At 34.0% G+C, this 121,896-nt stretch overlaps 5 protein-coding genes, 1 long non-coding RNA gene and 1 pseudogene across 11 annotated transcripts; 3 read left to right on the top strand and 4 right to left on the bottom strand.

Moving 5' to 3' along the window:
- Positions 1-2,202: 2,202 nt before the first annotated feature.
- LOC138314248 (actinia tenebrosa protease inhibitors-like) lies at positions 2,203-35,743 on the top strand. Of its 6 annotated transcripts, XM_069254483.1 has the most exons (12): positions 2,447-2,707; positions 8,007-8,060; positions 8,550-8,643; positions 9,293-9,402; positions 10,137-10,307; positions 10,508-10,598; positions 12,385-12,515; positions 12,921-13,070; positions 13,583-13,624; positions 15,525-15,740; positions 16,347-16,368; positions 18,184-18,292. In XM_069254483.1, the coding sequence occupies exons 2-12, from the start codon at positions 8,012-8,014 to the stop codon at positions 18,185-18,187; spliced, it is 1,080 nt and encodes a 359-aa protein (XP_069110584.1). In that variant the 5' UTR covers positions 2,447-2,707; positions 8,007-8,011; the 3' UTR covers positions 18,188-18,292. The 6 variants fall into 6 exon arrangements, with proteins under 6 accessions (XP_069110581.1, XP_069110584.1, XP_069110585.1 ...); XM_069254480.1 differs by lacking the exons at positions 2,447-2,707; positions 16,347-16,368; positions 18,184-18,292 and adding exons at positions 2,203-2,294; positions 32,383-35,743; XM_069254479.1 differs by lacking the exons at positions 16,347-16,368; positions 18,184-18,292 and adding an exon at positions 32,383-35,743 and having other exon boundaries at positions 2,448-2,707.
- Positions 25,992-30,562, top strand: LOC138314247 (uncharacterized). Its single transcript, XM_069254478.1, has 2 exons — positions 25,992-27,469; positions 29,191-30,562. Exon 1 carries the CDS (start codon positions 26,178-26,180, stop codon positions 27,450-27,452), a length of 1,275 nt encoding a protein of 424 aa, XP_069110579.1. The 5' UTR covers positions 25,992-26,177; the 3' UTR covers positions 27,453-27,469; positions 29,191-30,562.
- A 1,352-nt stretch (positions 35,744-37,095) lies between the features above and the next one.
- On the bottom strand, positions 37,096-54,191 carry LOC138314249 (protein PIF-like; annotated as a pseudogene).
- Positions 54,192-63,379: 9,188 nt separating this feature from the next.
- On the top strand, positions 63,380-72,943 carry LOC138313798 (uncharacterized). The gene is made up of 12 exons (XM_069254083.1): positions 63,380-63,514; positions 63,727-63,821; positions 66,147-66,240; positions 67,242-67,351; positions 67,709-67,885; positions 68,560-68,647; positions 68,858-68,985; positions 70,224-70,379; positions 70,927-71,010; positions 71,213-71,308; positions 71,749-71,846; positions 72,809-72,943. Exons 2-12 carry the CDS (start codon positions 63,773-63,775, stop codon positions 72,842-72,844), a joined length of 1,116 nt encoding a protein of 371 aa, XP_069110184.1. The 5' UTR covers positions 63,380-63,514; positions 63,727-63,772; the 3' UTR covers positions 72,845-72,943.
- A 678-nt stretch (positions 72,944-73,621) lies between these two features.
- Positions 73,622-87,459, bottom strand: LOC138313784 (peroxidase-like protein). The gene is made up of 12 exons (XM_069254082.1): positions 87,318-87,459; positions 83,260-83,413; positions 82,651-82,865; positions 81,794-81,973; positions 79,944-80,057; positions 79,239-79,340; positions 78,560-78,649; positions 77,863-78,352; positions 76,852-77,076; positions 74,344-74,522; positions 73,950-74,058; positions 73,622-73,725 (listed from the first exon to the last, which is right to left on the bottom strand). The coding sequence occupies exons 1-12, from the start codon at positions 87,457-87,459 to the stop codon at positions 73,653-73,655; spliced, it is 2,073 nt and encodes a 690-aa protein (XP_069110183.1). The 3' UTR covers positions 73,622-73,652.
- Positions 87,460-95,733: 8,274 nt separating this feature from the next.
- LOC138313774 (peroxidase-like protein) lies at positions 95,734-108,358 on the bottom strand. Its single transcript, XM_069254075.1, has 12 exons — positions 108,280-108,358; positions 106,689-106,706; positions 106,318-106,447; positions 104,780-104,994; positions 104,020-104,202; positions 100,883-100,984; positions 100,216-100,317; positions 99,118-99,607; positions 98,407-98,631; positions 97,293-97,459; positions 96,310-96,430; positions 95,734-95,923 (listed from the first exon to the last, which is right to left on the bottom strand). Exons 1-12 carry the CDS (start codon positions 108,356-108,358, stop codon positions 95,860-95,862), a joined length of 1,896 nt encoding a protein of 631 aa, XP_069110176.1. The 3' UTR covers positions 95,734-95,859.
- A 3,767-nt stretch (positions 108,359-112,125) lies between these two features.
- On the bottom strand, positions 112,126-113,418 carry LOC138314245 (uncharacterized). The gene is made up of 2 exons (XR_011207348.1): positions 112,759-113,418; positions 112,126-112,388 (listed from the first exon to the last, which is right to left on the bottom strand). It is a non-coding gene; the product is annotated as an uncharacterized lncRNA (long non-coding RNA).
- Between the last annotated feature and the right edge of the window lie 8,478 nt (positions 113,419-121,896).

Here is a 121,896-nt window from a genome sequence, read left to right as displayed (position 1 = left end):
TAATTATACAGTTATATCGGGATAAATAAATTACTAGTATAGATAAATAAACAACTATCTGTCTTTGGATTTCGGTGTATATTTAGCCAGGTTCAAATTAATTCATCAAAGGTGGTGTTCAAGCTAATGCTAACAATCCCATAGAAACTGCCCACAGTCCACTTTTCTTGAAACTTTGCATATTGTAAGTACTACTAGTTGTCCCTTTAAAATGACACTTCTTTTTCCTTTTGTGATTTTAAAAAAGGCCCAGAGGGCCTGAATTCTTTGTAGTCATTTTCATTAAAACTACCTGCACAAACATGCCAAAAAAGGTTAGCCTTTGTTAAATATTCTACATTTTTTATTCATAAATCATTTGAGTAGATCGTATACTTTGTATTAAAGTCATTTCTTTTAGATTTTTAACGGAAATTTTTTTTTGAAATAATATTTTTTAACGAAAATTTAACACTTTTTGGAAAAAACGAAAACGAAACATTGCTCTTTGTCATCTTATTTCACCCTGTTACTGGTTTTGTCCACAATTTTACCGCCGTTTAAAAATACTCCCATGACATTTCCTGTCTATGTGTAAATCAGGTTCAAAATTAAAATCCGGGAAAACTGCTTTTTAATTGACTTCAAAATAGAGAGTGCATGTAGCAACGGAACACTTCTTTGTTAGTATACCTAGTTATACATTTCCAGTTTATGATTCCAGAGTCCGATATAAGTGAAAATCGGTGTACAGTAATAATTTTTGATGCTAAATATCATGGTAACACCTTTTAAAATATTGGTTGCCATGGTAACAAAACGGAGGCCTCTGATTGGCTGAAATTTAAATGATGTCAGAATTAAGTGAAAATTATATGTGTTACAAGGTATGCTGAATAACATGGTAACACTTTCGAAAAGATCAGTTGCCATGGAAACAAAATGGAGGCCTCTGATTGGTTGAAATTTAGATATTGTCAGATTTAAGTGAAAATTGGTATATATGGGTTATAAAATATACTGAATAACATGGAATCCCTTTTTAAACGGTTGGTTGCCATGGAAACAAAATGGAGGTCTTTGATTGGTTGAAATTTAGATATTATTAGATATTAGTGAACATTGGTACATATGGGTTATGGGGTAGGCCGAATGAGATCGTAACAGTTTTAAATACATTGTTGCCATTGTTTCGAAATAAAAGCCGTCTGATTGCTCAAAATTAAGATTGTAGCCTTTGTGGTGCTGGTATTATTTTTAAATTATACATACTTTATTTGAAATTCAAATGTAACTCTGCTTCCCTCTTTAATCATTTTTAATTCAATTTAAAATAGTTTCTATCTACATAAGAGAGATGGATAATCTTAATTTGTATCTTTTGAGTTTAAGTTGCTGAGGAAAATATATTTCTTTCCAATAATTATTTGATTTCTGATATGAAAAGAGAAACTATTTGTTTCACCCAAGAGTATATCTAGTTGTTAGGTTTTTTTGTACTGGGGGGGGGAAGATGCATGAATAGAAATGCAATAATTTTAGAGAAGATATGTTAACTAACAAAAAAATCTATCACTAACTGTTGTTTTATTATGGTGTCTATGATAATTTAAAATAATGTTTTTTTTAGAAAATTCCCCTCGCTACATTTCAGCCTATGAAATGCTGTTTTCGCGGACTTCAATTTTTTTTGAAAAAGTATCTGTTATAAGATTATACCTATAGCATGTTTTTAAAATGGTTTAAAAGTGTGGACAAAATCGATAACATGCCAAATATTTCGAGCAAACCCAATATCCTCAATTTTTAACCTGACAAAAATTTGAGTTTTTTTTTACTTCAAAATCAATTTGTCGTAAAAATAATTCGTAAATATCATTATAAATGGATATGAAATAAAGAATGAAGTATCTTTTATTATCAAAAATAATTAAAAAATAAAAATTATGTTCAAAAGATGGACACAAGGGGTCCCCTTGCCACATACCCAAAGCAATTTTAGAAAATATCATTTCAGGCCCTTTATGCCTTTTTAAAACATACAAAATAAATAAACAACACATAAAAAAGTAGTTATGTACCTAGACCTTTAACACTGCAAAATTTGAAAAAAAAATCGGCACGTGGGCGGATTTTGCAACCCCACCTTTCCTTGCATATGTGACAAAAGAAGATATTTTCAGTCAAGTTGCTTTGAATAGTGAGACGGTTGTTCTGAGTACACAGATCACCAGTGCATTTATTTATCCATGTGTATCGGAGTGTGCAGACGACAACAGTCTAACAACATACACAGTGCACAGTCCGATATTTCGGTGAGTATATTTTACATGATTCATCATCTTGTTTATTATTCGTGACAATCGTCCACATATTGTTAAAAATTAAAAGTAAAACGTTGTACCAGATTGACCGGAATTTTATTTTCCGGATTTCTATATACTAATTTTAGACACTCCTTAAAACCTCGATGTTCATCAGTGCGTCTAGAGCAACACTGTTGTGGTGTGTATTAGGCCTACGCTTAGTCTATTTTAAACCATCATCGGTCTGATGTGTTTATTGTGCATTTCATTTAACATCAGTAAATGACACACACGTTCATTTAACCTAGGAATATTCACCACCAGTTCAAGTTTGAACAGAAGCACGTGTTTCGGTTATTATAAATATACCGGCTAGGTATATTGTTTACATTTTTGGCGGATTTTCCCTCTCATTCCTACCGGTAAGTAAAGAAGTGTTGTAGATATAAATACATGTTTATAAACTACAAAACATGCATTGCTGTAGAGACTTGTGCATTCTAGTATATGTGTATTTTCTGAGAAAGCTAAAATATTCATAATTTATGTTGTTCACTCGTTTATGTGTAGACAATACGAACAAAGAAAGGGGGAAGTAAATTCAAAACGTTTACCGGTGTTTGTTTACTTCACATCTAAAGTCCTGCTAAATGTAAATAAAGCGTATACGTAGTGCGTTGATCGGCTGGAGGTGATATGGTCGTTACATAATAGGTTCTACAGACATCTGAAAGAGATCGGGGTGAAATTGAAAGTAGCTAGGTTACACACACATGTGTTCACAATCAGGACTCGAATTGATGCATCCTTTCCCGCTAATCCGCGGCATGGATTAGAGGCTCCGAGAAACAGAATAACATCTAACAAAGACTATCTCTTTACTCTTTCTTCGATTTCACCAACACCGGTGCCTGTACATTGTCCGATGTTAAAAGTTAAAATGTACATGTATGTTGTCCGATTAACGTAAATAAAGGGTAACTGTTAACGTGTCGGCAATGCAGAGAATAATAATAATAACATTATGATATAGAAGTAAAGGCAAAAAAACAAAAAAAAAAAAAAAACAAAAACTAAAAAACAAAACGCTACATTAAAACATTCCGCACAATCCAATGATATATTGGAAGTAACGATTATTGTACTGCGAAATAAATTTCAGTAAACATAGTCAGGTACACTGTACATGTACATTGTATATATGTACCTAACAAATTAAAGCTACTGTATACAGTACAGTACCGATAAAAATGACACTATATTTACACCTAATACATAACAAAGGCTACATATGTGTATTGGATGTCAAAATTGGTTTATTCAGCTTAAACAGAGCGTTAATGTTGTAATTATGATATACCGATCTTAATTACCAAACCACGCGTAAATCTGTACACAGTCCTTGATGATTCATTTCAGGTGAATTTCCTATTTACAATGCACTTTGTATGCGAATATCTGCATTTCATATTCTACTAAAATCTTATATTATACATACATATGTATACTACATGTATTTATTTTTATACGTAAGCAAATATATTTTGTAAATAAAAATATAGCAACCTGGTGATATATTCATAAGATAATATATTTAAAATGTACTTATTGTCAACTTTTTAATCAGAATTTGCATTTACTTGTTGCACGTGCTAATAATAACATGTATATGAAGGCTTGTGCTAAATCTTGTATTTCTATAATCGATCTTCTAAAGTTATGAGTAATTTCGCAATAAAATTAATGATTATTTAGCGAAGCACGTGATTTATAAAATAGTGAAAATGCGTGTCAAGCTGACAAGTTCGAGCTTGATGCTACATGTTGATATGAAAGCGAACAGGTGATGACGGATGATATGTACACGTAACAGTCAATCAGGACCGTATCCATGGCAACGCACCGTTTATCAATATTAATTGCAGAATTAGTCATCATGTTCAAGTGTGTTGCTAGTGTAACGCGCAACAAGACTAGATACATGTGTCAGGCCAAACAGATTGACATGTTTGTTATTCGTGACGATAATATCTCATTTGTCTCGCTTAGAGCTCCAGTGTCGGTGTTTAGATAAATCATGCAAAAAAAAAAAAAAAAAAAATCTTCGTACATAACAGTTAATTTATTTTACAGGCCCAACGGTTAAACACAGGTAAATCACCTTATCTTAGGCGGCAATCATACATGACTCATTCTGGTTTCTAGATTTCGTTTTTAGTAATCGACAGAATATTTGCATTAACATTGAACAACCATCTTGACTCAGCGTTTGTTACTTGCAGTAGTTGGTCCACAAGAGGTTATTATAACATAGGTATTTCATAATTTTGTATCAACGACCGATATACCTTTAAGTTGTAGTCAGATCCCCATGCGGAAGAAATAGTTTTGTTCGAGATTTATAAATTCAGGATGGAGAATTCTCCCATACTTCACAGAAATATCCCGTTGTTGCTAGGGAAAAGATATCTCTATCTTACACAGAGGGGTGTAAGACAGCTCAAACGCGCTAGACAATAACGGGACGTCATCAATACATGCGGCGCACATTGTAGATGACGTCATTAATTTTGACGCATAACGACGTTTCTGCGATAATGACGCGATAAAAAAAGATGGAAACCAAGACAAATTTCATCATTTTCTGCTATGTATGGGAGAAAAAGAATCAAACATGGGTCTAAGAAGTGAACAGGGATATCTCAACCCTCGTGAAAGATTTTGGCCGTCAACCCTCGGCAAGTCTCGGGTTGACCGGCAAAAATCTTTCACTGGGGTTGAGATATCCCTGTCCACTTCACTTTTACGTCATTATTTTGTGAGCGCAATTCACGTCGCTTTCTCCGAAACGTATGACGTTACGCTCGCAAACACATGACGTCACAATCAATACCTACCCGCAAATTCGGAATACACGCGGCGTAACTGCGGCGCGCATTGTAGATGACATCATCAATTTTGACGCATAACGACGTTCCTGCGATAATGGCGCGATGAAAAAGCTGGAAACCAAGTGGAGTTTCATCATTTTTTCTACTAAGTATGTGAGAAAAAGAATCAAACATGGGTCTGTGAAGTGGACAGGGATATCTCAACCAGAGTGAAAGATTTTGGCCGGTTAACCCGAGGGTTGACGGCCAAAATCTTTCACGATATCCCTGTCCACTTCACAGATCCATGTAAGATTCTATTAATCTCTATCTGAGGTAGAGATTCACGACTGTTATCATATGCGGTCGTCGCCTCTCTGACCCATCACAGTATTTCTTACTTCCGGTTGGTCGGAATAGCAATCTAGACAGAATTTGAAATGTTTCGACTGTCTACCCCGAGGGTAGAGATTTACAGTATAATTTCCCAAATAATGTTGAAAACTAGGGAAACTACATTCACACGCTTTGTAAAAGCTACTTAGCCAATCAATTTTATTTATCAGTCTTATCAAATTGGAATTTTCCTTACGTTGTCAAAACTTTGTTAAACTCGTTGCACTGAATCTAAATACTTTTGAAATATGTGTAGTCAGAGAAATATTTACACATATCGTATTAAAACCACTTAAATGCAGCCCTTTTACCGGGTAAACACCACCAAAAGACTTCCGACTGCGGTGATCATTAGGTCAAAGTTTAGCGCGCGCGTGAAGCACGAACTCGAGGTCAAAGGTGATATAAATAATTTTTGCATTAGCGTTTTACATCTTCCGATTTATCACGCGAATATAATCTTATGCAGAGGGAATTATGTTAAAATTATTTCGCGACAATAAAAACACATATTACAAGTGTCTCTTGTCTTTTTCTTTGTTAGCTTTTGCAAGCTAGGATGTCCGATTACAGTGACATTTTATTGAAATTAAACCAGTTCCCTAGTCTGAATGAATAAATAAAATCTTGAAATCTTGAATATGCATCCATCAGCAAAATGTTGTGTCATATTTGAATTCTCGAATACGTGTGCCTACTCGTGTGTGAAGTGAAAGTGCATTATAAAGTTCCTTTGTACATAGTAGTTACACAGGAATTCGTGCAACCGGGGTACATTGAGATCGTATCTGATATAGAATGTTGTGTTACCGGTTGTTAAAACATTTAGATTGTGAATTGACAATAAAATATTTTGTAGTTGCAAAATATAAAGAAAATGTTCTGTGTGAAAAAATGAAAGAAATCTTATTGTACCTGTATATTCAACGTACAATTGGGCAATAAAATATTTTGTTGTCGCAAATTATGAAGAAAATATTCCGTGGGAAAAAATGAAAGAAATCTTGTTGTACCTGTATATTAAACTTACAATTTCATAATGCTATTCTATTGTATGGTTCTCTTGTGTATTGAATGAATTTGCTCTTGTATTTCATACAATTTTTGTACATGGGTCAAAGTAATATCAACAGTACGTTCCGGGTAACAAATGATCCGTACAAAAATATATGTCTGTAGGATACACATTACTTTAATCAGTATTTATGGGAGGTGGAAGTATTTTTAACCATGTAGACAAATATAGTGTCATATGTTCAAGACTAGCCACCCATCTATCAAGGCACACTTTATGTTATTTCATTTTATTTTTTTGACAGTTCATGCATTTGTTTAATGTAAAATTGATGATTGACGGATCGCCAGCTGTCAATCAAACCGCACGTGACTTTGTATTTTGTATTGTGTGTGCTACGATGTTTGCTCCGACATTGAATAGAAACACGTGCGTTTGTGAGCGCGAGGCGTGGCTATATTACACCTGGCGATCGGTGACGAAAAACAACTAACAGAAGTAGACTTTATTTACACAAACAATAAATAAACCTTTATAAAACAATCGGAGACCTAAACAGTCTTCATAAAAAGAAAACAACACATCTCAAAATATGCCTTACTAAAAGTTTTGTGATGTAAAATATATTTCGATAATAAATATGCAGGTTTGTAACGTGACTCCAGTGTAACCATGCATTGTTCTCTCAAGTCTTAACGTTGCGTGGTAAAACCTTTAGAATAATGATTTAACAGTGGTTTTAGATAGATTTCTTTGCTAGAGATCAAATTTGGGATCTCTGGCTTACTGGTTTGATTTTTAATTGATCGAGCTACTGCACAGTACTTAAATTTTGTGGATGTTAAGTTTCACGATTTGCTGTTTGGAACTAACACGCTAGGTTATATTCACGAATTATTGTATATGTAGCATTTGAAAGCGCCATTCATATGACAGGCTAGAATAGCACACTTTAAATAAACGCAGTTACATGATATGAAATTAGCAACAGAACATACAAGAAGACAAAGGGGACAAGTATTTATGATAAATTTGAATGCAACAAATCATTCGACGAGATACATGCACAATGCACATAAAATAATTATTACACGTGTAGGTATGAGAGAAAAGAACATATGCGTCGAACCTTCAGTGTTTTTCCTCAATTCAAGTTTTCATCGACATGAAATAACTCGAGAATATCACGAAGCTATATATTTACGTGTATGAGCTGAAAAGGGGAAATAACTCGTAATACTTTTTCCAGTCTATGATAACGTTTTCAAAAATATAAACATTAATACTATAGAGGCTAATACTGCAACTTGTAGGTGGTGTATTATCTTTTGATACTCATATTATCTCTTGTAAATTGAATACTAATCCGACTGTATTACATTGTACCCCAATCCCATTGTATTATTGTCATCGTGTTTTTTTTTTTTTTTAATTTCACAGACGTGATGAAGATTCATGGGATTTGCCTATTTGTTTTGTCCGGTGTGCTTCTTGGTAAGTTTAATGTGATAATTAAATAAATAAAATGCCGACAAATTCAAACCATTTCTTATGCGAAATTACAAACTCTCTGCGGAAGAAGATTAAACATCATTTATGATTTTTGAACATGCTTAATAATATCGATAAAATAACGCTACATGAATAATTTTCAATACAAATTTAGAAGTAAGGCAAACTACTTTTTTTTTATAAAATATAACACTGATAAATCCTTGTCACATAAAAAGTATGCATTGTTTAGGTTTAAAGTTCTGAACAGAATAAAAAAAGTTCGTCTTTTGGACATTATTTCAAAGAGAAGTTGTCAAAACAAATTCATGGTTTCGTCCAAAATCTTTAATGCACACTAGTTTTATGTCATCGACAAGTACGACAAAACCAATGTGTTGGTGCGCATTCAATAAGGTCGATTAAAGGATAAGTATTTTATATATACATATACATATCTACTATAATTGCTCCTACCTGCTTTGGATCCAGGTGAAGCCCAGGACACATGTGGAGATTTTGTCAAAACTTTAGATGATTTCACTGTCCAGAGATACTTCTTGGAGAGTGATACTGGATTTGAGAAGTAAGTAGAGAAACCTGTAATTGGGGACATTCTGATTGATCAGATTTACTTCCCTTCGTTTCACTCCTGTCAGTACTGTTTCTGTTTTCGTATTTTCTACATTAGCCAACGTTTCTGACAAATGCGAAATTAGCATACCAGGTATTCACTGGTAATATTCGACCGGGTAACGTTTTAGGAAATAGCTATCAAAATTTAGTAAATTCGGTTAATTGGTTATCACTATATCAAACAAAGAAAATATTACAGAGATATCATTACGATGACCGTATTTTTTTTCTTGCTATCTTCAATTCATATTTTGTGAGAAAAAAAGTTTTGTCATTGAAAATTCTGTTGAAAGAAATAGAATCTGTGCCTAATAGCACTGGTTATGAAAGTAGTAGTCCCAGCTTTTTTATCTGGCGTTGTAACGCTATTTTACTTTGCGTCAAGGTCAATATCAAAAACGGCCGAAAGGCATAACAATCCCCGACTGTTAATAGATCGATAAGCTAATTAAACTTCAAACTCCGCATAACCAGTCGGACTAACAATCTTTGACAAGGTCGATTACGGACTTCGCAAGGTCGATTGTAACTTGGAAGACGAGAAAAAATAGCAAATCAACGATAGAAGGGTTATAACATTTTTTTTAATGGTATTACAGTGATTTGTCCTGTTCGTGGACCTTAAAGGCAGCCAATTCTGGGAGTAGAATCGCCTACCAACTCACTGATATCAACCTCGGCTCAGATGACTATATCAATGCTTATGCAGGTAAGATACTTTCAAAATTGTCGTATTTAGGTTTTGGGAGATACAAGTCAAAGGCACTGCGGGAATGATTTATATTCGGCATGAGGAAAAAGGAAGGAAATGCATGGAGTATCATCAATCATGTTAGACTTTCAAAATTACTTTTGACATAAGCGAACAATAAAAAATCGTATACGAAGGCATGCAATCAAAAAGTTTGTTGTATGAAATAATAAGGGAACCTTTTAAAAGTTATTTGCGTCATAATGGCGTTCACCATTTTTGAGAATATTAGCACGCCAAGAGGACAGTATACAGGTAATGCGAAATGTTCCATACTTTGTAAGACATGCGCCTTTAGAAAAATCTTTGATACTTGTGATTTTAATTCGCTCAAATGTAAAAAAAAACCCGTCATTTTCACCTCATTTTGCAAAAAGTTATCTTTTATCAAAATCGGTGTTAAGAGCTAGATGTTTTGTTAAACAGTTTCTATCATAATATGATTGCAGGCTTTTTGCAAATGAAATCTTTATTTCCCATATTAAACACATTTTTTGATCTTTAAAATGCAATAATTTATGGGACACTCTTTATGTTGGCTTCTGTTTGCGATATTGATATAGATCTAGAATGTGTTCAGATTTTTATAACATACATTTTAATTAATTTTGTCATCTTTTCCTTTCTCATGTTGCACATTAGAAAAACAATTTTGAGCTTTGAAAATGTCTCTTTTTTCTTATATATTGTAGGAACGTCTGATTTTGATACTAACGTGGTGTCAAATCACTCCGGAATCGGCTCCTCAATAAACGTACAGAGTGTGAATTCGCCAAACATCCACGTGACCCTGCAAACCGGAAGTGTTAAGCAGACGACACGACAGAGTTTTGATGGATATTACATGGCAGGATCAGACCAATGTAAGAGGAATTAAACATATTATTTTTAATGTCTGAAAATTTTCATATTTATTTTGTATGATACACGAGTCTGTTGAAGTCAGATTGCAAAATTGAATGAAAAAACTTAATGATTTATACAAAATCACACACGTTGGGTCGGTTAAAAATACCGCAATTGCAAATATTGAATGAAGACTGATGACAATACCTTATTTCAGCCGGAACAGTTTCCTGTGTCAATCAGACTCTCGTTGCTACGGCTGTCCCACAGTTCCTGACATCTCCTGGTTTCCCTGACAACTATCCCACGTAAGTATATTGATGGTCAACTTCTTATTTCAAAGGTAGGCCTATTGACATTATCAAAGTAAAAGTGTTGTATCTATGGTTGCTAGGTAGACATTATCCTCGCTAGTTTGTAAATAAGTGACATTTTTATACATACTTGACCAAAAGTTAGACGAATCTGTGACTCATTTTGTAATCAAGTATGACTAAAGACTATGTTGTTATTATTATCATGCATTTATGTCCCTGGTGGCAGTGTGATATGAATATTTATTTACCGAAAGTGTAATATTTCCCGAGAGCTTGCCCGAGGGAAATATTACATCTGGTGGTAAGTAAACCTTCATATCACATTGCCACCAGGGACATAAATTGTTTATTATACCGAAAAATCGCTATTCGGTACTCTGGGTTGAATATTACTTAAGTTTATGTATGAAAGACGGGCGATCATCATTGGGACACGCGCCCAGGGAAATACGATGGTTTATTTTCCTCGAGGGAAATACGACGTTTTCCCCCCTGTCATGTGATGTGTTTCAAAGGGACAATTCACTCAGGCTAATTCTTTTACATAACCAAGATGTAAAATATGGCATAAATGTATTGTTCTACATTTCTTATGAAACATATCACATGAAATATTGACAAATTCCACGTCATTGTTAAGTTAAGTATTTTAATTGATACCGTTGTAATTACAAATCGTTGATCAATACGATTAAACAGGTACAACATGTATGCTACCTCCCATCCTCGATACTCCAGGGCTTCCGATCACTTACGATCTCTACACCCCTGGACTATCTCATAGTAAAACTGGAGGCAACAGAATAAAACAGGTAATTTAGTCATTTGATGTACATCAAAAGAGCCGTATAACGGTACACTGTGGTTGACTATGCCTTTGATGTTAGGCGTCGCTCTCTCTGTAGTCTTCAAAGGAAATCTTTGCTAGCCTGTGATTGGTCAAATCTTTTCCGCTGAGCTGCCTTCAATTTCACTACGAGATAGTCCAGGGGTGTAGAGATCGTAAGTGATCGGAACCCCTGGAGTATCGAGGATGACACTTTCCCATACCCGAGCCAAAGTCACGCACGTTAAACAAATGAACAACATAACCACTGAGGAGGTGATAAAATGATTTTGAGGCAAGACAATTCACCTAATAAGGTAAACACACTACTGTCAGAGCGATTGTAGTAGTTCTGGACAAAAGTAGCATTACTCTACGAGCAAGGGATAGAGTTTGGCATACAAGACGTTCGACCACAATATGTAATGGCGGACAGCGGGCGAGTTTGAACATTTCACACGCATTTCATCACCATGGACTTTTCTGGCATATCACAGTAAATCCGACTGATCTTATTTCCATTAGAAATGGGTTTGGTTTCCGATATATGTACAAATTCTTAGACAAAATTCTCTTAGACTGAATTGTCCCTTTCAACTAATCACAGACACTGTTATAAACATGAGGTATAATAATATTATTAACATATGTTTTGAAAGTGTCTTCAGCTGTGGTGAACACTAATTGCTGTCTTGTCAACATTTGATTGTGATTAGAAAAAACTCATCTTTAACGCAGTAATGCATGATCTATTCTGTTCACAACAATTGCTGTCGCTAATGACAGTTTATTAGCTATTTCTTACCGTGATATTGCTGGCAAGTTAATGTTATAATTGCCGTAGTTGGCGCTTGAAACAACCGTATACAGAATTCTTGAAAGAGGTCTTACAAAAAAAAAAAAAAAAAAAAAACCAACCCGTACGTTTATGAATTATATGATCACCCCTAGGTCGAAGAAATGCAGTTGGTCTATCACGTCTCCAGAGTCAGCTACGTTAGAGCTGACCTTTCACATGATTGATATAGAAGAAGGCGATTCATCGACGATTTGTAATTATGATGGCCTAGTCGTCTATCGACGTGAGTATACCAGCAATGGATGTTAAACTCCTAGGATATTCTTCCATGAAGATGCAGTTGCATTCTTTTTCAAAGACACGAATAGCTAATTGTGCAATTTTTTAATTTCATTTATTTAGAGGGGATAAATGACTGTTTTTACCTGTACACAAATGTACTTTTAAGTCTCAAAAGTCAACAGTTACAATAAAAGTAAAGTATTTATCTTGTATCATATGTTTGATTTTGGAATATTTGAGCTTTGAATAGTAGCAGTCCATTGAAAATTCGCAAGGATGAGCAAGTGACTAGCTATATTGTTCCATATATATGTACATATGTTTAATATTTATCTTTAATTATGTTTTACTTGGAACATTTGAACTTTGTGATCAATATTACCACATATACATTTTCTACGTGTAGCTGGACAGAAGGATACCCCCGAATTTCTAGTGTGTAGACGTGGTGTGTGGGTTTCCGAGACACATCCGATGTCAACTAATGAGATACAACTAGATTTTACCAGTGACGGATCCGACGCATATGGAGGATTTGTATTGTCATACAAAGCTAGTAAGTTTTCATTTTGACACTCAAAATATACTATCCAGACATTGCATAGGTTTTAATGTTGTTTGACATTCAGTTTAATTGAGATTAAAACTTTAATTGATTAATCGGCTTTGTCTTCATTATTCCACAGGCTAACCATAGTTAGGCATTCTCATTCAATATCTATTCGGCTGCCTTCCATTATTACTTTTGATATTCTAATAGTACTATGACAAGTCGAAAAACATTGATGTATTGTGTTAGTTGTCTTTTGGAATGCTATTTTGTAAATTTGAAAATAAACATATTCACAGGCATTCTGATTCAAATCATACATCGTCAAAAAGTCATTGAATGGTTGCAAATGTGGACTTTAAACTTTAAACGTGACGAAAAATTACTCTCGACATCTTTAAAGTATGGAGTTCAGTTCTAAAACCAAACCAATGGAACAAAATAAGTGTAATATCACTATTAATTTTGTTGAAAGCCGTAATTTTCGTTAATCAATTACTTTGTGTTTTCTTTTTCAGATCTTCCCCCAACGACGACAACAAAACCAACACCTACCACAGGTATGTGAGGTCGGGTCCGTCAGAAAAAAAATTACAGAATAAATTCTTCAATCTGACCCTGTCCTACAGCTGTAGTAGTTTCCTTCATTGACCATATATTTTCTTCCAACCAATATGCAACTTCATATACCATATTATGTCCTTCTGATCATTTTCGTTTTGTCTGATATTTAGTACTTACTATATTAGTCGTTTGTTGTTTCATTTTAAACGTAAAACGTACACACATTTACGTGCATGCGCTTGTGGTGATGGCTATTTGTATTTTCCATATTCTTGCTTGCATTTAAATTTAATATGGCTAAAATATAATCTCAGCATGTCCGCATTCCTACTTTTTATAACTATGCTTTTGAATATTGTTTTATTTACTGTATAGATAATCCAATATTCAATTTCATGCTATCGCCGAATAAAATAGTATTATGCTGTCTTACGTGGCTAATGCATTTTACAAATTTGGTTTTATTAAAACAAAAGAAGGGAGATAACTTTGATATGAAATTCAACGATTTACTGTGATATTGACTATATGTATGATCTTTAATTTTGATTCGTTGATATACATGATTTATACTTAAGCTCGAGCCAAGCTTTCACTCTATATCTTCTTCATATTAATTAGTTATTCTCACAATCTCTGAGTAGTTTGTCTTCTCTATTATCAATTGCAATAAATAGTTACGAGTTTTTATTTTTTAAAAAGCGACGAGATGATACTGTCAAGTAAGCAGTTGATGGGTAAAACCGACAATAGTCTATTTTTGCTGTGTTGACATTTCAGCGTGGAACAGAATTAATACCATTCCAAATTGATGCACTGAATCATGTGTTTATGTGATTCATACATATGTACATGTCAACGTAGAATTTTACACTCTTACAAAACCACCGATATTGATATAACTCACAGTATTGATGACATAATTCACAATATTGATGACATAACTCAACCCACAATGTTGATGACAAGACTCGCAATATTGATGACGCTTCATAGTAGCCGTCTAAGGATAGAAACCAAGTAATGTGTATTTTCGTTTTAAACAATTAACCAAATCAAAACTTTCGCTCCTTTGTATTTTTTACCAAATGGTGTTCAAGCATAGGTATCCTTTCGGACTTTTTCACTTTGTTTATAGGAATAGTCTTAGCCTTGTTTTATGTGTTATTACTTCTATTGATACATGTATATATATTCGTAGTTCTCTTCATTTCTGTTCCTTGCTTGTGATTCTCGCGGGTGCATGTCTCAAGTATTTGAATTCCTTGATCCTGTCGGTTTTTTATGAGAGCTGAATTTTCCCTAATAGGGTCTTAGTCCCTTAGGAGCCCGGTGGCTGTGAACCTGTACTATTTTAGATAGTAACCACTTTAACTGGGAGACAAAGGTATGTGTTTTAATGAAGATGTCTATTTTTCCGAAATTTCGTTTGTATTTATAATACATATGATGTTGTACATTAGTTATCTCGCAAAAAGGCTATGACGTAATGCGATTTGACTATGTTGATAAACATTATCTTGATATTCGAATGTTACAATCGTTACAATACATTCGTAACATGATAAACTCACCAAATGTAGATTGCTTGAGATGCACATCCGTTTATAAAGAAAATTTGCGAACATGAATGATTATGTATTATTATATGTTACCAGGCTTTGATTGTTGATAATGGTATTTTCATTTTCTTGTAGTGCTTTTCAGTAGAAAGGATAAGATATTTGTTTTATTTTGTCTAGATGAACTAGATGTCTCTCCACGTCTTCAAAGAATAAGTAGTTAAGGAATCGTTACCAAATCGGTACCAGATAAACGTTAAGGCATGTATTGTACATATATGAACAGTATGATCTGGGAGGAAACATAATAGTATCTGAAATAATTATATTGTAGAAGAGATTACAACGGATTCTTCTGGATGTAATAATGGGTCTGACGGAGAAACAACAACTTCACAGAACTCTGACGGGGAAACAGCAACTTCACAGAACTCTGACGGGGAAGCAACAACCTCACAGAATTATGATGATCAATCAACAAATTCCGACGAATCCGGAAGCAGTGATATCAACCCAAGTGAAGGTGGCCTTAGTGTGTCCATCACAAACGGTGACTAAACTCTCGCGAAACATCGCTTTCTCTCGTTCCCACGTCTCCTGCGTGGGATTTATAACCCACTTGATCCGTCAGCATGTTGTATGAAGGCATGACATTTTCTACTACCCAGCTGCTGTCAAACTACTTGAAACAGTTGTAATTCAATAAATTTTCTGACGAATGTTTGTTCATATTCTATTTATCGATACTCGTTTTAAATACATGTACATAACATCGTAAATCATCTTACTCGGTTTTCCCTTTCTTTCAGCATGAAATGAGGATAAAACGCCTTAAAAAGTGAATGCATTATTATACTAAGTTAACGTCTGAGTAAGGTGCACATAAAGTAAAACTGGATCAATGTGTTTTATCGTTTCAATACTAACACTATCTTACAATTACGACAACATTTCCTGGTGTTTGCCTCTTTAATGATAACGGCCAATATTAAAAAAAAACCTGGTGTACGCCTCTTTAATGATAACGGTCATTTTCGACAAAATTTAACGGTGTATGCTACTTTAACGATAACGGTTATCTGGTACAATATATAAAGACTTAAAGCAGTAAATTACCACTGGAGAACTGTGCTAACTACCGCATATTCTGTTGAAGATGAGCTCCCAAGACCAAATTGGTAAGTAGAAATATATACAGCTTAAGATGAAATAACTCTTTTGAAATGTAATTGCAATGAAAACACTTAAACAGCGGTAAAGCTGAAGGCTAAAATTGAACAATTTATTTGAAGGATGCCATTTAAAGTCGTTTATAGATTTTTTTTTCATTTGTCTAAATCTGTAAGGTGTACCATATATATTCCACTTCACTGTTATGGTAATGATTTGCATATATCAGTTTACATTTTCTTATAAAGCTTAGTTATATTGTTAATGAAGAAGATGATATCATTTCAATTGATGAACTTCACATAACCTTCGAAATAATCGAATTGTGAATATCAATTGTGATTGGTGAGTTTTACAGTTTCACATGTAGTGTTTTGAAACATTTAAATTTATATCAACGTTTCGTTGTGATACGTTCTAGCCATTCCACACACAATAATGAAGGCACATAATTTAAATCTCTGACCATATATTAGCTGTCCAATCGAAGCCGTAAATCTATTGCATATTGAAGCAAAACATTTTGCTACAGTCGTGTTTGATAGAGAAACAAATCACATACAGTCGTTTCATACATGTTTTTGTTGCTTGATTCTTTATGTATTATCTTATTAATGTTTGAAAATAATTCCTTTCTTCCTTATCAAACGAATTTTTACAAGCGACATACAAAAAGACGTCAAGGGAGAAGGATCGTGACGTTTCAATACAGCGGTTTATGACTTTTAGTATTTAATAACTTATGTCCTTGTATCGACATCTTATAAACTGTTATCGGAACAGGACATTACATTGATAGGAGAATTATCTCAGAAGAGGATGAGTGTTTCCTTATTACATATTATCTATAAGAGGAAACATTCTGATGTAGACGTTGAAAGAAGATATAAGAATCATTTGCAATCTATTTAAGCATTGAACTGCATTAAATGAGCAATTATGGAAGTATAAATGCCAACTGGACGGCGACAAATTCAGTTAGCAATTATAGGAGTATGAATGCCATCAGGAGAGTTACAAAATAACAGGAAGTGCGCAATATTTAATCCCACTGTTGAATGCCAATAAGGTTTTGTAAGGTTACATGTATAGTGAGGTTGCAGGTAAAACGTAAATATACCTTGAAACATGAGACGAATGTAGTACCCCTGTTACATGCACTAAATTATTTAGAAGAAGTTATTATTTAATTACGTCCCAAAAACATCCATGGCTCTATACCATATGTGGAATTAAGCACTGATGGTGCATGCAACAAAAGCAAAAGAAATTATTTTACATGTATATGTATTTTGTATTAATTTGAATCTAAAATACATATTACGAATCAGGTGTTGTAACACGAAGAAAGGAGGGCCCCTCCACAAGATATTTATAGTAGTTTTAAGGGGTTATTTTCAAGAGCACTTTGGATAAGGAATCATGTTTCCATTCACTAAGTATCAAGCAAGCACTCGATATGAAACTCCAGAACTGGCCAATTAGGATTTATTTTCAAAATTCGATTATTTCAAGAATAATGCTGCTTTCCTAAATTGAATAATTCTAAATATGTTTATTTTGAATTGAAATAAGAAGCTCAATTTTTTTTGATGGTGGTAATGATGCAAAGTACATGTACGTAACTTTTGTAACTGAAGAAAAATACCAATTCGTCTGCTCCTCTTTTTGATAGAGAAAAAAATACCTTTCGTCGATTGTGGAGCATCTTTAACATTTGTATTATTTCCTTTTCATTTGTGTAGAAGTCATTAACTAGTTATCTGCATATTTATGCACATTTTGGTAGACGTGTAGATTTAAACGTATGCCTCTTATTTCAGGTGACGTATGTCAACAGCCGACAGTGTCTGGATCATGTATGGCATACTTTAGACGGTTCACGTATGACGCAGTAACAAAATCTTGTAAAGAATTTATATACGGCGGTTGTGAAGGAAATGACAACCGCTTCGACACATTGGAGCAATGTCAGACACGATGTCAGGGCAAACTTTCCGGTAACTCGCTCTTTTTGCTCTTTTCTCTCTTTTTTTTTTAAATACTGTCACTGATATATGTTAAGTTTCTGTAAATATGTTATGCAGAGTATACATGTGTTTATTTTAAATGACATAAATATACTTTGTCACTATGTCGTTTATTCACTTCTCAATCTCATTTTCCTTTTGACTGGCTAAAATAATCACAGAAACTATTCAATCATGATCATTCTTTTCGAAGTTATAAACGATAGAAAAATAAGCTGTATGTTAAGTTATCTATATATCTTCCCTTTATTGATTCGAATCCGATATTATTTCATACAACTTTAATATTTTTCTTTAGACGGAACCAAAATACCTCCTATCGAGCACTATAATTCACCAGGACAAGCAGGGAAAGGTAAGTTACACTCCCTCATTATTTTTGTCGTCATCTTTGTGAGTATTATCCTCATCTTACTGATAACAAACGTATGTTTGCGTGCGATTTAACGCGTATTTTGCGGGCGATAAGAAAAGCATGAAAATAAATCATGGCGAGAATAAATGTTAAGCACAGTAATATAAGACTCTTTTATTAGGTCATCTGACCCGAAGGGTCAGGATGACCTATAGTCATCATGTTTCGTCCGTCGTCGTCCGCCGTGCGCCGTCCGCCGTCCGCCTTCCGCCGTGCGCCGTGCGTTAACTTTTCACATTTTGAACTTCTTCTCAAGTTCTACCGGTGCGATTTGGCTGAAACTTGCATGAAATGATCGTGACATGGTCCCGACAAAGTGTTGTTATTTTTCGGGTCGATCCGAAATCCAAGATGGCCGCCACAGCCGCCATCTTGAAAACACATTTTGAACTTCTTCTCAAGTTCTACCGGTGCGATTTGGCTGAAACTTGCATGAAATGATCCTGACATGGTCCCGACAAAGTGTTGTTATTTTTCGGGTAGATCTGAAATCCAAGATGGCCGCCACAGCCGCCATCTTGAAAACACATTTTGAACTTCTTCTCAAGTTCTACCCGTGCGATTTGACTGAAACTTGCATGAAATGATCCTGACATGGTCCTGACAAAGTGTTGTTATTTTTCAGGTCGATCCGAAATCCAAGATGGCCGCCACAGCCGCCATCTTGAAAACACATTTTGAACTTCTTCTCAAGTTCTACCGGTGCGATTTGGCTGAAACTTGCATGAAATGATCCTGACATGGTCGCGACAAGGTGTTGTTATTTTTCGGGTCGATCCGAAATCCAAGATGGCTGCCACAGTCGCCATCTTGAAAACACATTTTGAACTTCTTCTCAAGTTCTACTGGTGCGATTTGACTGAAACTTGCATGAAATGATCCTGACATGGTCCCGACAAAGTGTTGTTATTTTTCGGGTCGATCCGAAATCCAAGATGGCCGCCACAGCCGCCATCTTGAAAACACATTTTGAACTTCTTCTCAAGTGTTGTTATTTTTCGGGTCGATCCATAATCCAAGATGGCCGCCACAGCCGCCATCTTGAAAACACATTTTGAACTTCTTCTCAAGTTCTACTGGTGCGATTTGACTGAAACTTGCATGAAATGATCCTGACATGGTCCAAACAAAGTGTTGTTATTTTTCGGGTCGATCCGAAATCCAAGATGGCCGCCACAGCCGCCATCTTGAAAACACATTTTGAACTTCTTCTCAAGTTCTACTGGTGCGATTTGACTGAAACTTGCATGAAATGATCCTGACATGGTCCCAACAAAGTGTTGTTATTTTTTGGGTCGATCCGAAATCCAAGATGGCCGCCAAAGCCGCCTTCTTGAAAACACATTTTGAACTTCTTCTCAAGTTCTACCGGTGCGATTTGACTGAAACTTGCATGAAATGATCCTGACATGGTCTTGACAAAGTGTTGTTATTTTTTAGGTTGATCCGAAACCCAAGATGGCCGCCACAGCCGCCATCTTGAAAACACATTTTGAACTTCTTCTCAAGTTCTACCGTTGTGATTTGGCTGAAGCTTGCATGAAATGATCCTGATATGGTCCTAACAAAGTGTTGTTATTTTTCGGGTTGATGCGAAATCCAAGATGGCCACCACAGCCGCCATCTTGAAAACACATTTTGAACTTCTTCTCAAGTTCTACCCGTGCGATTTGACTGAAACTTGCATGAAATGATCCTGACATGGTCCCGACAAAGTATTGTTACATCTCTGGTTGATCACAAATCGAAAATGGCTACCATGACACTATATCTAATTAATTTCCTATATGTTAAGGCCCTTGGGCCTCTTGTTTGAAATAAAATTTGTTGAAAGAAATTGAAAATGATCCTGACATGGTCCTGACAAAGTGACACCATATATAATTAGTTTTACTATTGCCAAGGTAGTCAGATGACCGTTAAGGCCCTTTGGGCCTCTTGTATGTGGATATTCTACCTGAGAGTCATGAAATTTTGTGAAACCCGAGACTTGCCGAGGGTTTTTAACCCTTCTGTGATCCCGAGGGTAGAATATCCCTATCCTTCATATCCACGCATGAAAGAGTATTTTTCTCTCATACCTCGACGTTTTATTGCAATTTCACTACTATGAATTTCCGCCATTTTGAAATAGATTCGAAAAAGTCAATTCTCCATACAAGAAAATTGCGTGATATATTCAACGCAAATTCCGTTGTTTGTACCTTTTTAAAGTAATTCCAGCCTAGTTTCTAGACAAAAATATTAAATCTGTACCGAGAAAATAGTAATTTTGTTGACGCTGTGGCGTCACGAGACTTTATTGCATGGGTAGCCATGCAATACAGCCTCAGGCGACACGAGTGTATTGTCCTATACCAGCCAGTATAACAATGTAGGTATGAGAGAAAACATATTTATAACGAACATGCTTCCAATGATACCATTGTTATAATGTAGTAAATTTCATTGCCCGCCATTGTTGTGATATTAATTTTACTGTAGAACCAAACAAGTTTCGGTTGCGAAAATAAAAGTAGTTTTGCGTAAAAAAATAGGTCGCAGCGAAATTAAGTTTGTTTACAATATATATCATACCATTTATTATAGCAGCTAACTGCGTTAGATTTCTCATGTTTGAAAATGGTACATTTGGATTGCAATTAAGAGACTTTTCTTAAACGATAAGGTTAGGAATTCCACTGTTTTAATATGATTTGATATAACGAACACCGAAGTCTGATTACAAGAGTCAAACATAATTCAAGTAAACATAACAAAATCGTGAAACATACAAATAAGCTAGATAGTTTTGTATTACTCATGCATGTTTAGCGGGAAAAGTGATGTCAAGGTTAAAAAACGAAACATTAATTGTCATTATGAAATTATGTAACAGTCTTGGATACGTATATCTGGTATTTTTCGCGCGGATGTCTTTGAGATACATGTATCGCGGGGACATTGCTAGGATCGCGAAAATTTGTTCCGCGTAATATTGAGAACTTATTCGAGTCGTAAAGACTCTGAAAGCCAGATTTTCGAGGAAGCCAGATCTGGAAATTTCAAAACCGAACCTTTTTGTTTTCTTGTTTCTAATTAAAAACACTTTGGCCAACGTAATTCATCTGCTTAACGATATTTTATGAAACAAATAAGCATAAAAACGATTCCGTAAAAATTACTACTTACATAAGTCAAGACTTTGTTTCAGTAGCACACTGTTCATATTACAAGTTATATGACGTCTTACTTTGCTGTGTATTGTTGTTGTAGGTGACTGTTATCTCCCTCCTGAGACAGGACCTTGTCGTGGGTTTTTTCGTAAATACTTCTATAATGCTTCTTCTAATTCATGTGAACAGTTCACCTATGGAGGATGTGGGGGCAACGGCAATCGTTTTAACACCTACAAGGAATGTGAAGCAATGTGTGGTGACGCCGTTGAAGCGGGTAGGTATTAGAAGACTCTTTTATATATGTATATGAAGGATAGGGATATTCTACTAAAGGGTCATAAATTGCTGTAAAACACAAGGCTTTATATTATTTTCTCTTATTCCTTGACATATAATTGTAATTGTACAACGATGATATTCCGTCATTTTGAAATACTAAGAAGAAAAAGAAAAACCGCGACAGCAAGTCAATTCTCCATACATGAAAATTGGGTGATAATTTCAACGCAAATACCGTTGTTTGCATCTTTTAAAGCAAAACCAGTCTAATTTAAAAAAAAAAAGGTTAAAATAAGAAAATAAGTAATTTCGTTGACGCTGTGACGTCACGAGGATGTAGAGCATGGATAGCCATGAAATACAGCTTCAGACGACATGAGTATATTGCCCGAAACCAGCCTGTAATACACCTGAAGGTATAAAAGAAATTAGTGTAATCAAATGTATATGACCTGAGATAAATGTTCATTTCGTATGTAATTAATGAAACATCGTCAATCGTCAAGGTTCGCTAAAATATAATCTTCGTTAACCAAAATATTTAAATATTGTTTATCGCATACCTAGAACAATATACGACTCTAGTTAAGTTTAACGTTAAATTATGTTTGAAAAACTCCATTTCCTGGTGTCAATGTTTAAATGATAACGTTACAAAGGATGTTCTGTCCAGTAGAACCATTGAATATATATCCATATAGTATTACACTAGTATAGGTATATGCGGTAAGTCAATGGATATTGGACATAAGCAATAAGCATGTTGAATTGCCAATTGGACATTACTACACCTACCTACACAATTTGGTAATATTTTTAGCCTTGTCGGAGAAACATAAACAAATGTAAATTTCAATTATAGTGAATGCAGTGTTTCTTTTTCCCAAGTCATTGTCCAGATTTCCCGCCGACTTACTGACTGAGATACTCGTGTTCTCACGTAATAAACAAACTGGCAGATTTATAACAGACTTGAGTCGGCCTCATAAACAGTATCGAAGTGTTATTTATAAGTCACGTTTGAAACGAATGACCCTCACAAAAATGCAGTATCTAATGAATATTGTCCAATATCAGTGGGACAGTTTAAATAGCCTATCAATTTATCATTTTTCATATCTTATTTATAGAGCACAATTTGATATTGTTTAAATTCTTCAAAATTATGAATTTAGTACTCAGGAAGTCGGTTTTACCATATCTGTAAGACATCTATTTACAACATATTGGAACACCTTGACTCATGTACGTATTCTGATCAATGCATATTGTAACGCTAATGATAGGCTTATATAAGAACTGTCTTAATCTGACTGTTGGTTAGATTTCTTTTATTGCCTTTCACAACAGAGCAAATATTAAACTTAAATTGCATGTTTACTCCTTCGTCAACTTTTACGAGTTTATTGCGTTTATATAGCACCACTTTAGTTATATTTTATTTACTTTAAAGCGAATAGTCGGACAAACAAAGGCTTAAAGTGAACAGTCGGCAAGATGGCTAAAAAAATGGTGTGAATATATCCAGTATAATTTCTTATCAAATAGAAAAATAAAATCTCTCATCAAAATCGTCTGCGTACGAAGAAATTTATATAAAGTTTGTGAATCCTAATACGTCCTTCCCGATCGCTATGTCGTGGTTACATTTCCACGCAGCCTCGCTTTCAATGCTTTCAACTTTTCTTTACTTTAGTGGTCAGAACTGGGAAACGTAAGAGGAACTTGGCCGTCGTATTAATATGTGAGAACTTTTGGAAGGCCAATGAACGCATATAGACTGGTTTTCTTTGCCCGACTATTCACCCCAAGTCGGTAAAAATGGTGTTAATATATCCAGTATAATTTCTTATCAAATAGAAAAATAAAATCTCCCATCAAAATCGCTCTGTATGCGAAGAAATTAATATATATTATAGGAATCCTCGCAGCCTCGTTTTCAAAGAGTTAGGCGAATTTATATTTAGAACTGTGCTAAATTTACACGGGGCTTCCCCATAATTTCAATGGTCAGAACTGGACACCGTAAGCAGAACTTGACCATCATTATGGTATACAAGGACTTTTGGAAGGCCAAAGAACGTATTAAGACTGGTTTCCTTTGCCCGACTATTCGCTTTAACATACCGTCAAAATTAAAACATTTGCTACGCGGAATGACACATTTCATACTTCATTTATACGTACGATTCAATTCATTTCCGAGGGATTATTTTTCCAAATCAATACGCAACGTTAATCTTTCTATTGTGATGTCACGATAACGTCGGTATTTCCCGCCATTCTCGGATTTTTTTTCTTTTTTATAGTGGTATGAAAAAAATCTGCCAATCAGATTTAGTATGAAAACAAAGAGAAATGAATTATTTAAGAATAAATTATTCAATATCATTGATATAAATCTAAATACTCAACTCTGAATATCTCAGATATTCACTCTTTCAAGATTTGCTGAATCATTATTAATAATCAAAACGGTTAATTAGTCAAATATATCCTACAAATAATAAAAAAGCGTATATGTCAATGAAATCGTTTTGTCACAAAATCGTTTTTTAAAATGTATATTATCAATGTCAATTAACTCCTACTTATAACAGATACAGTGCGGTAAAATGCTGCGTTAAACTTTCAATTTTAGAGTAAGACAGTCAATATAAATCATTGTAACGTACCATTGCCAAAATAATTTCATCGAAACTTTTTGGAGTGGGGAAGCAGTTTTGCGTTGTTGATTTCACTCATAAATGTTACTTTGCAAAGGGTCAATTTGTTAATTTAAAGATGCTTCACCGCCGACAAAGCATAAATGATATTCATCATTTGAACAATAATTGGTGTTTAATCGTGTATATATATGCCTAATTAACAAAAAAACCCAACATTAAATAATCTATTACGCCTTTGGTGCATGCGCAATAATTGCTTCATTCTATATAAGATATAGTGCCACGGATTTTTTTCGGGATGCAATTAATTATTTTTCATATCTTTAACTTGAAGTAAAATTAGAAGCTCAAATTTTTCAGTGGTGGTAATGGTGTAAAATAAGTAACTTTTGTAACTGAAGAAAAATACAAAATCGTCTGCTTTTGTTTTTGATATTGAAAAAATACCATTTGTCAGCGGTGGAGCATCTTTAAATGTGTTACTGGAGCCAAATACTGATATGGAATATTTCAACTCACATTCACACTGTTACCGTATTTGGTTTTGAATAACAAAGTTTGATGAGTTCAATTCAGTTAGGTAGTTATCGTATTGTTTTATTTTCAGATGTATGTGATAAGCCACTAGTCACAGGTCCCTGTCGGGCATCTTTTCCCAAGTTTGGATACGACACAGCGAGCAAGGCATGCCGGGAGTTTCTTTATGGCGGTTGTCATGGGAATGATAACCAATTTGATTCAATGCAGCAATGTGAAAACAGATGCATTCCAAAAACAGAGAGTAGGTTTTTTCTAAGTCCTGCTTTATTATACAGTGAAATAGGTATATATCAAACCAATAAAACATCAAAAATAGAAGAAAATTCACATGTTATCTTGTTTGTATTGTATTTTGCCAGTAAGATTATCCAGAGTATTAACCTTCTGATCTCCCGCAGGTGTCGGTTCTTTTGTATGCAGTTGCAAGCGGAAGACTTCCATTTTAGTAAAATATTGACTACAATCCTTTTTAAAAATCTGGCCAATACATTAAAATCGTTTTATTTTGCTAAGATAAACAACATAGATTGTGATAATTGGTATTTTGAACAATGTTTTTGATCGGGCCTGAGTGCCAATAATAGACACGATCAGGGCCTGAGTGCCATTGTTTACATACTGTCAGGCCTGAGTGCCAATTGTCTTACGACTTGAGAGTCCAAGTGATTTATAGAACTATTAGAGTCTACATGTATATGCTAATCATAGCTATGGTGTTTCGATATTATGACTTTAAGAAGTGATCGGAACGTTTTTGCTGTTTTCACCGATACTACGATGGCTACGGAGGCTGACCGCGCTAAGTCACCCAGTGCAACAGGGACTGTAAATAGTGAGAAAGACGATGATCATCCGTCGAGTATTGAACTTTTATTACAGTCACAAGTTCAGACACTGCAGAGCATTGATAAACTAGTGTATTCGGTGAAAGATATTCGGGAACAGATCGATTCTGGAGCCATACACACAGGAACTAGTTCAATGGAACGGCAAATTGGCCGGAGAGCTGGCTGTTCTGGTAGGAGGGGCGACTCCCCTGTGTGTGATCGAGATTCTGATAGTGGGCGGAGCTACCAACATCCGGGGCCGTTCCAAGATGGCGGCGCCCATGAAAACTATGAAGATGAAGGATCTTCGGAGCCAGAGGATGGTTTTAACGAAATTCTGGATGAAATTGATGACTGCAATGAAGATAAATCTGATGTAGAGGATCTCCTCAAAGACATGGAGGAGATCTATAACAGTGAGGAGGCTTGTGGGCCTAACATCAATGATAAACTTGCCAGTTCGTGTAACGGGGCCTTTCGGACAATGATAGGGACACACCGCCTAAATGACACTAAGGCCAAGTATAATAGACCTGCGAACTGCCCTAACCTAACAACACCAAAAGTAAACATCGAGGTTTGGACAGAAGCCAAATCCTTCGCCAAAACTAGAGATAAATCTTTGCAGAAAGTACAAGCAATGATGGCAAAAGCAACTATCCCAGTGTTGGAGGTTACAGACAATTTAATAACCGCATCCAAGGGAGGCAACACCGGACGTTCTGTTAAAGATAATGTAGCAAAGCTTACAGATGCTATAAAAATGCAGGCATGGGCTTTTACAGAACTCAGCCAAATACGGAAAGATAACTTCAAACATTCACTCGACAAAAGGTACCAAAAACTGTGTATGCCGGGGAATGCAGTTACAACTGAATTATTTGGAGATGATCTTCCAAAGAAAATCAAAGACATACACGACAGTAGAACTCTGTCTAAGAAAGTGGGACTTTCTAACACATCAACTCAATCTACCAGGGGCAAGGCTACAGGTTACCATGCATATGGTCACCAAGGGAATTTTGGGAGAAGTTACCACCAGAACTTCCATGGCAGCAGAGGTTTCTCTCACTCAAACAGAGGCCACTTCAGAAGCTCTCCCTATCAAAAACCAGCTAGTCAAAGCCGGGGGACTTTTTTACAGAGAAGGGGCCGACAAAATCAAAAAGATTAGAATTGTCCAAGCTACAGGTAAGCTCCCAATCCCTGTTGATGTCTCAGCTCCACAACACACCGGACAATTTTCTTTCGGGTAAAACAGCCAGCTTTTTATATAATTGGGAAAAGATAACTTCTGATGCCTGGCTATTGAATGGTGTTAATGGGTATTCCATTGAATTTGAACAATATCCAGAACAGACTAGAGTTCCACGACCTCTGAATTTTCCTTCTAAAGAAAGAGAACTAATGGACAAAGAGATTCCTATACTTATTAATAAAAACATTATAGAACCAACCTATCATACAAGGGGAGAATACATTTCTAACATTTTTCCTCGCATGAAAAAAGATGGAACATTTTTCCTCGCTTGAAAAAAAGATGGAACTATTCGTATTATTTTAAACTTAAGCTTCCTTAATGAGTTTGTTGAACATCATCATTTTAAAATGGATACTTTAAAGTCGGCTATACTGTTGATGAGGAAAAATTGTTTCTTTGCCTCAGTTGACTTAAAGGACGCCTATTATTCCATTCCGGTATATGAATGTGACAGGAAGTTTATGAGATTTTATTGGAAAGAACAACTTTACCAATTTACCTGCCTCGCAAATGGGTTAGCTTGTGCACCACGTGTCTTTACAAAAATCATGAAATGTGTTTTTTCGACATTAAGGAAATGGGGACATATCAACACTAGTTATATTGACGATTCACTCTTATTGGGCGACTCGCATAAGTTATGTCTGGACAATGTGACTGACACCATCACTCTTATGGATTCCTTAGGGTTTACAGTTCACCCTGACAAGTCTGTCCTGGAACCTTCACAGTGTATTACATATCTAGGATTTGTTTTGAACTCGGTGGACATGACTGTAAAACCAGCGACTGACAAAGCTACTAAAGTTAGGAAACTGTGCGAGTCTTTTTTACATAGAGAAATTTGTACTATTAGACAATTTTCGGAATTGATAGGCACCTTGGTGGCTTGTGAGCAAGGAGTGAAATATGCTGCCTTACATTACAAACAATTAGAAATTTCCAAAAACTTTCATCTTAGGCAATCTAAAGGAAATTATGATGTGGACATGCAAATTTCACATTTTTCCAAGGAGGACATAATGTGGTGGATAGAAAATATTGAATCAATTAGCAAGGAAGTGACATTAAAACCCCCCAAAATGACATTGACATCTGATGCCTCAGGATATGGATGGGGGGCTACAGTAGTTGACACTACAGAATCTACAGGCGGTATGTGGTCAGACTCTGAGACAGACTTGCATATTAATATATTAGAGTTGAAAGCTGTTCTGTTGGCCTTACAGACATTCTGTCGTGACATTCAGAATGCACACATCAAGTTGTTCGTGGACAATATGACTGCTGTCACATATCTGAACAAGCAAGGGGGTACAAAAGTGACTTGTAATGACATTACGAGACAGATATGGTTGTGGGCAGAACAAAACAACAACTGGCTGACTGCCGCTCACTTGCCAGGTGTTGACAACACCTTAGCTGATCATGAATCAAGACATTTCAATATAGACATAGAATGGATGTTAAACAAAGATGTGTGCTTAGCATTGTTTCAGTTGTTCACAAAGCCAACTGTAGACCTCTTTGCATCGCGGTTAAATCACCAACTTGAACGATATGTGTCCTGGAGACCAGACCCAGGAGCCATAGCTATTGATGCTTTCTCATTCATTTGGAATGAATATTCATATGTTTTTCCTCCTTTCAGTTTGCTAGGATCAGTGCTGAAAAAGGTGGAGGAGGATCAAGCAGAGGTGATACTAATTGCGCCACTATGGACAACTCAGTGTTGGTTTCCTCGATTACTACAGTTAGTGATAGCAGAACCTCGACTCTTACCAGTTCAAAAGGATATTCTAGTCTTGCCGCAAGACAGAGAAATGACGCATCCATTACTGCTAAAACTTCATCTGACTGCTTTCAGAATCTCGGGGAAGTCATCCAAAGTCAGGGAATTTCGTCTAAAACAACCGACATTATCCTACACTCATGGAGAGATTCGACAAAACGACAATACAGGACTTATCACAGAAAATGGTTGTTATTTTGTGACAGACAACAGAAAGATCCATTTTCTCCAAATGTGAAAAATGTGTTGGAATTCCTCACATCACTCCATAGTGCGGGTATGGGGTATAGTGCGTTAAATTCTGCTAGGTCAGCTATCTCCGCTATAGCTCTTATGAAGGGCAATGCTAATATTCAATCTAGTGTACTTATTAACCGATTTATGAAAGGAGCTTTTAATATAAGACCAAGCTTACCCAGATATAACAATACATGGGACGTTCAGATTGTATTGAATTATCTTAAATCTCTAGGAGATCCTTACGAGAGAGATTTGAAAATGTTAACCATGTCCACTGCTACTTTATTGGGACTACTGACTGGTCAACGCGTACAGACATTACATCTTCTACATATTGATAATGTCATATTCACAGACAATATGGTCAGGCTGCGTGTTGGTGACATATTAAAACAAACCAGACCTGGCGTTCATCTTCCAGAAATAACGTTAGAGAAATATTCAGCGGATAATAATCTTTGTATTGTTACTTATCTGTTGGCATATATTCTAAGGACTAAGACATTGAGAGATAAGGAGGTAAAACTGTTTGTAAGCTTTATACCGCCACACAGAGGTGTTTCAAAAGACTCTATCAGCAGATGGATTAAGACAGTTTTGGAGAATTCTGGTATTGACACTAATACTTTTAAAGCACATAGCATACGTTCAGCATCAACGTCTCATGCAGCCAAGACTGTTCCAATTTCTACAGTACTTAAAACTGCAGGCTGGAGCTCTGAATGTGTATTTAGAAAATTTTATCAAAAAACTGTAGCGAACGTCAACAGACACTGCTTTCAGTAACTCTATCCTGAAGGACGTTGGTAATTAATTAGAACTGCGAAAAACGGAACCATTGAAGGGCACATATGATTAATACATATAGCATTTAGAGACAGATTTTATAACATGCATATGTTACACATGCCCGGTCTGTAAGTTTTGATTATGTGTGATCTAAGAATCCAAATGTATGTAGTGTAAATAAAATGTGTTCTTTTTAATCAAATATTCGGCTTGAGTGTTTTATTAGAACAATTGTAAGATGGCTCTAAAACTCTCACGTGATCACTCAGTTACCATATATGGAAGTGTGGAATTGATCAATTAAACGAGATTTATTGAAGTTTGATTAAGATTCCACACTTGTATATATGGTACTGAGGGATTACGTGCCCGCCCTATATACTATATATGGGTATATAGTATCATACCCTACCCAAGAATTATCACATATATACATCTTACTATTGTTGCTTTAAAGACTGACCACTCGCACGACTATGTCATCTCACGTAATCCCTCAGTACCATATATACAAGTGTGGAATCTTAATCAAACTTCAATAAATCTCGTTTAATTGATCAATTATATAGAATTCCTTACGGAAGAAATGCATTGTATGGACTTACCGCCGGAATACGAACTGAAGAAAATGGTGTTCGTTATTAACGGATTATCACCATCGTGGGTAACGGAAATTAATAAAGAATCGCTGGCTTCAATGGACTCCTCAAGTTGATTGATTGAATATCGAGATATGTTTTTTTTTGTGTAGGTTTTTTGTTGTTTTAATGTGATGTGAAACTACTAAAATAACCCTAAATAAACAGTGATATGTATTCATTATGTCTGCGTTCCGTATGATATAATAAGTGAAATTTATCAGGAGAAATGAGACTCATTCACGTACCACGTGATTATGTTTGTTTGGGACTAGTATCACCAGTGGTGATGGAAACTGGAAAGTTACTCCTTGTAATCTTCCCGCTGAAATAATGTTAGCGCGCGGGATATCATCTTTTCACGTCATTCCTTCACCAATAAAAACAATAATCCCGCACAGGTATCACGTGCTACGTGAATGAGTCCTATTGCGCAAGCTTGAATGGCTACATGCTTCTGATACGCCAAAGTAAGGCATGAACAATCCAAGAAATAAACATTACAATAGCTATCGATTTAGATGCTATAAACATTTCGACTGTCGGTACTCGTGTGGTCCCTTCAATCTAAGTAACGTTCAAACAAGTCGTCGCGTTTCACAACGTTGTGTCGACGTAAATGTGTTGAAGCATCCCTGTATATTGAATGAACATTGTTTGTGAGCTTTTTGTGTCCTTTAACTATTGTTCATTTATATGCACATTATTGCTATTTTCCCTTTATAATCTCTTTATTTGAACTCTATGATGATTGACAGTGTTCTATTGCAACGACATTGATGAATATTAATAATACATGTATATACTGTTAACACATCATAGCAAGTCATGTATTGATTTTTCTTGTTTTAACCCCTTATATCATATTTGCTTATATATGTATATTATTTAGTTTTCTGACTTTACTGCTATATCGATCAGCGCATATTTCATGGCCATTTTGACACTCTTACTTTGTTTGATGTTATGACTTTTTTATATTTAATTTTGAATCACGCATGTCTAACCTACATGTAAGTATTGTAGTAATCAGAGCAAAAATATGGATGTCATTACGTCTAATAACTCCTTATTAATTTCATATCTCAACATTTTCTGCAGTCAATCGCTACGTTGTTATGCAACACGTTGAAGCCCTTAACACATATTTCGAAGATAAGGTTTGGTTCTTTGGTTTTCTTTGCTTCTTATCATGTATTTATGCGATTTAATTTTTTCATCGTATTTCTATGATGATTTAGACGATCTAAATAGTATGGACTCAAATCTCACATATTCATGAAAATCTTTCAAGAACGATGTTAAGTTACGTAACTTCTACGTACTTGTTTCTTTATGTAAAGACCTAGTCCTAATGTGATATTATAATTGGCTTTTTGAACAGGCTGTGAGGTGGTGTCCTGCGTCATTCCTATAGTAGTTGTTATCGCCTTGGTCATCGTCGCTGTTATCATCGCCATCGTCTTGGTGAAGAAAAGACAGCAGAGTTCCAAGAAGTATGCCCCTACTTCTGCTACTGAGCCGGATGACCCTAGCGAGATGAAGAAGATGGCACCAGAACCGGAGAATGTGTAAATCGAATGACACTGTGCCTTCCTTTAATATTGGGCTTCTATTTCTACGAGAAGGACTGAAGAATTATTCCCCTTGACTCAGTCACGATGACATCAAATACTTATTTATCTCCCTTTGTTTAGATAAAATGTTAGATTAAGCTCTCAATTTCTCGAAACAAACTATTTAAAGTAATTTTTTCATATATGTTAAATAATGAGAAAAATCTAGACTTTGTTTGGAGAAATAGAAGCCTGGTTTCAAAAGTATTGCATATTTATGTATTGTCATTGGAAGGAAGTACTTTTTGTATGGGTATATCATCCAGATTCCCAAACTGAAATCCACATAAGTCTCTATCTTATAAATTATAACAAATTTATAGTTTATCTTGATAAAAATGGTTTTTTTTTTTTATTTTATTTTTATTCTTTTCGATCTATAGGGCTTACTTATTTTCAATATACAAGTTTGTTTTTTTAATGCAGTTTAATCTTTAGGAAACACACTTCACCAATAATTAATGTTATGTAAGACTGACCCAAAGACAATATCTTGACAGTTTCCCCATGTATACATGTGTGTGGATAGATGTAATTGATTTTGTAAAAAAGGAATGCATCGGTCATGCCGTTGAAAATGGCTTATTTGAATAACCGGATCATTATACTGTCAGATGTTTTGTGAGGTGGTACGTGGAACTTTATCCTTCTATACATTTTTTTCTGACAATTGTTTTTTTTTGCACGTTTTTGTTTTATGAATAAATCAACGTGTAGCTGACATTAGCTGTCCCCTCGTAGGAGGTCTTTCACTCATCACTTACAAACATTTTTTTTCTCGTGTTTCGTCATTCTTTTCCCGCGAACTCTAACTGTTATACTAGTATTTCAAGTCAACCTTCTACCGTTAGTAAGAACACAGAACGATACATCAGGGTGTACTAAGGCATTTTCAGTGCCTCGTGATTAGGTATTTGGTGTGCTCTATTGTTGTATTATGAATGTCTAGTACATGACTACTATACAGTCATTAATTTCTTGTCAGTTAGCATCTTTTAATATCATTATTGGACATCAAATGTAACACCTAAGATGATATGATAATTTTTATCTGACACATCTGTATCTTATTTGGAAAGAAAAAGATACCATTTTACGGATATTTTTTATGATTTTGAAAAAAGATGATGTTTTGATATTTTATGGTCTTTTTCCGTAATGAACGACATATTCATTGGTATAGCATAATGCATCATTTTGATTTTACGCGAATCTCTATTGTTTTTTTGCAAACGTTTTCCTTTTGAGAGGTTGGGGAAATCTATTATATTTTGTAAACTTGAATGAAATCCAGATGTTTTTGAAAGACAGTTATTGTATGACTGTGACGCTAGATGCATATGTGTTGATTTGTCGTAAATAATTATAACTATTTAAATGCCATGGACGCAATCATCTCATTTTACATTAGTAGCTTAGCGTTTTCTTTCTGATGTAATTTCGTTTAACTATTTTGCACATTTTTGTATTATGATGTGAGAAGATACTATACTGCCATATACGCAATTATCTCTTTAATTGCTTAGCTTTTTATATTGATGTATTTTTTTTTTACATTTTGTATTATGAAGGTACTAGTTTTAAAGTGTTTGAATCTCCTATATGTGCTACATGTGTGTGAGTTATATATGTGTGTTGATGTGAAAGTAAGATTTTGAAATCCATGTCAAATATATCTAATGTCATATGCACCAAACATACGTAGATATTTGTTTCAACAACATTATATCTTTGTAAAGCATCGCTCTTGAACATAGATACATGTCGTTAAATGTTAATTATATCTTTGTAAAGCATCGCTCTTGAACATAAATTCATGTCGTTAAATGTTAATGTTTGTCTGTATTGTTAACGTTCATGTATTGCTTTAACTGTTACTTTAATTGCCTTTTGTTACATTTATATCTATCAAATTAACACACGGTGCTCGCTCTTAGTCACCAAAGCCGTTTTGATTTGTGAACATGATATTCAGAAGTTTGATAGTCAATCTGATGTCACTCATTAAAAATAGTAAGAAATTATTTCACAAATTTAGATATCGTTGAACATAGTTACCTAGTTTTCAAGAAATATTTCACCTTGTTTTGTAAAATATTTTCCACAAAATTTCCGAAAAGTAACTTTACAATTACATTATGTTATATGCAAGTTTCAAAGGTAATTAGATTGTTCCAGTAACCGATGTTCAGATTTTGAGGTTCTGAAAATGTTAAGCAGGTTCCAGGATCATGAAAACTCTTAAAGATGCTCCACCAAATGGTATTTTTTCACTATCTGAAACAAGAGCTGACGATTAAGTATTTTTCTTCAGTTACAAAAGTTACTTACTTTACACCATTACCACTATTGAATAGTTTGAGCTTCTAATTTTAATTCAAGTTAAAAATATGAAAAATAATTAATTGCATCCCGAAAAAATTCAGTGGTCCTGTATCTTATATGGAATGATGTTCTGATTGCGCATGCATCAAAGTCAAAATAAATTATTTTATATTATTTTCTGTTTAAATTAGACATATATATATACACGATTGAACATCAATTATTGTTCAAATGATGAATATCGATGAATATCATTTATGCTCTGTCAGCGGTGGAGCATCTTTAGATAATTTTAGGTTTTGAATTGACAAATCACTGATGACATTACAACTGTTTGGATTGTCCAAGAAAAAAGCATGGGCGCCATGACCTGTCTCTGGCCTGTAAATAATTTCTTTGATCGCCAGCTGTCAATCAAACCGCACGTGACTTTGTATTTTGTATTGTGTGTGCTACGATGTTTGCTCCGACATTGAATAGAAACACGTGCGTTTGTGAGCACGAGGCGTGGCTATATTACACCTGGCGATAAATAATTTCTTTGTAACTCCGCTTTAGGTATTGAATGTACGTCAGCAAAACTGCAGTCGATATCTAAATGAATATAGAAATATATCCTGTTAAAGTGATAATCACAAATAATGTCCGACCAATCTTTTCTGTGAAGTGTTCATACGATATCACAGAACCAGTGTGTGATGTATTTCCTCTTATTCCTAGAAATAAAAAAAATCACTATATGATTAGTTTACAAAATGTTTGTCATCAACCGAAATGAAATAAAACTGTGTCGTAATATCATAACTTTGTTTTAGTTTTATCAACAATCTTATTAAAAGACAGATCCTGATTATCACTGCATTTCATAGGATATCTAACAATATCCCATAAGAGGTCACCTTTATACTCTATGTACATGTACTTCAGTTCCAATTCATGTTTTCTCCACTGAGTTAAACCACCTGAAAACGTCATTTCGTCCAAGCATGTATGCACATGTAGCTTGATTTTGTACTTTTTGGTCGAGTTGACTATATACACGAAAATGATCTGACACCTCTTGCAAACCATTTCGTCCCCGTCAAAAAAATGTAATAGTAATTTGGTTGATTCAACTGAAAAGTCACCAGAACGTCACCTTAATGGGATATTCTATGGCACGAAGTGATGATGAGGATAAGATTGCATCTATCATACTAATATCTCGTCTGCTATGAATTCATTAATTATAACCGTTTCGTATTCTGAGTTGATGCATATACTTAAGACACCAACAAAAATGTAAAATTCTAATACGCCAAAAATCCGAAAATCAGCATCATTTATTATTTAATTAATTAATTTGATTAATTTAACTAGATTCGTGCAGATGTTTTATAAATTTATTTATGCGAAGCAAAATAGTTTTGAGTTATTTCCTTTTACAGTTATTTAAGACTACAATGTGTCTTTGCGAGATCTCAATACCAGTACGTTTTGTTCCATTCTATTTCAATTACCAAATATTTGATTGACAAGATGATGTTTATTGTCAATATGATTGTGCATAAGACATAGCCTTTTTTAGTACTCTCCTCACATACAAATGATACAATCAATAAGTATTACCATGAGACACTCATTTGTATGCATGGTGGGATTGATGAAGGTAGGGGGAGTTAACTCCCTTATGAAGATATTTTAACTATTTCTATCTACTGTTTAGAATAAATGATTTTAATAGTATATATTCCAAGTAAATCTTGTATTTGCCTACATTCAGGTAGTAAACATGGTCATGTATATTGTTCTGTTGGATTTACATTAGGATTAGAACACTTTATGGTTATGGTAAATACTTGTAAGTAAGTTGGTTGATTGATTAAGCTCTACGTCCCATTAACAGTTAAGGCTATTTGAGGACACACTCCAATGCATGTGTGTGATGTGCTGAATATAGTACATGCGTGTGTTTTTTGGGAGACTGCAGTATTTCCGAGTTTCTGGTGGAAATTCTTTCCCATTCCATAGTGCTATCTCACTGAAGCATACCATCAAAACATTGAACAGCACACCTCAATCTGAATCATAAACCGCCATTATACAGACTATAATAATCGAAATATACTATATAGAAATGTAATTATAGTGTTCTACAATTGAGAGAAAACAACAAGTTGTAATTTTAAATGTTTTAATCAGTCTTGATATAAAAAAAAATATTTACAATAAGTATACGACCACGGTCAAATCTATTGTACGATAATATGAAGAACAATAAGTCATCAGCTGAGTAGTTTTAGACACCGAGCATATTTTATGTGATTATATTCATATAAAATGCGCCATTTTTGTTAACATTCTATTTATGGTGATAATTTTTCATATCTTTATGTGTTGATATATGGAATTCATTTGAGAATAAATCCTCAGTTTGTTGTACATAAGTTTCACTGCAAACAAGTTTACTTATTTACTTACACACATTGACCAACTTTATCTAATTAAATATTTTCTATTTGAAACTACCATATGTAGATATTAATAGATTTAAAAGAATCATGTAACAAAATGCAAGAAATTAAATATCGCTTTTTGTGATTTAAACTAAGAGTTATTATTCTTCATATTGTTGTTTCAAGTAGAATTGACCTAATGAATAAGTGTCTAACCTAACTGTTACAACCAGCGTAACCTTGTAAAATTTATTATCTACTGTCTTTGTGAATGGGCATATAAACTAAAATATGTATGAAAGGATAACAATGTTAGGATAAAACATAAATCATGGTTTGTTTTCCGGGAAGTCCATTTTGCAAAATGACACGGCAATCTGAAAAAGAAAAGAAAAATAATAGATAAATTTTCTATTAAGTTTGTCAATTACCGATGGTAAACGTAATAGCTATAGACAAGACATCTTATGGTATGAGATGTAATAATCAATCATTTGCATGTTAAGCAGTGTGCCAAATCAATATTTCGTATAAGCAGTGTGCCAAATCAATATTTCGTATGGTCGGTAAGAAACCCGTTTACCCTTGATGTGCAGACCTCATATCTTGGGGACATTGTAATTAATGCAGGAAATATAAAGAAATATGCATCACACATAATTAGCATATGCATAAACATTCCTATACATAATTTTTTTGACCTCCATTTATAAGATTCATAATGCCCTTGATGTGATATATCATAACGCCCGCCATAAATGACATAGTTTTCTTATTTCAAGATATGTATATTAATTCGTGAATGGCTGGTGTGCAAAGCCAGAACATTTGCACCTGCATTTTTTTCCATTCCTACCTCATCCACAAAAGCCTGTACTCCCGATAAACCAGAACACCCTCCGACTCTCAATGGTCCTGGGCTGACCTTCAGGGTTTCTACAACAAAAGAGGATATATATTTATAAAAGAAAAACTTATATATAAAATGATAATATGTAATGATAATATATTATTGGCTTGACATTACATGAAAAGAGACGACAGCAAGAACTGCAGTTTGCTTGTTTGCTTTTCTAAAAACATTCATTTCAAGAAAGCAGTTGTTTTTATTTTTTGCCTTCTTGGACCAGCCAGCATATTTACAGTGGAACCAGACACATTAGAGGAACAATAACTGTTGTATGAAGTTGAAACTAACCTCTAAACGGCCGCTTTGCAACCTCTTCCACAACCTGATTTGTGGCCGGGTCGACATACTGCAGCATGGCTTGTAAATCAGTTCCGCTGAATATAAACAATACATTCGTCCATACCTTCTCCTAAAATAAAGAAAAGAATATATGTCAAGACGTGAGTATTTGCAAATAAAAGAAAATGCCTATTACTGAAAACGATGCCATAAAACTGAAAATGCAAGAAAAGATACGTGGTGAGATAAAACAAATGAATTTCGTTCCAATTGTTTGCGGATGTATATCAGCACTCGTTTCTAAGGAATCTGGCGGTCATTGTTATATTTGGGCCCCTATTTATATATGTTCAATGAAATATGTTAAATGTGAAACTCCGAAATAGAGTAAAACTTTCTTCAGACGAACCTGCTTTATCATTCTCGATCCCGGTGTTATTCGCCCTATCGCTTACGCTTACGATTATCCTGGGACCATGGGCCGCATTTACCGTTCTATCATGAACAAATCATTACCCAAATTCTGGTCATTTGATTGGCTTCGGTCAAATCAGCCGAATGCAATCAAATCTCAAAACAGACTTCGTGTATAATTTGGTACATTTTGTTTATATATTTCAAGGACGAAGATGATATATAAATTTCATGGACTGTTTTTATATTTTGTGGTAAATTTTACACTACTTACAACTTCTACATATTAATTAACTTATCGTCTTAGATACTTTGAAGTGAATGTCTCTCATAACAAATAATGTCATCAGGTCCCATGGGCTTTGTTATAGCAATATTTTACTGTAAATATTTCCCAATTCAATATATTTATACAGGCAAAACAAAACCACATTATCAATATCAGAATATTTCAATGCTTACGTGACTAGAGACATTCACAGCTTGTATTAAATATTTATGTAACAATAGAGATTACACACAGTGTAATCACATTATTACAACACATTGTCTTCTCACAATTATAATAATCTCAATTCTAATGTTAAATGTTACATATTGTATATGAATTTTGCTTCTTTGGTGAATTTTACTTCAGCATGAAAATACCAATATGCTTATTAGGGAATTGTGCAATGTAAAAGTTCCTAATACGACATGAATAAGATGCAAATGTCCTCTCTATGAACCTTAATTCTTGCACACATATTATACCATAAATTTGTTGTTTCACTTCAGATTTATGACGTTCATTTTTACCGTATAATGATGTGTTAATGAATCCATTCCATTTGCATACTTATGTTAAACTGATAAATATAAATTTGAAAAACAACACAAACTGATTTTCATGAAGTGTAATGTTACTAAATGAGGATAATTTTCATGATTTTATTTATGAAAACAAGCGCATTTCACACAAGTTTAAAGCTGTCATCTTTTGACGCGAAGAAAGGCTCGTAAGGTCAATCTGGTTCTCACGAAATTATGTTTTATGAAAATGAATACAAAAGGAGTTCAACCCTGTCTTAATGTCAATTAGCGTTTTAATTATCGGCGGAAAATTCCCATTTTAAATTCATTTAATTATTTGAAAAGCCGTTATTATTTAAAATCAGGCACGCGCCATCCACTGAATTATCTGTCATGTAAGCTATTTGAATGTCACGTCTACTCTATATGTGCACGATCTTTCAAATCCAGTATAACCTTAGTAATCATTACATGTATTTTCGTGACACGGAACCATATTGAAACAAGAAAAAAAAAGAAAAACGGAAAACCCTGAAGAGAGGAAAAATCTTATTTAACATCTAAAGATCCCGCTTAATTTTTACCAGCCAAAACTATTTTTTGATATAAGATCAACAATGACCTTGCGTCCGAGCAGTTTCGTTATTAGGTAGCGCCGTTCATATAGTAAATCATTCACATAGAAGGGGCTAGGTTTCACCTCGCTTCAGCTCTTTACTATTTGGTCTGTTTTATTGCTCCTTGATTCTCGTATCAAAATAATTTGACATCTAACACTTGTTGTAGGACCAAATACTCGATGGTCATCAGGGAAATAGGTCTTGATAATCAGAAATATGCTAAATTACATCTCGTCAAGTGAGGTTACATTAGTTGATGTATCATTTGACTGCCAGAAAAAAATTAAAAATTACAAAAACAGTTTATCAATGATTCAAATGCTTTCTTATATGATAGGATGATACAAAAAATCATGAACCATATGGAATACATACCATATATGGTAATGCTAGTTCTGTCCATTCGCCATTGGCACTTCTTGCCCTGTATCGCATAACCTGTTGTGTCGGTTCGAGTTTGATCTCTAAAGAAGACATGTGACCGTCAGTATCATCACAGTTAGACAACAGCGTCTGCTCCTCGGGAGATTTCGGCCTTATGACGTAAAGTCGTATTTGAAATCCAAATTTCCTTGACAGGTTATCATTCCCAGTGTAAAACGGCACATTGATTTGGGAATTTCCTTTGAAAAGTCCGAATCCTCGCAGAATATCCAGATTCTCATGGCCAATGAAAATTGTCGTTGCTCGGTTTTCTATCTTACCTCCAGACTTACCGAATGAAATCAAGACTTCTAGTTTGCATGCTGTAGAGTGATGGAAAATAGAGAAAAATAGTTACAAAAAAATCCGAGCGGTATTGTTCCTTTAAGGAAACAAAGTATATTTTACACTTCAAATAAGAAATATAAGCAAGAGCTCTTACTTTACATGCATATATTGCACACTTACACGTTGTGATATTTCGGGTAAGAGAAATTTGAGAGTTTCGATGAATGGAAACCTATAATTTATCAAAACACCTACGCCAAAATGGTTCATTGCATTTCATCATATTTTTTGGTACAACCCTCTGATGCTACTAGGATGTTACGTTTGTTTGTTTGATTAGTTTAACGTCCTATTAACAGCCAGGGTCATTTAAGGACGTGCCAGGTTTGTTGGTGGAGGAAAGCCGGAGTACCCGGAGAAAAACCACCGACCAGCGGCCAGTAGCTGGCAACTGCCCCACATGGGATTCGAACTCGCGACCCAGAGGTGGAGGGCATGTGGTAATATGTCGGTACATCTTTACCACTCGACCACCGCGGCCCCATAGGATGTTACGTAAATGAATAGTTGTGATGATAAGGATATAATATAACAATTGATAATAGCGCAGTCAAGTTAATGAACTTATTACAAATATGTAATTCACAGACGTGATAGACGTTGTCCGTTGACGAATGTCAGGGATCTCAGGGAAATGAGATATATGCAAAATCGCTATCAATGTTCAATATCACGAAAGTAAGGTGGACAAGTAGTAAAATAATTTCGGACACCTTAACCACGCGCCCACTGCAGCCTTGATATATCAGATGTAAAGTTTCTATGCCTTATCAACCTACTTGGTGTGTTCCTAGAATCAACGCAAGCACATGCCGTTTCGCTGAATGATGTTCCGGCTGGACACGAGAGAGGATCGTGTTCCCGATCGATGTGGTAAAATCCTCGGCCATTGTGACGGATCATGCGCAGTTTACAACCGGGCACCGCCGCTGTTAACGCCAAATCGCATAAGCAATTATGATACAGGGATAATTAGCTATAAATTAAGACAATCAACACCGAGTACGTTTTCATCCAATAAAAAAACAGTATTTCAATGCATAAACATCTGTATGATAACATAGCCGAAAATTGTTTAATTTAAAGAGAATAGGTACATGTAGAAAATGCATTGCAAAAATTAGCATTTGCAGTTTTAAAATGATAATGGAATTTTCTATCAAAATAAAAAATGAAATCGCCCAAGTAAATCACATGCGAAAGGAGGATGGTTTACACCGTCTTTTCTTTGTGGTAGAGCGTGGAAGTTTAGGAAACGTTGGAAAGGATTTAAATATTTCAAAACAAAGACATTTGCCGTGGTAATATTTTGATATGAAAATAAACTATGTGATACATACTCTCCGGTTTCCTTGTAGTAATTGCTGGTACGGGAGGTCGTGTTGCTTTTGTCTGTGGATTCACGGGCGGTTTTTCTGGATTTCCATTGTTTGGTTGTGACGGACCTACTTCGCATTTGATTGTACACGAATTGACATTACACACGACTGGGTGCCTTCGTCGACCATCCCCTCGGAACAGCAGTCCGGAGACGATTTGCCTTCCACACAACGCCAGTAATGCTTACAATGGCCGTCACCATCAATGTAAGATCTCAGCGAGGGGTCCCGATACATGGATCTATATATTGATAATTAAAAAACTGCATTAAAAAAAAGAAGAAAAAACAAATTCAAAGAAATAATCTCATTGTTTCTTTTCACTGAGCCGTATCATTCATATTTTGCCCTTTGCCCAAGTCGTATCCCATCCCTTCGGAACAGCAGTCCGGAGACGATTTGCCTTCCACACAACGCCAGTAATGCTTACAATGGCCGTCACCATCAATGTAAGATCTCAGCGAGGGGTCCCGACTACATGGATCTATATATTGATAATTAAAAAACTGCATTAAAAAGAACAAAAAAAAAAAAAAAAAAAAAAAAAAACGAAATTCAAAGAAATAATCTCATTATTTCTTTTCACTGAGCCGTATCATTCATATTTTGCCCTTTGCCCATTTAAAGTTCTGATCTGATTAAATAAAATTATCTCTGAAATTTACTTTGTTTGTCATGTTTATTTTACACTAAAATATTGAACTTTTTTGTCGTCGCGGATGAATAATTCTACCTTACGTGAAGCGTCATCATTCGCTGTTCAATTGAGTAAGCTCCTCCCACTTTTGACCGACTTTTATTGAATAATTACGTCACTTTCAAATGACGATTTTATTGCATAAAATATAAATAAAAAGTCGTGTGAGTTAAATATAGGGATTGGATTTCGTTTTTATGTTAACATGCTTGTATGGAGCAATTCCTCTAAGAATATATTCAATATGGGCGCTAACGCGCCCCATAGAATATATTCTTAGAGGAATTGCTCCATACAAGCATGGTTAACATAAAAACGAAATCCAATCCCTATTTATGTACAGCAAATATAAATCAGTTTTATATTCCATGCAATGAAATAAATGATAAAATATTATCAAAGCCTATCAAAACTCGGTGAAGGGACGCTTTATTTCGTCAGCGACAGCATATATATACCTGCTTCACATGAAACTTCGGCCGAAAATGTACACAGCTTCCTCTCGGGGTCAAAAAATGTACCGAAAGCACATCTTCGTAGGTTTGAAATCCCGTTAATACAGAAAATAAACTTTTTACAGTCCTTGTCAAAGGGCAGGAAACATACGGCTTGTCCTTTCTCACATTGACATCGCTGGCTTGCTGAGCCTGCAAAAAATAGAAAAGACGTTGGAAAGATATTGTTTAATGACAGAAGAGCTAGGCCTGTTAAAAAATTACAAATGATGGGATGGGGTGGATTGAATTTATCTGGCTTGAATAAGCTTAACATGGAGTGCACCTGTACCTAAATAATGTTTGTTATTATAATATGTTTTTGGTGAATCTAAAACCCACATCCTTCTTGCAATCTTGTAATATGGATTTTAACTGTTTACATCGTATAGATAATGGAAAATATGTCAACATAAATTTTCTTATTTTCTTGCCGGTTTAGCATGACATTAATTAGCCATTTGGATATATTTTATTTTACATAATACCAAAACATATCATCATTTATTTTTGGTTATTGTTTGAAATAAAATTACTAAAAAACTCGGAAATTTCTGAGAAACATAGATTTGCGATTATATAAGATATCTTTTCCTCGTATGTTTTAGACACAAACATCGTTAAAATTATTGTTTTGCTTCGAGAGTAATACCTTAGAGAAACAAAATTATAAAAAGGGGGATATGTTATGATAAAGATGGGCGATTTTTAGGAAACAGCCATTTGCTTTTGTAGTGATAGTTGTTATTTGTAGTCAACTCCCTGAATTCGTGCCAGATTAGAACAATCACGAACACCCACACATCACCGTTAAAATAATAGTCACCTTCAAAAGACATCGGTGACATTAATCAGTTATTTTAATAAGACATTCCAATAACACGATAAGTAGTTATCTAACATCTGTCCACCTTAGAAATTGAAAATATCTACGCTCAGATCTAGATGTTCGATATTACTTCCTATGGCTACGCGGAATGGCTTGATATTTAATATTATTGTCGATGTTGAGGCTTGTTGAAACCTGTTATAATAAACAGGTTACACAATCCAGTTTTTGTTTCTCTGATCTGATGAAAATAACTAAATTTGCATTTATAAAATCTTACTATGACAATTTATTCTTTAAGCAATTTCACACCTTGTATAGATATAATGTCAGAGAACTCAAGTAGTGACACGATTTAGGATGTACACCTGCGTCGCGTGTCATTTTAAAATACCAATATATAACTATTGAATATTTACCATTTTTCAAATGATCGAAAGTGAGTCAGAATCTTTATAATCAATTACATGTCCAAAAGAAATATTTATCACTATTAACATAATTTCCGAATAGAATTATAATCTGTACAGCACAGGTGTGAATCTTGTAGTATATCAACACCTAGTTGTTCATAGTATCATAGTAGGCCTAATTGGTAGACACGGTAACATGATCTTCATTTAACAAAAATTGTAACAATGTCACCGACTGTTTGCAAAAGTAAGATTATCTAAACTAATTAGAATCCAAAAAGGAAGAAAGGGAGAGAAATAACATCCAATATTTAAAAGGCATTTATGCAGTTCTTTTTCTTTTATGACCCCACCAGCTTCTCATAGAACGCGTTGCTAAAACCAGCGAGTGCTATGTATCCTTTAAGGGCTACCGAAAGTCACAATACAGAAATGACCTGATTGTTCAATTCCATAAGTTTAAATATCTAAATTCCTTGACGTAACAACGTTTAAAAAAGCTGTTAAAGAACAGACATACAGTATATGTTATATAGGTAACAATACACACTTTTTAATAATACCTGTTTCTATATCATAATGTCAATGGTGGTTTTACTACAGTGCTAACGATAATGTTAAAATGGTAGTGTCACTCTTCTACACTTTTTGTAGATGTTTATATCGCAGAATAAACTTACCTTTGACAGACAAAAGTAGAATGAAAGTTAGCGACGCCCAAATCATTGCGCAAAGTCTGCCTTTTCCTTTCCCGAAAATACAACTGACGAAAACAAGTCCGAGATTTCTCTACAAAGGAAACAAGTATCAAATGAAAATCACATGTTTACGAGATAATACGTAGCATCAGCGACGTGCAAAGATATGAATAATCCTCATCTTTGACCCTTCGCATACTTATGCATTATGATTCATGCCTTACTGACAGAATTGTTTACATCTAAGCGTACATTGGTTAATTCCGTGTCTTATACCTACATATAGGGAACAGATTTGAAAGAATCATCCATCTTTACGTTTCATTGGTTGCATTAGTATCAACATTCCAGTCAATTTTTCACGAATTCGACGTTTTATTAACTTCTGGTATTATTTTTTGAATTATCAAAATAACCTTTGTGTAAATTCCCCTTTTTATTCATTGTTTACAAGTGCTTGTGGTCACATTTTAGCATATTTGTTGATTAACTAGAGCTGGTCCATTCCATACTATATATCGGCATTGACTAATTCATACATTTGATTAAGTGATAAATGTGAAACCAATGTGTCATTTTAAATTACCATACAGATCATGATCAGGAAACTTTAGTCATGTCAAGATTACCACTGCATGGTCATACGGTGGACATTTATAGTTGTGGTGGTCGGTGATTTATCGTCGTAACCTTCCTTTCGACTGCCATATGTATAATCACTTTAAGTTCTTAATTGGCTATCTCTTAAGTATAAAACCCTTCCAAATTAAAAATTGGTCTAAGGTACGGACTATATAATACGTGGTAAAACAGAACCAGTGGCGATGTTTAAAACAATTAGGGCTACTAAATATTTTCCTTTATGCTTTGCTTCTTTGCCAATTTGAAATTTACTAAACTAGTCACGGATGCTTAATTTTGCTTTGCCAGAGGCTCAACAAAAATTGTGGTATCTCATTTATCATTTCCAGTCTGATAAATCTTTTCAAATGATTTTAATAATGGTTTGTGAATACTTATGTAATGTCATAAATGACTTTTGGAATTATTCATACATCAATATATGTGATATGTTGTAAGTAAGAGTTTTGCGTGCAAATATATAATTCTTTTATAATTGGTGCATCTAGTGCTATTGTTTGCAAGGATCTCCGTGATACAATGTGTAATTTTGTTTAATACAAGTATAAATTAATATATTTGATTTTTTAAATATTTTTATTTTCACACTTTAATTGCGTATGAAACTATAATGTTATTTTTCATATGTAAAATATTTTCTTGAAGGAAAAAAAGTCAATCTCTTGAAATATGGTTATTTCAGTTATTTCCGAACTTCTTGTCCATACAAAAGACGGAAACCGAAATAATAGCATATTCTATATTATTTGATTGTTTTTTTATTAACAAAACCACACTAACCTATGTTTAAGAAACAAAATTACTAAACTACACGATCAAATAACACCACAAAGTTAACATACTTATGCATGTATTCATATTCTCGTCTTGAACATTAAAGCATTTGCAATTCAAGATATTTCCATGCAATTATGACTGTCATAATACGACTTGGTTATGAGATATACCAACTTAAAGCTTTCTTACCTGAAAACGACTTTAATGCGGTTTTTAGGGGAAGTTAATTTGTCATTATCGTGGAAATAATTTTACGTGAACTTTAAGATGTTAAAATGTGTTTTAATGTACAATGTAATTAATCATCCTCAATTCCACTTTCAAGAATAAAGGCTGGAATTGAGCAAACAATGATTACGTTATTTGTTTATCACCCTCTATATGCTTCAAAAAGTATATAAAACAAACAAAAAACAGAATAATTACTCACTTCAAAAAAAGTGAAAAAGTGATGAACCCTTTTAAAGTAGCTTAATGTAAAATTATTTCAGAGACAAGCTTGACATGTATATTAATTACAATCGTTACGCTTTATGTTTTCTTGTTGGTCGTTAATGCGAACTGTCTAATTAAATTGATATACATATTGGCGGAGGGATCTTAGTTGCACATAAAATTTACTTTATTCTTCATAATATTTTGTCTAGACCATATTGTACAAAAAAGGTATATTCGTTTACTTTACGAAGAGGTTATTTTCAAGATATTTAAAGTTCATCACAATATTCTATTTATATGATTATTTTATCTTAATTTAAAGAATTTAGTCTTTCGCAAAATTAAAATAGTCCAAATGATGTGAGCTATGATATGTTTTGATAACGTGACACATTTCGTGATGTAGGAATAATTCGGAGAGTTTGGTTTGACATTCAGTTGATTACTACTATCATTTTCATTAGAGATCAGAGTGGCAACAAAACACCACACTAATGTTTGTTAGGGGCACACACTTTGTGTGTAGTCTGAAGAATCTTGACCATATATTAAGTGATTGAAAAGAGAACTGTTAATAAGCATGGATGCCATCCTACATGCAAAGAATCGATATCAAATCTCCTGCATACTTTTTTCTCCTAGAAGTACTTTCTTGTTTTCAATTTTAGTATTTTAATATTGTTTTACATTTGTGTATGTGAAAAGAAACACCCACGTATGCGATAAACATTATCAAAACTTTGAAGATGTATTTCATATTTTCATGTAGCAATAAACAGTCTTTCCTGTTTCCAGTATAATGTGTCGGGTTCGGATGCATGCTCTGTGTCTCTAGCAGCATGCTTCAGAGAGATAGCACTATAAAAAGGACAATGAGAAAAAACACTAATATACCACAGTCTCCCAAAACAAGTATGCATTTCACATACTGTACGTAACACATCACATACACGGAAGACTGGCCTTACATGACCCTGACTGTTTGTATGACGTTACACGAATCACCCAACAAACCAACCAGTCAAAGCAATAAAATACTAATGATTAAATGGTGTTCACAAGTCTATATGTATTTTTCAGTGTCAGCCTGTCACAGTTGTACCTCTAGCAGACGTTATCCGTTTTACTGACCCTATTTACATCCTTGTGAATTTGCATGTCGCCAGTCACGACTCCTGACAATGGTGGTTTGACTAAATATACATAAAACTAATGATAGTAAAAACGCACGGAAGCATTAGTAACTAATTTCGTGTCATGACTTAATTCACCTACTGTTCTCCTCAGTCCACTGGCCACACTATTAACAAAATGTACTATTCCATGTAGCAAGGGATTTATCATACAGCACAGTCGAGAATTCTGATTTGATTCTAGATTTAGATAATGTAAACTTACTTATTCTCAGTCAAAATTAATTTTTAACATGTTAGTGCATCGATGATTTCACAAGATTATTGATTTAATGACAACACTCTGTGAACATACTGTGCAATTAGCAAAATAATATTTTAGCGCATAATGTCAGCTCTGGTCCATAAAGAGCTTAACTGTATCAACACTTAGATATGTATGCGCACAGTATCCGACATTTCATTATGCACAGTAAAAACATCCATGTAGATGTCTGTTACAATGTTTTTGAAGCAACATGTAATGTCAATATACTCAAAAAGATGTATGAAAATCTAACAATACTTTCAGCCTAAATATGTATACATAAATAACAATGTTAATATGGAATGTTAGTAACCACTTCGTAATGTAAGCGAATAAAAAAGTCTGATTTACAATTCATTGACTATTTCAGTCTTGACTATAAATTTATCTTTTTTTACCTTTCCTGTCAATCTTAATTGTGTCACTGTCATGCGCATCTGGTAGATATTGTACGAGAACCACCGCCTTACTATAAAACAATCGTGGCAGCTGTTGACCGTTCCTAATTACCGGACTAAAATATGCTAATTTGACTTGAGTGATTCCTCATTAATTGATTCCGGAAATTACCTGATGGTTAAAAACTAGTCGTGAAAGCTTTTCAATCATTCCAATTATATAGTTTACATACAAAACATATATTTGGAATAGTTGGAAATCAATATAGTATTATACAGAACTGACATCGTGATAATATTGTTATCGTGAACGACATTCCAGTATCATATACTCAAATAGTGTAGTTAAACTTTCAGGTACTCTTCACAATAAGGTTCGCACTGACTCCCATGTTGTTGAAAATTATCTGAAATATTTTCTAGATAAATATTTTCATTAAGAACTGTAGAAATTACAATAATGTCCTTTTTAAAATTTAGATTGCTTTAAATAGCTAGCCCCCTCCATCCCCCTTTCTCACCCACCCATAAAAAATATAATCAATCAAAAATGTTTATTGACTAATGGTGTTTCCTGTAAAATTGTAAATACTTTTATTTTCCCGAGAAAGATATTTTCGTGTAATATCGAGAAAGAGTTCAAATAGTTGATGAATAATTGTTTAAAACGTAATTACAAAACGTAACAATACTTAACAGCCCATGATCGCGAAATCATGTATTTGCAAATATGTTGCAATTACCGAATACTCGAAATGAACTATACACAAAAATAAAGTTGTTTACAATTTCTAATCAAATACGGAAAATGAATTCATATATTCATGATTTTTTCCAGTTTCCTTTAATTTAATATTTTACTGTAATTTAATAATTGTGCTACAACAGAGTTCGTGATGTATGTTAAAGCTTTGAAACACTTAAATTTGCCTCCTCCCTCCCCGTTTTACTTTCATACCAGATGTTCTTGACATCAGCCTTATAAAACAGGTGTAAGGTTTCATGTCGTAGGACGCTAATGGTGAAAAAAAATTCTCTTGGACATTTGTTTCCACAAAATGACACATAATTTTGTGATAAATGATGACGCTTTGAATGATGCATGAGTTATTAATTTGATATAAAACTTTTTACAGGAATTCCAAAGCAATTTGTAGGAAGATAAAGAACAGAATCGCTGTCCCATCTTTAAATCGATTACGAAAGACAACGTAAAGAAAATCTCGATTTATACAGACATGATAAGACTATACCCAGGTATCCAAAAGAGTAAGCATATCCTCAGCGACAAGAAACGCTTAAAATTAATGTCCTGCCTTCTCCCTTTCACTTGTCAACCATAACCTGTTGCATTTTGATATGATATTACGAACAGGATACATATTTCTGATATGAAATCACCATGTTGCTTTTGATTTTGAATATCATCTAACAAACAGTATTTTCAATCTACGAAATGTAAACAGTATTTACGTTTTGTTGACTTTAGTGGTTTACAGAATGATCAACTGGTTGTAAATCATTCAAAATATTCGAGTCATGCAAACAGGGAGTTTATACAACCTACTGCAGCTATTGTAGCGTCATGGAAGGCGACTAAATTTGGGATACTTTCTACTCTACTTAAACTGATGTTTGTTTTTATGAACACTTCAACAACATTGGCCTTGCGTTGAAAGTGTGTTCCTATGATATAACATAACTGGTAAAATTGTTCGTTGAGGTAGCAGTATGAAATATGGTAGCGTTCCACTATTAACAGAAACGCCACACGAACATACCGCAGCTTCCCAAAATACGCAAGCACTCAACACAGACATTATGTTGCATACATGAAGGGGTTGTTTGTTTGTTTGATTGGGATACGTGTTTTGGGAGTCTGCGGTATGTTTATGTTGAGTCTTCTTGCTAACCAGTAGTCTTACTCCCTGTATGCTGAGAGCTTAGCGGGAGTAGAAACTACCACTTATATAGACTTTGGTGTATCGTAAATAACTAGTTGTTGATAAGAAATCAGCAACCAATCAAATTAGTCAACCAGCCAGTAATGTCCTTTACTATTTGATTAACCTCGAAATTAATTCGATCAAGTGCATTTCTTATGAGTAATCAATTTATCATAAACGTACTTGAATAGCTTATAATGACGAATGAGAATAAGGATATTGTTCACTGTGATCCCACTGTGTAGATATAATGCAAGCACTTGTATACAAGCCTTTTTGTGTATCTTAACATCAACAAAGTATATGATTCGTATTAAGTGTGTTCCGGCTATCACAAAGTTCATATTATCAGGAAAGTAAAAGGTGCCGCTCTCAGGGTTTTAAAATGTGGTGTCTATTATCTTTTAGAATATCTATCAAGTGACAACAAATATTTTCCTCTTTTCTTAAATAATTATATTCTTAATTAATGCTGGAATTGGTGTAGGTACAGTTGTAACTTTACAGATTTGAAAAAAAAAATAAAATTAGACACTATCACTGCGCCACCGTTTAAAACTTAACACAAAAAACCAACATATACATGAATTAAAATCGCATGTGCGGTAAGAATGATGAGTGGACTGTGAACTACGTCACTTCCGTTACATTACTAATCTGGACAAAGTGCTTTATGATAAATGGAATAACGTTTCATTTTGCTCACTTAAAGCGTCGTAACATTAAACTCGTACAGGAAGGAAGTCTTCCCGTAGAGGGAAACGCCTTATTAATGGATTATAACACGAGATTAATTACTTTTTGTTATATAATTATATGGAATTCAAGGTTTAGCCCTTGATGTCTTTACCTCAGATATCACTAATAGGAATAACTTTATACACTATATCCTAAAACATGCAGTCACTTAATGGGCTCGTAGAGTCGAAGTAATTTGTAAATGTAAAATAAATGCTTACAACATACATTGATATATTGGTATATGCATACACTTGTTATTTAATAAGACATCCAATTTATAATTGAAGATTAAAATACCAGTTTTGCTGGATTTATAGAGTTTAAAGAGAATCTTACGACGTATGGAAACATTTCCAGAACGAGTCTTATACGTGTGATATCTCTGTATATAGGTAGTTCATCAACACAAAAAAGAACTCCAAAATGGCAAAATCTAAAAATGATGATATTATAATGATAACTCCAACAAATTAGTGAACGGATAAGCAGAGTTAACGCCCTTTAATGTCGTGGTCGCTCTTTAAGTGGAGCCAGAGAAAATTACGGCTAATATTTTATAATATAATTTTGATGCCAAAATGACAATGACAATAAAAACAAATTAATGTGTATTTAAGTATATAGGAATATTCAGTTCCAACTTTATGGCTCACGCTAATGAATAATAAGACGTTTTCAGAAATAAAGAAATATAAAAAATGTACCTATATATATGTGTGTTCCTCCCCTGAATTAACGAGACACATTTTACATTTTTGTCGTCACGATAGTGAAATATACTTATATCAGCTCCAATTCGACTATGATACTTCAGATAATTGTTATCTGTTTAAAGGGGAAAAACTTCCATTATTTTAACATAAAACAATATTTCAACATGCACATATTATTTAAAGATACTTTTAACTTGCGCACATTAACGGGCATCAGGGCACAGTTCCATCGACATTCCTTTACATTAAGGAATTCTTTAAAATACAACTCTCGGAAGAAAAGCATCACATACGTTCATGAAATAATATTAAGTAGCTATCCTTTCCTTCTATAATGCATTTCTATTGAGAATTTTAAGCTAAGTAAATCTTAAAAAGATAAGGATTGTTGTTGAAACTGGGCCCCATATAAGAACAAAACAACGCAGACATTGGGTTCCGTTTTATAGTCTTGAAGTATATATACTAACCGAAGGGTTAATTGCGCTCCATTGTGCTGTTTTATATTTGTCTACTTTCATTGGCCCGTATGACTTTTCGTATCATATTATGTAATCGTGTTCGTTTTGTGTGTCTTGATAAAGGGGTAGATCGCAAATCGAAAATTTGTCTGTTTGTTTTGTCCACACGGTTGGAATTACTTCTTGGTCCCATAGTATACATAATATGATATACTACATTGCATTTCGTTTTTAAAGTATTCAAGTATACATATTTTGATGGATATGTTTAAACTTATTTAATAAAAACACATTATAACTCATATTCATTATATGATTACAATTTAACAATTTTATGAGAAATAAAATAATGATGGGATCGCTACACCGATGACGTTTTGATTATAGACTAGGAACATGTATATATCTAATTACATTATTTAAAGCATTTCACAGTAATTAATGTCAAACAACATCTGCTAACTAGACTTTAACACGACGGAGGCCGCTAACGTGACGTTCATGTCATAAATAGGTCACGCCGTCATTATCGTAAAAATTATTTTTCATAAAAAAAGATCAGAGAAAAAATATTGATGAATTATCTCAGTACAATGTATATTTATTAATAATTATATTAAATTATGATGTGAAATTAGGAGAACAAGTATCTATATCAGGAAGCGTGACACGTTAAAGGTAAAATCAAATTTCATATTCACAGGTGCGCAAAATAGATATGTAGTTTTACGATTACATTTCATCAAGGATTGTTATAACTTTTTTTTATTATTCTATATTTCTAGTTCCTATTTATATAGATTCAGATGGAAAAAAATATATAAACTTTGACAGTACAAGTATAAAGTAAACTGACTTCACTTACCTCTGTTTATAAGATGCTTCTGTATTATATCATTCTAGTAGCCCTAACGCACCATACAGCTTGAGGTACGAGCCACTGAGTGAGGAGAAGTGAAACTCTCCTACCTGTGTGTATCAGGCCCGATGTCCTTTACATAGATATGCGTTCCAAAACACATCCCTGGTCTTTCGAAACTCACCCATAAGAAATATTCACATGACAGACATTAAAAATGTAAAATTACCAATTACATAATGTAAAACCTTAATTATATTATATGGTAAATATTATTATGTATGTTTATTCTGTTAATTTCCATACGTTTGACCCACAGCCGTAGTGATAAGCTTCGCATGGACAAATAAATAGACTTAATGTAATTCAATAATATGCTGTATGGTCTCCTTGGAATATTAAGTTCATTGCTTTGTGCGTTGTGAACTTACAATAGGTTTGCCAAAAATACATAAAAAGACATACCGTACCTAAATATTATCAAACATACTAAAATGTATTGATTGTAAAACAAGTTTACTTGTAGACAAATCACGATATGCCAAAAGCATCAAACTTTTATTTCATTTCATAAAATGATATCTAATTTAGATGCTAATGAACCTTTTTTAAATTCTAATACAAAATAATTTCATACCACCAATAACGTATTTACTGAAATGTATCAATAGACATATGTGCGGCAGGTCCTAATGAACAATATAACAAGCGGAAACACTGCCAGTTTACGGTTCATATAGTTCAAAATACATGTATAATATTTGGAATACTTTCCTACCAGCCAAAGGATCGTTTGAGGATATTCTTTCCAATAGAGAAACATATATACATGTAAAATTGTTGAAGGTGCCCCATCGCCGACATAGCATAAACGATACTCATCATTTGAACAATAATTATTGTTTGACCGTGTACATATATGTCTAATTAACACAAATGAATAACATAAAATAATTTATTTTGTTTTAAATGCATGCGCAATCAGTACTTCATTCCATATACGACATAGGCAACGTTGTTTTTTCTCGAGATGCAATTGTTTTTTTTAAGTATCTTTATCTTGAAGTAAAATTAGAGGCCCATACTTGTCAATGGTGGTAATGGTGTAAAGTAAGTGACTTAAAAAAAACTTAATCGTCTGCTCCTGTTTTTGATAGAGGAAAAAAATCATTTGTCAGCGGTGGGGCATATTTAATTGAAGACTGGTACGGAGTATTTCCACACTGGTACGGAGTATTTCCACATCGTCTATATTTGAATTCAAAAGACGAGGACAACGCGAATGATAAGGTTTCGGATAATGCTTTCTCTGTACACCTATGTAAGCTGTTTGTATTTATACAACTAAACCTATTGTTCATATGGATCCCCCGTAGGGGAAAGCCCCCAATTGAGGGTCTTATTACCGTAACAATGTTTGAACACGTATTCTGTGTGTCATTTGTCGATTGTAACATATGTATCCTTTTGGATCAATTGTCAATATCAGATTCCCAAAGGGGATCGTGACCTATCTCTGACTTAAAGAGACAATTCACTCAGGCAAATTCTTTTACATAACCAATAAGCAAACTATAGCATAAATGTATTGTTCTACATTTCTTATGAAACATATAACGTAAAACATTGACAAATTCCACAACATTGTTAAGTATTTTAATTAATATCGTTGAAATATCAAATCGTTGATCAATACGATTAAGCAGGTACAATATTAACTCTGTACCCATACCCGAGCCAAAGTCACGCACGTTAAACAAATGAACTACATAACCACTGAGAAGGTGATGAAATGATTTTTAGGCAAGACAATTCACCTAATAAGGTAAACACACTACTGTCAGAGCGATTTGAGCAGTTCTAGCCAAAGGTTGCATTACTTTACGAGCAAGGGACAGGGTTCGGCATACAAGAAGTTCGACCACAGTGTGTAATGGCGGACAGCGAGCAAGTTTGAATATTTCACACACGTGTCACCACCATAGGCGTTTCAGGCATATCACAGTAAAAGTGACTGATGTAATTTCCATTAGAAGTTGTTTTATCTGATATATATACAAATTTTAATGTTCTCTTAGACTGAATTGTCCCTTTAATGACCTTTAACGGATAACAACGATGACGTTTATACTTCCACAATGCATTCGCTTATTATATTTGTAGATCTTCAATTCTTATTTTCAAAATAGTTAAGTGTACGCCAATTTGAAGTTCATATTGGCTATATTTGACTGTTAGAGGATAGACATAAGGATTTGTTCTCTACAACACGCATATCGATTATCTATTTTCTGGACTTTTATCATGAAATACCTCTGAATTGTCGAGTATCGTGTCAAAATCATATCCTTCTCTGTCCCGCGATAAAATGTTAAACGATAAACTGTTAAAAATTTTTCTTAAACGTTGATTTTGTCACGTTTACATTGGATGTATTTAAGATTTAAACATATTTGGACGTTGACTGAATTATTTTTGTAGTTTGTAGAAGCTTTCTTCTACCTACCGTAGTGTATTATCCTATAAATACATTTTATCAAATAAGATATATTCAGAACCTTTACACACGCATCTAATTAACATTACCATAATATTGACAGAAGTAATTAACAACTAACACCATAATTTAATTTCCGTGTGGTTAATTTTGAAGTTTATTGTCAGAACACGCGTTATCAACATTAAAGTGTACATATCACTTCTTGTCTAATTATAGGTATTTTCTGTAATGATCTATTGTCATCACGGTACATAGAAAGTAATCATTAACATAGGATCTTACATGAGTGTTCATTTCATATGAAATTATAAAATCCAATATGAAATGAACACAAATTTAAGATACTTTTTATCACATAACTACAAATACCTACAAAACAAAGAATTTACGTCAAAATGTATTCAAAATATCTAGCAGAAGCCGCCATTTTGTCCCGTCGGCCTCGTAATCCTGACGTCACGTCATTTTTCCTGACGTCATTTAATTGTTTCTGTCTGACGTCACAATAAATTTCCAGCTTATGAGAATCGCTCCAGGTTATATTAAACTAGTGACATACGCAAAAATATTACACGCACGAAATCACTAAATATCAGACGGATTATGTGATAAAAGTAAATATAATATATCGAAAGTTTTTATAACAATGATAGACATTCTTAAATCATTATAATAACTGATGTTGATATTTATGGCATTAAAGTTATATGTGCCGTAATTGAGCGAAAATTTTAACACGTTATTTTTTCTTCAGTGATCTAATGAAAATCATTTAAATGAACAGACAAACATATTTGATACATTACAAACATAAGTTATAACACATAATTAATGCACTGCAAAAATTCATAGTATTTATGCCTGTATGTGCTTAGATGGAAACATTAAGGCACATATACAATGTAACTTTAACAATATGGTATGAAGTACAGTGTAATATGTTCGAGGCTAAAACGTTTACGTGACACCTGAGCTGACCCTTTGTAATATAATACAGTAGCCAATGGACATTCCAACGCTCTTTACAAATTAGACATCGGGCGAACGACCGTCTGGTTATATTGACGATAAGAAGTCATATAAACATAATATTACTGAAACCAGGCCCTAAGAAAATGACTGAAATATACCGAAATATGATGACAATTTTATCCCATCTTCCGATCATTTTAAGATACGTGATTATTTTAGCGGTAGTTTTATTTTAATGCTTTTCGCGACCTCTTTGAAGTGCTTCTTCATGCACAGCGCTAAAGTTCATAAGAGGGTTATTCTGGTATTGAACTACCCAATTGAGTTTATATCTGGGCTAAAAAATCGTAATTAATAGTTTTACGCTAAAATATGACTTGGCTAAAATAAATACATTTTCAGCATTTGTTTTTAAATGTGTAGTTTAACGCATCTTTAGCGTGCCACAATACGTTATGCGTTAACCACGTCATTTTTGTGTCAACATAAAACCATAAAAATATAATTAATTCAACCTGTATTTGTTGCAATTTTTTACCATTTGATGACTTTTACAACTGCGATCTTTATAAATATATATATTATTGACATACCATGGAATACGTTGGTTTTTCTTTGATTTATAGTTGTAATCGACAGTTGTAATAGTTTCCATTGGTTACAAATTTACAAATTTATTCTCAAACGTCTTTCCCCTCAATCTGAAACCTATGGTGTAGTAACATCTTGACAATTGTTGTTCTTCGTCAAACATCTCTACTTCCACAATCTTGATAATGATATATTTGGAAGTCCATCCCGGTTTATGTAATGCATTCTGTTGATTTTGTAATCAGTTTCAACAGCAAAAATACGATTCTTGAAAATTGGCCCTTTCACCAGCATTATGCAGTAACGAAACGTAAGTTATATTTCAATAGATAATTTACAAAACAGGAACAGAAATCAAAGATAAAGTATTGACAAAGCTAAAAATGGTTTGCCTATTATTTTCTGACTGAAGTCAATATTGCGCAGCCATGTTTATTAAAAACTAAACAGTAACAGATTTGTATTGGGATAACTTAGCAAGGCGTTTTTCATAGATATTATATTAATATACTCCAAATAAAATTAATGGAAACGTCCGCACATGCTATTATATTGAGATGATACCTTCCTTTTTACATGTCAGGATTGACTAGAGCACGTCAATCACAATCTAGACCATACTTCAGACAAAGTCATCAATCATATCCACGATTAAAGTGTCCGGCTCGTAGTAAAGGTGAAATAATATCTCTCATACAGATGTTCTATTTAAAAATATTTCTTTTATGTTTTGACTATTTTCTATATTGATAACCACCGTGATCAAACGAAATTATGACTAAAACTTCGGTGATAAAATCAAGATACATTGTACCTGCTGCCCCTATCGCATAATCGCAAATTGGATCTTATCTGAACTCTTCTTCATGACTGATTTTATTCTTCCTTATATCTCCATTGACTAAATTTTGGCCTTCATTTGACCACCCACCCTGTAAGGTAGGCTCTGGGTTATGTCTCGTAGCCGACACCTACAATATCCTATAAAAGTGGTAGTGTCTGCTCCTGCTTACCTCATTGCAAAAAGAGAGTGGGACGACTGGTTTGCCCGTTGGCAGTATAATTTGAACAGGTGGTGTGTGTTTTTCGGTGTCTTCAATGGCATGCGTCAGGGAGATAGAACTATAAAAGGATAATAGTTTCGCTATCATAAGGAGACACATCACATAAAATCCCGTATTTAATTGGACCTGGCAGTTCATAGGACGTTAAACCAGATGAACAAACCAATTTAAAGAATGCAACTGATACAGTAACCAAAAAGTGATCTTACTAGTAGTGGTGCTGATTAGAGATATTTGATAAAATTGGTTTGTTGATTATGCGTGATTTTCTACTGAAAACTATGGTCATGCAATGTGCTTTGTATATGAATGTATATGGGGATATATATATTCTGGGAGGCTGTAGTATAAGCTGTGTCTCTCTGTAAATGTGAAAATCTGGTCCATTTTGTAATGCATTCTCACTGAAGTGTACAAGAGATACCGAGTAGCATACCCTACCAGTTCGCATTATACGGATTACAGACAAACCAATCGTCCCACTCCACCATTATGCGGAATTTTAAACATAGGAAAATATACTTTTATAAACATTGTTTGTCGCAGCTACAGGTTTCCTATCAGACAGAAAAAAATCAGAAATTTAGTCGCCTTTTTGTTATTAAGTAATAGTGTGAGCAGGTACAACTCCATATAAATCAAACGAGCTTATACAAACATAATTTTACTCAGCATGATTCGCAAACCCATCAAATAAATGATTGCATTATATTAATTTTGAGTATTAATATATATGGAAAAAAAATTTTATGTCCTCTATGACAAAAAGCATTCTCGAACGTTGTATATTTCATTTGAGATTAATTCTTTACAAACATACAAATGCTATGTAAGCTTGTAATATAACGAGAAAACAAATATATTAAACATTTAAATGAGATTCAGATGTTGTCCATTTTCGTTACTCTTTATTACATATTAATCATAATTGTACGCCTCTAGGTCTAGAGTCTCTATACGACAACTAAAGCAAAATAACGGCTGAATATTGTTTATCAAATTCTAAATTTACGGCATTAAGTGGCATCCTCTCTGTCATGACCTGACAAACAAGAGTATATATGTCAGAACATATAAGACAAAAGTACTTCAGACGTCCAAGACAAAAATGAAAAAAAAGTATCTTGATGAATGACAGACATATAAATAAACACATTTTAACTTGCAAATACAGCAAGACTCAAGATACAGTTCTTATCCTTTTGAATGCAATTTAAAAGTCTTTGAAACTTAAATATTTATCACCGAATAGTCCTGAGATATCATATCAAAAATTTGATTCGAAAATTAACATATTAACAAATCAAATTGAAAGAAAATACGTCTATGCATCCTGTTTATACTTAAATCACTTTATTTGATATGTTTCATTTTTGTTTGGTTTTACGCGCAATCTTCATCAATGTTTCTAGTGTTTCTCATTGGTCTGTTGAGGACGTAATCATTGTAAGGATTTCACAATATTTTTTATGTTTAAAGGTGTTTTTTTTATAGATTTACCCGGTAACAATGTAAATGTTTCTGGAATTGGAAAATCTATATTTAAATTTTCACTGCAGTCCCACTATGTAACCTTACCAAGCGGAGTTTGTATTCATATAGTCAATGAACTTCATTCGCTTATAATGACGTCAGTATCATTGTGACGTCACAATTGTCGTGCCAGCGATAACGGAAAACAGCTGTTCATATAGCTGTTCCATCCATGACGATAACGAATGATCGATTCATTATAGATACAAAATTCCATGGGATTTCACCATAAAATTGTAATGCCAATGAACAGAAGCAAGTTCAACATGAAGCGCTATCGCGCTTCATACAATTTGCCTCGGTCCAGTTGGCATTCATATGGGAAATGAATGCTAACTGAAAGACGTTCAATGTTTAAATGGAGGGCAAACTCGTTGTATGGATTTCAAAGAAGATATAATACTGGCTTCATTTTGTACAGTCGAATGTCTCTGTCAAAAATAGAACACAAAATAGTCTAGTTACATGTGAAGTACTTTGATGTCTAGTAATGATGACATAGGTAATTAACACCAGGTCATTATGTTCACAATCTTACCATAGCAATAGATCAACCGAGGGTTGTGTCATATAAAAATCAATTAAGATCTGTCTCCAGGCAAAATGTATTAATTATGGTCAACTATGCATGTATTTACATACCATAATTTAATTTAATGTCCGTAAATTAATCTTAAATGAATGTTTAATTCTAAATCACTCAGAGACACCGTAGTACTGAAATGTATATTGTAATGCATGTGTGAAAATAAATAGTCGCAAGATGATATTTGAATATGGAGTTGCTGAGCTTACATAGGTATCATTTGTCAAATACGTGTATACAATTGTCAGGATATGTCAGGGTTAGGGGACATCAGGGCGGTTTTTTAGCATGATTTTCTTTTGCTATAGATACTAGTTTTTAAGGACTTAAAGGGAATATGACCTTTTCGAACCCATTTATTTTATTTTTTTGATAAATATAAACATGTTAATGGGTCGTTTAATACATACACAGTATCAATAAATATACATTTTCTGTACTCTGTTACTCATACTCATTTAAAGGAACAGATATTTTGTGGGGGAAATCAATATGAACAGAGGTAGAGATACAAGGGATGAATGGTACATGTGTATGTGAAAAGCCTTGTAGCCTTGTGTCGAAGTGGGTGGTAAGCGTATTGGGATTTTCTTTTTCAGCTATACTATACCTTGATTGTTCAAGTAACAGAGTAATAGAGAACAAGCAACTAAATACTTTTACATAGACCACAGTGTTAAAATTTGTTTAAGTTTTATAATGTATTATTAAAATCAAATGAATATTAGTTAGGTATTGTGTTCTATAATTAAAGTCTAGGTTCTCATATAACACTAGATATAGAAAAAAAGTTTTGGTCCTTCAGCTCAAACTCCAATCAGGTTAGCGTTATTGAAATAAGGCGTATTTTGCATTAAAAACACCTGATATTCTAATGTGTTTACCTATTCATTATCAAAATTGATATTTTGAACCTAAATCTCAATCTTAATTTCCAAATTCATGTTATGGTTATCTACACTGTGGCTACCCGTCCACCGGATATTGTCATCGGAGCGCGAGATGCTGTCATATGTCTTGAATTAGCCATAAAGAATGAATTCCGTTATCAGGAAAGCATCAAATATTCATATCAGTGATTTATTTTAAAACGCTTTTTTCACCGCGGTACCTCCCCTGCATTAGACTCTGGATTTCTGTCTATTCCTCAATAAATATATGACGCTGGGGTTGACAGATCGCATACGGACGCGATATATAATAAGCTTGAATATGACCTATTGGTACAGATACATTAATAAGATTAAACCTGTGAAAATATTGCAAAACTTACCCTTGTTGTGACAAGCCACCACCTCGTCGATACCAATATCCAGTGTACGGGTACCTAAAGTGATCAAGGAATAATTACCTGTCAGAAAATATTTTTATTTCGAAATACATAATTAGCAAGCCAATCAGTGTCCAGGTTAAAATTCAAAACTGGTCTCAATCTTGTATACACAGGGGCCATTTCGAATGTCTTTTTTTCTCCATTTAGTTGGTTGTTCCCTAAACACTGGTTTGTCGGCTTCATGGTTTATCAAATTAACGCCCTATGGACAGCCAGTGTCATTCATCCTTCGATGTGTTGCGTGTGTGAAGGATGTGCACGTTTTAGGGACTCTGGTAAATTCGGATTGTGACTCTTTGTATAAGTGTTTTTTTTATCTATTTCCTGCGTCAATAAAAGGTTTGCTACGTGCGAGTGTAATGATAGGACTTTTGTCTTTTTTTATAGTGCTATCTCACTGAAGCATGCAACCAGCGACACAGACAAGCACACTACACCTGGTCACATACTGACAACGGGTGAACCAGTCGTCCCACTCCCGATATGCCGAGAGCTAAGCAGGAATAATAAACTAACAGACTATGTTGTGTCTCGGCCATAGGACAGACCCATGGCCCATCCCCACAGATGCAAACGCTCGGCTAAAGGTCAAAAGTCAGTTAATATCGGCGAGGCTTACATCATCATCAATCAGTTCTCGGGTTGCCCTGTGTATGACAGTCCTGTGCAATATTGTGCAAGATGGCGACAGTTTTAACCACTAACGAGCGGTGTACGTTAATATACAGTTATAATGACTTCATAAACATCTTTCAAAGCCGACAGAACTAATTTTTGTTTTAATATACAGCTTGCCTTACATACTCCAAAAGCGACAGTGCCGTGTTATAACAGTTTTACTGGTCTTTAAGTAAGTATTTTGTTTCCAGAAAGATATACCCTATTACGTACAAGAGACGCTGTGATACTAGGATTTGGACTTCTAGATCTGTTAATGTCTTTTTCAGGTGAGCCATTTTGGTCAACGCAGTTTACTTTCAAATCATGACAAAGTTTGTCCTAACAACGGAATATTATTATTATCATTAGCAGGCTTGTAAATGTTTATTTGTTTATTTGCAGACTGTCAAAACAAAGATAATCATCGGCCAATTACCATTGTGTGACAATGATCTTTCTACTTTTTTCCCTCTTCATGTTTACCCTAACGTCACAAGGTATGTTTAACAATATCATGATTACTTTCATAACGTCATTAATTATCTAATTAACTTAATTTCGCATTTTTCATATTTTACATATATATGAACATTGTTTGTGGCGATATATCTTTGCTATGTTATGGATGTTCTGAAAGAGCATTATTGAGAAAACCTTTCAGGCAAACATACTATGAAATCATTTATTTTCATTGGGTTTAATTTTCGAGGATACTGTATAATTTTTCAATTCCGTTAGTACTTACTTTCGTTGAGAAGATTATTACGTTATTGATAGCAGAGCATTTTTTCAGAAGTATAATACTAATAATGCTATAAAAGAGAACAGGCTTGGTGGCTTGTGTGATGACAAGGCATTTAGTTATTGTTATTGATATCAAATAGATAAAAAAATCAACAACAAAAAGCAAGCAAATGACAAACAAAATATTTAAAAAAAAAAGGCATGAAAATTAAATCCCAACGAAAAATATTGATTTCACGGTAGTTCATATTTGGGTTTCAAAGTTAAAGTCATTGGAGAAAATTTAATGGCTGTAAAGCATTTGAAAGCCAACCGTCATATTATCGAATTATAAAATAGTTTATAATTTCGCCTCTTATCATCTGCATTTTTTCCATCAACTTAACCATCCCGTTGATCTCTAGTATCAGTTGTCGACAGCTGCTGTAAAAATAAATGCAATAGAACATTCTGTAAACCAAATAGTACATTCTGTAAACCAACATATTTTTGCCTGAGAATTATCTTCACGAGTGATAAGATTTCGGGTAAATAGATTGTAGTGAAAACGTTGCCACTATAAGAAGAACCTTTTTACTATGAATTGTCGCGAAAAAGTCAATATATATGAAAACGCGATATGGAGTTGCCACGAACATATATTGGTTTACAGCAACTAGTATCAAATAACCAGGGACATTAACTTAAGTAAATAGCATGCACAGGAAATGATTAGATGCGATGATAGACAAAAAAGAAGAACAAAAAAGAAAACAACAAAGAAAAAAACAAAGAAATTTTACGACGAAGATCTCATTATAATAGTCACTTATCTCTTTTCTAACTATGTGTAAAAAAGGTACAAGTTGAAGATCCTAATAGACTTTTCTCTAATTTTATTTAAAAACTTAAAATTCTTAAACATCATTATCATTACCGACAAGCTGCGTTGTTTCTTGTGTCAACAGCTAATTTAATAAACTGTTTTTTCCAACGTCAGGTTTCTTGAAACCTAGGAATGTTAATTATTTATTTTACACTAATGAGACAGAAAACAAATTCTCCTGTCTGAAGCTGATGACATTACCATAAAACTGAAAAGACACATGTGTACCTACAAAACGAAGTATTCAGTGCTGTGTCAGTTACTGTGTAATTGTTTACTTTCGTGGGCGAAAATTCGCGGTTTCGTCTTTGATACTTAGTTGCGGGGAGAAATGTTTGCGCATTTATTAATTTATAACTACAATAAACTATAAACATTATTTTTGCTTGTTATCATGTCAGCGGGTATTGACGTTCGCGGAAAAAACATGACCGCAAATATCGCGAAATTTGATCGAAGTGAAAAAAACTATTATGCAATATTTAGATGCAGTTTTGTATTAATATTCTGAAACGATAATTACTATTATAACAAAATGTATGTTTGCTCTTGTAATAATACATTATTTTCAGTCACGTCTGCTCTTTGCCCATATGTCAAGATAGCAACACATATGCGAGATTTATAGGTAATAATTTCACGGGCGTTAATTGTTTTAATTAATTGAATTTATGAAGACAATCAACAATTCGAAAGAGACGTCTGAAACAACATAGTCTTTCAGAATATGTAACAATAATTGTACAAAAAATAAACAGTTAACGATGCTCCACCGCCGACAAATGGTATTGTTTCACTATCAAAAACAGGAGCAGACGATTTAGTATTTTTCTTCAGTTACAAAAGTTACTTACTTTACACTATTACCACCATTGAAAAGTTTGAGCTTCTAATTTTACTTAAAGTTAAATATACGAAAAATAATTAATTGCATCCCGAAAAAATTCCGTGGCACTATATCTTATATGGAATGAAGTAATGATTGCGCATGCACCAAAGGCGAAATAAATTATTTTATGTTATTTTTTGTGTTAATTAGGCATATAAATACACGATTAAACACCAATTATTGTTCAAATGATGAATATCATTTATGCTCTGTCGGCGGTGGAGCATCTTTAATATCATTATCATTCAGGCAATATTTCTTGAATTTCACTTGAAGGAATATCACCTGTGTACACCTAACGAAATATGCATTAAATTGTTACAGTGAAATCGCAATGTGGACCATCACAGCACATAGTGGAGCTATCCAACTACAAGAAGAGAGAAATCCACATCGCCAGTGCCGGGGGCTTCAATAGGTACATATCGGTGTCATTATTTTGTTAGATGTGTTGTCATCAGAGTAATACTTTGTACAGATGTCATGAATACTATGCAGAGTTTGCACGTATTTTTCATCAAATGGTGGATTTATTTAAACCTTTTGTTGTACTGGGTATTATGGGCCGCCATTAATTTTTGTAATTTCGTTTGCTTGTAAAATACGCGAAATGAAATCGCACACGAACTTTAGTTGGGTTAATAGTATATTTAAAATGTGTTTAAGATTATTGTTTACATATAATATGACTAGATTAAATAGGACTGGTATGCAATGAACAAGCAGACGTATATGTATAAACACTGTATCTCTAAAAGTGAACAGTCGGGCAAGGATGGCTAAAGTCGGTAAAAATGGTGTGAATGTATCTAACATAATTTCTTATGAAATGGAAAAATAAAATCTCTCGTCAAAATCTGTCTGCATACGAAGAAATTAATTTAAAGTATGGAAATTCTAAAACGTCCTCCGGGCTTACTATGTCCGTGGTTACATTTCCATGCAGCCTCGCTTTCAATGCTTTCAACTTTTCTTTACTTTAATGGTTAGAACTGGGAAACGTGAGCAGAACTTGACCGTCGTATTAATATGTGAGAACTTTTTGAAGGCCAATGAACGCATTTAGACTGGTTTTCTTTGCCCGACTATTCGCTTTAACTACTTATTATAAACTTTATATATCTATTCCATCTTTGCATATAACAGAGTTATTTCCCTTGGGGATAGTTATCCCTTGTGAGCGAAACTCATGTCGTTTTCTCTGAAAAGTCATGAATAATCAATACCATATCAGAAGGGCAGATAACTCTGTAAAATGCAAAGAAGAGTAGTTATGTAACACGAGCCCGTATTCTAACATACTCGACATTAGATGAAATTTGCAAACCTTGTTTCACAAACATAATTTTAACAGGATGTTGAAAACAGTTGACAAATATTATTGGATAATGTCTCTTGAACATTTTTGTTTTGTTATAGTAACCTATCCTGTTCCTGGGCTGTTTCGTCTGTAGAAAAATCAGCACACATCCTGGTCCAGATAAAGGGAGTTAAACTAGGACCAGATGACTTGATAAGTATATATGATGGTATGGTTTCCCTTGCTGTTCAAACAATTCATTTATGTCATACGTCCTCCCTGTAATTATACACTTCCTAAAACTTATCAGAAAGAGAAAACCACTTACCTTATATCTAGTTCATATGGATTGTGAAAAGTATGATGAATTAAGTAAAGATGTGTGTTATTTTATATGATATAAATGTATTCACCTATCAATTACCTGGATTTGGGAGAATTTCTGAGGACCAAAATTGCATTTTTTTTTGGTCATAATATTCCTATTTTAAACTTAGTTGTTATCATATAAACATACATATACAAGTAAGTAGCAAAGAACATGAAACCCCTTTGAACCTAATCAGTTTGACCGGATATTTACCAGGGCATGAAGAAAACGAGACCTTTGCTCTCGTTTCCAATTTCACTGACCGGTCTGGCAGGACGGATGTTAAAGATGCGAGAAGTGGAAAAGCCCTGGTGCTATTTACATCTGGTGAAGAAAAACACAAAGGAGAGAGAGGTTTCACGATTTTTCTGCTGGCTATCACTACACCTAAACGTGAGAATTGGATATCTACTTAATAAACAATGCTACATTTTATTTAAATACTATTTACATGACTCAGAGTTTACATCTTTCACGACTTAACGCTATCTTTGCAAAAAGCCGATCGTAGTGCGCTCCATGCTTGATTTCTTGTAGATTGGACTGTGTCTTCAGGCGCCGAGAAATATACCTGTCTATGCGACTACTGTTTTGTTCTTAATCAAACCACTTCTCGACATGTTTCTTATATGTTTTTAGTAAAATAGTTACCAGCTCCTTCAAATGTGTTCTTTAAATGTGGTTGGCTTGACAGTATACAGGCAATATTTCTTGACGTGAATGTCACGTGAAAATATCACGTGAATGTCACGTGAACCAATCGTTTCTATCGGTCGTGAACATTTTTCACGAATTTCAAGTTTATTTCAAGGACATGAAATTCAAGTGAATTATTTTCACGTGAATTTCACACGAAGAAAATGTTTACGTTAAATTCACGTAAAGAATTATTGTTTGTGTAATCTTCTTCAACAACTGAACTAATGTGATATGCGTCTTCCTAATTTTGTCGCTAATCACATCCGAATTTGGTATTAATGCAACATCCATATTATAGATAATGAAATAGGTTTCAATGTATTTGGGTATTGCCAATTTATTAATTGTGATTATTGTACAAATTACAGCAATTTTGGAGTGTAAGAACAAGACCTTGATTGCCACATTAGATGCCCAGTATATCACTTCTCCTGGCTTCCCTGAGGGATACCCGACGTATGTAATATGTGCAATAGAAATGTTATTCATAGTTTTATTTTAACCTTGTGGATTAGCGCGAATAATTTTAATCTACCAACATATTGTTCAACTTTATAGCATTTGTGTTCATTTTATTCCTGTTGATTTGAAATTAAGATTTACATTTTTCAATCAAATTCAAAATTGAAAAATGATGTGATATATGATTATAAACTTATTTTGTAGAAACACGATATGTTACTGGACTATTCAAGCCTTGTCAAAATTGCACAGTATTCATCTTGAGTTTTTGTTTGCTGACATTGAGGAAGGAAACGAAGATTGCAGCTATGACTACGTAAAAGCTTATACAGGTAACTGTTTATACATTTACATTAAAGTAACATACACGTTTAAGTACCTTGAGATTTCCGTATTGCCGGATCTACAGTATTGCCAACCTCTGATGAGGAACAATCAGGTGACCACCCTTGAAAACGCGACTGAAAGGGTAAAAACAAGGGTCCTGTGCGAAACAACATTTTAGAGTCATTTTTAGCATATTTTTAAAGCATAAAAAGCCAAAAACAAATGCATATACTTATTGTGTTCAAAATGGTTATTTAATATTAATTATAATATTGTTTTAATAATCTAATCAAAATTTGATAATTGATGAAAATATTGCATAAAATTATATTTAAACAAATAATTATTTTTTTTATGTTTTTTTTATACATGTGTCCGGTTTTACTATTACCCTTGACTAAACAAAATGGCGGCCTTTATGATTGGCCTGTCTTATGCAACGGGATACGTTCTCACTGATTTATCATCAAGTCGATAGATCATTTTGACAGTATTGAGGAATATGCTTTGTCTCTTTGTGTCATACTTTTCAGAGCGTCTTAAACTTGGATTAAAATAGTGACTGTCTACTTTGACACCAACAACTCATAAAATAATTATCTCCATTGTCCCAGTGTTGATTTTTTTCAGAGCTGCCTTATCCATATCTATATTTTCATATAATATAATTATATGCTCTAATTTCCCATTTTTCTCATTGGCTAATAGATGGTCACGTGAGGTTCGATAAAAAGCATGTCAACTTCTTTTTTTGTAAATTAATTACCCCCATGTTGAATTCGTCAGGGGGTGTCCTATAGCCATCGTATCGTTCTTTTATTGTTATTAACATGCAAAACTACATATCTAATATAGAAATTAAGGTATGTAAAATAATGACCTCGGTCGGGGCTAAGCACTCGGTCATTATTTAATTCACCAATTACCCAGGTATTCGATTACTAGTGGGATTGAGTTATGTGGCTGTGTTGTTATTCCGTTTATTTCCTATTAACTAATGTTTAGTGGGTAAATCATACCGTTTTTAGTAGGTTATCTTATCGGGTCACAAATTTAGCGATTAAGACTAATAATGGGAAAATTAATATTTTTGCTAGTCATATCTTTCTTTTCTCTTTCATTCAGAAATATTTTTTCCTTACTTTGGCCTTAACATAAAATTGTGAAGATTTTTTTGCATTGTAAGAGATATCGTGTAATTCATAATCATTCTACATCATTTATTTTTTCATGTTATATACAGAAAGCAATAATGGCATGACGTCGAACATTTTCACGAGGTGTACACGTGACCAATGGGATAACAAGGTCTTTACCATTCCAGAAAAAGAAGTGTTTCTCGAGTTCTTCAGTGACTTATCGGAGACCAGGGCAGGGTTTCTTCTCCGGTTTTCATCAGGTACAATATATAAGGATTAACCTGAATAAATTTTATGTTAAAATTATAATAGATAAAATCAGTATAATCTAAATAAGGAGTACATTAAAATTTTGTGTTATATAAATATATTCAAATTAATCCTGGTATATATAATGGTTTGCTTGTGATTTTACCTTTATTGACGAACTCTTTTCTCTTAGAAATTATTACGCTGCCATATAAACCAATGAGATGCAACGTTGTAAATGGCGATGCTATTTTTTAAGCCAATGAAAATGCTTGTTATAAACAAGATTGCACTATATTATGTTATTTAATCAAAACTATTTAATATGATAATACTACTCAAGAAATGCAGATTGCCTAGCACCAACTATTTACTGAAGTCAATGATGATAAACTTAAGGAATTTTCACATATTACGATGCTATTTAAATAAGTTATTTTTTGTGTGATTATTGTGTTTTAAATTAACTTTCACTGATATATATTACAAAATCAATAACTGGTTAGTAATGAACTGAAAAATAACATTTTCCTTGAATTGGAATTTTGTTTTTATCAGTGCGAAATTCAAAGGCTGTCAAACGAAAAAAACAAAAATCGAAGAAAGAAGCTAGATCAAAGAAAACTGGAGTGACAGCAAAGCGTAAGCAGTATTTTTTTCGTTTATATTCGCATTTTAGTGCAGATATTCTTGCATTATCTGTTCATCATGTTTTTTTATTATTGAAATTGAACTGAAATAACAAAAAAACAATACTAAGAAACCAATTAACAAACACACCGGATGTATAAAAATACCACTTCATCTTATTTCAAACATTTTTTGTTCTTGCTTTCGTTTTTAGTTTCAGCATCAACAGTGCCACCTACAACAACGCCATCCGACATTGTACCTACATATTCCCGGGCAGATATGTTTACGCTGCCATCGATATCATTTCGTGAGTTATATAAATTTAAATTTTCATTGAAGTAATATTTTTGATTAAGTATATAATGAACATTTTCACAGATTTTTATTTCGAGGGTTTGCTAACAACCATGAACATTAATATTATTTATAAGCAGTGCATATTAAAAAAAAAAAATTTAGATTCTAAAAAAAAGATTGGACTTTTTAAAGCATTAATTGAATCACTTAAGAGTATTTTGCTTTAACCTTTCTTATTTTTACCTGAACTATAAAACTCAAAATATCTGGTATTCCAATTTCTGTAAAATTATTCAATCTACGATCTAATTCTGGATATAAACCGGATTAATGCAGTTTCAAAATATCAATTTTTACAGGATCATCATTTCTGTTCTTACGTATTTATTACATGTATTAAGCTTTCATAATTTGAGTTACTATTTTATTTTTCCAATCTGAATTATATAGCGCCATGTGATATGTGCTGTACCTATTCTGGTGTTGATTGTTTCCAAGACTGCACATTGTGTCATAGACCACCATGGGATATCTTTCTAAATCCTGATGTAAGTCTGTTAACCCGACGAAGGAATGTTTTAAATAAATACAAATGATGAAAGGAAATAGCTCATCAGAATGAATATTTGGAAATACGTGTTGTTTTTAGCAACCTTGGTTTTTCTTGACTAAATCACTTGTTTGTGCGGTTTACTATTAAAGGCAAAATGTCGCCGCTCAGTTTTGAATTGAAATGTTGACTTGGTCTGGATTTTGGTAAATATATAATTGTAGAGATTTATTTGCTTAATTTTCTGTTTTCATGTCTCTCCGTACAACATTATATATGACGTCGCCTTTGTAATTTGTTTTTGAGCTTGACATGTCAAAATTTTATCGTTATATAGATATAAGTTTTATTTATGTTTGATTTGTGGTTTCTTTTGAAGAAGTGCCTTATATAAAATGCCAATAACCTAGCACAAATGAATAGAAGGCTTGTTGCCAAAGTTGAATTTTAAAGGCCCACTACCGTTCCGAAACGACTTTTAAGATGTATTTTTAAGATGGGAATGTAAAACGATACTGAAGATTTTGTAGAGTCGAAAGTTGTACTGGCTTGTCGTTAACATTATAGTTATCATCACCTTCTTAACAATTTAATTAAAATAAAGTAAAGCATGTCGTTTTATGTTTCTATCCGTATTACTAATTACCGCCCATTTGTTGACTATATCTGTTCCAGACGCCACAACATCAAAATGAATCTTCATTTTTTACATAGATTACGCAGGGAATCTTGCATTTATGGTGTTGTAATCTCCATAGATATAGATGTTTTTTCCGCTTTTAAATAACAAGGAACACACAATTTAATTTAAAACATTTAAGTTGAAAATGACTACCGCACTGACGAATGTCTCCTCTGGCATAAAGTCATCTATTTGTGTTCTTTTAAGCGTTAATAAAACGCAGTCTTACCCCTAAACACGCGATATTATTCGCATTTACAATCTTTCTTTCATTTCAGGTAATGAACTTTAACTATAATCTCTGGCAAGGCTGACCGAGCAGCATGTATAATTAATGTTATATTCATATAAATGGCTATTTTGGGTCTTCTATTTTGCTAAGATTGAACAATTATCAACCATCTATGAGTTTATTCTATTACTCAAAAGTTATCATATAATGTGAGATGTATTTTTGTTTTGGAATTTTCTATGTGTTTCCGGGCGATACTTCTGTTTGCGAATTAATGTATTAACAAGCAACAAGCATATTGCAGTTCGACTTAGCATTATACATTATGTAATATCTGTATGTTGTGAAAGATATATATTCATAATGATATTTTGTGTTACGTGTTAAATGCACAATAAAAATAAACTCATGTATGTATCACATTTTATTATGGTTGGATTTCAATAAGGTTGGCGCCTAAAATAAAGAGTCTAAAAGACTGACATAGCTGATGGCTAGAAACGTTTTTGATTTTGCTTTGACATTAATATTAAACTGTCAAAACTCTAACTCTCATTTTCAGTAATGTTGGCCGATTTTTTTTTCTGTAAATCTTGTTTCGTAAATAGTCTGATAACTAGGAATCATTTTGATATAGGATATGTGTACCCAAGGAGAAAAGAAAATTAGGTCTTTAGCGAATTGTATTTATACACAGGTTAAAGTGAATATTTGGCACCCACAAAAATGATATTACGCAAATGATCTTTATAGAGTGGTGGCCGCTAACGCAAGGAATAACTGTACTGTCAGTAAGGTTCATTTGATAGTTTGACTTCGTAAAATATGAACTGAACGAGTTAATAAACATCAATAAATCACAAATGAGGCATGGTCGTTCTTTCCGATGTTTAATCATCGCATTCAGCCTTCCATTTTGTGAGATCCATATCTGGAAGTGCGCCACAGCTTTCCAAATAATTACTGAAATTAAGATTAAATCATTAATCATTATTTGATACGTGTGTATTTCTATTTATGTATTTATCTTGATATATTAAAACCTTTGAATTATATATCCTATTGAAAACGAGCTGATGAATTTATATGGATTAATTCAAATTTAATTGAAAAAATTTAATTGCATTATTAATTGATTTGAAATATCACTTAAACCAGCAACTTATGTATATGTATCATCGATATACCTGTTCAGATATCCTGGTTTTCGGAAAACATTAGGTTGTATTTTAGCAAGGCCCTGATTTCGACACATTATCTTTGCTAAAGTTATTTTCTTAATTTCAAGCAATTGATCTGAAAAAGAAAATACAAAAATGTCCAACTGCTTTGGAGGATATTGATTAACGATGCTGTTTAATCAATTCGAAATGTGAGTCGATAGTTATACCGGGATATCCTCATTGAAATTGCCCATGTTTATTGAAATTGTTCTCAAATATTTATTTAATATGAAATTGATGTTATTGATATTTTGTCGTTAATTTTCACCATTCGTAAATATGTTAATGAGAATACATTTGTATATCGATGAAAATATCGATAACAAAAATTACGTAGGAGGTTGATATAACGACTAACCTGTGGAAAATTCAGGACCTCCATGACGAGAGTCCGGTCGTTCATACCAAAATCTGTCACCAATTTTGAAATTTCGAAATTGTCTAGCCAGCATGCAGGCGAACGTAGGACCGATTCCACCTCCAATAATGTGGTTCTCAGTAATAGCTCCGGGGTACAAGTCGATGTCATCTACATCTCTGGTTAAATGTACATGTATAAGATAAATTTGTTGTGTTAGAGAAGAAAGATGACGTAGCAATTTACGTCGCTACGTCACTATTTTATATGCACATATACATTCGTAGCTAATTTGTACTGACGGCAGTTTAGTTAGTTTTATCATTGTTAAATTAGGCAACGTGTGATATTTCTGATTGTTTTTACACGATCATAAGAATAAATTATTGCGCATATTTCTTATGTGTTATTCCATAAATTAATAACTGAAAGGACGCAGGATTTTTCATAAAGTTCCGCCAGGTACCAAATACCAACCGAGTCATTTGAACTCATTTCCTTCCCTAGTACCATAGTTATGAATATCTGGGAAATCCTTTGAAGTGGGAAACATAGGGTAAATCGAGCATGGTTAGGTATATATTCACTATTGTTTTACCTGTACACATAAACACATTCCATATATGATAGTATTGACTTTAAAGACACTTAAAATACTTATAAACTACATGTATTTCACGATTTGCACAATTCAATATGAAAACTAATGAATATATATTGAAATAAAAGGTGAATGCTGAGGCAATCTTCCAAACTTATTGACGTGGTTACTGTTGTGTTTGTATGATATTGAATATCATCCTCGATATTCCAGGGATAACCATTACTGACGTTATATCCACATCAGGACTAGATCATAGAGGCAACAGAGTCGACACAGGTAATTAGATCCTTTGATGTACATCAAAGAAATTGTATAACGGTACACTGTCGTTGACTGGGATTGGCCATCGCTCTCTCTGTAATCTTCAAAAAAGAAGTCTCTGCAGATCTGTGATTTGTCAGATTTCCCCCCTAAACTGCCTCCAGTTATCTCCAGAGAAAACCCAGGGGTCAGTGATAGTAATACCTGGAGTATCGAGGATACTTAAATACGGGTCAACATTTTTTGTTTATAAATATAGATATATAACTTATATTAATTGGACAAGGAAGTAATTCCAACCGTGTGGACAAAACAAAAAAAATTGTCAAATTTTCGAGGCGATCTGCCCCTTTATCAAGACATACAATACGAACACGATTGCATAATAGTATACGAAGAGTAATGCGGGACAAAGTAGCCAAATATTTAACTATACAGCACAATGGAACGCAATTTCACTTGCCGAGTAGCAGCCGAAGGCCGGATCTACCAAAATGTATCCATGCTGTTCGGCAGAACGCTAAAATTTGAGCGATGACTGGAAAGCGTGCCACGTGTGACGTCAAATGTGTGGCGAAATTTATATATAGTGCTCATTAGTATAGGATGCAAATTTTATCTCCTCGGTCTGTGTGCAAAGAAGCAAAGTGCTAAATTTAATCGCCTTTTGCCGGGCAGCAAATGTAAAGGATCAAAAACGCGTATAACAGAACGGGAAAATGCTGGAAGTTGGGATAATAAATTGAAAAGCGAATGATCAATTGATGTTAATTAGTATATTTAACGTTCGTTGATGCCTTTGGGATGGAGGGTCTGTAGATAGGTAATTCAGAATCTCTCTCTTTCTCGATCGACGCTTGGTTTGTGTCATGTAGGAACAGTGCTCAATTGCAATCACCTGCACGTCTTTCCAACTATGGCTGGGTAAGCTGAAATGTCTGGCGACTGGATGGCCAGGTTTGTTCTGTTTGATAAGCCAGCGGTGATTTTTGATTCTGACGTTGATTGGACAACCGGTTTCCCCAACGTATTGCATTGTACATTTCCTACACGAGAGGAGGTAGATGACATTGTTGGATATTGCACGTCAGGCTCTGTCGGATGTTGTATGCTCTGTTGTTGATAGCACATTTAAATATGTCTGTGGATGCTGTGTATGGACACATCATGCTCCGTTTATTGTTGCATGTCTGGAATGAATCCGTTTGTGCAGCAGGAGCAAGAGGAAGAAGTTTGCTGCTGATATATAATATATAATTATAGGTATTTCTATTCCTTTATACCTACACGAGACAATAAGATAATGTGTTATATTCTGTAAATGTCCCGTAAAAGTGCTGACATTACAAGTAATGCATTTGAAAATCAATATTTACAAGAATAAAACTTTTCCTCGAAAATCAAATACATTATAATATTTAAGTGTAATGGTTTATAACATTTTCCGTTTACACTAAACACTATTCTGTATTTGCATATTACAGAGTTATTTGCCCCTGTGGGTAGGTATTGATTGTGACGTCATGTGTTACGTCATAGTTTTCGGAGAAAACGACGTGAATTGCGCTCACAAAAATGACATAACAATCGATACCTACCCACAAAAAAGTTAACTCTGTAATATGCAAAGACGGCATACGTACTTGTAGGCTTGGCTGAGCCTTAATGCATTATCTTCTGAGTGGTCCACTAAGCCACCATCGACTGCCTCAAAGTGGTTAGCACGGGGAAGACCACACCATTCCCTCCAGTCATTGTAGCCAGGCAGGCCGTGGTCGCGCCCTCTTTGTATGTTTAACGATGGTAGGTCAAAACTGTCCCCTTTACTATCCACAAATAGCAGGTCACGGACAGCTTTCTCAAAAACTCTGTAAATTAAATATGAATGTGTGTGTGATTGTTGATGCTATGTCTAAATATCATGTATGTTTGGAAATTTTTTGTAAAATAACAATAAAAATACGTTTAAGGCGAGAGAGAGGAAGAGAGAGAGAGAGAGAGAGAGAGAGAGAGAGAGAGAGAGAGAGAGAGAGAGAGAGAGAGAGAGAGAGAGAGTATTTGTTTTAATTTGTTTTATTCCTAATATGAGAATTAATGCCAAAATTGGACTGTACATTTCGATAAAGACATAGATAAAACATGGAATAATTGATCCAATTTTATATAAAATAAAAAAATTTGTTTAAGACACATCTAGATATAGAATTTGTAAATCCAACATGCCTTCAGACCAATGAAAATAAAACTTGTAACACATTCGTAAAATTAACCACTGTATGGTATTTCTAGTGTCTGATAGGCCCTACATTGTTTATGTTTGAAAATTTAAATACAGTGATTTCGCCCGTGTAATATTTTGCATATGTCACAAGTGTAATATGACATGGGGCAATTTTCATTGGCTGGAAAATTCATTGTAACCTCATGACAGAAATAATAAAATAACGTCAGGATAAATGATGTGACCGCGTTTTCGCAATTTATTTTGACGCGAGATTCTTTGAAGTCAAGGTTGTTGTAGTAACGCGATAAAACGTATTTTATATTTGCGATCATTTCATAAATAATTCTATGAAACTCAAGTCTCGCAAAAATAAAACATTTTAAGACTCGTTTAATAAAGTCTCATATGAAATTTTCACTCTTTCTGATACCTATCCATGCGTGCCGCTGGTCCTGCGGACATCCACCTAGTCAGGTCCTCTTGGTTCTTCCCACCTTTTGTCTGTACCAGATGGGGTCGAAGAAATAATGTCTCGGTCTTGAACTTATCAATTTTGATCATATCGGAGTGCATTAATCCCTGAAAATGAGGAATCAATGTATGTCCGAAGCGGAATGCAGCAGCAGCGAATGCGTTGTTAGTGGCTGCATTCACGGTGTCGTCATAGAGGTCCGAGTGACCTGGTGAATTATATAGTCCGTATTGAGTCATGATATCGTCATTTAACAGCACCGGTAAAAACTCTCCGTAGGTTATTTGTTGTTCAAAAGCAGCTATGATTTTTCGTGTTTCTTGAAACAGGATTTCATCAGTCCAGAATGGGTTAATTTTCTTTAGTTCTTTAGCAATCCTATTGTGTTCACGAAGAAACATTGTATGAGTATTTCCAAGGCTTGGGAGTTCATTAACGCGCTCATCTCCTAGGAAAGAAGAATAGGAAATATTTCCATACTTTGTTTCATCCAATTCATTAGAATTTATTTTGAATTTTTCACTAAGTGATGTAAAAATAGCATAACCAAAGAAAAACTTCTTATGAAGCAAAATATGTTTTATCATAATTCGTTCAACGTAAATTATACAAATCGAATAAAGTAACAAAAACGATAACATAAGAATATGGTTACCCGCATGGAAGCAGTAATCCGCTGGACTTTGGTCCTTAATACATCCGTCCGGTCTTTCCGGTAAACCGTTTCCTTTTGTTCGCAGTTTGCCTGTAAACAATGTTTATGAATACACTGCAATGTTATTTTCAAAAGGAAACATGTCTGACACAAAATGTTAAAATGTCAGTTTGAAAATCGGAAACAGAACAAATTTAATAACAATAGACAATAGACAATATTTTCTCTTTCAATCTCTATCTCTAAAATCTTGTAAATTTGTAAATATGTATATTTTTGCTGATTGTATTTTCTTTGCCATATAATTAATTATAATTCTGTAGGGAGAGGGATTCATATAATTTGGAAAACTTGTGTCCGATCCCATTGTATATAAAATTATGCAACAAAATATGTTTAAATCAAACAAGACAATTTTCCAAACTTTATAAACAGAAATTGCTTTCTACTTAATTCACAACGACCGATATTCAATTATATAAGATCTTGAAAGAAATTCTAAATATAATATGATGGCAACAAGGCTTATTTCCATAAAGTTCGGAACAATCTAAGTTTGGTCGAAAATAAAAACAACTAACCCATAACGTTGACTATAGAAACTATCGCCAATCCTTCATCAATTTCTTGAACACCATTATAGCTATTTTCTGCGTCAATATACGACTTTAAAACATACCATTTATCATTGTCCGTACAGAATCCTGCTCCGCTTGGGTAGATCCGTATACGTTTGATGCGTCTATATAGGAGGTGAGTGTATTCAGCTGTTCTCTTTGTCCTTAAAATAAATAAATATATTTTCATATCTTATTTTTAAAATCAAAGCTTGTTTCCTCCATTATAGGGAAATTATAGGGTGATAGTTAGGTTTTGAAAATATTTAACTTTATTAATTAATATTTAAAGTCGGATAAGCAGCGAACATTTACTTGAAAAAAAAGGTAACTTTTTTAAATGGCCAGCCTGTTAGCAACTCCAAATATTATATAAAAAAATAAAATGATTTAAACGCAATAAGGTAAAATCCACTTGAATCTAAATCCGACTCTAATCGTCATGAAATAATATTTTTTGAAAGTTTTAGATATAGCCGAAATTTTGTTTTGTGACATATCGTTTTGTGATTTTCAGTAAATGAGACTTCAATCATTTTTCAACTACGCCTACTTCAAGTTCAGCCAATCATCGCCACCTTAGGGTGAGTGAGACGCGACTATATTGTTGCATCACTTCATTCAATACAATGTACACTCGCTACAGTATGACAAACTCTTTCAACTGAAATTATGTAGCGATATTTGGATTATCTATGACAGTATATGTTTAAAGCATTAAGTATCATCTCGTATGGCATGAAAATGGGATCAGCCCGAAAATATACCTGGCATACAATCCAGACTCACGCTGGCAGTGGACCGTGAAAAAGGCATACACGTCTTGTTAAAGTGGTGATCGTCGTAAGGTATCTTTATTGAGAAACAGTCTGGTCTACACAAGTAAAATAATGTGTAATCATTTCACATTTCTATACATACCGAAGTAAAAAGCATGTTATTGTTTAAATCACTCAACAAAACATACAGTTAAGGTACAATTCAGTGAGACTAATTCTTTTACATAACCACGAAGCAAAATATGATATAAAGATGAAAGAAAATAAACCCCGCGAATGAGTTTAATAAGTAAATCGCGAAATATTACACCCGTGAAATTTAACAACAATACAGTATACGATTTGGAATATCAAAGGTAACAATTAAAATTCTTAACTATGTCGCTGTTTTTGTCAATATTTTTTATTGTTCATAATAAATTATACATTCCAAATCGTATACTAAGTAACATATGATTAATCAAGTACCATATGTATGATGTTCCCATATACGAGCCGGTATCACATAAGTTAACAATTACTATAGTCACCAAAAAAATGATAAATTTGTTTTCTCAGACAAGACCATACACCTAATAGTGTAAAGAAGCTACTGTAATAGTTTATTGAGTGGTTCTAGCGACAGCGAGCGAGTTTACTTATTTCACACTCTGTGACTTCAGTGGACATATTAATTAGAACTGGTTTGTTTCAATGCACTTTTAGGCCATTTTTTTTCTTTATTATGTTTTGATAATTATTTTGTAATACTTTAATTTACCAATAAATTACGAACCAATCACATAAGCTAATTAGCTCGCGTGCAATAATTCCTAGTACTTCAATCCATTAAGAACTAATAACAGGGCCAAGTTTCACGAACATTTCATAACTTTAAGGAATTCTTAAATTTTCCATTGAAAAGCATTAAAAAAGTTAAGGAGAAAATCACAAGGAGCTTTCCTTAAATTCTGTAATGCTTTCCTATGGCGAATTTTACGTTAAGAGATTTTTTTTTTAATTTTAAGGAATGTTCATGAGACTGGGCCCAGTTCCCTAAATACTTCATGACATTATGGGTATAAGTTAAACGTTTTTATTAAAAGCAAGTTAAGAATATACGAACTGGTTTTTTTTTTACATTAATCAGTAATTTATCTATATGACAGATACAAAATAACATAACTAAATTTATACAGGATATAATTAGTTACATTAGGTAGGCATAGGGGCCGCAACAGTCAATCTCCTTGCCATCAGGACCTGTTAAAGAAAGATTAATATTGATTTCTCGGTGATGATAGTTGTTTTTGATTATTCGTTTCATTAATTACATAAACCTTATTCTGTATTTTCGTATGATCTGATAAAGAAGGTTACGGAGCTAAGTACACAAAAAATACACAGGTAGATAATAGACAGTAAAAAAGTGCGCATGTAAAACCTTAAAAAAGTCAGATGAAATTAAATATGACATCGATATAGTATTTCGTATGTACCCGTTATATCTCACAAAGTCATATGTTGCATTTCTGTTCTATTTGTCTTCTGTCAATCAGCTCCAAACTATGCATATATCAACATTGAAAGTATAATTATGACAGCTATTTTAGATTTTTAATCGGGTTTGGTGTACCTTATATATTAATAATGAACCCAAAACAGTTGGGAAAACATTTTTGTCCAACCTACATTGTAAGTTGATCATTACCTAGCCTAACTTACGGAATTCAATTCCTGATAATACGCACTGAAGTAATCGGACCTCCTACATATCATCACATTTACAGTTAGGTATTTAGTACAAATACGAAGAAAACGTATTGCAATTGCCAGATGTTGTTATTATCCCAACAAACCTGATCTTATTGGTGTTTTGGTAAAATCGTGGTCAACGAATTGACCCCAAGCCATAACCATCACGGTTTTGTCCGGCGATTGTTTAGGGCCAGAATTAGCCTTGAACACTAAATTGCTGACTTTCCGGGCAGATGGTAGTATTCCACCATTCCTTGCCTTTTGTCTTGGCGAACCAATGCCTGTTGTACGATTAAACACAAATTAAATTACAATAGACTAGCAACATAATAGTACTTTCAATTACTGCCCTTTCAACGTTCAACAATAGAAAAACAAAACGAGCTATCAAATAATAACATTTAGTAAGTTCTTTTTTGTTGCTTTTATTTGACAACGACGTTAAACCGTTTTTGATAGTGAGCTATGTTATAGATTCGGTCACATCTAACGTAGGGACGACTGGTTTACCCATTGTCAGTATCATGTGACTGGGTGAGTGTCCTTGTGCTGTGTGTCGCTGGTGGCGAAAGGCACAATACGAATATACTGTGTCCCCCTAAAATACACAAAATATTGTATGTAGGGGAGGTCGTCCTGAACTGACCCTGGCTGTTACTAAAGCAATTAATTAACCATCCAATAAATTAAATTGGACAAGTTCTCTGTTCCGTCTTTGCACATTACAGAGTTACTTCCCTTGCGGGTAGGTATTGATTGTGACGTCATCATTTTGTGAGCGCAATTCACGTCGTTTTCTCCAAAACGTATGACGTAACGCTCCCAATCACATGACGTCACAATCAATACCTACCCGCAAGTGCAGATAACTCTGTAATAGGCAAATTCGGAATAAAAGCCTGTCTCTCACAATTATATGTGACCAATTACTGACAAGGAGCATTATAATAATGTTCACCATCATCGTATTTGGCTTGGAGAAACCTAGTCTGCGGCGTGAATGATTTGCCCCACGATGGGTTTGCAATGTTGTTGCAGCTCCCGTCCGCAGTTCGGTAAACATTTAGCTGATCGCAGGGAGGTTCTGGTTGAAAACACATGGCACTCATTGTCTTTTTGAATATCCGCATAATCTCTTTGTCTTTTCTCAGGTCTGATAAGGCCATAAGTAATCTGAAAATAGAATTATGATGGTTTAATATGTTACTGTATACTGGAAATATTGGAAAGCAGTTGACTTCGCAGTGACTAAATTTCGCATTTCCATAACTTTGGTGTTCGCGATTTATTACTTCATCTGTGGTTGAAACATTTTTGCGACAATTAATTTTGCCGATTTCTTATTCGCACGCGAAAATAAGTTCATTATCGTACACGAAACTAAAATATCCCTTATTTTTAATTACAAAAATATAATGTACTAATTGAATGTCTTATTTCATGCACATTAAGGCTATTGTAAAATAAATCTGAAGACAGTATAGATAACCAACATGATGTATTTTGCGCTTGCTTTTTACATAATATACATGAGTTAATACTTATACATACTAATATTCATACATACTCCTTTAAAATAGCTTTTGTGACAGCAAGATTAATGGTAGCCATTTTGGAGATTGCCTTTGCACGATTGGTCTCGAATCCGAATTGTAGTAACTGCTCTCCGCTTGTTAATGTCTTGCTGTCTTTGTCTTTGTCCTCATCGGAAGTATCTTCAACTGAAGTGGAAAAATGAACATGTCTAACGTGACAGGAGCAGCTCACGTAATACGTATCTAAAGTATATTTATTTCTCTTTTTTTCTGACGCGATAATAATTAAGACGCTTAAAATTTATATTGAAAAAATGTTTAACATGCTTGAATGAAAAAAGTGAAATCATATTCACGTCCTATTAACAGACAAGATCATTTAAGGACGTGCTAGGCCTGTTGATGGTGGAAAGCCTGAGTATCCAGAGAAAAACCACCGACCAGCGGTCAGTACCTGGTAATCGCCCCGCCTAGGATTCAAACTTGTAACCTAGAAGTGGGGCGTGTGGCAATATGTTTGGATATATTTCATTAAAAAAAATATTCAAGAGTTAATCAATGCATGAATACAGATGTAATATACATTTTAAAAAAACTATCGCAACGATATATACAAATACGGTATGTAGCTACATTTATATAACATTCACACACTATCACACCATCACACTTAAATCAAAAAGAACGTAGACACAGAAGGAAAACCAATTAGGCATAATATAACTGAAAAGATACTCACGATAAGATGTAAGCATATGAACAGACAAATCACCCGTCTGTTACATAAAACTTAAGGTTCGCTTAATAACTTAATGATAAATGTTTATCAAAGATATACATTCAAATCATATCCCAGCACACTTACAAAACGATGACAATTTTCAAAATATTTTGTAAATAATTAATTATACAAATTTAAACATGTAACAAGGAAAACTGTACTTTACGTAGCACTTTGTTGTAAAGATGGACTGACTTAACATATACAAAACCTTCACATGCTTCTATTACGTCGCTTAATGATACATTTAGTTGACAATGTAAAAGTAAATAACTGACAAACTTGGCTTGTTGGAGTCTTAACCACTCATATGGAAACCTCAAGAGTATCTACATTGTAATTATCATATCCTTTATATTTCTAAAACTTCGATTACGGATTTAACCCTAGTTAGCTACATCATGAAGATAAACGGCGAGTGGCCTAACCACTACATCGGCCGATTTATTCACATAACTGCTTTTATAGTTGAAAAATGCCAACCTATATATATTCGCAAAACACAATTAAATTTTGGATATGCTCTGATTTTCTCAATGGCTATTACATGGTCACCTGACGTTCAATATGTAGCATATGAACTCGGTGTTTCCATTTTTAGAAACATCGAGCTAATATACATTTTGTCACCTCATTACCCTAACGTTGGGTTCTCTGTGGTGACTTCCTGTGGCCATCGTTCTTTCTGTAATTAATATATAAATTGGTTTGATCTTTTGTTATTTGTCAAAGAAACTCGGTCAATATGGTGTTTCTTTCATACTTACGTGTGTAATACTGGCTGGTCTAGGGCAATACACTCATGCCGCCTGAGGCTGTATTGCATGGCTAACCATGCAATAAAGCATCGTGACGTCACGGCGTCAACAAAATTTCTATTTTCTCGGTAAAAAATTAATAATTTTTTCACAATCTTAAATGGTTTTACTATAAAAGATGCAAACAACGGAATTTGTGTTGAAAATATCTCATGTATGAAAAATTGACTTTCAGCCGTGCATTTCTTCGAATTTATTTCAAAATGGCGGGATATTATAGTTGTAAAATTGCAATAAAACGTCGAGGTATGAAAGAAAAATACTCTTTTATAAGTGGATATGAAGGATAAGAATATTCTACCCTCGGGATCACAAAATGTTGTAAAACCCTCGGCATGCCTCGGATTTTACTACAATTGTGACCCTCGGGTAGAATATCCCTATCCTTCATATCCACATATGAAAGAGACTTCTAATATCATCTTGGTAGAATCTAAAATAGTTATTATTCAATTCTACCAAGGCGTTATAGCACCATATGTACCTCAATAAAGGTCCATGATTGATAAAGATTGTTTTGTTTTACTGGCTTCATGATTGATAAAGATTGTTTTGTTTTACTGGCTTCAAGAGAGAAAGAATAGCAGATGTTGCAATCATTTCATAGAATAAAACTACAATATTTTTGTTCCTTTCCCTTGAAACGTGATTGCATTGGTTTTACCAACATGTGAGTTACCAAATGTCACATTAATGTTGTAGATAGTATGAAATAATGCATTTTTTAAACTTTGAGCGGTTTTCGCCTATAGTATTACATTAACATGGAACAGAAAACATCCATCGGGAAAATATATTCATATAAACATTTGCAATATTTTATTAGGCTAGATACATCTGTTTCTGGTTTAATAATTATTTTTTCTTAATTTTCATACTAAATTAGCTAATGGTACATTTCATATTTTATTTCATCAAATAAATTACAAAATTAACTATAAATATTGATGTCACTATTTTTTTATGATTTTTTCCGGTTATATAAAAAAAATGTTTGCAAACAGTGTGTATACAGTAGCGAATTCTCACAACAGGAATTCATTCAAGTACCACGTGTACGTGATACCCGATAACTTTTGGTGATAGAATGACGTCAAAAGATGATATCCTGCGCTAACGTCATTTCAGCGGGAAGATAACAAAGAATTACGTTCCATTACCACTGGAGGTACTAGTCCCGTACAAACGTTATCGGGTATCAAGTGGTACATGAATTACTCTTTCTTTTTCATACCCCGATGAAATTAAGAAAAAGTGACATCAATGCTTATAACTCTAAAAAATACCAACAACGAAAAAAAAAAAAAAAAAAATGCTGTGTATATGTATGCACGTTGCTGTGTGGAAATGTTTTTTTTCTTCAGCATTGTAACATCATACGCAAAATGTAGGGGGTTTATAATCGCATGGTGGCAGATTCCGATCATGTCGAATTGTCGCATTGGTGATAACACAATTTGACAATTCGACAAGGGAAGAGGGACAGTGAAACGATGCGTCATGCGACAGTGCAATAATGTGCCAAATTAAGAGCAACATAGCGCCAATCGACGAGCGACAGTATGCCAAGCAAAGAGCAACAGTGTGACAATGCGCCATGCTACAGAATCTTACTTTCAGATTGTCGAATGGCGCATTATCGTGTTATCGCCTCTCACATTGTCGCATTGACGCATAGCGTATTGTCTCATTGTTGCAGGGTCGTACACAGCATGGTCGCACTGTCGTATGACGCATTGTCGCACTGTAGCTCTTCGTTTGGCACATTGTCGCATTGTCGCATTGTCACTTGGCGGGATTGGCAATGCAGCAGAACAACATGACCGAAATAATATACTCTAAAACTATTTAATTTCGTTGGACATTTAATTTCGTTTATTTTGTGGGTACACAAAACGACGAAAAAAAAACACCAGCGAAAATTTCGCCCGAACTAAATCTTTATCTTAAATAGAAGAACAACGAAAATTCCCCCCCTACGAAAAAGTTTACAGATGTCAAACAACGAAATTTTACCCTATCGAAATTAAATATTTTTACAGTATATGTATTAAAACTGGTCTTTATGATTACCTTATATAGATTTGTTAAGTACAAGAGTTTGCATATTGATACAAAATTCATGAATAGAGAATGTACAATCTTGAAACCGAAAAGTTTCACTTTCATTTCTACATAGCAAACATCTTATAGTGTAAAGTTATGCCTCATTGCTCCGATTTTTTAAAGGAAATGATAATGATTTTCATGAGTGAAAGGTTTTAGCTGCTGAGTGAGTACCAGCATTGACAATAGATCGAAATATAAATTTTGATGGAGACTATTGAAAAGTATCAGGGGCGACGTATGGCAATATTGTGTCATATACGTTACAGTTCCGTTAACTTTATTTTGCCGACGCTGAGTATGATTTTTAAAATGGTCTTTAACTGGCGATTTGCAAAAAGAAAAAATGAATACAAAAACAAATAGGTAGTGCGTTAATACATACTCGAATGTTCTTCTTTCATAGAGTTTTGCGTTGTTTTTATGACATCATTTAGTATGGTTTCCAAATCCTCTTCACTCATACCGGTATGGAAGGATATCACAGATGGGATGAGGACCAGAAACACGAGAAGCAACTTGTTCATTGTCGGCGATTATCTCTAAAACGGGAAAAACCATATCAACACCCATACTCACATCAACATGAGAATGGACATTTAGTGATACATTTTTTTCAATTTCAACAAATTTTATTTTAAAGGTATTTGAAAAGGGGTCGAACAACAGGCAACAGGCGTAGGGTAGCGTCACGTTATACATAGGCCTAAAGTTGTAACTAGCCTCAGGCGAAATTTCAAAATAAACATTAAATGTATTCACCATTCAACCGGAGTAAGTCAGTTTTGCTGTATCGATGAATTCTCTCAGAAAGATTTATGTTTACACCTACAAGGTTTTACATATTGGTTTAGCTACATTTAGCTGTAATGTAATTATATTGTTAATTATAGTGTTAGAAAATAAAGAAGGACATACGTATAAGATGGTGATTAAATCTATCCATCACCACAGATTCATACTCAAGTTTATAACTAATAAATATCTTAGCTATCTTCTAAACAACACTGCATAGTAATTATTATAATTAATTCATAATGCATACAAGAATAAAGTATACAAGATACCAAACGAAACACCCTTTAGATCTGTATGGAGGAACGGCAACCAGTGATCAGTTACACTGATATGACTATTTACTTTTTTGAAATACAGTCAATGTATTATTATATTTGTTATATTGTATTCAACAATACAGATTTTATATACTGCATCATTTGTTCGGAAATTTATTTTTGGCTCTTACAAACTCAATAGTACTCTCAAATATATATTTATTGGCCTGATCATCACAGTCAAAACAACCTGATTGAATCTTATCTATATTGTAGTGGTTGTGGTTATCATCAAATAATTTATCTTTTAGAGTTCTGCGTGGATTATCATAATTCACACAGTCAAGAACAAATAATGCTGCAGTATTTCGTGAGCATTACCATAGCTACAAGTTGGTGATCCACAAAGATAGTCCTTTTAAAGATGAAAACTATTATTTAATGAATTTTTAAGTTAACATGATATTTTCTTTCATACATACGAGTGTAATACTGGCTGGTCTAGAGCAATACACTCATGCCGCCTGAGGCTGTATTACATGGCTACCCATGCAATAAAGCCTCGTGACGTCACGGCGTCAACAAAATTTCTATTTTCTCGGTAAAATTTTAACATGGTTTATAACAAACTTGACTGGTTTTACTATAACAAATGCAAACAACGGAATTTTTCTTGAAAATATCACGTAATTTTTTAATTGACTTTCAGCCGTGGATTTCTTCGAATTTATTTCAAAATGGCGGGATATTATAGTTGTAAAATTGCAATAAAACGTCGAGGTATGAAAGAAAAATACTCTTTCATAAGTGGATATGAAGGATAGGGACATTCTACCCTCGGGATCACAAAATGTTGCAAAACCCTCGGCAAGCCTCGGGTTAACTACATTTTGTGACCCTTGGGTAGAATATCCCTATCCTTCATAGAGTCTTATATTCTATCACCTGTATTTACAAATGTAGTGTTCCTAGTTGTGTCTGTTGTTATGTCACTTACAGATCTTTTCAGGAGTTGCTTTTAAGAGTGAAATAAAATTGAAATATCAATAAAAGATTGATATAAACAGTCAAAGTCCAATAAGTGTCATTGCAAAGGGCAATAACTCCGTAAATTACCGCCGAATCAAACTGATTGTCGACCTGTTCCAAGATCTTTCCGATGTTAGTCTACATACAAAGTTAATGAAGCTAGGAGTGACATCGATGCTTAAATAAATTGATGAGCGTTTAAATTAATACATGAGAAGAAAAATATATCATATTTAATCTAAAAATAAAAAAGGTGTGAAAGACAACATCACATTTTAACAAAATTGATAAATTTCGAAAAATCACATCTGTTCTTTTATGAAAAATTTCAAGGACAAAATTAAACTTAAAAACAATGCTTTAAAACTATACCTGTTCGCTGAAGTCTAAGACACCGACTGATGGATGCCGACAGGATGGATAGATATGAAAAATATCGCACTACACGACATTTTAAACAGTGATAATAAATACTTACAACGTGTTGCGGTATGCACTCATTGTCCACACTCAGACCATATACGTGGACATTTCAATATGAATCGTACATATGTGTTCAGCAATGTTACAAAAATGTAATCCTTTGATCCATAGAAACAGGGATAAATTCAATGTCAGAAATAAGTAGGTTACATATTAATGCTTGAATTATATAATAATCCAACGATCAGTTTACATCTCATCTCAGTTGTTGTAGAAATTTTTCCATGACGTCTCAACACAGATGGACAATCATCAAGGCTACAAGGCTACATTTACAAGGTCAAATCGGTGAAGCAAACATTCATATAAAGTCATTTAGTACATGAATCTAGAGTTCGACATTTCATACGAAAAAATAAATATAATTGTACTTAAATAAATAAATAAATAAATAAATAAATAAACGAAAAAAACCCGATTTTGATTGAAACCGTTGAAATTCTTAACCGTACAGCTATACGAGTAAGCAATTATAACGTGTACGTTATACTCAAGCCGGATTTCCGTTAGGTCCACAAGTGCAACGATATGCCATAAATGTGTTTGAATGTGTTTCTATATAATAGTACAACGCACAACTAGGGCATAATTCTAATATATCACGAAAGATTCATGTAGCTTAGTTGAAGGGATTTGGAGCTCCATGGGAACACAAAATAGAAACAAAAATGAAAGGTGGACAATATCAACAGGCATAACAAGGAAACCAGCCTGATATATACACTATTTCTATTTTATTGACGGTTCCAGATCATGGCTTAGCATGTAGTGATAATTGCCAACTTTCTTATCGCCAATACAGTATTATTCTCTTCCCAGAATCTGCTTGACCATTTGCGTCTGTCCCGCACAGATATTCTAATCATCCCAGGCAATCAGATATTGTAGATGCGTCGGATACAGTTGTTATAGAATGCCTGGATCTCCTGTTGGATCGTCTTAGTTGTTTTCCAGGTTTTGAATCAATATAGTTGAACAAACATGACATAATGATAAAGATAAAAGAGTTAAAACTACGAATTTTAGTGATAAGCAAATGACGCCCAAATAATCTACAACATACTGAAAGTTGTTCTGGTCTTAGCACTCCTGGTTGAAATATCACCTGTAGTTCGTTCTGATGTTAAGATTTGTGTTGTTTGCCAAAGTAAGTAAATAGTAAATCTCGAAAGTTTTGTATGTTTATCTAGCACGGTCTGATATCAAAACGGTGGTAACTTTGAAATATACAGTTCATGGTTAAGCATTTCCCTACTCAAAAGTTTATGATGTCACAATTTTTAATTTCATCGCGGTCGGATTCACACAGTTTTTAAAACAAAATTTCTTCATACCCCGATAAAATTAAAAAATTGTGACATCAATGTTTAATTGTAAACTTTCGAGTAGGGGAATGCGTCCGCGGGTTCACACAGTTTGAAACCAAAATTTCGTTCATACCCCAATGAAATTAAAAAGAAAATTGTGACATAAATGCTGATGATTAATTTCCCAGACTATTTGATGAAATAAGATACGTTTACACATATGATTCCATTGGTTTTCCAAAGGTTCAATTTTCCAAATAATAACGCAACGTCAATGTTTCTATTGTCACGTCACGAAAATGTCTAGTTTCCGCGTCATTCTCGGATTTTGTTCTTTCATCGTGGCATGAAAAAATGAATCGGTAATCAGAAAGCAAGATTTTGTAGGAAAATAAAGAAAAAAATATTAAAATATGAAGGTTTCTACACTTTTTGCACATTGTGCACATTTACACAGCACAGTTTATTAAAACTCAAATAATCAATGAATATATATTTTTGGGTAGATAAAACCGGACATTGACCTCAACCAAATAATAAGAGCGCAGCTCTTTGGCCGCGTAGAGCGAAGCTCTACTAACCATAACACGTGTGTGAGCATATAGATTCCAATATATTCCAGTATCCCTTGGACTTTGAAATTGTGTCCTGCGGGAAAAGTCTCGCGCCTCCATGCAGGCAGCCATGTTTTAATTCTCGTTATCAGCACGACGAGATTTGAAATTTTCTGTACTAGACGAAACGTGTCATCGGGATACGCTTAAAAATTACTTTAACTTACACATATACAAGAACAATGCAACAAATGTATTGGTCAAATATATTATATACTCTGTATGTTCTCAAGCGCACAGCACCGTCAGCAGTGACGTCACAAAACCTGACGCCAAAGATGACGGCATTGATTCCCGCGTATTTGTTATAACATGTGTGGCATATTGCCAAGTTTTCTCTGCATCTGATGAAAAGTAAATTGAACTATTCCATTTGCATTATATCGAATTCTTTCTAACTATTGATATCCTGTGCATGTCAATGAAATATATTTTATTGTTAATCTCGTAGAAAAATGTAGACAATATAAATGTATGATGTTATATAATCCTGTATTTACATGACATGGAACTGCGCTCTTCTGAGGCTTTGCCTTATATTCATATTATATACAGTTTGATTGTATATATCTCTACTAATCCAAGTCATCAAAGGAGTCATAATCGGATTGGACAGATAATAAGGCGCACGAAGGGCACGAAGTGCGAAGCACTTCTAAGGCAACACATACATGAAAATATAAGAAGAGACTCAATCTTCAAAAGTCAATCCTACAAACTGACAGCTTCAGTTTGCGGCCGCCATTTTTACCCACTGTGAAAAATCACATCAGCGTGAATGCAATGCTTTGAAGTCAGCTCATTATATAATCAAGCTGTTCAAACGCTTTTATGATCCGACGAACGTAATCTTCATCCGACAGAAGCTCACTGCTATTGCTCTTTATTTGCAAGCGTTCAAGTGACAGACCATCTTTCAATATAATCAGCTGACCAAAAACGAAATATCTATTACGGAAATAAAAATTTCTTCCTTCTCTTATGTGGATTTTCTTCTCAAAGAGGGTCTTGGGACAAGGATAGAGTGTGAATAAATGAATAACTAAATAAATAGAAAATTCGGCTTCGTTATTTCCATTTATTGAACTTTTTAACAGTGCATAATTAATGGTATTGAATCATCTGGGTGCGCCCTTTAAGGCTTTGCCTTCAGTCATATTATCTTCTTACGAATAATATGGCTGGTGTTTCATTGATGCATTTATCTTGATAACCTGTTCTATTTTGTTGTTGTTTCGTTCTCTCACGGTTGTCATTGTACTGCAGTGAAGCATTTCTAGATACATACATGATTCGCTTTTCGAGTACCTATAACACTGCACCAGAGTAGACCTACAATGTCGGGAAACAATCTTCGTTTTTTGCCTTCAAACTTTTATATCTGACTCTGGGTTTATTTAGATAGGAGGAACCGTTTGTCATGTGTGATAGGGTCCATTAGAGGTGAGACGATATATCGTGATATATCAATATAACTTTATTTTAATACCAACAGAGTCCTTTAAGTAACCTAAATTCATTTGATTAGATCATTTCATCAGATAATACTGATATTTTTGATATTTTCTATTTTTTTTTTATTATTTCTATCGCGTCAATTAAAGGACAGATAAAAGTTCTTCGTGAAAACAATTATAAAAATGCACACCAAATAAAAGCTTCATTCTTAAATCAGTTTGACATTTTTTCATCTTATCTCAGATTTTGTTTGCAGAGGCCTGAGTCAGCATATGAAATGAAAAGAAGTATGTTAGAAGATGACGCGCTTGTTTTGGTGATCAGCTGTTACCGTTTGAATATATATGTTTCACCTAATATTTTGCTTGATTATATACTTACTACATATATATAGTTAAGCCATACTCGTTAGCAGATGTTTATGTCTGCAGTCTAAATATACCATCGAACATAATACAACCATATTACGACTGAATGAAAGTAATAATAGGTTATTATACAATGGTGAGATTAGGAGGACAGTGGAATGTCAATGCGACAATGAGATCGAAGGCAATGTGACACATCTATGCGACAATGAGGTAAGGGATAACCGTAAACTAATTATACGTGAGAACTAAAGAATGGACGCCAGTTGTTGTACACAATGGCGGGAGGAGTGAGTCAATAATATTAATAACGAAGATTCCTTTCACTATTAAGCTGTTTTGTATAGTGCGAGTGAATTCGAATTCCTACGCGGTAATTAGAATGCTGATGGAATCATATGACGATCCGCGTGATGAAAATTAACATTTAAGTTATCTATCTAAAATTGTTGAGAAAGTGTAATGTTACGATACGGCCATCCTTTAAATATTCTTTGTTTGGGATTTACCAACTCACCAATTCGAAAGACGGTGGCAAGTTGGGAGTTTTTTGTGTTCTTATTTCACTTCCATGACTCTCCATGACTAGCAACAAAACATAGGATAAATCTTTCTGTTGAAAAATAAAATTGATGCAAAATTATCTGAATGGGTAAGGTTTGATGACAGTGACAGGCAGCGTGGGGACAATTTATATTTATCATACTGTAATGAACGTTCATTTGAGATCAGCCGACTGACGAGCAGCTGTTGTGTGTTTATGTTACTGAACTGTACCCCTTGCCTGGTGTGTTTACATGGAATAAACGTATACGTGTAATAACGGTTGAATTGTAAATGATTAGCAGTACATGTAAAATGGCAATGTTTTTATCAAAATGACCATGCTATCAGATGGTAAATGTATGTGATATCAGATTGTACGTGAGATAATTGGTTGGCAAGAAGCGTGTCATTGGCTAAAATATCCGCCATATTGTGAATCTTGTAATAGGAAAATTGATACATTGATCAATTACCATAAATAATTGTAGAGAATTACAGTTGTTAAATACAAGAGACTAGGGTTATCTTATATACCTATTACAATATATTTTTGTGTAAATCTTGTAATAGTGAAATTGATGCATATTGATCAATTTCTATAAACTTCTAACTAAATCTACTGAGCTACTATTACATTTGTATCTTTATTCTGTTGTCGCGATTGTTGCTATTGCATCTTAGTTACATGTATCACTTTATTGTTTCATTATAAAAAGACAAGTCATATATTATAACAGGGAGTTCAACTATCAATTTAGATAATCGTACATTTGTACTCGCTACCATTTATAACTTCTATATTATGGCACAATCTCTAGTCATACAGTAATTAGAGCGACAGAGAGTGTGACTCTGTATCTGGAGAACCAGAATTATATGTATGAACTTGTATTGAGGCGTTGAGTTGTTCTTTCCAATAAATGGCTAATCAGATGATCTGTGATCACAACCCAGTATAAAAGACTTGAGTAAGGAACCCTCAAGTAGAGACGAGGACGAATTTCGTTTCAATACCTTCGATGTACTTTATATTACATTAGTACAATTATTCTATGCATTTATGCCTAAATTTGTGAACATTTTATGCTCCACAATAAGTATCATGAATTATTTAACCAAACCATGCATATATGTATATAAGTAAGTATCAAAATTTACCCTGAGACAACTTTTACAACACTCTCCAATTTTCAGCAGAGATTAGTTTTGACCAATTCAATTTTTCTAGATTCTAACTTTTGATTAACAGAAAAAGGACGTATTACACGTAGTACATGTATGCATGCATTCCTGGTTGTCAGTTTTCCTAGATAAACAATTAAACTGGTTGATTGTAATTGGTATTGACTATACATTTATTTTAAAATGTGCAGTACTTCAGTAATGTATAGTTCAAATGAAGGAAGAAATTTGTATTAATTGTATGGTATATAGGTATGATATGTAATTATAAATATTAAATATGTAGTCATTGAATTCGTAATTTAATATCTGCTGTTTCAAGGAACATAATTCTATATGTAAAGAATTAATAGTTTAAAATTAAATCCCTGTTTTGTTTTTTGTTTGTCTCTCAGTTTATAAGAATGGTATTATTCGTGTTCCTGTTACAACTGTCTTACAAGCTAATGCATGATATCATTAACGGATATTTCAACTTCAAATGAAATTATTATATTAATAAAAGTCAACCATCGTTATCAATTAAATTATTCTATGTTCCTGGAGATTTCATTAACTTATTCTCAATATTAGGACAGTCAGTTGTGTTAAACACTTTCAGGGACACGGTTACTCTCGGGTGAATTCAATCTTTTATTAAAGTGATGATTATACTTAGATGGCAAGTTAAGTATTCCATAATAAATAACATTGGAAAAAAGGAAATTTAAAATGAATAAATGTTATTATTATTTAAAATAGATGTTCTGGAATGGCTGTTTGAAATAACAAAAAGAAAAACTGAATTTTGTATTTAATAAAATTTTCAGTAAACGCGTTTCCATCTCGTCTGGTAAAGAACTAATATGATGTCAAGACCGATGTTCCGTGTTTCGACAAATATGATTAGTATTCCTTCCACTTTTTCAAATTCATTCGTTTCAGATTTTTGCACTTCACCAGAGGGTTACTGCAAAAACAAAGGGAAGCATCAATATTTATAATATAATCTAAAACAGTTATCCATATACAAAACCGATGGTAATACAATTTATAACGACAACACTCTCTCAATTGAAAATCATAGAAAAATGAATACCCATTTTTATCAAGTATTTAAACACATATTTACTACTTATTGAAATTGGCTGAGGGGTTTTAGGACTTTGCCAAGATATCTGGCATTTAGTATTAAGCCGTTGACAGAAGTAAAAACTGAGAATTTAAACGTGACAAGTCTGTAAAGAGCTAGAAGAAGGACATGCAGATACAACAACTCTACAAGCCTAGCAAAGGAAGTAGAGAAATAGCGATTGTGTCCTTCGGGACATGGCTGGACTACTAGCATGCTCTTACCTATCAGCATCCACCTTTCGGAAGACATCTTTTTGTATCAATTTAATCTTCTTCGCATATTTTTTCATATTCTGACATATTATTGTCGCCAGTGATACTTTCTTTATCTGTTTGAGTTGCTCTGAAAGATTCATATCAATTATTAGCAAGATGTATACAGTTTAGTACAGATATACACCATTAACCATATATCTTATCCAAGATGAAAGGAAACTTGGATGCTTAAACAACGCCACAGTGTTAGAAACCCTATATCTGTATAGTGAAACCTGTCTTAAATGAGCTATATATCCTAATAGTATTTTTACATATGACAAATTGTGTTACAAAATGGGACCCAAAGAAAGTACAGTACTCTTAAAAAATAAGTGGTATTTATGCACAGGTGGTCGCTAAGGCAGGTATATCATGGTAATCCGACCATAGCAACCTATTTAAAATGTTAACGCACTACCGCTATTCCGTCTTTGCATTTTACAGTTAGCTCCATTGCTGGAAGGTACCCACTGTGACGTCATTATTTTGTGAGCACAATTCACGCCGTTTTCCCCGAAAGTTTTGACGTTACACTCACAAAAACATGACGTCACAATCAATACCTACCCGCAAGTGCAGATAACTCTGTAATATGCAAATGCAGAATACTTCACTTATATATTAAACATTTTACTTTCAAATATTACGAGAACGCCAAAGTGACTCTCACCGAATGATAAAACTCACCGAATTTTAAACCTATCTCGGAAATAAAATGGAATAATATGGTGGCCAGTTGGGGCCACTTCAAAATCTCGCAACCTCGACTTTCAAGTGACTTCCAAGTCGAGAATGCGAGATAGCGAGATCAAAAAGAGGAAACTGTAGCTGAAATACCCAACACTTTAAACAAAGAGTCTTTTAACAATCACGACAATAATTTCTTAGACATTTCTTCCATAACTAAGCTTCAATATGTATTGTTTTTGTGACTTATTCATACATACTTTTGGTGAAGCCGGTTTTGCCTGGTCTTTCATACCAGAATCGATCTCCTATTTTCCAGTATTTGAATTGGCGTGCCATCATGCAGGCAAATGTTGGGCCTATGTTTCCCCCGGGTACATGTTCTTCTGTTACTCCGCCAGCGAACAGCTCGATATCATCTACGTGGCTAAGTAATATAACACATATTTTAAAAAGATTACAGAAATAAGCAATATTTAAAAACATATGATAATGGAAAGTAAAGGAATTAGAAAAAGATGGGTGATATCGAGGAAATGTGAAAACATGTAGACACATGATAGTAGTATGATACATGTAGACTGGTGTGGCATTAATTCTCAAAATATTAAGGGTTGTGTTGACCAAGTGGTTAAATGCCTACTACCTTTCCAAAACAAAAATTATAAGTTTCTTTAAAACAATGATAACATAAGAAAATTTATATCGATGACCAAAGGTGAGGTTACAACACCAAACAAATGAAAGTTTCCGTGCGTGATCTATGTTAAAATGAAGATACAATTCGCCGTAATGCCATGTAGCGCAGTAATAGTCAACCAACGCTCGTTAATTAGGACGACGGCGGGAAACATAATATGACCCGTATTATAAAAATTGACCTTTGATTTAGTTTATTCACATTGTTCAGAAGGTCTTAACAAAGTGTAGTCAAGCTTATTACTTGCGACTCTACATTAGTATCAATCTCGTTTGATATTTTAAACATGAAAAGGAATGCGTTTTGGAAAGGTAATGGGTCTTAAGCTAAGGATCTTCCAACAAATTACTTCATGCCCTCCATCTCTGACACGAGGTCGAATCCCATGTGAGGGCAGTTGCCAGGTACTGGCCGCTGATCGATGATATTTCTCCGTGTATTCTGGATTTCCACCGCCTTACGTCCTTAAATGACCCAGGCTGTTAAGAGGATGTTCAATTAATCATCTCAAAGCTAAACCACGGTGATTGTTTTAAGGGTGTTGTGATCATTTCTCGTTCATAAACAAAATTATCTTTTCATAAACGCCAACACATTCTTGATTTATATCATGGAAATCGTACAGGTACAATAGGTATTTGAAGAAGAGCGTACACAAACAGTATCATATTTACTTGTACGCATTATTGAGTCTGTTAGCGTTGTCACTACTGTGGTCGACAAGTCCTCCAGGGGCTGTCCCAAAGTTCGTAGCCTTAGGTAATTTACACCATTCCCTCCATTTGTTGTAACTTGGCAGTCCGTGGTCCCTTCCTCTCTGTAAATTCAAAGCAGTTAGGTCGAAACTTTGCGGCTCAAAGTCCACAAACAGCAGGTCACGGATGGCAGGCTCGAATATTCTGTTTTTGTTAATACAAGAAATATTTGTGAATATATAAAACAACTCATTCCCGCGCCCGATTAAAAGTTCGCGTAATATAGTAATATGTCAACCATTATTCGTAAAAAAGCATTCATCACAGTTAAGAATAGTCTATTAATTTGAACAGCGTATATGTCAGACGGTAATTCGCGAAAATAAATCACCATGACAAAGCGAAACTATCGTAAACCAATTAATTTCACGTGCGAATATAAATAGCGAAAAGTACATTAGAACTTTTTTTAAAAACTGTGACCGTGAAATTAGATCACCATGGAAATAGTGGTATTGTTGAAAATGAAATAGTGATGAAAATAAATTGCCGTGAAAATAATAGTTACTCGCAGACCACAAATATAAGTTATCGTTCAGTACGTATGCATATATATTATATACGTAATAAATTATGTTTTACTCACAAAGTTCTGAAAACAGATACGTATATATAAAATGAAAAAAATACCTGTCAGTTTTGGCAGCTGGCTCTCTCGTCAGCCATCGGAACATACTTGGTTGATTTTCACCATTGATATGCTGGACCATGGTTGGCGTGTTAAAGGTCTGTTCTAAATGGTTGACTTCCGTCAAAATATTAGCCGCATTCATTAAACTCTGAGTACGCGGTATCTGTGTGTGCCCCATTCGGAATGTAGCAGCACCAAAAGCGTTGCTGGTAGCAGCATTAGCCGTTGGCACGTACTCGTCCATGTGACCGGGGTTTAGATTAAGCTTGTAAGTCGTCCTCATTTGTTCATTTAACATAACGGGAAGGTATTCTCCGTAAGTTATCTGTTGTATCAAAGCTCCAACGATTTTCCTAGCTTCTTGGAATACTCTCTCGTCGTTCCAATGGTTGTTAAGATTTTTGAGTTTACCCGCAATCCTGTTGTGTTCCGACACAAATAAGTTATGAGTAGTGGCGAGACTCGGGACAATGTTCACCCGTCTATCCCCTGAAAATACACAATAATATAATATCAGCATTTATTTGTTAAGTGTTCTATACATAAACTCATTTCCTGTGTTGGCTTCTATTTCGCATATTTTCTGCTTGGGCGATTACGATTTGGTTAAAAAAACATTCACAAACAGATATAGAAGCCCAACCTGGCTATTCATTTCCCCGCTGCTAATACAATTCTATATAGTTTTGCATTGTTCTGTACATAAAATCATTTCCTGCGCTGGCTTCTATTTCGCACATTTTCTGCTTGGGCGATTACGATTTGGTTAAAAAAAATTCACATATAGAAGCCCAACCTGGCTATTCATTTTCCCACTGCCAATACAATTCTGTATAGTTTTGCATTAGAACAGCTAACGTCAGCGACACACACATCAAGGAATTTGATCTTAACTGTACAACATTACACTGTCTGCTTATCCAAAGTTCGTGTAGTATTGCTTGAATATCTCCTGAACAGAAGAATTCTAACTATGATTTCACTTCAATTTTACATTCTCTGTGTCCATTACAAAACCTGATTAAGATCTATCCGAGTTACTTGAAACGAAGGGAAGAACCTCTGATATATCATAACGGTAATACATGTATAGTCACCTGCCAGGAAACAGTAGGGATCGGGCTGGATTCCTGGCGGTTTCTGACACTTTATATCATCTCCTGCATCTGGTAACATTCTTCCAATCGTTTTCATTTTACCTGTAATAAAATAGCAAAAAAGGTCATTTTCCCTAAATGTGATTCCATAGACATTACCTCAATGTCGCCAAAATCAAAACATGAATATATTCTGTATTTGCATACTACAGAGTTACCCACCCCCTCCCTTGCGTATAGGTATACAATGCAACGCCATTGTTTTGTGAGCAAAACTCACGTCTTTAGTTGGTTTGAAACAAAATGACGTTACGCTCACAGATACGTTATGTCACAATCAATTTACATACCCGCAAGGGCAGATAACTCTGTTATATGCAAATACGCAATAGTCTCATAGAGACAGTAGGTTGTATTGTGAGCATTCCATCGTTTCTGTAAGGGAGGAATTCTAAAATTTATCAGTTCATACACCATAGAAAACGACGATAGAAAAACAGAATAATTTGAACTAGAATATAGTGTGTCAAATTTAATATGTAACTTAAAATAAATAGAAAAATTAAAATAAATTAGGAAAAAAATTTTGTTTGCTCAAGGTACAAATGTATATAAAACGAAAACAAATAAACGAAAAAATGTATAATATCAATATTGTAGAACATACCATCTGTGAAAGTCCTTAAAGTGTTCTGTTCTTCCTGTGTAGATCCATAAACATTGGAAGCATCAATATATGACGTCAGAACATTAACCTGTTCCCTGTAACCTAAAGTCAATACAGACCTATCAACACATGTTTGACCTCTCATACCTCTCTACTGGGTTATACCAATATAAGGTGCTGAGTGATATACTGGGTTATACAAATATAATGTGCTGGGTGTAATACTGGGTTATACAAATATAATGTGCTGGATAATACTGGGTTATACAAATATAATGTGCTGGACGTAATACTGGGTTATACAAATAAATGTGTTGGGTGTAACACTGGGTTATACAAATAAATTTACATTTTCGTTTTCATTTCCTTATAATTACTGTGCGGGCGATCGTTTACACTTGCGTAAACGCAGAGGGGCTGCTGCGCAACACAAACTAAAACACTGACTTCCGCCCTTATGTGAATGCGCATCCGGTTAGGCTAAAATATATGCCATTACAAGGGTTCGATATCAACATCAGTTTGAATGCAATGGGAAGCATTGTGTTAATATTAAAAAATGAAAAAAATGAAAACATATGGAATAAATGAATTAAAAACGATAAAGTTATTGTGGAACTATATTTTATTTACTCCCGGAACTTGACACATGTTCCCGCCAAATTGGAGCCAGCTGTTTCGCGATTCCATCAATTACTAGCGTTCCATCAATCGTTTAACGTTGAAAAAACGAAGGTTCATTTCACCGGAACACTAAATTTAAATGAAATGGTCGGTCGAAATGTAAATATAGGTAATGTTTTTAATTTTTTGTTGTTTACTGGTGTGTAAACTGCATTTTTGACGCGCGTCATTTAAAATATATGTACAAAAAATGCAGTTTACACACCAGTAAACAACAAAAAATAAAAATCATTCCTTAAATAATGTGGGGTGTAATACTGGGTTATACCAATATTATGTGCTGGGTGTTTATACTTGGTTATACAAATATAATGTGCTGACTGTAATACTGGGTTATACAAATATAATGTGATGGGTGTAATACTGGGTTATACAAATATAATGTGCTGGGTGTAATACTGGGTTATACAAATATAATGTGTGTAATACTGAGTTATACAAATATAATGTGCTGGGTGTAATACTGAGTTATACAAATATAATGTGCTGGGTGTAATACTGGGTTATACAAATATAATGTGCTGAAATAGTAGACAATTTTCTATAACAATAAAAATAAAAGTGTCAAAAAATTGAAACAGTACAGTTTTAGAAAATGACATCAAAACACAAACCAAAACTACAGTCGGAAGGAGAACCAGGCGATGATCGAGATACAGGCATGCAGTCACTGGTGAAATGTGGATCGCCCGCAGGAATTGTGATAGGAATACATTCGGGACTGAAAATAGGTTATTGGTCAGTTGATGAACATCAGGATGGAAATCAAAACATTCGAAACAAATGAGCACAATTCATATATTGTTTTCTTGTAGCTAACATGGATTTATCTTTTAATTTCTGGAGAACATTATTTAAAATGGCATTAGGTAAATGAGCCCAATTGATATATTGTTTTCTTGTCGCTAACATGGATTTATCATTTAATTTCTGGATTGCATTATTTAAAATGGCATTAGGCACATATGACAATTATGAAAATTTCTTCAAAAATTATACTATGATTAAGTTCAGAACATGATCAATAGACAAAGTTATCTAAAAATACAAACTTGTTACTTTCGTCAGCTGAACAGCATGGGATCGGTTCACCATCAGGCACTGTGTACGACAGATAAAGAACACGTGTTATATAACTAAAGCATCTGAAATGCTTCAGACATCATTTCTTCATGAATACTTCATACCTTACTTCATAAAAATGACAAAAGAAATTAACATTAAAAATTAATATCCGAAATTGAATACTTATTTGTACGTGTGACCAAGTTCTGTAAACTGTAATCAAACTCTCTTTCGCGGCAATTACATTTCGCGATCTTTATTTCAAAACAAGTTCGCGAAGATTAAAATTCGTGGATATGATATAGATGGAAGTTCGCGCAGATAAACTTTCGCGAATTTATTTAGATCGCAACTATCGAGAAGGTAAATCGCACGGAGGTTTACAGTATTCTTAAATTACTATTTTTTTCACCAAAGAACCCAAATTTAATCTCCAGAATAGTCAACATAATGTATCAGATCGCTTTCCTGACTCAAATGACGTCTGTCATACCTTATTCGTAGGTGCCTATGTTCTGTATCTCTGGGTTCTGTCCCCTGGCCGTGACATACCAAAGTCTATAAAATTGGTAATTTCTGCTCCTGCTTAGTGCTCAGTATTAGGGATTGGGACGACTGGTTCGTCCGTTGTCAGTATAATGTGATCGGATGGGATGTGTTGCTTTGTGTCTTCGGCGGCATGCTTCAGTGATATAGCACAATAAATAGGACAACAGTTTCGCTATACAAGAAGATACAACACGTAAATACCCCAAAACACACACCTCGCACTTTACACACACTACACAACGCATACATGGGAGGCCGTCCGTACGTGACCTTGTCTGTTAATAGGACGTTGAATAATCAAACAAACAAAGAGACAAACAAATCAAAAGATGACATATTGAGAATCATTCTGTTCTTGCTAACAGTACAATATAAGTGTTTCAAGTTGAACAGGAATACCATTTCTCTCAACACCATAAATGGAATCGTGTTATTGCTGCTAACTATGATTTTCGGGGATAAATTTTACTTAATATAAACCACATTATATTCGCCCAGTAACTTTGATAGTTATGTACATTTAAATCATTTTTTACGCGAAACACACATTTATTAGCTTAATTTCGCGACACATTCAGTTCAAACGCATATGTAAATATTTCGTAAATACTTTTATAACAGTGATATAAAGAATTCGCAAAAAACCCGGGTTACCCCACATTTAGAAAACATCAAATATAACTAACATATTCAGAATAATATTAACATTAAGGGTAATGGAATATTTTTTGCAACAAATTGTGAGGTTTCTTTTTACTTTCATATATTGAAGGCGGAAATAAAATAGTAACATCGTATTATCATAGTTAAAACATTAAAAGTGATATTAATATCCTTACGAGTGGACATCGGTGTCCGGATAAAGTCGTGGTCAGTAAACTGACCCCAAGCCATCACCATTACTGTATTGTCTTCAGAGAGTTGAGGACCGCTGATGTCACGGAAAACATCATTACTCACTTTCCGAGCACTCGGAAGGTCTTCTCCGCCGACACCAGTCTTGCGTGGTTCATCCAAACTCCCTACAAAAGGCAAGAGGTGCTTTGATTTGTTACAAAGGCATATGATGTAACTGAAGTAAAGATGATTGGCTAAAAAGGTAAGTGACGTCACTAAAGTAAAGATGATTGGCTAAAAGGCTGGTGACGTCAGCTCCTCTTGGCTGATATATTTCTGAGAGTCTCTTTTTCTCTCTTTCATATTTGCCGTCGATTTTGTTTTGCATACAGAATATTGTATTGAATACTTTCTGTTTTCCATTTTGTTATTGCATTGAAAACCGGGGAATCTATATACATACAAATAGATACTGGTGCTGCCGTATCACACTTAGACGAATCATCAATACAGGTTTTGGTGTTACTATGACCATGTTTAATAATAATTCCGAACTCAAACGAGAGCCCAAAATAAATCAGTACCACCATCAACAAATTTTCCCCAACACAATATGTATATATCTGTATAGATATAATTCAACTGATTTCATCAGGAAAGAAAGGAACACTTCTGAACGTTTTATGTAAACTTCTGATTTTTTTTCAATTATGATCAAAAAGCTCTATTCCAAATAATATAATGAGAAAAATGATTGGATACCTTGTTCGTATTCTGGTGGAAGGAATCTGAGTTGGTTGGTGTTTGACTTTCCCCACTCTGGGTTCTGTAGATTGTTACAGCTGCCGTCAGCTGTACGGTATCTATCATAATGATTACAGATGGTGATAGGTGCAAAGGGGCACAGTCCAATCCTAGCAGCAAAGGCACGCAAAAAATCCGGATTCTCTTGTAAACTGGACACCGATGCTCTGGTACTGTCAATGGAGAAAAGGAAGGTAAATACCAATTTACAGTTTAGCAACGATAACGGAATCGAATAGATTCTCATGTGTTGTGACGTATAGATAAATTTAATTTTATATAAACAACTAGTCATTCAAAAACGATCTATTCCGAATGGTGTGTTGTTTGGGAGACTGCAGTATGTTACTGAGACCTACTCACAGATGTACAATATCGTTTCTTTATTTGTTATAAGAACACAATCACGTGTGTAATTATATACCTCCATCACACAACATATAGGGTATGCCTTCTAAGGCCTCGCTACAAAACATCACAACGAGGTCTTATCGCCAACGATAACTGAGCCCGACGAAATAAACTATGTGTCATGATCACAGTTACGATATTTATAATGAAAATAGTTTACCCCCCCCCCTTCCCACCCAAGCCAGCTTGAAGGGGATAGCAACAAACATACTTGTGTTCTGATATGAGCTACGAGAGTTGAGGCCACTTTGAACATTGATTGTCCTCACGGAGGAGGACTCTGGCTGGCATGTAAAAATTATTTATATATATAATTACATATACAGGTATGACTTTTTTTCTTTTCTGTTTTGTAAAAACTTTACAAAAGCAATAATTAACGTTTGCAATGTTATTCATCTTTAAAAGTTTGTGAGAGAGAAGCTTAAAAGGATGATCGTTCATATCTATTATTACAATAATGTCGGTATGAGTCAACTGTTTAATAGAAAAAGGTAATCTACTTTTTATATTAACAGCTATAATGATGTAAGTACAGTTAAAGGGAGGTAACGTTTTGAATATAAACGATATGTATTTCCATGATGTTCAGATGAGGAAACAGCTTTTGATGGAAAATTAAAAATCAATATTTAATATTTTTTTCTAACATAATGTGTAATTGCGACTGTTTGTCGACTGATTCAATGTTTGTAGTGAAGAGAATAAAATAAACAAAACACAAAAGGAATACTCACACATGAAATGATGAAAACTATTTGTTTACAGTTATTGGTTTCAGATAAAAGCAAACTTATTTTCTAAGTGACAGAAAACAAAGATGTTTAAGCGGTAATCACAGATTTCCGTTCATTTTGCGCAAATTACTTTCCAGCTTTTCTTTGATAGAGGAATTTTTGCGAATGTGTGAAATCATCATAGCGCTATAACTTACTCAAAGTAAGTTTTGCGCTAAAATGATCTCAACAAAACAATCATTAAGCACGTTTACAAAATCCAATTAGTGTTTTCTATGTAAGAACTAATAAAATTGATGTACATGTAATTGCAAAATAAAACATATTTAAGTTTTCGGAAAAGCGTACTTGCTCGTCAGGGAAAGGAACGCTCTTCGCGCCACAGTAAACTGTGCAGCCAGACGTCTAGTGATGTTACTGCCTGGTGCAAACGCGGCCAATTGTTGAGCAGCACTCAGTAGTCCCGTCGTATTCCTGTCTGAAAACCGTCAAATGTTTAAAAAAAAAAATAATACGTAAGATATAGTCCTCACGCTATCATCGATGCCGCATAGATACCGTATAGCCGGCTATTTCGTCTTTGCATATAACAGAGTTAGCTCCCTTTCGGGTAGGTATCGATTGTTACGTCATTATTTTGTGAGCGCAACTCACGTCGTTTTTCTCAAAAAAATATGACGTTACGCTCACAAACACATGACGTCTCAATTATTACATACCCGCAAGGGCAGATAACTCTGTAATATGCAAATACATAATATTCACGTGTCAAAATTTTCGTGAATTGGACTAAACATTCTAGCGGGTTTTAAAATTAGCGACTTGGCCATGATGTGGGTTATATGTAATTTAGTCACATACATGTATCCTATTTGCGGATTAGAAATTAGCGATCAAACGCGCGAAAAAACAACAACATCGGTATCCGAATACCTAATACAGAAATCGTGAATGAAAGTGAATAATGCTATTTGTTTGAGTTAAAGATGACGGCATAAAATTCTACGTCACTTTTAGTACAAAATTGTAAAACGATTATCTGTTAAAATAATGTACTGTATATACGTAACAAAATAATAAGATTCCATTTATTCCGTATTTGTTATCTGCCTTTGCGGGTGGGTACTTATTGTGACGTCATTTGTATGCGTCATATTGTTCACAAAATAATGACATCCGTATGAATGTACAATGTATTCTGTGTTTGAATATTACAGAGTTATCTGCCAATGTGGGTAAATATTGATTGTGTGACGTCATATGTTTGTAAGCGTAACGTCATACCTTTCGATGAAAACTACGCGAATTGCGCGCACAAAATAATGACGTAACAATCGATACCTACCCACAAGGGAGCCAACATTGTAATGTTCTGTAACATCGCGAGAGTAGTGTGCTGCCAGCCGGGCTCGAACCCGCGACCCCGGATTTACTGGTCCACCGCTCTTTTTTTTTTATCTTAAAAATATGATTTTAATTTCCCAGACATAGGGCCGCAGGGGTTGGGGCCCTGCCTCACATTGCAAGCACTACAATCTATTGAACATAAAATTAATACAGGCAGCGACCCCGGATTTAAACCGACTGAGCTAAATGCACCTCCTAGTGCGAAGCTAGAAGGCGACCGTATCAATATGTACAATTAAAACCTGCTACAATGTAAAGACATGATACAAAGATGAGGTTCATATTTGCTCTAATTACATGGACAACAGACTCCGCCACAACGTTGTACACCCCCAGTACATTGTATATTGCTTAAAGGCGTGCACGTGTAACTATCAGGACATGTAAACTGCGTGTTTCTTCCACATGCACGTGTTCTGCCAGACTCATCGATAAATGGCACACCTCCTTGGTGTGATGAACATGGACCAGACGTTCCAGGTTCTGAACCGACACAAGACAAACATATTTGCTTATTATAATTTTAGATAAAATGACCGTGTTTGTGGATTTCATGTAAAATACGTAAACGCAAAATGCATGTTGTGTAAGTTAATCTCTATAAAATACCAAACAAAGTTTGTTTTATATTACATATTGGTTTGAAATGAATAAAAAAAGATGACGAATTATGCATGCATTGAATGAAACAGAGAACAATTGACCTTTAATTATCTTTTATTTCACCATTTGTAAACATTTTGTGGACTAACTTCAATGTTGGCTGTCAGCACAACGGACTTCACACAAAGAGTTCGTTTATTTGATGTTTTGTCAGTAAGGTGTTGTATATTGTTTATGTTCTATCGGCGGTGGTGCACATCTTTAAAAAGTCTGAAGTCAAATAAATAATGTAATACGTACCTGTGATCGTCTGGGCTCTTATTGAGCCTATGCAGAGACATATACAGGTTAATGCTAACCTTCCCAATATGGCTACCATAATGCCCTAAAAAGACAAAAAACATCATAATGACGATCCAAGAAGAGCTTTTCAAATGTGATTCACCATCAAAAATTAACAACATTTGGAAAATTACAATACTAACAACGCACAGGTTTAATTTTACACACCTAATAAGTGCTCAAAATGAGTTTGGCAGTACTGCCAAAAAGCAAAAACGTGACTTTTGCAGGTATTTTTTTTTCCATTTAAATATGCATACGACCTGGGAATAAAAACTTAGACAGTGCATAAATTTATGCACAAATAAAAAAAAAGCATAAATGTTTATAATGCAGTCTGTCTATTTGAATGATTTTCACAGCTTAATTTATCATTTTTTTATGGTTTTCAATAGATTTTTACTCGTACTCATTATTCAAAAATAAAATCACCTAGGTATAAATGGCCAAAAAGGTTTACCTATTTTCATAAATGTATGTAATAGAAACCGACAAATGTTGATGAAATAAGTTGAAATACAGACTAAACGCTATGTAATAATACTTAGATAGAAACATGTCTAGCAAGTCGCTTATCTTAAAAATTACTGGTAACTCTAACTTGTGATATGAGTGGATCATCGTTCAGATTTTTGGTTTGACCGTATGTTCAGTGTTCACTGCACAGTTGAGTGAATAAATTGCATCATGAATTTTGACAATACTGCAAAAGTTTCTTTTTTAGGTCAGTTTTGTCTTAAAATTTAAATCTGTGCATTATTCAATTTTAAACAATTCATTGACAAAATATCAATAGGATAAGATATTAGCATTGCTTAGAGAGATCATCTCCATACAGGACAACACAAACACAGTGGTACAAGTTACAAACGTCATGAACTGTTACACCTAAAAAGGGGGGGGGGGAAGCAAAAAAAACAAAAAACAAAAAAAAAAAAAAAACAAAAAAAAACAAAAAAAAAACAACCAAACATAAAAACCAAAACGGAAACAAATAAACCTATGCATTTGCACACATGGTAATTTTCAAAATACAGTGAGTGTACATGTATTGGTAGCTTTTGGTGATGAAAGTTTTGTAATTTTGATACTTTCATTATTGATCCGAAACTATGAAAGATATAAGTAACTTTACCAAACACTTGTAAAGAATGATGATTATTTTCTATTACCTGTGTAGTACAATAACTTGTCCGGGTATCATTTACGACTCCATCTAAGAAGGTCCAACTAAGTAATAAGAAAGACCCCCGGATACGTTTATATAGGTCCTAGAAATGGAACGAATGTGAATCATTTAATCTACTTTGACAGTCGGCGGAATTTAAACGATGACTTAAGCAGTTTTTTTTTCCTATCAACGGAATACAAATACATAGTGTTTCACGGTAGATTAGTCAGTGAACATGTTTGGCTTTGTGAATCATTTGCGTAACTTTGATCGGAGTTGCTATATGTATGAAAGTGGAACAATTTATCCTAATGACTATCGAACAGCAACCTGTTACAGAGACAGAGTGAGCCAATAGGAAACCTCGCCGTATTTGATTGGTTGAGATGGACCAATAGGAGAGGAGCTTATTGCATTCGTTCCGAAAGTCGTATTATTTGATTGGCTTTGAGCAGGTTGAGGAAAGCTGATTGGTTGGCGTAAATTCCGATAAACTAATATGTCCGTAAAGTCATATTTTACATAGGAATTAAAACGGTCATAGAAATCAGGGAAAGAAAATGTCGTGCGATCAGACATAAAATAAATTCTGTGGACGTACATGTATGTACCATACACTTTGATGATCCAGTTTACACCCACAGAGCCGCTGACGCTACTGAACATAGTGTCATGCAGTCAGGCATGCACGAACATGATAGGGATTTTAAAAAACATCTAGAGCAGACTAAGGAAATGTCAGGATGAACGTGTAACTGTGACTTGCGTGCACCCATTGTGATTGTTAGCATGCTTTGCTTTAATTGTAAGTTGACGTACAATGTATATGTTTTTCACAATAGCAATACCTCACAAAGAACAATTGTCTGTGACCCGAGGTCAGCAGACGGCCAATACGTGAGCCGTTGACAGTGAGGAAGCGCTATGAACCTTGGAAGAGGTTGTGCAAAACCACATTTCAAAAATGATTCGGATATGAAATGAAAACTATTCTCTTTTTTTATTCAGATATATTCTGCTATTTTAATGTATAAACTTTGAAACTACATGTACTTTTAGCAACAATTCACCGCCGGCAACTTCAAATGAACAGAAGCTAACTGTTAAGGATGTATTCTGCTGAGGGGTCAAAAATTTCTTGTAAATACATTTTTTTTTCTTATGACTTTTTTGAAAGAGGGGTTATTGACAAACAAAAAAATGCAATAAAAAATATATGTTGGTGTGCTTCTTTTTTCTCTATAGCTTCTTGAAAATGCCTACTTATTTAAACTTTTTTTCATCAATTTTCCATGAAAAATTCAATTATGAACAATAATTATTAAAATAAACAAAATATAAGTATCAGGTTAATTTTCTTCTTCTTCAAATTGATTCATGACTATGTCATTGACAAAGTTTGAGCAAAAAATTGTAAATGAAAACACATGTGTTGCCACTTGTTTCTTATTTTCATCCAGGTATGATTGATTATGTATGGCATGATTTAAATACATTTTTTAGCATTTAAACTAAAATTTATCCAAATTGTTGTAAATACATCTTCTCCAATTTTTTTTCATATGATAAAAGAGACCTAAACGAACAAATATTTGAAAAAAATAATAATAGGTTAGTGTTGAAACTTTAGAAATAATGATGAAAAAAGAGAAAACCAAAAAATTACAGAGTTATCCTCCCCTGGCCCGATTTACCAAATACATTGCTATTCATTTGGGGTGCATCCAATTTAATGCAAACATTGCAACAAACATTTTTTATTCTTCCAAAATAGTAATAGTATATAGTTAATTATTTTTTTTCAAAATTTATATTGTTTTTCAGATACAAATAGAGGACATCGAGAATCATATATGATAATAAATTTTGCCACTTTTAACATGACTGACAGAACCACAAAGTACAGGTCTTAGTTATAATATTCATATTTATTTTACATACCTACAATTATGTAAGTATGTTGAATAAATTAATTTAATAAAAAATGTCTTTTTTTTTAATTTCACCTATATGTATTTAACATTTTATTGTTTTCACAAGAAGAATGAATGGTGTAATGCCATAACTATGTAAATGTCGGAAAAGAAATATCCATTTTAGATATGATGTGAATAGTGAATATAAGTTGTAAAAAAATTATAAATCATTAGAATTCCATTTCACATCTGCTTCAGACTTCTGGATCCAGTTCATTATTATACATAAATAATTAATCAATGCATGTTTTAATTTACTCCGCCTTACAGCTAACAAGTATATGCCAGGTATATATAAAGAGCCATCAATCATGACACAACAAAAGTGCTAGCAAGAAATGTTGTTGTTGTTATTTTTATATATATATATATATATAATATATAAAATTTATATATGTACATTGTATGTGAAAGGTACTATATATTAGAGATTTTGCACCAGAAATTGCCTTCATTGGCATGAATAAGAAATTTAATCTAGACTATTCCTATACATGTGTAATATGGTTCTGGATCAGTATTAGGTACAGTAGTTTATCTGTAAATTTGAGATCCAAGATTGGAACACTTGTCTTGTCATGTATTTGTCTGCTCCTCTTATATTACACATGTACAGTTCATGTCTATATATCCAACATGAAATAAGCTAACACAATACTGCATTATTGATTTATTTATTTCACATAATAGAATTTCACCCGATAACATACACCAGGTATATATGCCTCTTTCACATTATGTGTATGACACATGTCCAAGAAAATTTTACACCATTATGATAAATTAATTGTCAGAGTACCAAAACTGAAAATGTTTTTGGTCACAGAATTTTCATTTCCTCTTGTACACACATGTTGAACACAAATTTGCTCCTGGAGTGGTTCCTAGTCGAATAATACTGTGATGTGCCTGCAGCCATTCTGTAACAAAAATATGAGAACATACATGTACAGATGTATATCATTAGGCCTTTCATGTGTCAAAGAAATATGATTTGTTACTTTCATAAATTTTACAACAATATCAGTTCAGAAAAAAACAGAGATGAACAAGTTTTCATTCTTTTCTAATACCCTAACCTAGTATCATTTATAAATCATAGACATGAAATCTGATAAATGAATATTAATGTGTGCACATTGTACATGTGTGGGAGGGGCTGATGGGAATATTACCTGAGTGCAATGTACAACATTTTTAGCTATAGAATAAGTGTTTTACACATTGTTAATATATTGCATTTGATAATTGCGTTTATAATTAATGTAATAAAAATGTAAATGTACTTACATTTAGAATGTACCTTATTTACTGCCGTCAGTTGGAAGATCTTGTCACTTAGAATAACTTGTTAGCCTAAGACTGTAAGATATTCTGAACAGTGTCAGTCAGTATTACGTACTAGTACTTAGAGGCAGTTACGTGAAATCGATGTAAGACAGGGCTCATTTTCCGCAACTGTATCACCAAACACACTGTCGTAAATTATCAGCATGATCATTCTTTTCAACGTTCCAGGGCAGCTGTCAAGTTTATAATCTTGAGCTCGACTGCCCAACTGCAAGTTGGTCTGTCCGTCTAGTCACCAGTCAGTTTGCTATTAAGTATTAATTAGGCCTAAAGTTCCACGATAAACTAAATCTTGGTGTTTCATGTTTATCTTTCTTCTAGTGTCACATTACAAGTGCACTGACTCTATATTATTCTCCTAATGACGGTTGAAAGACGTCACTCTCACCACACACATGAAAACTCGACCGACATTGTTTACATTTCCAGCCATTGCGCCGATATACGATATGTCGTAAAATGATACTATTCTTCACTAAAACTATAAATAAACACTCGTGACTTCATGGAAACATCATATTTAGTTTCTTTTTAACAGTAAACACCTTAATAACCAAAAATATTTTAAAAATTGGTTTACGTCATAGAAATGTTACTAAAGAGTTACGTCCCTTTGTTCACGTCAAAATCCTCACCAGAAGCTAACTGTTAAATGCATTTCAGATATGCAACATTAAAAAATACAGCATTATTATATTTTCAGACGAGGTTAAGGGTAATCGGGTTGGCAAAGACCTTGGAATGGTTTTGACCTTGATATGTACAGTCTGTTACATTCTGGCAAATCGAACATGCTCACAACAATTGCACTGCTCATAAAGGCATGAAGCGATAACGAGGAAACCGTCAGCTAATCCAAAATAAATCGAATATAAATCCGGAAATGTGTCTGTAATATTTTCCGTCGTGTGCACATGACAAGCATCTGCGGACATAAATAGTGTGTAATCCCTATCGATCTATGCATATTTATAGTCACCTACATTTTGGCCTGTTGTTTTAATGGTTTTTTTAAAAAATGCGGTGACCTAGACATGCTGTCAAGTACAGACCTCAACATGCAAAGCTTATTACATAGAAATATAGCCATATGGATATCAATGCAAGAAAAAATATCATTGGATATTTTCTTTTTCTTTTGTGAACAACAAATGAAACAATATATATATATCCCTAACAATTTAATTAATACCATCATACGATTGAAAATGCTTCATAGAAGTTTTGACAGAAAAAAAATTAAAACGGTTCCCCTTTATGGAATTAGAGCTTTTTACATTAAAATAAAGAAATGCTATTTAGATGACCATGGTGTCGTGCGTTTAAATGAAAATTTCCTGTGGTTTTTGTCTCTGTGATTTGGTAAATTAATATTTATCGTGTGCTCATAATTGTTTAGGAAAAAGATAGCATGCATCTTAATGATTGGCTTACATAAATGATATTATAATAGTGAGTATTTTGTCATTATTCGTAGCCCTGGTTTGTCGGTACGGGAACGTCAAAAGTAAATCGCCATGTTGATAATTATGTATTTATGTATTTGAAATCGATTCTATCAGAATTTTTTTTTTTAAAAAAACATGTAGGTCAAATCCATCCAAGCTTCAACTACGTTGAGGACGACAGATGTTGTAAAAAGAAACTAACCATGCGTGCGTATATGGCTTACCTTGGATGCGAGACCATTGTTGACTCATCTCTGCCAGTGTGAAAACATCAGTCAGTTCTGTAATATATCAGGTCAAGCTGATGGTTTGTCACTAGATATACAGTATACAAATTGAAATCAGAAATCGCGGATGACATCAACCTTTGCTGGAGTAATAGGGATTTCGACTTGGTCTACTTCTCTTGGCTCCATCTCATTACTTCTCTCTACTTCACTTGGAAACCTCTTCTACAAGCACTTTATTATTGGCCATTCGTTAGGGTTAACTTTAAGAATCGTTCTTGCAGATCAGAAACTTCTCAAGGGGTTTTCAATATTTTGGCTGCCCATAAAAATCAAGATAATCTGGAAGTAAAGTTTTATAATAATTTATATATAGATTTTAGTCTGTCCGCCCGTGGTGTTCTTATGGTGTCATTTCACGAATTGTTAATCAAAAATCTCGGACAAGTTCGTGTTGCATTGCTGATGACCACACTACTTCACAACACGACAAGGCGACAACACAACAACACGAGATGGTCGTAATCAGCCACCATAACTTCATATTTTTTTAACTGCAAATACATAGAAAGGACCCAGATATTTTGTGCCCGTCAGGAGTTTCAGGACCATTAAGATGTGGCTATAGTATTGCAAACTTATGGTGGCATATTTCTGCCATCGAGTTAGTTTAGGTCGACTTAGGGTAACTCAACTTTGACCAGATAATTATGTCGACAAGTCGAGCTATAACATGACTTTTTGATAAAGTTATGTTGACAAGTCGAGTTATGACATGACTTGTTGAGATATTTATGTCGGTAAGATGAGTTTTAATACAACAAGTCCACATATTCATATTGGAAAGTCGAGTTACACTTTCGCGACTGACTATCGTGGATCTCGTCGTAATAAGGTAAATTAATTTTCCAGGATATAAGTCGACTTTCCGTGATGTAAGTCGACTTGCCGACATAAATATCTCAACAAGTCATGATATAATTCGACAGGTCGACATAATTATCTCGGCAAAGTTACGTTACATAACTCGACCTAATATAAAACGATGGCAGAAATATGCCAGCATACGATTGGCATTCGTACCAAGCCCATGTAGTACATACCGTACTATACTATATTAAAGGAATGAATGAAAAATGAAAAATACAAAACAATGATTTTTTCATGTTTTTTTTTTCTTGCGAATCAAGAAAAATACCAGTTACGCAATTTAAAAGCCATAAAGGTCACAGTACAGGTACACAATACAATACACATTGGGAAACCCAGCTTTACTCGTTTTCTTAGCTTGCCCTGTCCATATATATACATAAATATTTACATCCCTCTATACAACGAATTTTTGTTTCGGTATTAATGGCCAGATTCAACCTTTGGACTAAAAAATCCTCCCGGGACGCGGTTTTAAACTCCAACTCTGAATACATCTGCATCTATTTTTTGTAGTAAATACGTAGTAAAAAAAAAGGTCACGTGCTTATACCTCATTCGTGCCATTGGCCGGAATATACAATTGTATTATGGGTAACTAGTGATCACGTGATTGTGTGTTTACTTCCAAATATGGTGATAGTGTGCTTGCCATTTCTTCGGTAAAATTGATTTATTTGAAAATATTTAAACTCCAAAATGTTATTAATATTGCATGCATATCATTTTGACTTGCACATATGTACTGTTTTAGTATAAATAATGAACTGAAATGAGCTATAAAACTGCCATTTTCACGTGTTGTAAATAAATTATATAATGCGAATTGACCAATTCAATAGGTCTAGCCGTCTAATCTAAGATCAGCGAAGATCGGCTACCTCCGGCTAAATTCGTAGAATTCTAAATTTATATTTATATATATTATTACCTGCTTTAGGTTTCATAACAGATATATATAACACAGAGAAAATAAGATCTTCGTCAAAAGGCCAAATTATATATACTAAATACCAGATCAGAGAAATCACTATATTTGGAAGTAAACACATACTCATGTGATCACTAGTTACCCATGATATTTATTTCGGCCAATGGCATGAATGAGGTATAAGCACGTGACTTGTTTTACTACACGTTTGACTACAAAGAAGCTTGTTTTGTACCATTATGGGGAAAATCCCCCGCGGATCATGGTTTCATTTCCATCATCTTTTGGAATTGCTAAGCAATACTATCATATCATTGTTTTATTTCCAAATTCTTTCCAAACAAATGGTTAAACTTCCGCGTAGCCCACTTAGCTTTTTGGGAATCTAATTAATACATGTACATTGTACTTGTACACATAAAGAGTGTACTAAGGAAAACGATTTGCATGCACGGGCTTATATGATTATGTAGGACCTACATAAAATGTAACTCATTATGCTTCGGTAGGTTCCGTACGAAAATGCCTAGATACTACTGGTTATTAGTACAAAAAATCCTAAGAATCATACAAATTCCCATTTATTTTTTTTATTCTTTTTAATACCAGGAATAATTTTAAAAAAATGATACAAATTAATTGAAATAGATGGAACATAAATATTTACAATAAATTAAATAATACCATACCTACCACACAAAATACATTGTTTGCTATACTCACTGGGAACCACATTAGTATATGAATAAATTACTGAAATGATTTTTTGAGATTTAAAAAAAAATATTTAAAAAAAAAATACATTTTATAATATTTAATAAATGATTATACTTAATATGTGAAGGGTGAATGACAACTCATATTTTAAATCATAAAACCACATATGGTAACTATATATCCCTCTAAACCTGAGCTACTCTATTAAGAGACCACTTTTCAATTTCCCTTGAGTGGTCGCTTAAGACAGGTTCGACTGTATATCATTTTGTTCGTCAGAATTACTCTTCATAGATTGAAAGGTCTCAAGGCCCTCCACCAATATTGTGAATTTCATGGCCCTGTGGTCTCGAGATTTTCCCCAAGGGAGAGGGTCAAATTTACCAAAGTTTATATTAATTATAGGGAAACACATTTATTATAATTATTTGCTCAATTTTCTTAGGAAATGTAGCACATGTAATGGAATCAACATGGTGGCAACAGAATTGTCCGCCTGACTGTGTTTTGAGCTACACAAGAGCATGGGAGCAGTAGACAGGTAAGTCAAATAGCCAGACTAAATTGAATTCTTACAGATAATTAGATTTATTCTATAAGGAATAAATCAATTTATAAACGGGACAGCTTATGGGCTACTTAGGTGTTGAATTTTATATCTCGGTATATTCCGGATCGGTGTTGCCGTGGCATAATTTACAATGACCCGGAAGTTGGAAGTTTTTTGAGCGGGCATGCGTAAACGTCCTTTCTTGTCACGGCTCTGAGAAAAGAATTCATAAGCCCTCCCTCCCTCCCAAGCACTATTATTTGTTGTATAGATATTTCTTTGTGAAATTTTTGCTGCTGGCTTGTTTTTTCTTCTTTTCCAGAATTTCCGCTGATAAACTCTCAGTATGTGGGAACTTCGACAAACCAGAATCATGGTATTCAGATTATGGCCTGTTGTGGAGAGCCTCGGGCATATCAGTATTGAACTATTTGTGATAAAGGGCCTGTTGTGAAGAGCCTCGGGCATACCATTATTTGAAGTATTTGTGATAAAGGGCCTGTTGGGGAGAGCCTCAGGCATATCAATAGTGAACTATTTGTGATAAATGGCCTGTTGGAGAGCCTCGGCCACATAGATAATTAAAGATAAGAAATGATATCTGATTATTCTGAAATTAAAATCTAGGAACTTTTCTGAAACCGGAAGTTGATGAAACCGGAAGTTGGTAAAACCGGAAGTTGATGAAACCGGAAGTGACATTATGCCGGAAGTGATATTCCGGAAGTAGTTTGAGAATGAATTGTTGTATATATTTGGACATTGCCATTAATGCCTTTATGGCGTGCATTGTCAATAAAGCCGTGGCCTTGTATTGTCTATTTGTGTGTCTGTTATCTTTTATAAACACTTTGTTGATAGATCAATAATATGAGAGCCATTAAAATTTAATCTGTTGGAAAAAAATTAGTTACATTATATTGTAAATACTGGATCACTGATGCTAGGAGATTCGCATGTCAGTAAATGAGTTTATTTTTTATTTCAAATTCTTTAAAGCATTGTTGGTTTTTCCTAAGTTGGACATTGAAATGGTGGAAGAAGGTTTTTTTCATGTCCTTGGCATTGCAGTTCTTACAAAGAAATGAGTCAACGCCGTTCTTCAAAGGGTATTAAGGTAATGAAATACAAGTAAAAACACATAACGTCAGCTGATGAAGCATGTGTAGTATGGAAAAGAAAATATATCTGTCTTAAGACAGAATAGATTCAATAATTTGGGCTTTGAAGTTGCATTTTACTGTTAAATATTAAAAAAAAACAATCAGGAATCCGAAACTTTGATCATGTATATGTATATGAATGTTTTAAAGATGCTCCACCGCCGATAGAACATAAATGATACACATCATTTGAACACTAATTGGTGTTTAACCCCTTAACTCCCAGATACGCCAAACTACGCCAATAACGTATCGGTGTTGAACAAATCGTCATAACTTCCTTGTTTCAGGAGCTATTGAGATACTGATTATACCTGCTAAAACTGGAGATAACAAGTAATATTTTGTGTGTTTACAAATTTTTCATTTAACAATGTCTTCCTGATGTTTTATTGAGTTAAAAAAAGAGGCTGACTGAAAAATGGAACATTTTGAATTGATGACGTCGTCTTTCTGTCGGCGTAACATTCAGTGAACGGACCCGATATGGAATCCCTCGTTATTCAAAAAGTGCTGAAAAATAATGCTTGAACTTCATACTGTTGATAACTTATTATCCCAATTTTATATTTATCTTGTAATACCTACAAACATTTTTTCAGAAACAAAGATTTCATCTAAAAAGATACATAGCAATATGTGGTCAGTTTTAACCTTTTTTTCTCACCAATCAGGCATAACTTATAGATACGATGAAAATCAGGAAAATGCTGAACAATATATACAAATTTATATGTATATATATGTGTATATGTCTAATTAACACAATTTTTTAAAAATAATTAATTGCTGCGCAATCAGTACTTCATTCCATATAGGACATAGTTCCATGGGTTTTTTTTTCGGGATGCAATTAATTATTTTTAATATTTTTATCTTCAAGTAAAATTAGAAGCTCAAACTTTTCAATGGTGGTAATGGTGTAAAGTCAATAACTTTTGTAACTGAAGAAAAATTCTAAATCGTCTGCTTTTGTTTTTGATAGAGAAAAAAATTACCATTTGTCAGCGGTGGATCATCTTTACTGTCAGTAAATGGGAGCATACAAACTTGACATTGAACGCTTTTTGTGTGAAATCATGAAAGTTAACATTCTCATGATATAATAATTTTACAATTTCAGAATAGAAATTATCTGCCATCTTTTAATGGAGGCTGATGTGACCGGACCAGAATCTAAAGGTAGGAAGAAGGGAGACAACCTTCAGCGCCTGTGAACGAGACATTTCTTAGGACACCTCCCATCCAACGGGAACCAATTCTGTCGGCCTGGTGAGATGGAACTGTATAGAGCACAACATCAGGGGGACGTCCTGTTCCAAGACGTCTTAGAAGGAAAACCACTTTCCAGTGTCAACAGTATTGTGTTCCATTGTGTTTTGAACCCTGTTTGAATTATATCACACAAAGGCAGAGTTTGTGTTAGCTTACAGTAAGCTTAGAGTAGACTTTGATTGTGAAAAATTGAAAAATTGAAGATTACATGTTGTGTCAGATGGTAAAGTTCATGTGTACAATTCAATACGTCATTTAATAAAGTTGAGTTGGAAATTATACATGTAATTGATGTTGACTAGGAAATGTACCCGTCTAAATTTGGGTTGAATAACGCATGGAAAGTGAATTATAATCTTAGTTTTTCCACTTTGTGGAAAATCCTTCAAAACGAATTATCTCCCTTGATTGAAATATTATGACAAACCATGTACATTTGCTATGATATGAAGTTTTTTTTCAGTTTTTTTTTTTTAATTTAAAAATGAATGCAGATTAAATATATTGAAATTTATTATAATTTGAAAAAAATAATACATGTAATAGCAATACAAAATATTCATGATTGTAATTTTGTTGTTGTTGTTTTTGTACTTGCTGTAAAGTGAGAAAAACCATGCCGTGGAGAAGAAGTTTATTAGAATTTGAATCGTTTACAAATGAATGAGAGTTGAGAATGAGCAGAAGGCAATAAGGTTATATAAGTCTAACAGTCACCTGAATTCCAATATGCAGAGTTATAAATAAGGTTTTGCTTTTAAACAAATAATAAATATGTCTCAGCCCTGTGACTTGGCACATAGGTCAAGATCATTGATTTGAACAAATTTTGTATCCCTTCATCCCAGCATGCTATGGCCCAATATCATGTCCATGTATGAGGTTCTTGGTTAATAAGAAGATTGTAAATTGTTTACAACAGACACTAGATGATGCCGGCCAAAAGACAATTGCAATAGGTCACACAGGAGGAGATTAATTCAACACACAACCATATATACTTTATATACTTTTTCTCATAAATCATTACATATAATCCTTGTACACATCCACATCTATAGACAGTGGCGACGCTGACAGAAAATTAATGAATATGCAAAATGGCGTGCGAGCGTCGAAGGGTCGAGATTTTGGTGTTTGGGGGTTCGGGGGTCTCACCCGAAAAAAATATTACGATTTTTAGAATTTTGATGATTTTGCGAGCGCCGAATGCGCGAGATTTTGGTGTTTGGGGGGTATGGGGGTCTCACCCGGAAAAAATTACGATTTTGATGAATTTACGAACGCCGAATGCGCGAGATTTTTGGTGTTTGGGTGGTCCGGGGGTCTCCCCCGGGAAAAAATATTACGATTTAGAATGGCTGAGATGAGTTTTAAGATGTATTTTGAGGATTTTAAACCGTTCTTAACGTGGTAATTTAATTGTCTTGCTAAGACATATAAACAAATTAATATTTGAAGAAACATTTTTTAAATAGTAGAATCCCTTGATGGACATTTTTAGTCTAGTTCATGTGTATTGAATTTTTATTATTTAAGATTTGAACATTACGTGATTGAACGTTTTAGGGAATGTGCCGCAAAGCGGCAAAATTTTCTAAAATGAAGTACGAAAACTGTGCAAGAGGACTTTTTTCTTCCTACGCCCCTGCAGTTGCACATTAAATTTTAATGAACTTAGTACCCACTACTGACTGATGTAAATCATGCCAATAAACGATGGATCTTTTCTCTATTTCTGTAATTCTTAACCTTTTTCTTTTCTCTTGGAAATATGTTAGAACATGGGAAAACTAAAAATGAAGTCTATATAGCAGGAATAACAAAACACATAGCC

Source organism: Argopecten irradians, chromosome 2 (genome assembly GCF_041381155.1).
Source record: "Argopecten irradians isolate NY chromosome 2, Ai_NY, whole genome shotgun sequence".
Lineage (NCBI taxonomy): Eukaryota > Metazoa > Mollusca > Bivalvia > Pectinida > Pectinidae > Argopecten > Argopecten irradians.
Note: the sequence above shows the minus strand (reverse complement) of the source record. Positions and strands in the feature narration are given on the sequence as shown.

Coding starts and splice junctions, on each gene's coding strand:
- LOC138313774 (XM_069254075.1), bottom strand. CDS start 108,358: ATGGTAGCCATATTGGGAAGGTTAGCATTAACCTGTATATGTCTCTGC. Junction 100,318..100,882: donor TTTAAGGACTTTCACAGATG/GTATGTTCTACA, acceptor ATTTTATTACAG/GTAAAATGAAAACGATTGGA. Junction 97,460..98,406: donor AGACTCAATAATGCGTACAA/GTAAATATGATA, acceptor TATATTACTTAG/CCACGTAGATGATATCGAGC.
- LOC138314248 (XM_069254480.1), top strand. CDS start 8,012: ATGAAGATTCATGGGATTTGCCTATTTGTTTTGTCCGGTGTGCTTCTT. Junction 8,061..8,549: donor TTTGTCCGGTGTGCTTCTTG/GTAAGTTTAATG, acceptor CTTTGGATCCAG/GTGAAGCCCAGGACACATGT. Junction 8,644..9,292: donor AGTGATACTGGATTTGAGAA/GTAAGTAGAGAA, acceptor ATGGTATTACAG/TGATTTGTCCTGTTCGTGGA.
- LOC138313784 (XM_069254082.1), bottom strand. CDS start 87,459: ATGAACAAGTTGCTTCTCGTGTTTCTGGTCCTCATCCCATCTGTGATA. Junction 78,650..79,238: donor TGTACGGACAATGATAAATG/GTATGTTTTAAA, acceptor CATTGTTTACAG/GCAAACTGCGAACAAAAGGA. Junction 74,059..74,343: donor AGGTCCTGAATTTTCCACAG/GTTAGTCGTTAT, acceptor TTTCTTTTTCAG/ATCAATTGCTTGAAATTAAG.
- LOC138314247 (XM_069254478.1), top strand. CDS start 26,178: ATGACTTTAAGAAGTGATCGGAACGTTTTTGCTGTTTTCACCGATACT.
- LOC138313798 (XM_069254083.1), top strand. CDS start 63,773: ATGATCTTTCTACTTTTTTCCCTCTTCATGTTTACCCTAACGTCACAA. Junction 67,886..68,559: donor GGCTATCACTACACCTAAAC/GTGAGAATTGGA, acceptor TACAAATTACAG/CAATTTTGGAGTGTAAGAAC. Junction 70,380..70,926: donor TCTTCTCCGGTTTTCATCAG/GTACAATATATA, acceptor TGTTTTTATCAG/TGCGAAATTCAAAGGCTGTC.